At 44.1% G+C, this 125,983-nt stretch overlaps 2 protein-coding genes and 1 pseudogene across 8 annotated transcripts in view; 1 reads left to right on the forward strand and 2 right to left on the reverse strand.

The window, feature by feature from the left end:
• The window catches only part of usp25 (ubiquitin specific peptidase 25), a 31,657-nt gene extending 21,517 nt beyond the window's left edge, over positions 1–10,140 (reverse strand). For 4 of the 5 annotated variants that reach the window (XM_079284174.1, XM_079284177.1, XM_079284176.1 and 1 more), the window contains exons 1-7: positions 9,951–10,140; positions 6,576–6,653; positions 5,920–6,064; positions 5,430–5,553; positions 4,333–4,495; positions 2,965–3,051; positions 793–930 (exon numbers count right to left, since the gene is read on the reverse strand). In XM_079284174.1, the coding sequence (XP_079140300.1) occupies positions 793–930; positions 2,965–3,051; positions 4,333–4,495; positions 5,430–5,553; positions 5,920–6,064; positions 6,576–6,653; positions 9,951–9,992 (777 nt within the window). In that variant the 5' untranslated portion in view covers positions 9,993–10,140. The remainder of the gene's footprint in view (positions 1–792; positions 931–2,964; positions 3,052–4,332; positions 4,496–5,429; positions 5,554–5,919; positions 6,065–6,575; positions 6,654–9,950) is intronic. The other variant, XM_079284175.1, reaches the window with a different exon arrangement.
• Positions 10,141–11,369: 1,229 nt separating this feature from the next.
• Positions 11,370–15,426, forward strand: LOC306788399 (tripartite motif-containing protein 16-like; annotated as a pseudogene). Its single transcript has 4 exons — positions 11,370–12,009; positions 13,549–13,711; positions 13,865–13,958; positions 14,520–15,426. The product of its transcript is annotated as a tripartite motif-containing protein 16-like (transcript).
• A 24,786-nt stretch (positions 15,427–40,212) lies between these two features.
• nrip1b (nuclear receptor interacting protein 1b) lies at positions 40,213–80,958 on the reverse strand. 2 transcript variants are annotated; one of them, XM_079283494.1, is made up of 2 exons: positions 80,862–80,958; positions 40,213–46,465 (listed from the first exon to the last, which is right to left on the reverse strand). In XM_079283494.1, exon 2 carries the CDS (start codon positions 46,024–46,026, stop codon positions 42,373–42,375), a length of 3,654 nt encoding a protein of 1,217 aa, XP_079139620.1. In that variant the 5' UTR covers positions 46,027–46,465; positions 80,862–80,958; the 3' UTR covers positions 40,213–42,372. The 2 variants fall into 2 exon arrangements, with proteins under 2 accessions (XP_079139620.1, XP_079139621.1); XM_079283495.1 differs by lacking the exon at positions 80,862–80,958 and adding an exon at positions 75,502–75,555.
• Between the last annotated feature and the right edge of the window lie 45,025 nt (positions 80,959–125,983).

The following is a 125,983-nucleotide window of genomic DNA, read 5'->3' on the forward strand; positions in this document are numbered from 1 at the left end:
ACATAGCTGGTTAGTGAGAACCAGTGCTTCTCAGATGACCAAACTAGAATTACTAAACGGATGTATGCATCATTGGACATTTGTGCAACATTGTCATAGTAGCATATGGATTCTTGGGTTTGGGCCAAATCCATGTTTTGTGAGGTCACAGTGACCTTTGACCACAGAACTCTGATCAGTTCATCCTTCAGTGCAGGTGGACATTTGTGCCAAATCTGGAGAAACTCCCTCCAGGCGTCCCTGAGATATTATGTCCAAGAGAATGAAAAGGACAGTAGGGCTGCCACTAACAACTCGTTTTATATCAATCTATCTGTTGATTATTTTATCGACTAGTCTATTGATCTGAACCATTCAGTTTCCACCAAAAACTTAATTGACCAAACAACCCAAAAAACATAATGGATACCAATGAGAATGATTAATTGAAGTAGCCAATGCGTTTCAGTCCATTTAAAACAACTTGGTGATCAACTGTATCAACAGCAGCAATGAGGTCCACGTTCAGCATCAGACTAAAACATGTCGAATCATCGTTTGACTTCAGGAGCTATCCTGTTGCAGTTCAAAGAAGAAGATTAGAGATTGGTGTGTAATTACTCTGCGCTAATAGTCTTAAATGTCAGCTGCAGATAGTGATTACCAACTGTTCAGACCTCTGTGGGATATATTATGTAGGAACGAGAAGATAACCTCCAACCTGCTTGCTGTAATGGCGTCCTCTTCAATAAACACTGCCTGTGCTGGGTGAGTTCTATCGTGTGGAGCAGGTTTTGGCAGAAAGAAGCTTACCTGCTGCGACTCGCTGGACTTGAAGGCGTCTTTGAGGATTTCTACAGCTTGTGACGGATCCACATATTTCCTCTTGGACCCCACCATGAGCGAGAAGAGGTTCCTCAGCTCCTGCATGAAGGGCAGGTTCCTGTGTTCCTGGTCAAAGTGAAAACAATCAGCGATTTAGTGAATCAAATAGTCAAGTCAGCGTTCTTCATATCAGAGTGAAGCTGAAAATATCCCCCTGCAAAGGAATATCACCAGCCTTATTATATAGAGGTGTTAATGTGCTTTTACTTTAATTAAACATTTTACCTGACTTACCAAATAGTTCGTAGTGTTTTCAGTGATCCTTTATGGATAAAATATACAGCAATTTTATTTTCAACATTTTAAAAATGTATTTTCATCATGTACACATAACTGAGGGGTGAGCTTCTATAGCAGCAACAGTGCCGGATATCACTGAGAAACCTGCTAACGTTACCGACACTGGTCTTTGCTTTGACAAAAGGTTGGATAAGTGATTTGGGTCAGAGCTTCATGGATACGACCGATCAGAACCAAACCCAACACTACATGAGCATAATACAAATCTCATTCACATGATGATGTGTACACCATTGGCTGCTGTATTAACTGTAAGCCATTGTTTTGTTTCTTCATATATTCGGTTTGAAAATGTGTCGCTTTTAACAACAAACGTTGTTTTAAATAAAAGTTTCTCTGTAGCAATGTCACCATAGTGGCATCATGATCATGAGATACGGAGGAAACGTGACTTGGTGCATTACAACATTACTTATTTTTCCGCGCTAGTGAGTCAGGGATGCTGATGTGAAGATGAGATTGGAAGCACTAGCAGTGTCACACTGCTGAAGTGAAAGGTCAGTGGTTAGGACCAAAGGGACTATGGTATATGAAGAGAGGACTGCCACAAACACTTCCACAGCAGAGGCTTAGACCAGATTAGCAACAGCCTATGCTGAGCGCTCAGCATCTTTTTGGTTTATCCATATTCTCCCTACTGAGAACTAGTCGGACTGTGGCTGGACACATTTGAGCATCTCTGATTTGCACAACTTCAGGTCACACTCACTCTGCATGCTCATTTCTGTTCTGGAGGAGGAACATGGAGGTTTCATCAAACATTTCTCAAAGGGAGGGAATTCTTGAAGCTCGCTAGCAGTGAGTTACGTGAACTATCGAGGGTGAAGCTGCAGTGACCTTGGGGCATGATCCCACAGCTGCTGAATGTTGGCTCACAGCTCCAAGAGGGTCAAGCCCCCAGAGCTGAAGCCCTGGTAGCTGTGAGAGACTAGAAAGGATAGAAACAGAAGCGATGTGGCACACACTGGTGATTGAACCAAAAAGCTTTCAAACGCATCACCCTCTCACTTTGTAATTGCTGGTAGAACGGTAGCGGTCTGGATCCATCGCTCTCCATCGATTCAATGATCAACGATTCTATACCGTTGATGCAAAGTGAAATCATCACCTTTAAGATCAGCGTTTATTTGGAAATACCCATGGGACGTCGGTTTCATCATTCCCGTCAAAGCACACTTCCTTTCTAAACATTCAAACAGTGTTAGCAGTGTTAGCTAGTGGAGTTAGCGAGCGGTGCCCACAGTGCAACGATTGCGAGTGTGCGCTGGCTGGTTTAGAGAAAGAGTGCGTGTCAACGTAGCATGTACAGTTTATTTGTCAGGGAATGAATGCTACAACTCCTCAAGAACCAAGTTCTTGCGTCTCGCTTGCCAGCTGCTGATTAAAGTGAATCGGGTTTAACCCTGAAGTTCAGCTCAGGCTCACTTATGGTGGACTGACCTTTAAGGTGGACCAGCTATTCTCCTTTTAGTGACAAGCCGCTCATTGACCAGCAACTGCACCGAGTGCTATTTTTATTCAAAAGCATTGATTGTTTTTCATTCAAATGTCTGGATGAGCCCAGTAATAAAATTGTCGAATCACATTTGAGTTGCTTTTTACGAGTTGATAAAAATGTAACGGATTGTGTTAAATGGGCATGTGAATCGTCTCATGTCAATCTCATGCCCCTGAATTGAATAAAATTAAAATCGTACTGCGCCAGACTTTGTGATATGAGCAAACAGTCTTGTCGTTGTCCAAAGAATGTATTTAATGTCGTATTGTGATCTAACTTTTGGTTTCTGCCCCTGGTCTTACCTTTAGGTTGCGAGGCAGGTCGTGCACTCGGGCTGGCGGTGAGTAGTTTAGCACAAGTCTCTGGAACTCCAGCAGGTTGAACAGAGACTTTAAGGTTGACGAGGAATAGAGACATGTTAATAACATCCAATAATAAAGACAGCCTTGGCCCACACACAGTGCTTCATGTCAGAGAGAAACCGTGATTAACTGTGGTGGAAGCTCCAGCGGTGTCTTAATATAGAGAGGCCTCGCTCACCAACAGGCAGATAATAACTGAAGACCTTTTACACAGTGTGGTATTCCACTCTGTAAAGCCGAGAAGCTGCAATAACTGCCATAAGGTTTCAACTTTGTATAATCATTCACACTACTTGGTACACGTTGCATGCATGCTATATGTGCAAGATGCTGTTTCTCAATCACTTTGTGTCTATCCTCTACATTTCCCTAATGAAAACAGTTCTTAATGAAAAGCTTACGCTCTCTTCAATTACATCAAGACTTCCCATCCAGCAATTCAAACCCATGAAAGTCAATTTGTCTCATGCTTCTGCCAGCTGTGGTTCATAAAACAGAAATTAAAGTTGGACCATACACAAATATGACATCAACCTGTAACCTTTCTGTATTACTTGGAATGCTATGCACACAGTGCTTGTTGCAGCAAGTACTGAAAAACAGCCGAAGGTGATGAAGGAAAGTAAGGAATGGCAGTATTGAAAGTTCTACATCATCAAACTCAGCGTAAAAAGCCAGAATATTAAAACTCAGTTTGGTGTGATTTTGTTTCATGTAACAAACGACACACACTGGGGCAGCGGTATAACAAGAGCCACTTACTCCCCCTGCTTTAAACTAGAGTCATGATGGTTTAGTTTGTTCTTTGGTACATGAAAGTAGACACAAACGTCTTCAAGATTTGGATATCTTATTTGAAAAAGAAAAAGTTGTTTACTTCTGTTCTGGCATCAAGTGCAGTAGGATCAGGTTCAAGGCCAAGGTGGGGTTTACATTACACCATGTGATGGTGTATCCAGTGTTCATCGAGCATATTTCAGCTCAGGTCACATTCTACCACTGACTCTAGCAGCAAACAAGACACTGAGTCTTTGTGACAGCTGGGCTAAAACTGTCCCAGCATATAGACATTCAGAACACAGTCTTATCCAGATTACAGCGTTGATCATTACGTTTACATGCCACCGCACTGAATGTGTGGAGAGTTGTGGAGCTGAATCTCAATCTGCATGTGTGCAAATGTGTTCAGAATGCATTTATATGTAACCAGATGTGTGTGTGTGTGTGTGTGTGTGTGTGTGTGTGTGTGCGCGTGCATGTGTGTGTGCGCGTGCATGTGTGTGTACGCGTGCATGTGTGTGTACGCACCTGTATGACAGCACTGAACCAGCAGGTATTGCCAACATTTTTCAGCCCCACGGGGCAGGTGTCTATCCTCTTCCTGTCATGCGGGTTGGGTGAGTCGCTCCACACTTCCGTGTGGGTCCGCTTCAGACTTGCCTTGTTCTCTGCTATGCTGGCCTCCAAAACTCTAAAAAAAAAATAATTAAATAAAAGTCAGAACATAAACAAATTCAGTCCAAGGCCATGGACCATATGTTTCTACCACATGATGTCAGCATTGCCAGATCTTTCTACCACTACCTGTAATAGGCCCAGCTGAACTCAGCGGTTGCAGTTTATCCTGCACTGCATCTCCAAAAACCTGCCATTTTCATCTTTAAATAGAAAATACACCAACCACTCATGCTGCAGTTTACATCCATGTCTGTCCAAAATGTAATTCCTGTATCATTTTATCCGATGAAACATTTGTGTGAAATCGCCATAATTAGCATATGAATTCTTGAGTTATGGCCAAAAACATGTTTATAAGGTCACAGTGACCTTTGACCTCCATATTGCAATCAGTTCATCCTTGAGTCCAGGTGGACGTCGATTTCAAATTAGAAACAAATTCCCTCCAGGTGTTCCTCTGAGGTCACTCTGTGACCTCTGACCTCCACCACGGCTGTTCACAATGCTCCCTCCTGATTGCGTCCTTCTATTTTCTCCAAAACGACAGTTAGACACAACGGGGTTTAATTACACTGCCAGTGTGGCTCCTTGGCATTGTGCTTCGGTCGGGTCACATTGTACTTTTACACTAAGGGTTGCGATGTAAAATGTTATATTCAGGAGGCTTTTATGCTTCTGTCATTTTCACTCGAATGTGGAGTGCGGCTGCCATTAACATTGGCAGGCTGAGGTGGACAAAACACAGAACAGTACAGAAAAAAAGGATCGGATCTTGATCAGCTTTATCTTACCCGGAACGATCCATTAAAACATGCTTGGATGCTCCTCACATCCCTGATTACTGTAGGGGTCCTGTGTTACTCATTTTCATTTAAGGATTGGTAAAACTGTTTTGAAACAGTTTGGTCAGATGTTTTGTCATTAGTCAGTCATGCTGCTGAGCCCACCTGCTGATGGCCTGCTCCTCCTCAGTGATGCCCGTCTCCCTGAACGCCCGGTTGGACTCCTCCAGGCTGAGGGCAATGGCCCTCTGCAGGTCATCTTTATCATCCCCAGTCAGGTCAATCACATCTGCATGAAATAAAACACACAAAGCTGGAATGTGTTTGCATGAACAGGATTTTACATAGTTTCTGGAAGTGTTCAAACCTTGTTGTTCGGAAAGGTTTTTTCACATTTTCTTTAAAAGGGATACTCATTTTCAGCCAGCTTTGTCATCGCAGTGTTGGCTTCCCTCCATGTTGCCAGCACCCTATCTGCCAGCAAAAGTCTGCCGGCAAACGAGCCGGGGGCTCTGGGCGGTGGTGGCAAGGGGGAGGCCGAGGCACCGTTCGTTTCCACACACGCCGATGACACAGAGCTAGTTGAAAATGACACGTTTCTGTCTTCTTTTAATCATCCAACTTCCGGGCCTTAAAGCTTAGGTAAGCCGCTCACTTGTGTCTGCCTGGCTGCCGACGCTGATGTATCTGTCGCTGGCCACCTGGGACGTCTGGTAGTAGGTCGTTTCATCTTGCTCAGGAACCTTGGCGTTCTTCTCCGTCAGAAACGCAACAGCCTCGGCCAGGTCTCCATTGCTCACCTGCAGTAACAATGTGTTTGATGAGGCTCATGTCAGCTGGGAATAAACACAGGACAAGAAATAGCAGGAACACTCCACTTGAACTTGAACCTGACTTCAGCTGCTGTTTACGACAGCTTACGCTTCCAAGAGTTGAGGAAGCTCATCGAAAAAGAAGGCAGTAAGATCGACAAAGTGTGTTTATCTAATGTAAAACTGGGTAATTGTGGATTAGTAGCAATGTGTGTGGAACAACTTGAAAGCTCTCGGTGTCGACCAGAGATTAACATGAACGGGTTAAATGTGTGTTTGAGGTAGAAAAGCTTCCCACATGTCTCTTACATGAAAAGGCCCTACAAGGAACATGTGATGATGCTTCTGTGAGAGCGGAGCGTCTGTTTCTGCTGTGTGTGTGTGTTTGGATGAGTTATGTTGAAAACAGCTTGCAAACAGAGAAACTGTCTCTGCATAGAGATGGACAAACAGCAAGACAGTGTGTATATGTATACACGTGTAATGCTTCATGGTGTACCTGCAGCGCCTGCTGAAGCAGCTGAACGTCTGTGGTGCCCGTGACCTCCCTCAACTGGTTAAGTAGAGTCTGCTGGTGCTATTGAAGGGAGAAGAAGAGAGGAAGATACGAGGCAGTTGAGAGCAGAGCATGATGGGAGAGGGCATCAGTATCTACAAATCACAGAATAATCCTAATGTCAAATCACAATGTTATAAATTCAAATTTAACGTGACTTATATGAACTTGAAGCACAGATAAATGATCTAATCTGAGCCTCTAATCAGACCTGTCGATTCTCATCCCTATTAATGAGTCCACTGAAGTCTGATGACCTACTGATGTCAAACCCAGCTGGACCGCATGGCCTCACCACACACACACTTAACCTGCAATGTGAGGCCTGAATGAATGCACTATAAATAATGCGGGAGAGCACTTAGTGTCTGTGTTCAAGGAACAAGTCTGAGGCTCAGTCTTGAGTGAGAGGAGCACTGACTGAAGCTCTCACAGGTGCAGCAAGCAGCAGATAAGAGTGTCACTTTAAAGGAGTCTTCTTTGGTTTGGGACCTGATACTGGAGGTGGTTTTCACACTGCACGACACACACCCATGGCAACGCCGCACACTGTCTACGTCAGACGTTTTTACACACTTTTTATGGAGTTGCTACTACACAAAAGGCAACGGAACCCATTCCCACATGGGAAAATTACGTGTTGTAAAGCAACATAAAACAAGCTTTCATCCAACATGTGTTTTGTGCTGTGCTCTTGCATGTGAAATGATAAAGGTGAACAAATCTGGACAGCTCCTTAATTAAACATCAGATATCACAATTCACCAACACTACTGGATATTCAAAGCAATAGGCCTCGGATCTGAGAGAAGGCATGGATGTAGAAAGAGAACTGGATACAGCGTCGTAGGAAAGTTGCTCAGTGGCGCAGGAAGCAAGAAAAGTTTGATTTCCGAGTAAAAAATTACTCAGATCTTTCCATCGATCTTCTGCATTATGGGGCCCATAGAGCCAGCTCACGAGTTTTTACTTTAACCCCGCCTCCTAGGCCTCGGTCCAGCCTCTTTCTCGGGCTCATTCAGCTACTGGTGCATTCTTCAACCTTTAGGACCTAATGATTTAAATAAATAATGATATAATAATAATAATGACACATTAAATGCCAGCTGGTGCAGGCAAGTTATATCGTTCATATCACTTTTTTTAATTTTTGTTTCCAACACAAGTCAACAACCCCTGTGCATAATTACATCATACGAGAGCGTAAACTGAATTACAGGTTAGGTAGACAAAAATTTAATTTGGGAGGACAATTTGTCTGTAACCATGCTCATGGCATATTAGACAAGTACCGTACCCAACTTAGCTTAAATACTCATGTATCAGGTTAGGTCAAAGTCATTGATTGGTACATGACACTATGACAGTGTTCTCTAGCAACCTCATCGAGCAAGCGCGACTCTGACTTATCTGACATGTCACAGTAGACAATAACAAGTATCCTGGAGACAATGCCTGACAATCAGCACTATTTATTAGGAGATACACTGTCTAAAATAAAATGAAGAGAGAAACTATCAAAAAAACTGAAGACAACACAGCTTTTAACAAAGGCTCCAATCACAGCAGGTCAGTGTAACTATGATGGCTGTCTGTGTTTACAGTGTCTGAGATCCTAAAGAGATTCCTTACAAAACATTCACATCATTGTAACTGGTGTGCTTATGAAATCTCTGAGCATGGTTCAACCACTGGAGACAAGTAAACATGAAGATGACCATGTGATTTGGTCACTGTCAGAGACTAGAAGGATGGCAGGGTCAGTGAAGTGTGAGGGGAAGTTGAATAACATAATTCTCTGCATACCCTGGTACAGGGAACAACTTGTGGGGCTTTACAGCAGGTTACTATCGGGTTCTCACGGCCGATTTGCATGTGCAGGAGTTGCAAACAAAAAAAAGTTGCAGACAGAAACAGAAGAGGTCTTTAAACATTTCACTATCTACAGGCCACCACATAACCTGCACCACACCCTGCTGTCATGAAGCAATCTAATAATAGAGCACAACTGCAAAACACTTGCATGTGCACGAGCATTGTCAAAACAAATCATAAAAGCTAAAGTTATGGCATTATATTCATACTTCATGTTCTAAAATTACTCAAAACTGTATAAATCCTGTCATGTCATTGTTGTTACCCATGGATTAATTTCAGCCCCAAAAGGTCAGACTGCATGATGGGGTTTGTGTAACACTTTAAATCATCAACAGATGCTTCAGTGTTTATTTTTGCCCATGCTCCAGACTTCTGACTGTCATCAACTCATAAACATTCAAGTGTTTTTGTTTTTTTAACATAAGTGAGCTATGTCAGATTTGGTTTTACACACTTAAACACTGTTAGTGAACAGATGTACTTAATTGCATACGGTGTGGTAAAACATCACTGTGATTACATAGCCTTACTCTTATGCAAAAGTATTATTTCTTCACATGTGGACTAGCAGAGGAAACATCTAAATTAATTTACATTTAAACTAAATCAGTCATGGTATGGTGTGAATTCTAGAAGCCTAAGCAAAGGAATCGACCCCAAATGGACTTTCGTAAACTAAGACCATGATCACATGTAACCTAAAATCTGCCTCCTCGGTTGTGAACCATCACACACTTGGCTTGCTATCTGGCTAACGTTACTCAATCAGCATCGAGGCTGTGTCACTACCTCCGCCGCTGGCCATGCTTTGTAAACAAAGATATCAGTTATGGAATGAGTAACCTCGGAAACATTTGCAGACACAAACACGGCGTATCCACTTCTCCAAAACTCAACGTCAACGTTGTTCTCAGCAAAGTGCCACGTAACGTTACTCTAGCGTTAATTACTACTAAGTTGACGACACTGACACTAACGTTACGTTAAATATGTCACTGACACTTGGCCTTGTGTATTTATACAGACGACACAGTTAGCCCATGATGCTAACGTTACAACGGGAAGCATTTTTCCGCATTAATACGTATGAACTGCTGCCAATCGTCAACGTTACCCAACGTACAGAAACAAGGCTATGGTTTAACTTTACTTTCACACTAGCTAGCGTTACGTAGTGCCGTTAGCTAGCAACATAATATTGGATAACGCTTTACGCTAGGCTAACGTCAGGCCTAGTTCAAATAGATTTACTTAAGATTTAGAAACAGCTCCTCGGCAACAGCCCGTAACCAAAAAATCAAAACAATACAATGTATACCTAACGTTAACTAACTAAGAAGCAGACTAGCCGACTCTACGGGTACTTTAAGCCCTATAACTATGCGACTATGCAATTAGGCTAACGTTAGCTAGCCACCAAGTTAGCTTCAGTAAGCTTACCTTCTGAGAATGCTGCTGGAGGACATTCTGCTCCACGGTCATGGCGGGTTCAGAGATAAATTCAATTCAATTCAAACTTGGAGTAGCAAAACGCACAGAATACCTCTCACTAAAGCGAATTAAAACACGATGCTAGGATGTCCCCTCCTTCATCAGCGACATCACGGGCGCCATGGCAGAGTGACTAGCGCAGGTCGTCAACATTGCTCTGCTTTGCCCGAGTTCTGGGATCGACTACTCACGTCTGCCTGAACTGCAGTTACGTCACAGATACGTTTTTTTGGAAATCGTGGAGAAAAAATAAGACTAAATAAAAGTGTGCCTCTTATTTGTGATTTTATTACTGACCACATCCTTCCTTGGTTTGCATTATGTTGTGAACAAATGGGAGTCAAACATATGCAATTAATTGTATGTCTCAGTCCCAAAGACAACAGCTCATGTCGATACAATCCTAATATTCAGTGAGGACACTGAACTTGCTATATGAATTCTACAGAAAAGAAAGCTGTGTTGCTCAACATTTACCTTACCAGGTAGCATGTGCTTAGTTGTGTAGGCACTGCAGGTCGTATCGTTTGTTCTTCTTATCCACCAAATCCTTGAGGAGTTTTTGATATTTTGTTTGTTATTCCTGTTCATCATTTCTCATTCTGAGGAAAAGGTTTTTCTGCAACAGCTTCTTTAATATGGGTTGCTGTAGCCTTACCAATGGATTCAATGCAGGAGAAGCAAAGTAATTGTAAAACAAGTCTATCTGCAATGTGAATGACCCATCCAATAAGATTATGAAGATATCTGTTGTACAAAGAATGAAAACAAACTCAGATCACCGGCTTTGTGAGATGTAGATGAACTCATTAACTCAACATCATGATATGAATACCAAAGTTCAAGGAGATCTGACTCAGTGAATATACATCACTAATCAGGAGTAATATTGGGAATTAACTGCAACTGATTCATGCTTCTGTGTTTATTCACAATTGTTATTATTTAATGGTTTAATTACCCATACGACATGTCAGTCACTGTCAGGCAGTGGTGAGCCGTCAGGGCCTGCAAGGCCTTCTCTGCTGGCCTAAACAGAATCACAAAGTTATAGCTATTTAATCATTTAATATTTTTTCTTAAATACACTACATGTATTATAATTTATGAAAAATATTTTTCCCATTATCTTATTTTGTCATTGCACAGCTACTGTCTCCCTCAGTTGCTCTGCTTCCAGTGCAGCTTGTTTTAAGTAGAGCTTTTATCCAATCAGATCTCACCTCTGTGTCTCTCGGTGAGAAGAAAGGCCCGAGGCCTGCAGACTCACAAATGAATCCCTTTGCAGTTTAAGTGAATGGGGACGAACACTTGGGGAGCTGTATTTTGTTGTCGTTTTATGTTCCGGTTCAGAGGTTGAGAGGTGAAATGGCACAGAAAGGAGTTCAGCTGGATCGGGAAACCTTCTCTTGTTCCATCTGTCTGGATCTACTGAAGGATCCGGTGACTACTCCCTTCTGGGATGAAGAGGATGTGAAGAAACTCCAAAGCTGCCCTCAGTGTAGGCAGACCTTCACACCGAGGCCTGTCCTGCTGAAAAACACCATGTTAGCAGTGTTAGTGGAGGAGCTTAAGAAGACTGGACTCCAAGCTGCTCCTGCTGATCACTGCTATGCTGGACCTGAAGATGTGTCCTGTGATGTCTGCACTGGGAGGAAACTGAAAGCCTTCAAGTCCTGTCTGCAATGTGTGATCTCTTATTGTGAGAAACACCTCCAGCCTCATTATGAATCATCTGCCTATGAGAAACACAAGCTGGTGGACCCCTCCAAGAAGCTCCAGGAGAACATCTGCTCTCGTCACGATGAGGTGATGAAGATGTTCTGCCGTACTGATGAGCAGTGTATCTGTTACCTCTGCTTTGTGGATGAACACAAAGGCCACGACACAGTCTCAGCTGCAGCAGAAATCACTGAGAGGCAGAGAGAGCTGGAGGTGAGTCGACTAAACATCCAGCAGAGAATCCAGGACAGAGAGAAAGACGTGAAGATCTTCACCGAGCTGATCCGTCTAATAGTCCTGCGGCATAGCAGACCAATTGTTCAAATTGTTCTAAAAGCACCAAAATTGGCACACATGTAGATTAATATATTCTAAACATTTTTGGATATGGAGGCATTCAAGATTAGCCATGTGGAAGATATGGCGCCATTGTTCAAAATGGCCGCCATTTACCTTTTTTTTTTTACATAATTCCTTTTTTTACATCAGAATTAACATCAATAAGTGTTTAACAGATATTTAGATGAATCTTCTCAAAAATGGCTCCCAAACTTGCCGCCATTTTGTGGAAAAAGTAGACATTTGATGAAGATTTCAATACTTTATTTCAAAATTCAATTTTGTTTTCAAATTGCTGGCAAAATTGCAATGGAATGGTAGTCAAAATAATACACAGAGTACGGGGAGTTTACAGTATGGTCAAATTGTAGTTATATAGTCTACCAGAAGCCGTCTCTAGGCACAGTACTTACAGTTATACATTTATGGATAGATCTAATATAAATGAACAAATCTAAGTGGACACAATAAACAGTTGCCAATACAATAACTTTCAGTATTGTGTAATCCTGCAGTACATACATGTAATACAATAACGTAGATTTTGCCACACTATGATTCTGAACTTTTCAAATCTGGTCACCAGGATTATGAATGTCTACAGATCATAATGTTGGCTAACAAGTTTTCTGTCCTAATCTACTGGCATTCGCCTTCACAGAAACACAGACCAGTGCATTGCAGTGAAGCGTTCTTGCACTTGCAGCGTTTTCTGCAGCCTTTCTTGCATCCGCAAGACACCAGCTCATAGCAGGTCTTGGATGCCTCAGGGAGTGTGGTCCAGAGTGGTGTGTAGGGCCCATCATCACTCCGATGCCAGCCCCAGTCTGTTGGTGGAGGGAGCACGGGCTCTGGTACCAATGCCTGGCCCCAGACATGACCACCCTGAAGGGCAGATCTCTTCACATGCTGCTCCAGAGCAGCGTAGGTTGGCGGGATGTTCTGAACAGAGCTCTTCTTTGCAAAGAGCTTCTTTCTCGCCTTGTTGACGTCCTTGCATTTGCTTGTGCGGTCATACAGGAGTATTACAAACCTCTCGATGAAATGCATTGTATCCTCTTGGATGCTTGTGGGTGCATTTGCCAGACTCAGCAGGGCATCAGTGAGTTCTGGCAGCGTGTTCCATGTTGCCCAGGCAGATTTCTTCCCATGTCCGACGAAGGCTGACACAGTATCACACCCTGTGATGGCATGAAACATTGGAAGAGCACATGTCTTCTCTGGACCAAGGGAGGAAGCTATTTCATGGGCTGCAATGTAGCGGTAGTTCTTGCCTGTCCCAAAGGCTACCCAGAGTTCGTCTCCAGCTGGTAGTTTCTGGACTACCATCACTGCTAGGACCACGACGTCAGTGTCTACTGTTCGAACCTGTATCTGGTGGTGACCATGTTGTGCAGCATGTGCTACATGTAGCATCATGCGAGTGTCTGCCTCTTCTTGGTTGCATGGTGCGAGTGAGTTGACGTCCTCTTGGTGTGGAACACAGATCACCTGCTCCCCATCAGTGACCACCAGTTCCTTGCCTTCTTCTTGAAAGGACTCTGCAAGCATGGTGGAGAGGTAGCTGAAGAGCTCCACTTTGTTGCCATCAACTCGCAGGAAACTTTGCCAATTTCCTGGTATAACTGCCGAGTCGACAACACGCCGACGTACTCCCTTTCCACGGTGTTCTCTGGTTGATGCCTTCAGGGAATCTGCTCTGTAGCTGTCCCACACAAGGTCAAGACGTGATACATGTTGGAGCTGTTGTACAACGTATGGGATGAACACTTGCTGTGCATATTCCTCGAACGTGTTGGCAGTACCCGGCTTCAACATCTGTACGATTACTGCTCCATCGAGGACAACAGCAGTGACAGTAGGCGCTTCAGACTGAGGCTCAGCATGGCCTTCAAGGCACACCAGCAAGTCACTCTTGCTCCCTAGGTACAGTCTCCCTCCGTCAGATAAAGCTGGAGGGCATTGCTGGTTTTCATGCCTGAAGAACTCTTCTAGATTCCCTTTACGGGTCTGGCAGCTGATATATAATCGTGCGAAGAGCGCAACATCATTCTTCAGAAATCAACACTCAACACTATACTATTACTGCAGCCGCCGTCACTGCCACCACCGCTGCCGCTGCAAAGTAAAACTCATTTTTCTTGTAAAATGGTAGCCATTCTATTTGGTAAGCACACAAGTATGTGTAATTGTACAATACTTTTCACCTCTAGCACACTTATCACCTCTAGCATCCACAAAAAGACAAATTATGGTACATATTCAATGACGCTAATGTTAAATAGCGGCCATTTTGAAAAATGGCCGCCAAATGTGCTACGGGGAGAATCTTGAATGCCTCCATATCCAAAATTGTTCAGAATGTATTAATCTACATGTGTGCCAATTTTGGTGCTTTTAGAACATTTTGAACAATTGGTTTCGTATTTTTTACTATGCCGCTGGACTATAATGGAGAAAAGAAGCTCCGATGTGAAGCAGCAGGTCAGATCCCAGCAGAAAAGTGAAGTGAGTCAAGTCAAAGAGCTTCAGGAGAAGCTGGAGCAGGAGATCTCTGAGCTGAAAAGGAGAGACGCTGAGCTGAAGCTGCTCTCACACACAGAGGATCACAACCAGTTTCTACACAACTACCCCTCACTGTCTACAGACTCGTCGGCATCCATATCCGTCCTCTGAGCTACTTTGAGGACGTGACGGCGGCTGTGTCAGAAGTCAGAGATAAACTACAGGACGCTCTGAGAGAGAAGAGGACAAACGTCTCACTGGCAGTGACTGAAGTGGACATTTTACTGTCTCCTTCACAAGCAGAGCCCAAGACCAGAGCTGAGTTCTTAAGATATTCAAGTGAAATCACACTGGATCCAAACACAGCACACACACGGCTGTTATTATCTGAGGGGAAGAGAAAAGCAACATTTATGAGTGAACAACAGTCTTATTCTAGTCACCCAGACAGATTCACTACATGTCATCAGGTCCTGAGTAGAGAGAGTCTGACTGGACGTTGTTACTGGGAGGTGGAGTGGAGAGGACGAGTTGATGTAGCAGTCGCATACAAGAATATCAGCAGAACAGGGTACTCCAATGAATGTGTGTTTGGATACAATGACAAATCTTGGGCGTTAGATTGTGACAAAAAAGTTTTACATTTTGGTACAACAAGATCCAAACTCCCGTCTCTGGTCCTCAGTCCTCCAGAGTAGGAGTGTACCTGGATCACAGAGCAGGTGTTCTGTCTTTCTACAGCGTCTCTGAAACCATGACTCTCCTCCACAGAGTCCAGACCACATTCACTCAGCCTCTCTATGCTGGACTTTGGTGTTGTTCTTCTGGAGACACTGCTGAGTTCTGTAAACTAAAATAGACAGAAGTGGTTTAAGGAACAGCAAACTCATTTTTGTGTTTTAATCCTGAAACTCATTTTGTCTCCATCATTGTCGCTTAATTGCTGATTTCTCTTCACCTGTCAATCAAACATTGTGGGCGGTACTTTGACATCTTCTCATTATTGTTCTGTAAATGTTTGAGTTTCTTCAGGTGGAGCTCCTTTCTGTGTCTGTTTAGCGATGGAGGCTATCACTGCTCATGATGATCTTTGTTGACCTGAACTGATATTTCTCTTCATGAAAATGTAAACTGCTCTGAGGTTTAAATGTTTGATAAATATTAGGGGTGGGGGAAAAAATCGATACAGCATAGTACCACGATGTTTTGCATGGCGACATTGTATCGATACACGGATGCCAAGTATCGATCTTTTATGACATAAACTATTTAACAAAAAAAAAGAAAATCTAGAAAAATCAAATCAATTGCTTTTTCAGTCCACTACATCAGGGGTCTTCAACGTTTTTCAGGCCAAGGACCCCCAAACTGATAGAGAGATGGAGCAGGGACCCCCGACTATATATATTGTATAACATTGTGTTTTATATTAAATGGGCCTAGTGCCATGTGTAAACATACCTCTTTATTGTGCATTCAATACTAAGCGATTCAAATAATACAGATTCATATATTCATGTTTTCATTTTAAACAGGTACAGTGAGTAGGGTGGCCGTACCACTGCCATCTATAAACATACCTTGTCAGCTGATACCAATGCCAATATCAACATTGTCTGTCAATTGCATGATAGTCATGCACACAAGCTATTCAAACTGATGTTTTCATTTTAAACGTGGAAACGAAAAATGACTGATGGCCTATTAGTGCCACTGCCATGCATAAAGATACCTGTTATCTTTCATACATTACTGAAATATTAAAATAATGTTCAGATTCATGTTTAGAGAATTTTTTATTTTTTTCAACCAAAAATTTCGCGGACCCCCTGTTGAAGATCTCTGCACTAGATGGTGCTGAGTTGTTTTCTGGTGAGGTCAGCAAAGGTCCCGGGTCAGCGTGATTGGTAGGAAGTTGGTCAAAACAAAGAGAGACATCTGGCCTCACAACGGGGTTAAATCTGCCAACAGTAGCCGGCTCATGGGGAGAGTGCAGCGCATAACTGTCTCTCTGCCCTCGACGTCCACGCATCGCAAGTTATACTGAGTTATATAACTCTAATATCCTACTTATACAAGTTATAGTTCATACACTGAGTCCACACGTTTGCATTTAGTTCAGTTGGACTATGTAGTAATACAAACAGTTCAGTTTGTCAGGTTCATGCAACATTTATGACTTTGTTGGTCAGTCTGTCTGCTTGACAATCATATTTGCTGCAATAAAAATGATTGAAGTGAGATGAACAGACTGAAAACTTTATCTTATCAGATAAAACATGTTGACACAGTTTTCCTTTGGGGACATCATTTGAAGTTGAAAAAAGTAATAAATCGCAATACTCAGACTATCGCAGTATCGTGATAATATCGCAGTATCGTGACCTAAGTATCATCATAATATCGTATCGCGGGATCTCTGGTGATTCCCACCCCTAATAAATATATGTATTGATGTTTTTGTTAATTGTTGTTTCTCTTCCACTGCATGGCTCTTAAAACCTCTTAAGCTCTAGCCCTATTTGTAGGCCTCTGCTCGAAAATCGCATACCATACTAAAGTGACCACAGTTCTGTAACTACAAGGTCTATTTAAATAATGTTTGAGGCTATAATCAGATCACAACACTTGTGAGGTTGTTCAGTGGGTAATATTGTGTATATGTTGCTGGTTAATATAGTAAATGAAGACATTACACAGCTCAAATTGAAAATATTCAGGTTCGCCTGAAGAAAAAGCACTTTCATTGATGTTGTGTTTTTGAAATAATGCAGCTGGCTGCCTAAAACTCTTCCAAAATCATAGCACAACCTATGTATGTATGATCAGTAGTCGTAGAATAACGTTTGGCTGGGATAAAGTGAAGAATAAGAGGCTTTCGTACATTTTAGTGTCATTTCTGAACCAGCTGTTGCAGCTCTTACATTGTACTTTTATATACTATATAACAATATAATTCACTTATTTTATCACTCATATTATTCAATACATTCAAATACAGCTGTTTATAATAATTTTGGGAGCAAGGCTCCTGTCAAAGCATGTTTCTGGCTGTCATCTATAGGATTTTCTCAGTTCCTTTGTGTGTATGTGGCTACAACTCAGTCTATCATCGGTCGATTTCAGTCAATGAGCCCGCATTCGACGCGTCAGCGTCTCAGGAAGGTGTGTGTCGAATTTGGTGTTGATTGACAGAAGTTTCAGCCAGTAAAGTTGCAAGAAGTGCCGCGTCTCCCCGAGCGTAAATTTCCGCTCGCTGGAAGTCTGACCGCTCACCCAAGCTGGATTGACCGCTCTTATACTGGAAACAGCTCGGCAGTAAACCGGATGCAGTTGGCAACAATGATGGTAGCTTTGAACCGGATAATCTGCGACATTATTGTACTAATCTTTTATAAAACGTGACCAAAAACCCACGATTCACAGTATAAGTGTATTTAAACCATATATTTAGTCATATTTACCTGTGCCTCTCGGTTATTGATACAGATGTATTTAATGCTGATTATTTTATCTGATATTTGATGTTTATGGTTCATTTGCATTCGTTGTATACATCATATTATATTTGTGTAATTTAAGAACTCAACATACAAGGAAGAGCGAGCATGTGTTCATGATCATGAGGCAATAAATATTGACAATTGAAAAAATAAAGATATTTGTTTTATTGTCATTGAACATTAAGCCTAATTTACCTACCTCATTGATTTAATTGTCACACTTAAATCCTGATTTGAATGGTTCAACAGAAGAGATCAAAGGGCCGAGATGAGACGATATAGATAGATAGATATGTACTTTATTCATCCCCAGGGGGGAATTTGTATGTTACAGCAGCAAGACACACCAAGAAGCAAAGTAACAGAGTAACCAAAATATTAAGTCTTAAAAAATGCTCAATATATACAATAGAATAACAGAGTATGACAAATTAAATATCACAATATAGAATATATAAGATAAAACAACAAAAATGCACAGTATATACAATGAAATAGAGTAGTGTTAAATGAACTAGCTAGGTGAATAACAGTAGTGCAAAAGTCAACCCCAGCAAACAACAGTGTAGCAGTGTGTGGTTATGTGGAGGATGATCTGGCCAGAGGTGATTCATTATAAAGTCTAATGACAGAGGACAGGAATGTTCTCCTGTATCGGTCCTTGTGACAGTGGAGCTGCATCAGTCTGTTGGAGAAAGTGCTCCACTGTCCCTGCAGGAGGTGATGGAGAGGGTGGTCCGGGTTATCCAATATGGATAATAGTTTCTTCAGTGTCCTCCTCTCCACCACCTCTTCCAGATTGTCTTGTTTGCAGCCAATGATGGAGGCGGCCTTCTTAACTAGTTTGTTAAGTCTGTTGGTGTCTCCGGCTCCAATGCTGCTCCCCCAGCAGACTACGGAGAAGTACAGTGCACTGACCACAACAGACTGGTAGAACATCTCCAAAATCTTGCTGCACACGTTGAAGTTTCCTCAAGAACAAGAGTCGACTCATCCCCTTCTTGTACACAGCGTTGATGTTGGTCTGCTAGTTCAGTCTGCTGTCGATGGAGACACCAGGTACTTGTAATCCTCCACCATGTCCACGTCCTCTCCCTGAACTCTGAGCGGTTGTGGAGCCGTCGTCTTCCTCCTGAAGTCGACCACCATCTCTCTGGTCTTGGCCACGTTTAGACGCAGGTGATTTCTACCGGCCCACTCCACAAAGTCATCCACTACTGACCTGTACTCCTCCTCCCGTCCGTCCCTTATACACCCGACCACTGCAGAGTCATCAGAGAACGTCTGCAGATTGCATGACGCTGAGTTGTACTGGAAGTCAGTGGTGTACAAGGTGAACAGGAAGGGAGACAGAGCAGTTCCCTGTGGGGCTCCAATATCACTGACCACGTATCAGACAAACTGTGGTCTGCCCGTGAGGTAGTCAGTGATCCAGGAGACGGTGGACGCGTTCACCCCCACCACCCGCATCTTCTCACTCAGCAGCACCGGTTGGATGGTGTTAAATGCACTGGAGAAATCAAAGAAAGTGATTCTCACAGAGCCACCGGTTCATCCAGGTGCGACTGAGCTCGTTGCAGCAGGTAGATGATGGCGTCGTCCACCCCCACATGAGGCTGGTATGCAAATTGCAGAGGGTCCAGTGAGGAATTCACCTGCGGCCGGAGGTGGGCCAAGACCAGCCTCTCCAGCACCTTCATCACATGAGATGTGAGGGCAACTGGTCGGTCGTCATTGAGGCCAGATGGTGTCGTCTTCTTCGGTACAGGAACCAGGCACGACGTCTTCCACAGCACCGGGACTTCCTCCTGCTGGCGCAGGTCTTCAGGACCCTGGGGCTGATGCCATCAGGTCCCGCAGCCTTGCCGTGGTGGAGGCTCTCCAGCTGTCTCCTAACCTGGCCAGTCGTCACAGAGAGGGGGGGAGGGGGGTCATTATGTCCGTGGTGGCAGAGCCCTTTGAAATGGTGGGCTCTGAGTCCATGCAGCTCACCAGGGGGGACAGAGGGGGAGGTGGTGGAGTTTGGGAGGTGTGGTGTGTGGAGGAGACAGATGAGGGCTCTGAACTAAACCTATTGTAGAAAGAGTTTAGCTCGTTGGCCTCTCCAGGGAGCCCCCTGGTTGTCTGCCTCCAACCTTGAAGCCAGTAATCTGCTTCATCCCCATCCACACCTCCTTCACGTTGTTCTGCTGGAGTTTGGCCTCCAGCTTCCTCCTGTAGGTGTCCTGGCACTCTCTGATCATCAACTTCAGGTCTCGCTGGACTCTCCTGAGCTCGTCCCAGTCGCCAGACCTGCAAGCTGCCAGGTTGGACCCATATCTGGGTTAAATGCTGGAGTCCGAATAAAATTACTTCAGTTTTAATGCCATTGAGTTACAGAAAGTTTGACTCGAGAATGTTTTCATTTGTTTTCCCTAATCTCAAAAGACAAGAGCAAAAACCAGATGAATTGGTTCTCTTTTCTTCTTTGCTGCCATGTTACCGGTCTCGTGACCCCTCAGATTGATCTCTGGAGCTGTAGGCGGATGCAGACCGTCAGGATGAATTGAGTTGGGAACCAATGCAACAGGACTACCAGCTATTTAGCATGTTGGACACACCAGCATGACACTGTCGTAAAATTAAGTTCCTATCCAATAACACTGGTCTGCAGAAGACTGCTGTGGGAGGAGGGCTGTTGAAAACTGCAACCGTGATATGAGAGAAAAAACATGTCCCTCGAAATGTAATTGAAATTGCAGTTTAATGATATTGGAATGTAATTTTGTAGGAAAAAGCAATGTTTCTAGTGAGATACAATATTAGTTTCCTCTTTCGTTGTAAATTGGATTAATTTGCTCGATCATCACAAAGGTCAAAGGTCACATTTTGCCTGAGTACACTGTGTTGGCCTTTATAGTGGTTTAAATGATCAGATCCCCTTCCAGGTAGCAGGTGTTTGTGATTCTATACAGGCACTATGACGCGGTTAAATAAAAAGTTTGGAATTTGATGTGGCAGAATCGATTCTGCCCCAAGCTGAATCTATTTGAGGATGCTGATTGGCTAAATTGTATGTCACTTATTTATATCTTTAAAGCATCATTGGCTGAACTGCTTCATAGACCCGCCTCTTTGGGGCAGATTGCATGCTGGGTGTGTGATTGTGTGTGTGTGTGTAGGGGTGCTGCCGGCTCGCAGATGGAAACTGTAAATAAAATATACATTGATTCAATGTTAAACACAGCTTATACGCGGATATATGAGTTCTAGTGCACGAAGGTCAAATACTCCAGGCGGGGTACTCTAGCGCTTGCCTGAACAAAGTGGAAAGTACTAGAACTCTGAAGGATAGCCTTTGCCCCAGTTAACAGTCAAATAGTCTTACAGAGAACCAGATTCAACTGCCGGCTCCGTCTTAGAGATAAAGAGGCGCCCCGCTTATCAAGTCGGCCGGACATAACAAAATCCAGTTGCATCAACATACACACACACTGATGATGCAGAGAAGGCGGTCCCGGACGTGAGCCAGTGTGGGCGGAAAATGCCCAGCGCTCCTACCAGGCCGCTGACAGCTAAACACAGCTCCGCCTGCAACTTTGCTTGAACCAATAGGCTTCCATAAGGAAGAACCTATACCCCCGCATGCGCACTCTGTCTAAGCGCTTCTAGCTTTCATCTGCTCCTAAAGAGTAGACATGCTTTAGGTCCGTGCACGTTTAACTGCTGGACATAATAATTCTGTTACAAATAAACCTTATTGCTTGAATTGAGCGAAACGCCTCGACCTGAGTCAGTTCACCTGAGTTTCCTCCTCAACAAAACCATGAGTGTGAATACAGATCGCGAGGAGTAGTATAAATCAGGGCTTCTTAACTTTTCAAGTACAGAGTGTCCCGGGGCTCATTCAAGTATTAACACTATTAGTTTAACGAATTGATCTCACTCTTGGTTTGATTTGTATTCAACAACTATATTGTTACTTGTTCAACTCCACCCCTATTTTGGAGCAAAACCACCTAAAATGACATACCCAAATTAAAATGGCTGTAGCTTCTGAACCACTCTGACTATATGCACCAAAAGTGTCAGAAAACCTGTAGGTCATACAGAAACAGAGCAGTGGGCCTTTGCGGCCCAATCACATGTGAAACACTTCACTGAAGTCATTGACCTTCGAAATGCTTCATCTTCCCTGGAATCTTTTATTTTGTGTTGTTTGTTCCATATATTTAGTTTGAACCAGATAAAGACCTGGACAAACCCTCGTGCCCTTCAGTATACATCCAATGAAATGTTGCTCACCTGCTACATCCTGCTCTTCATCTTTACCTCCTTCAAGTCAAGAAGTAGCATTTAGCCTGCAGGAGGTGCTATAACTACAGCACAAACTTGTGAAACCTCAGTTTGACATATGGTTTAATATGGAAATGTAATATGGAGTAATATGCAGATTCAGATGCAGATCACCACAGAATCCACAACACCCCAGCTGATCATTTTGGCTGCAATGCTGAATGAGTACTCAAGTACAATATCAAGTTGTACACTTGTACATTACTTTCCGTTTCAGACACAAATATTGTACTTCTTTCCCCTCTACACATCACCCGAGTTTCTTTGTAGATTAACATTTTGCATCGTGCAAACACTGTAAAACACAAACCAAGTAATGTGTGTTTATTAGTGAGTCCTGGAAGTCTTAATTATTACTTATTTTCTCAAAACAAGTGTGAATGCAGAAGTGAGCTGGTTTTATGAATTACCTAGAGGTGACATTTTCTTGAGTCTAAAGCAGCAAGTCCCTTATTCTCTCAAGATTCTCATCCTCATTTCTAAAAGTTTCTTGAAACAAGTTGTCGAAAACAGGTTGAAATAATCAGACTAGACAGGCAGATTTAAAAAAGCAAAAAAATCGACTTGTTTTAAGAAACAAACACAACATGGCCATCATATAAAATAGTTAAAATCAGCACCACCTTGGCGAGCTAACCCAAAAACGCTGATTACATTTTCCTAGGTGATAAAAATGAATTAATAAGGATATGTTAATACAGCCTGAAAGTAGATGTTCGGCATAATGTATTTGTACTTTTAATACTTTATTTACACTTTGTATATACTTTAAATGCAGCACTTTTGAAATGGAGTATTTTCACACTTCTTTCTATGATGCCAAAATATTACCCATATATAATGCAATACAAACATACCCATACTCATTTATAATATGTTTATTGCACTGTATAATGACAGGTAAACTCATAAATAGGGGTGCTGAGTCAAATTGCTGGATATCGGTGACAATGGGGCAGATCTATTTCACCTTTCCGCGATCCTCTCCCCTTCCGTTCATACGGCTTGCTTCTGCAAAATACATCACAAAACATGGCCGTGTTTGATATCCCATGTTGGGAACATAGAGGAGCGTGTTTGGGTTATCAGCATCTAAGAAACTGAATTCTTGACATCAATAGAATTATTAATGTAAGTAACAATTATTAATGATTATTAATAACAACGGGACACCACCCTGCGAACAGGGACCAATAACCAAACGATAAAACTAAGTCTCATAATTAGTAGTCACTAATAATGTCAATAGTCTGAGTATGACTATACATTCAGTGACAGTGAAGGTTTAAGTTCGAGCACAGAACTACTACATCCAGTTTTATTACACACATATGCACAAGTAATCACAGACGACTGCTACTTAAAGTATAACAGAGTTTATTAAATCAAAATAATAAATGATCAAATCAAGTAAGATTGCAACCAACAAACACCATCATACAATTTTATGTGTCTAATACCTAAAGTCAAATGAATAAAATGGGGTAAGGATCATGTATATAGGTGTGGATGTATGTATGTGTGTGTGTGTGTGTGTGTGTGTGTGTGTGTGAGAGAATCTATGTGGGTGAAACGAGGGGGTGTAACCTATTCCATCAGTGATGAAAAGAGGAGGGGACAATCTAGAACTACACCCTGGAACTACAAACCAAGATGGCGGACAAAACCTCAATATAACGCGACAGTGACTTAACACAACAAGATACGGGAATAACAACACATCAATGAATAACCTAGATTAAACTAAGGCTAAATTAAGCTAAACTATGCCCAGACACCGTGAACTCTTACTTTGAGAAGCTTCGTGAAAAGGGGTCAGTCTCCGTGGAGGAATCGTTTGTTCCTCGAGGGGTGGGGGCTGCTTGTCGGCGCGGACTGGGTGGATAATTCGGTGCTCAGGAGTCGATTCTCCCGGTGGCGTGGCTCTCTCTGGAGCAGACGCAGACTCGATCTGTCCTCGCTGCAGAGAGGACGATTTAACGTCGGTTCGTCGCTCCCGGTAATCATCGGTTGAGGAAAGAGGGTTAGTCTTTCTGCCGGCTGTGTGCACAAAAAGGGTGGGGATACGGGATAGAAGCTATCCGTTCTCGCACTCGGATCCAGAACTCAAAATAAAACACAGTCTGTTTTCGACCAGCGAATGTAACATGTGACCTGACAGGATTTGATGAGGCCGCGCTCCTCGTGGCCTTCTGTTGCCAGCGTGATGCTGGAGGAAGAGGCTGATGGATCTTCTTGTAGCCAGGACGAATCCGGAGCGAAGAGGAAGAGGAAACTCCACCCAAGTGTTAGCACTTATAAACCAGGTCTCATAAACAGCGGGGGCACTTTCTTGGCCAATGAAGGGTCAGCATCAGGTTTTGGCCGGAGCTGGGGGTGTGGTCATCTTGGGTGGAGTTTCGCTCTGATCCCAGGTCAGGCGTTTGTTGGGCGGAAGGAAAACATGGCTGCTCCTGTGTGAGGCACATGTGAGGGACTCAGCCAGCCAGGAGGTGGCGCCAGACCCTAACACCCAGCATGCCCCAAATCCTCATCTTTGCAACGAAAACATCTATTATCTTTAATTTCTTATGGATCTTGTCACAAACGGAGCCCAAACACACACTGTCACGGCCCGGCTCAGGCACCGCGACAATAAGCGAGGGGGACGCAGGTTCCAAACAAACAGGTTTATTCATGAAACAAGGCCACACAAAAGTTCAAAGTTTGCTTTATTGTCAATTCCACAATGTACTGAACATACAGGGGAGTTGAAAAGACGTTTCTCTCTGGTCCAACATATAAACATATAAAGTGAATACAGTGCAATAGATTAAAAAACATTTAGACAATATATATATAATAAACAAAAAAGCTATCAATCTGTATTTAGCAGCAGTTGAACGTGGGGATTTAGCAGCAGTTGGACATGGGAAGTCTTAAAAGATCATCTGCCTGCATGAGCCTGGACCCTGCTCCTACATAGCTGGCATTCACAAACAGCCTGAACGGCGTCAAAACGCTGGGCAGCCAGAACTGGAGACGAGCAGAGGAGTGTTTTCACCTGTTCGAACGTTCTCTGACAGCCCGGTGCCCACGCAAACCTCGCCCTACCCTTAAGCAAATCGGTGAGCGGCGCCACAACCGTTGAAAAGTCTTTACAGAAGCTCCTGTAATAGCCAACCAAGCCAAGAAACCGCATTAGCTCTTTCTTGGTTTCTGGAGCTGGGTACCGCTCTACCGCCTGAACCTTAGCACTCACCGGCCGCACATGACCCTGGCCGACCACACGGCCAAGGTAGGTCACGGTAGCCCTCGCAAACTCACACCTTGCAAGGTTTATCGTGAGCCCTGCCGCCGCCAAACGAGCAAACAGCTCCCGGATACGAGCCAAATGGGCCAGGTGTCCGAATAAACCACCACGTCATCCAAGTAAACTGCACAGCCCTGCAAGCCACCGATAACGCGGCTCATAAGGCACTGGAAAGTAGCCGGCGCCTTTCGAAGTCCAAACGGCATGACAGTGTACGAGTAGAGCCCCGCCGGGGTGATAAACGCGGCTATCTCACGGGCTCGCTTGGACAAGGGAACCTGCCAATACCCTTTCAGAAGGTCAAACTTGCTGACGAACTTCGCAGAGCCCACCTGTTCTATGCAATCCTCCATCCTGGGCAGTGGGAAGGAGTCCGGCTTGGTCACATTATTCACCTTACGAAAGTCAGAGCAGAAGCGTGGCGTATTATCAGCCTTTGGAACCAACAAGCATGGCGCACACTGTCTAAAGTCACCATAACCGCTGCAAGTCGGATCTTGCAGCATTTCAACGGAAAAAGACACATTACAGACCCGACAATGTGCTAGCGGATGTTACCATGGAACTAGTGCCTTCAGAAAACACTAGTACTTATAGTGCAAACCTTGACTGTTCTTACGTAAGCCGTAAACCAACGTATAACCTTTGCGTAAATTAGCTACCGGCATACTCGATCGTGTGCTCTGTCGCAGCCATTACACACAGCAAGTCTGCTACTCACACACCACGTCTTCGACCATATATACATCATTTTTGCATCATTGTTTGGTCATACTTTGTCCAATCTTCTTCAAATTTGAGGCAGTTGTTCACTGATAGTGTAGTTACAGCCCTATACTGTCCTTTACCTGTACAGATACAGCCACAGGCAGTTATTTTACTGACTTCAAAGGCCTACAAAGGCCTGATCTGTATGACCTACAGGTCTCAGACACTTCCACACGGAACCTTAGGGGGTTTTCTTTCTAGAAAGACCTCATTGATGCATATCGTCAGAGTGGTTCAGAAGCTACAGCCATTTTAATTTGGGGATGTCATTTTAGGCGGTTTTATTCCAAAATAGGGGGGCAGTGGAGGAGGCTCAATTCTATGTTTATATTCATAAACATAGAATTGAATCATAATTCAAGTTCATTTTGGCCGATACCCAAAGCCCACGTATTTGTATCGGGACTTAAAAAGTCAGATCGTGCATCCCTATTCATAAATATTCATCATGCTTTCTAACAATAATCACATAAAGCATTTAATGACTCATAAGGTCAAGTATCATAATACTTTGATGGTCACTTACTAAGATTTTCTTGGTAAAGATCATAGTATATTGTGATTCTCATCATTCTAATTGTGAGGATTTGTGTCGATCTCTGCTGTGTTTCCCTCAGTAGTGTCCTCCTACGAGTCCCGCCCACTGCCGCGCCTCTCTCCGTAGGCACAGCTGTGCCTCATCTCCTGTGATCGCCTCCAGCTGACATAAATACTCCTGTCACTCTCAACCTAGTTGTCAGTCCGTCCGTTTACCTACCTGGTATTCCGACCCGTGAGTCGTCCATTTGTTACTCTCTGAAGATCTGAACCTAACGTTGCCTCTCGCTTTTTCGACCTGCCTGCCGTACAGTGTCGAGCCTCGGGTTTTCACCTGTACGAGGAAGCCTTCCAGTTCGTTCCTCGGAGATCAACTGTGTAGTCTTGGCGTTCCTGTGTCGAGCCTCGGGTGTCACACAGACGATCCAGCCTGCCTGCCAGCCGCGGACGCGGACCGGCCACTTCCCGGCTAAGATCCGAGCGGAGCGCGAGGACGCGCCTCCGTACTGACGTTTGACAGTTTTCCTGTCTGCTTCGTCTGCCGCTCCGCAGGATTAGCCACTTTCCGGCTTGGAACCGTGCGGAGGCGTGAAGACTCCTCCTATTGACTTTGTCCATTTCCTGTTTTTTCCCTTGACTGAGAGAAATAAACGAACCTTGGTTTTGAAATAGAACTTTGCTGTCTGAGTCTGCATTTGGGTCCGTGAAACACCCCACATCATAACAGGAATACATTGTAATCTTTTTATAATTACTATTATGATTTATTATAATGTGAACAGTGGCGGCTGGTCAATAGAGGGCCATGGGGCATGGCCCCACCATGAGCCACACAAAAAAAAGAAAAAAATTACAATAATCATAAATTACACAAATTGTCAATATTTGTGTTTTTGAACTGTGGAATGTACCCAGTAATGTGTATAAAATATGATATCTGCGCAAAATATATGCTTTTCCTGCTCGTCCTCTCCGCCTGTGTGCTTGTCTCCTCATGCTCTCCGCCTGTGTGCACGACACGTCTCAGAACGCACATCTAGGGGGGCAAAATCGTTTTTGCCCAAAAGAGACGGGGCTATGAAGCAGTTTAGCCAATTGCTGATTCAAGATATAAATGAGTGACATACAATTTAGCCAATCAGCACCCTCAAATAGATTCAGCGTGGGGCCAGAACGATCAGGCCCCCCTCGCTGCGCGTTCTCGTCAGGAGAAGTCTCTACAGGCGCCTGCGCCAGCGCGAGCACTCCTCCTCCAAGACCCGTTTGAGAGGAGAACTTTGAGGAGATTCTGCAGCCAAAGAGCTGATATCAGATCAGCCTGACCTCACAATCAGACAGCAGACTCGCGGGAAAGGGAAGCAGTACATGCGAAGCTTCTGTACTAGCTGTACACCAGACAGGTTTGGCTAGCTGGATGACGTCATGCTAATAATTTATTTAGCTTTTTAAAACAACGGGGACGGATCCAGCACGGACAGTTAGGGAGTGAGGGATGAGGAGGTAAGGAAACATGAGAACACCAGGGTAGGGAGTGAGGGATGAGGAGGTAAGGAAACATGAGAACACCAGGGTAGGGAGTGAGGGATGAGGAGGTAAGGAAACATGAGAACACCAGGGTAGGGAGTGAGGGATGAGGTGGTAAGGAAACATGAGAACACCAGGGTAGGGAGTGAGGGATGAGGTGGTAAGGAAACATGAGAACACCAGGGTAGGGAGTGAGGGATGAGGAGGTAAGGAAACATGAGAACACCAGGGTAGGGAGTGAGGGATGAGGAGGTAAGGAAACATGAGAACACCAGGACACACATGAGAACTCTGTCAAGCTACATATTATGCAAAGTGAACATCTTTTCTTCTACATATTGTCCTCAGTCTCATCTGCTTAACTTGGTCATGGAGGCATCAACATGTAATAGAGATGTTAAATGAACAGTGAAAACTCATCATAGCTTAATTTAACATCAGTATTCATAATTACACTTCATGTTTACTTCTCCTGATCTTTACCTCCTCTAACAAGGTCCATAGGGGCATCTCAATAAATGAACATGTTATATTATATTCTATAAGTGTTATTTACTGATTGTTTTCGTGTTGGAATAAATGCCAAGTAATAATGAGTGTTTGATACTTACATTTTGTTTTGCATTAAATCATACTGGGATGTTTGCTGAAATTGATAGGACGGCCCGACCTAGAACATTTTCCACCAGCCGCCACTGAATGTGAATATTGGGAGCTTTGGGTGAAGTAATGTGGTATAGGCAGATATAATACATTACTGATACAATACAATATAGTTTTACTTAAAGGCCCAGTATAGCATTAAGAGGGATCTATTAGCAGAAATGGAATATAATATTCAACTATGTTTTAATTCGTGACGAATCAGCTGAATCATGTTTTCGTGAGATGGATACGTAGAGGGAGCGGGTCCGCTTAATGTTGCACCGCCATGTTTTTACAGTAGCCCAGAACGGACAAACAGAAAAACATTGGCTCTAGACTGAGAAAGTAGTGTTATTATGGTAAAGATAGTGGGCGGATGCAATTTGCAACGTCACCACTAGATGCCACCAAATCCGCCACACTGTCCGTTTAAGTAAAGGGTCTGAATACTTCTTCCACCATACAAATACATAAGCAAGGAGGTGGAAATGATCATAGTAAATCCAATGTAAATTTAATCCTCAAGTTGATGTCTTCAAACTGTGTTTGAGTATCAAAACTGAATATAATGGATAAAGGGACTAAATTCAGTTCAACTATTCAGACGGATAGAATAACACATATACGTTCAAACACGGAGCTTTTAAATGTGTCAGCTGTGATTAATTCAGAGCGAGATGGAAGAAAACAGAACTGGGTCATCCTTTAGATGTTCAGGAATAGCATTGTTTGTAATTGTCATAACTGAGGCACTCAGCATGCTTTGTTAACATGAACTGTGTCATCTAACTAGTACATATAAATATGAATGGGAATAGTCTGAACTGTGTGGTGTCATTGGGGGAAGGATTTAGCAGCACAAACACATTGTGCAGGAAGATTTCATAAAGATAGATTTTTTAGCAATTTCATCACAGGAAGAATGGTCATCAAAATCATGCCATTTGACTGTATATGCACAATCATAATAGATATCACTGTGTAACCAGAATAATAATTTAATCTGGATCTTAATTATTATGTTTTGGAACTATGTTACTGTTCCCTTAAGTGAGGTCGACAGGTTGTCACATTTTCCTCTGTACACAGAAAAGTGCTAGGAGAGTCAATCTTATCCTTAATTTACGATCTTTGTGACTCCATGCACAGAGATCGATAGCAGTGATAATCCGTCTCTTAGAGCAGGGGTTCTTAACCTTTTTGACCTCGGGGCCCAACTTTTCAAGTACAAAGTGTCCCGGGGCCCACTCTGACAATATGCATCAAAAGTGTCAGACAACCTGTAGGTCATACAGAAACAGAGCAGTGGGCCTTTGGAGTCAGTAAAAATTTAAGATTTTTGTCCGCATAAAATAAAAAAGTATCTTTCAGTATAAATAACTGCCGGTGGCTGTATCTGTACAGGTAAAGGACAGTATAGGGCTGTAACTACACTATCAGTGAACAACTGCCTCAAATTTGAAGAAGATTGGACAAAGTATGACCATTCTACAGAGTTTCTTCCATGAAGAGATCCAGGCGGAGCTCTAGAAGGACATTTGGAGACCCAAATGGACACATGGTAACCACATGATATTCTGACACACTAAAGGTGTTTCTCCCTTTATATTGTGATATTATATTATTTTCCTTTTATTTTTAGCCTTTGCAAATTGCAAAATCGATGTATATATGGTCGAAGACATGGTGTGTGAGTAGCGGACTTGCTGTGCGTAATGGCTGCGACCGAGCGCAAGAACGAGAATGAGAATAGCTCAGTTAAGCAAACGTTGGTTGACGGCTTATGGAAGAGGAGGATAAGGTTTGTACTATAAGTACTAGCGTTTTCTGACGGCAGTAGCTCCATGGTAACATCCGCTAGCACGTTGTCGGGTCTGTAATGTGTCTTTTTCCGTCGAAATGCTGCAAGATACGACTTGCAGCGGTTATGGCGACTTTGGACAGTGTGTGTGTGGGCTCCTTTTGTGGAGAAACCATAAGAAATGAAAGAAAATCGATGATTTCTTTGCAAAGATGAGGATTTTGGGCATGCTGGGATACCAAACACGGACATGTTTTGTGACGTATTTGCGCAAACAAGCCGTAGGAACGGAAGGGGAGGGGATCGAGGATGCCGGTGTTGAACAGGCAAAACCCTTGTTAAATAAATGAGATGATACAATGTGATGATCACAAAGACATTTATTATCATGTGTATGTAAACCTGCATACACAACAAGAAGCCCAACATACTTTCCCACGAGCGTTGGATGTTTCGTCGCTTGGTGTCTCTTTAGTTTCGAAGGCTCCAGAGCTTCGTTTGATAGCATTAGCTCACATTCCACACACTGAGCACTCGGCTCTGCCTCGTTGCCTCCGTTCACAAAGCCGTACTTAAGAAAGTCAGGGTTGTACTTGCACACACATTTAGACTTTTGGGGGGTATGGCACCACTGTCGTCTTCATTTTGTCTTTTTAATAACTTATCCATAACTTTCGCTACAGGCTAGCGGCTAGCTGAGTGTCTTCTTCTGCTTATTGCAGCTTGTTAATAAACAACTGACTGACGCATTACCGCCACCAGGTGGTGGGAAGCTATATTGTAACTGAGCGTCTCATGGATAACAGTAATATCTCTGGTGTCTTCAATTGATAACCTATGCGGTCCCGCGGCCATCGCGGCCCACAGGTGCAAAACTGAAAGTTTTTCGCGGCCCTCTAGGTGGCGGCCCTATGGTTAAGAATCACTGTCTTAGAGCAGGGGTCCCCAACCTTTTTTGCGTCACGGACCGGTTTCATGTTATAAAATATTTCCACGGACCGGTGTTACGTCCCTACTGGTTTCTGGACCTACTGGTTTTCCTTCTGTGCGTGTGTTGTGTTCGCTTAACAGCTGCAGCGGTTTTCTGCCTCTGTCGCCTGATTCGTCACACTTTCACAAACATATTGCTGGAGATCTAAAAGACACATCTCATATCAATTGCAGGGATTATGATTGTATAAGTGAGCACTGCATCACAGCCACGTATGAAGAAATACATGGAAGAAAATACATTTATGGAAAGATCGCAACAACCTGGATTCGAACTCTGTCCAGCAAAACTCCCACTTGTACTTGGTAATTTAACATTTAACACCGGCAGCAGAGTTGTTGTCCCAAACATACTTTTAAGGCCGCTGTCCTTTTCAAGCTCCAGCAGCTGATCTCCCTCTGGCACGGATAAGCTCGATTCACCTGGTTTGTTCACAAATGGGTCGCGGATCCATTCCTTCGCAGTTCGTGGGTCTTTTGTGGTTGGGAAGTAACGCTCGTGACAAGCGTGTTGACATGTGTCAAGAGAGACAGGCGCATGTAATTGGGAGAGAATCCGGTCATTTTTCAAAATAAAATATCTTTCCGACTCTGATAATCAATGAAATGAAAAAAAGTTATTTATTCTTTCTGTGCGGCCCGGTACCAAATGACCCGCGACCCGGTACCGGTCCGCGGCCCGGGGGTTGGGGACCACTGTCTTAGAGGATCTTTGTTTTTTTCCGTCGCTTGAGTATGGTAGGAGTTGTGAGGAGGAAGAAGATTAACGTTAGTTAGATTCCGATAGAATAAAGTTAACAACTTTAAATTGAATGTGGAACGACGAGTCATTGAAGAGCTGCAGTTTCGCCGAAAGATTCTTAAAACTTTGAACATTTGATGTCCTGGTGAGTTGATTGAAGTTCAATGCTTTTACCGTTGCATGCTAGCTTTGTTAGCATGAATGCTCGACGATATTTAGGAGTAAATTGTGTATTTTACAAAAAAAACAAGTCAGGATGAATCTGAAGGGGATACAAAAAACATTCATGAGATGTAATGATTGTAATTGAATGCCTTGAGTTATGTATGTTCGCTAATTCGTTGTTATATTGTGTGTGATGTTTACAGCCATGCGGGTTGCAGGCCCAGTTGAGTAAATTTAGGAATGAACTATTGTCCTGCACATGTGCATAGGCTGGTTTTTTGTCTAGCTTCTTTGTTGGAACCAGAGGTGTCGTCCATCCACCGTCCTGCCTGCCACCACTCCCCCATCTCCATTCAGCTTACCGTCTACCTTCACCTGAATCTTCATCTCAATCGGACATCACAGTTCACCTGGAGTCCATTTCGCTGGACATTGTTTGTGCACAGGGGGGCGGTAGGACATTTGAGAACTCAACTTTTTCTTTTATAATTTTTTTAATTTTATTTATTCCTGAGATCTCAGAGGTTTTTGATTTTCATATTACATGCTTGGACACTTTTTGATGTTTGGAAATGTGAAATTGTTGTAGAATGGATCAATGGATTATATTGTGTTCTAATTACACCTGTTGTTTGTGTAATTCGGGGTGGATATTTCTTGTCTGTGCAGCAGTCAGACGAGTGACCTATTAACCAATCTCCTCATCGACCCTAGATTAGATTTGATAATTCCTCTATTTTCTGTTTATTCTTCACTGTCTCTAAAGCGACAGCTGCAGGGGGGTTACAACTACATTCTTTTTATGTTTTTATTCAGTACAAACAGAAGCTGTTCAACGCTGCACTGTAGTTCAGTCTTCCTCCAGCAGAGGGCAACAGCCTCCTTTGGAGCTCCAGACTCCCACAACAGCAGCAGGAATGTGCAGAACATAATCAATGTTGAAAGTGATTCCACTTGGTAAATCAAGGAGCAATATATATCACAAAGTCTGCTTCCAATTTTTTTGAGCTTCTTCCAGCGCTGCACCTTAATCGATATTTCATACCATCCACGTTGCAGCGCGCTGAAATATTGACTGAGCAGCAGAGTGTGTGTGTGAGGGTTAACTAAGCTCAGAGAACACATCCTATAAAAACAGCCTCACAGTTTGACCTCAAGGCAGGAAGTAGAGCTATCAGTCAGAGGAATCTGGGAAGCTGTCAGGAAACCAATCAGAAATAAGTTGATGAATCAATTGGCAAAGTCAAGCGGTAGCAGTCTGAGTAGATCCTCGCTGACAAGAGCTCAGACTTGTTTGTTGAAGATCAAAACGGATCCTGAAAGTGAGCCCGGGGGCTGAATGATAATGGCCTGACTCGACCATGACCCCCCCCCCCTCTCTCTCATTCAGCAATCCAACACAAATAAAATGGAAAGCTCAACTTGATAACCAAAATAGATACAGACAGATGTTGTATACAAACTGTACACAGCTGATAGATTTTTAAAGTCTCATTTGTCAACATACAGCTCCCACATGTTTCTTAAACCCATTTTGGAAACATGTTGTATGTTGTGATTAGAATTGATTGTTACATTTTAAATGTATCTGCAGCGGGAGTGGAGGCCTCTGGGTAAGCCTACCTCGTCTCTAGCCTGCATGAAAACAGAAATATTACTTTACTTCATGTATCATGGAAGCAGAATCATTTCAATGAGGATTCAATGGACATTAATGTGGTTATAGCTTTTAGTTGCTGTTTGACTTTTACTTTATTTCACTCTTTGAATGCTTCAGTTGGTTTGCTGGGATCCTGGATAGAATAAACAGGTGTAGAAAAAGAATGGATGACAATGTGTTGAGCAAATGTCACCGACACTCTAATAAGACCCATTCCGAATAGACTCTCTGTATACACATTATATTGCAACAATGTTTTGGAAATAAAATCTTGAAATGCATCCGTGATCGTCTCCTCTGCGCTGTCCTCTTGAGTCCGTTTGTGAACTCGCCGGGTTTTATTCTTCATCCATGTTTTCCTCCGGGGGTTTTTAGAGACGGGCCAGGCTTCAGGGCTTCAGGGCTTCAGGGCTGCGGATGGATACCGTACAGTTATTGTGACTGAAGAGATTTATTCTTTTTTATCAACTAAGGGCTTGCTGCAATTACATGTCTCTGAATGTGGCTGACAAAGCATCATCCATTATCATCCAGCTCCAGAGCGGACCATTGTGCTGGTCACTATAACAAATTGAGTCGTGATAATTCTTACGGGTGTAGTCTGTCACGTAATGCAGTAATGGCTTTACGTTCAAATGAGTTGGCACAGTCGCTATGAAATTTGACATATTTGTTCGGATCTCTTCTTGACACGGGGTTTAAACGCAGACAGCAGGGCCACGCGGGGATCCATTGAGCATGTGGGCCTGTAGAGAGGGTGCCCACTAATAAACCTTGAGGCGGATCAAAATGCCACTTCAGAAATATAGTTCTGTGGTCAAAAGTGACCTCTTGGTAAACATAAGTAGTGCCATTCACTATCTCTTCCTTTATTAAAAAGTCAAACCCTTCTCGGCTTAGTTTAGTCTGCATTTTTGAAACTACAATCAAACTATTTCCATCTAAATAGTTATTTTTCTTCTGTGTTTCTGCCGTACAGATATGCAATAAGGATTGCTGGCTGACTTGTTGACGTCGTCCAATGTGAAGTCTCGAAGTATTCGATCAAATTCAGCCGCTTTCCTGCAGCAAACCCCAGAGGTTTGGTTCAATGCCGCTAATATTTATGTCATAAAGCATGAAACCATAAAAACTGATATGTCATCTGAAAAGCACTTATTTTCTTCAGACTAAAGCGTGGGACCATATATGAGGTCTTGGTCTTTTTACACAAGCAAGATAAGCCTCGGTGTGTTTCGCGGTCAGGGGAAATTACAGCGCCACAACGAGATCTTAGTCGCTGATCCTCATATTTAATATCAAATGCAGACGTGGACGTCGGTCATATAGATGTTAATATGTGATACAGAAAATGTGAACACGGCGTACCTGAGAGGCATCGCAGCACGCCACAGGTTTCAGTCGGGGAACACATGTCAATGTACTTTGTTGGAATAATACATAGTTCATTTAACTATGAACAACACTGATTGGGTCCTTTCCCCTCGTTCTCCGGTGCAATATGAGCATTGATTTTATGACACAGTAAAGAATGAAGTCGTTAAACCCGGCCGTGGCAGGATGTAGGGCGTCCTGACAAGAGCGTTAAGACGATTTCAGCCATTTTCCAGGTTTCTAATTCTCATTATAGCAGACATTCCCCACTTCCACCAGTCCCCTTTAATAGACAACATTTCATATCTTTTTCGATTGTTTTAAAGGTTAAGGACTCAAATCAGAATCTGTCCATATGAACTTAGGTAAATTCCCAAAGTGTTGCAGAGGAAAGGGAGAAGACGCGTCTTTGATCCTGACCTTATCTCTTTTCTATCATGTTTTTATGATCTCACCTGTGCTGAGTGCAAATGAGGTTGAAAGCAGTGTCAAATGTAGACTGCACCCTTGGAAAAAGAAATCAGGTGTAAAATAATTGAAAGAACAAAGTACCTATATATATATTATATATAATATTCTTTTGAAATTACATGTGCTATTTTGAGTGCATAAGCGTGTTCACACTGACCACATGGCAAAATACAACATATTATGAGTACCAGGATGCTGTACTGAAAACGTCAAAGAGTTAATCGGGAATGCTGGACACTTCTCATCCTCAATGGTCGCTATTTTGGCTGATGCTCCGTCCTGGCTGCATCTGCCATTAAGAAGAAGAAAGAGGAGGAGAAGAAGCTGTCAAATACAGCCATGCTATTGGCTCTGTAGGGGTGGAGCTTTTAGCTCAATGCTAACAAAAAACATGGCAACATGCTCACTTTATGACAAAGCTAGCACGCTGATATTTATCAGGTGTAATGATTAGCATGTTAGTTTAGCGTGCTAGCATGCTACCGATTGCTAATTAGCACTTAACATAAAGTATAGCTGAGGCCGATGGGAGTGTTGTGAGTTTTGCAGGTATTTGGTCATAAACCAAGGGAAGGTCAGTGACCACCAAAGGTAATATATTTCATCCTGAGGGGAAATATGAACGTTTTTACCAAAAATTCATGGCAATCCATGTAGTTGTTGAGATATATCAGTCTGGACTCCATAGAGCAAGCTGCTAGCATGGCTAAGAACACAGTCAATGAATCGAACAGGAGCAATACCAACAGTCAGATGACAAAGACTGCTCATTAGAGCTCTCATGCTGCTCTTTTAGCATCACAACATAATTCTGTCCCCTCCTCATATCTTACAATTTGATTGCTCAAATGTGTTAAGTGCTCTTCACATGCTTTTTGAGTCTGAATGCCAGATGCAGCATTATTATTTACTTCTCTGCATAACTTCACGCTGAGTGGAACATCAGAGCACAAATTCAAACGAGTTCAATTTGGCATGGTATGTCCTAAATGGGCCTAAGCCCCCGCAGCACAAAGTTCACATCCCGAGCTGGTCTCAGCCAGACCGGTTGACACTGAACTGACACTCATTCTACTGGGAGGGGGGGGGGGGATTTTGAGAAATGTTTACTTGGAAAGTTCATGACCCTTCAGATCAACCGCTGTCATGTCATGTGATAAAACATACAGGAAACTGGTGGTGAATACATTTCCTGAAGATTTTTTTAAAGTTCAATCATCGACATTGCCGCTTTCTCTCGGCCTAAATAAACAGGTCGATATCAGAGTGAAAGCATGGAATCAAAACCTTCAGAGCTTCTGTGAGAAGACTTACCCAAGAGAGAGATCCACCTCCGAGGAGCAGAAGACATTGGCAGGCCGGAGACTCGACATCGTTACTTCTCCCTAAGCCACTTTGTAAAACATTTACCCTCGTGCTCATCTGACACGGCAAGCATCACCCGTGTTCTTCCACGCAGTGTCAGCCAGGGATCCCTCAAGCTGACACTGATCTGAGCAACTGAAAAAACCTGTAAATTCTTGCACTTCACGTCAATGGGCTGTTTGGTCAAGTAAGAAGTCTTTTGAGTGTGTGACCTGTGGTCTCCACCCTTTCTGCACATCAAGCTCATTAGTCGTGTATGACTAATGACCGCTTCATGTATGAGGTCATGGGAAGTAGCAGGTCAAGAGGCTATCAGGTATTCAGCAAAAGAAAGGACTTAAGCCATGCTGCCACTTGTTATTGACACAAAATGTCAGAAGAATGGTCTGAGTGTAATGCGGGGGGGGGGGGGGGGGGGGGCTGCTGGTGTGTTGCGTGGTTGGTTTGTATGTGTGTACGTGTGTGTGGAGGGAGGAGGGAGGGAGGGAGGAGGGTGAGTGCCACAGCTGCAGGCCAACAGTTGATTCTGTCCCGGGAAACAGGATCAGCCAGGTCAGGGCGAGGAGGGGGGGGGGGGGCAAAAGGTCGTGACCCCGTAGGGGGGGGGGGAGTTAAGGAACAGACTTCACAAAGAGGTACATCTTCAAAAGCACAAGCCCCACTGGGGGAAACCAGTACAAGGTTGGAAAAAGAAAGCAGTTTGACCTCCTTTCTGGGAGCAGGAGCTTCCCCCAGGTGTTTGCTTTAACTTCTTCATTGTTTGTCTGACTGAGGCGCTCGAGGCTCTCATGCACGTTGCCACTGCAGCGGCTTTACTTCTCGTCACAGTACGGAGGGATTCTTCTCATTTTTTCCTGGTATCTTTTTGGAATAAAGTATTTTAGCACTTTATTAAACCATTCGGCCCTTGTGACACTCCAAATGGGGTCACGCCACCCATAAAATGCTAATTACATTGTGTGTGTGTGTGTTTACATAACATGTGAGGTCAGACCATGTGCTCAAAGTTCAAACACCGGCATGAGGAGACGGTGATTGAACATCTGTGAGCATATTTATCCCACCAATCACCATGACAACCAGTGTCAGTTAGCTCTGTATGGCCTCCATGTGAATAAACAAAGCACCTCAACAAGAGGGTCTCTCATAAACACTCAGGTCTAAGCACAGTGGTTATCAACAGTCCACGTGTTCCCGTGCATGAGCCTCTGCTCCAGTGCGTTAAGTGCGGCCATTAGGGTTGTTTGTGTGAAGAAGGAGCATCTGTAACGGTGGGAAAGGCCTCGTGACTATGAAATGCCTGTTGTGGGACTTGCGAGTCCTTGGCCTCTAGTTGAGTCATCGGTGGCCCGGTGTGCGGCGCTCACATTCTTTTGGCTTCATGCTGAGGTCAGGAAATCAAAGAGAGAAGCCACAGACAAACTGCCGATTGTCAAGTTTCACACCTTGAACTCGGTTTAAACTTGCGACCCCCTCCCTCATGTTTGCCGCCTGCTTCAGCATTCAGAGGAAATCAAGGGGTTACTGGCGGTTCAGCCTCGATAAGAATCTTTGAAATGAGAGAAGTTCACGGAGGGGAAAGGTTAGCAGGAGTTTAAAGAGAGTGCAGCCAGTCATGTATTAAATAAAAAGGGAAGTCAGGGCTGATGAACTGCGCTGCGATTTTAAAAGTGCAGCTCAGACAAAAAGCCGTCTGTTCACTCGCCTGGACTTCATATTCAAAACCCAGTGCGAGGGGAAGTGCTAGCGTGAACTCATCTTCACCTTTAGGGAGTCTCACGGTAAGGGCTTTTTTTCTTTAGTCTAGAAAAATGATCACAAAACGGGCAACACAAGAATTAAGGTTCTGAAGTGACGGTGCAACGACGTCGATTTGTGGTTCTGAATAAAAGAGCTTTTGGTCGTGTGAGGCACGTCCTCGAGCACCCAGTGTACATCTGGTGACCTCGTGTCCTCCCTCCTTTCACCGTCTTTCCTGCCTTTGTTAAGACTCAGCACTGTAAGACAACAGCAGCCAACTCAGAAGCAGACGTTTCAGGGCAAATACAGGACATCCTCTCACTCCACTCCAACTGTGTCTTTGATTCCACAGAGTGCCGTTTGGCTTTGATGTCCCTTTTAAACAACATTATTCTTTCTTGTGAGGAAAGTCAGATAGTATGCTGCCTATGTTTTACTTTATCACCAAAGACTTGTCACATTTCTAAACTCATATCATGCACCACGTCAATAAATGTGTTTAATCATTGAACTGTTAAAGTGACCTCTCACATGAACTAGGAGTAGGCTGCACATGACCATTGGACAGGAGAATATAGTGAAACACGTATCATTTCAAATAATGTCGAGGAATATAAATGTGTTTTAGCTTAACATCTTATAATCGAATATACACAGCCCCAAAACACAACACACTTCTGAATCGCACACTAGAAAAAGAGGAACACATTCATACTAGGTCATGCATTTCAGAACTTTATTTTTGAGATATCAGTGCAAATGAACACCAAAAAAATGAAAACATAAACAAAAAAAAGAAATTATGTTTCAGGTCTTCACATGAAAAAATGAAACATCTTTTTTTTAATATATATATATATATATTTGCTGCTACAAATGTATTTCTCAGATGCACATTGCAGATCTATGATTGTACGTAAATCCCCCACTATAGCCCCGAGCTCTCTCACAGAGCTCTCGTTAACCAGTAACAGAAAAGGAAAATCACAAAAATATTCAATGCACGTTTATTTTTCACACATTTCAGAATCAACTTGCTCGACAGTCTGCGGTTATTTAGGGACTGTTGGTATTCTAAACGGACCTCTCTCTGTGATAAAAAAGACCTATTTTTAAGACTTGACATTTTGCCCCATCACCAGTAGGGATACACAGGTAGTTCCCATGCGTCTGCATGCAACAGGCAGCAGTGAGGAGAGTCAGACATTATTACACAACACAGCGCAGGATAGATTATCAGTTACCACATAGAGACACATGCAAAGAACAAACCAACCAAAAAAAGATGGGCATAGCATCCTCTGCCTTTGTATGTACACACGCATATAATTCATATTTACATATCAGGGCATTAAAAACTAGGGTAATATCTTTTCTTAAACATTACAAAATAGTCATCTTTCATACTGAAAGTACTATTTACACAAATATATTTAACCATTGTGAAAATGTATTAATAATCGAAGAGACGTACTTCATAGGTATATGTATTAAAAAGATCACAAGACTAGATGGATAAAGCAGTGTGTGACATTAACCCAAAAGAATACAGTACAATCAAAATAAGGAGCTGGATAAGACACCACATGTCCTGGTGGTTATTGGGGGGCAGGTACACATATCCAGCTGCTTGGAAAACAAAGATGTACCCGTGGTCTTCTCTTAATTACCATGCAATTCTTTTGACATTTTATGAGTTAAGAGGCTGCCACAAAAAGAAAAGAAAGATGTCCATAAACCACAACAGTTGAAGAAAGATGAAGAAAAGAATCACAAACTGTCAAATTCTCAACGGATAACAACATTGACTTTTCTTTTTTTATTACATGCCATTAAATGATTCTGGAAAAGGACGCAGAGGACTCGACTTTCGATAGTGCAAACTCTAGGTGGTCCTTCACGTGAAAGCAAAAGCAAAAAAGCAATGTGCTTCACACTTGGAGAGAGAAGTGGTGGTGAGACACGTTTCTCAGCCTTTTAGCTGTTGCTCCAGAAACCTGTTTACATACAGTTGCTCAACGGTGAGCACCACACGTGCCCTGTTAACCCATCTGCCCAAAACTGCACAATCTGCAAACACAACGCCCTGAATTTGCACTGTTGAATATTAAAACGTTCAATTCAAATGAAAGCGTAACTCAATGAATTATGACTATTCTCTGGTAGTTGTACCACAGTGTGAAGCATTCATCATGGAACTATCCTCACTGCAGCTACTGCAGTGAGGATAGTTCTCAAGGTCCTCCTTTGAATGAATTCATCATGTGCATTGTGGTAATAGACCGCCGTGTCTGCACTAGAATGCTTTATTTGGAATCTTATCTAACATTGATGGGTCTCTGTCTTATCTGAAAATGTTCTGATGGAGAAAATAAATAAATGTCCACTGAACTGAGCGCTAACATTTTTCGAGTCATCAATAATAAATGTTGCCTGAAATGGTCTTCCTAAATGTTTTATGGCCGGCAACAAAGGGGACATGGAATAGTGATATGTGTAGAATTCAGATACAAATAAAAAGTGCAAAACAAGACCAAATTTTAAAGGACGACTTCATAATTGACCAAATGAAATATGCAGTGAATGGTAATCACTGATGAGAAAGGTTCAACTTGTGACTGTTGTGTAGTTTTGCTTGAATCAATTCGACATTTCGCTATGCTAGACCTGTTCTGTACCACTCCATGACATCGCTATGTAAAATTGAGGAACCAATGCAAGTATGCATTTGAATTGAAACTTGCTCTATTCCACAAAAAAAACAAAAAAGATCATGTTTGCAGTCTTTGTTATTTGTCCCATCAAACCAATTTGGCAAGTCATTAAAAAAAAGGAGAAAAAAAAGTCAATGAATTCAATTTCGCTTTGTATTTTTCTGTAGTTGATACAACTTCTACTCGTATGAGTGGCTCAGCCCCTGGCTCTCGTGGCTGTGCTTGTCATTGTGGTTCGGTGATCGCGGGATGGAGCTCAGACTGTGTTCATAAGCATGCATGTCACTGACTGGCTCTTCTTTAACTCTGACCATAGAGTGGGTTCCCTCTGCCTGATCCCGCACCTCCTTCCTCAGCTGAATGCTGCCCTTCTGCAGCATGTAATACAGGATGGGGTTGGAACGCGAGAGCCGTGGAGAGTCCGGGTTTGAGTCACAACCCTCCTCCTCCTCCTCCTCCTCAATCTCCTGACTACTCCATCTCACAGGGCTCTCGGGCTCCTGTTTGACTAGAGTAGGCGGGTCCCATTTTTGAGCCACTGGCCATGGAGCTGGCTGGCGGCTCCAGGGGGTGCGGATAGGGCTGTCACCTGCAGGGGGGGTGGGCAGTGGTCTGAGATTACTCGGAAGCCCTGAGTTAAGGGAACCATGGGGGTGCCAGCTCGGCAGGTGGAGGAAGCTGTGATTATGGGCGGCCTGACTGAGAATGCTGCCATTGGCCTTCCCATTGGCCTGCAGGACGGAGGGACTGGGTGTCCCCCGGGGCTGCTGGGACAGCTCCTTCAGGCAGTTGTCAGAGAGCAGCAGCTGTTTGAGTACATTGAAGCCCCGACTCTCTCTGGTGAGGGTTTCACTTGGTGGACTCCTCGGTGGAGCCTCCTCTTCCTTCACGTTCCTCTGATGGTCACGCTCTTCCTGAACAGCAGAAGATGCAAAAATGTTTATGTCGCCACTGTCCACTGCTCTTGGACAGCTGGTATGATTCAAACTATCAGTCCGGCCAGAACAGAGGCGTCTCTTCTTAGGACTGGGGCTTGGATACTCCCTCTGTTCCTCTTTAACCGGCCTGGGCTGTGACTCAGCCTGCATAGCAGAACTGGTATAGTAGGTAGCAGTCTGTTGTTTAAGTAGCTGGCTGAGGAGGCCATATTTTGCTATGACCTCTGCAGGCCGTGGTTCTGTTTTTAAGTCTGGCTGACAATCTGAGAGGGGGCTATTCTTCTCGTAGCCACTAGGTCTCTTTCTGCCACCAGAGTCCTCAGACATGGCCAAGGACGGTCCCACCTCCCCAGCAAACTCAGTTTTGACCTTTACGTTCAAAGGGGACCCATTGGAGCTGTTACAGATGAGGGCGGCACCAGGGCTCTTCTCATAGCAGCCCCCTGCCACCTCCACACTCCTCCTGCCACTGCCACTGGGCCTATCTTTGCGGCCGACTGGAGCAGTAGCCGAGCCCGTTCCTAGAAGGAGCTGCAGCACAGTGCGCCTCTCTAGAAGGTTCTCGATCTGCGTTGAAGGAGGAGAAGCTTCCTTCTGACTGAAAGGTCTGCCACTGCCGGAGGGTCCGTCTGAGAGTGGAGTGGTGGTGGTCCTGTGGATTGGAGCATTGAGCCTTTCCAATAGGGCAAGGGGCCTGCTGGCATCTAGCTCCTGACCAAGCCCTTTGCTGGAGGGGATGGGTGGGGAGGAAGAGGCGGTGCCACACTGAGCCAGATTTTGTAACAGTTTACTGGCACTGAAGGCAGGCTCTGAAGCCTTCTCAGCAGGGAAGGCTTTAGATTTACACAAATCCAATGGGCTGGACTGGACATGGGGGGAGGGGTAGGAGTACGGGGACAGTGCAGCACTAGTGTCCCGGCTGAGTGGTGAGTAGAGGGGCTGGGCTGGGGCTACAGGTCTATCTATGGGACTTTTTGTCCTGGTGTCCTCCCAGGGCTCGAGTCCCTTTGGTTGGTCTCGAGCCATGGTGGCCATAGTTATATCAACAGGGAAATCGGGGTTACCTACGCCTTTATTAACCATCTCATTGTTTCTGCGCTCAAGAAGAAGCTGCATAAGTGTGACTTTAGAGTGGCATTTTAGGTCCTGGCTCATTTCAGGCTCCTTGTTTTTGCACAGCTTTGATCCGGGTGGCTCTGGCTTCCACTTGTTTATTAAAGATTCTGTTAGTTTGTCCAGAGAGGAGGTAGACATAGAGGAGGAGGAAGATGAGGAAATAGCAGTGGAAATAGAGGGGACAACAGTAGAGGATGGAGAAAAGGTTGCGGTGGAGGTTTGAGCAGAAGCTCGGGGAGAGAATGCGACTGGGGTGGAGGAAAACACAGTGGTGGAAGAAGAGAAGTTAGAGGTGGAAGAGGAGTAGGAGAAGGAGGAAGAGGGGGCGGTAGTTTTGGGCCCTGTGTCTCGTGTACTGACCCGGCTTCTTATGGAGAGGTCAATGGGAGAGCAACTCGAGTAGGAACTCTCTGCATCACTGCTGTCCTTGGTCAGGCTCCTCTCCTGGATCGAGCACTCGCTGTCCGATGTGACTGAAGATGAGCCGCTTAGCGGAAGAATGCCACAGCTATCCTCCAGGTGCCCATTCTTGGTCAGCTGCTTCTGGTTGTTGTGGTTGTTGAGAAGCAGCAGCAGCAAGCTGCTGCATGTCTGCGGGGGACGGGTTGGACGTGAGTCAAAGCCTCGCTTCTCCCTTGGTGGTTGGCTCAGAGTGGCGTTTGGAGCATGTGGGGGAGTGGGTGGGGATCTTTGACTGTTGCCATGCAGCAAAGAGGGGCTCTGTGGACTGGACAGTGCCGTTCGAGGGAGTGCTGTTGTTATTGTGGCTGTTGTTGTCATTCCATTTTGGGTTGTTAAGGAGCTTAGTGTGTCTGAGGCTCCAGGCAGAGTCCCTCCCACACTAGGTGGCCTGCTGTCCTGGCCATACTGCTGGTTTGCCATAGCAGCTAGTCTCTCGCTGGCAGATCTTCCTGAGAGCTGGGCTTTGAGTGCATGCTCTCTGGAGTACTGCTGGAGATGGGCTTCGCTGGACAGCAGCAGGGCCAGTTGACTGCAGGCCACACTGGGCTTGGGTGAAGGTGCAGGACTAGAACGGATTTTCACCATGTTGGCCACCGCCTTCAGACGATCAGCACAGGACACGGATTCAGCAGTAGTGGGGGCAGAGGGAGGCGTGGCACTGTGTGCTGACCGAGGTGATTCTGGGGGCCTGTCCTGACTGTGTCCCCTGCGACTGTAAGGTGTGTTGCTGTGATTTTGAAGTTTGCTCTTCCTCATCAGGCCCTTCAAGCGGCTAGAGGCTGTCCCATACACAGGAAGTGGCTCTTTATCCGCAGGTGGTGCCTTGGATGGAGAGGAACACTCACTGGGGGGTTTATTAGAGTGCTGAGACATTGCCACACTCTGAAGCCGTGAACTGAATGACTGAAGCAGGGACGCCAACAGGGTGCTTTCCCCGGCATGAGGAGATCCCTCTAGTGTTCCATTTTGCAGGCCTCCCACTTGGCCATTCAGCTCCATTGGGGGTGAAGTCATCCTCTGGGTCCCTGGATCATTCCAGACTCCAGAGCGTAGTAGGCGTGCCTTCTTCAGGTGCTGTGAAGAACCCAGTGTGGGCCCATTAGTTCCAGCTTTGGGAGCTGTGGGGCCATGATTGGGCAGTTGGAAAGGCCCGCCCACCTTGTCACCCTGCTCCTGGTTGCTGTGGGCAGCCTCAGACCTCCCGCTCACCGTGGCCCCAGGCCCGGCTACCACTGGATGCATCAGTAAACCTTCCAGATAAGTTAGAACAGCTGAATCCTTGTGTGTCTCAGGGCCAGGCTCCTCCCCATGAGTCATGTTCAATACTAGGATCCCCTCGTATGGTTGAGCACTGCTACTAGGAAACAAATGTCCACTAGCTCATCTGGTTGACAGTGGCATGTACTTCCTAAATACCAAAAAGAAGAGAGTCTGCAGTGGGCCGGAGGATGCGCTGACCAGATGCGATCCCTTTCGGTAGTGGGCACAGTCAGCACTGTGATGACACAGCAACCATGATTGGAGGCAATCTGGGGCAGGTGGGCCTCCCAGGCATTGTTGTATGCCTTTAAACACTGTGGGAGCCCAGAAGGTCCAGCTCCACGCTTATGCGAGTAGCAAGCGAGAAGTCAGCGGGAATTCGCCACAAAGATGTTGACACATTCCGTGGCTTTGGATGTTTGGGATGTCTGTCGTAAGACCTGGCTGTGGTCCCGTCAGTGGCGCCTTTCAGCTTTGCAGATCTCACATGGGGGACCTATAGGAGTGAGTGAGAGAGAAAAGAGAGAGGGGGGGTGGAGAGAAAGAGGAGAAAAAGGAGAAACTGTGTGAGAAGCAGGGATTTACACAGCACTATATGACATTCATTTCACCACCTTGTCTGCCATCCCTGTTACTTAGCAACATTTCAGATTGACTGCACACGGCTCCCTCTCCTCTCTGCACTCTCCCCTCACAGCCACCGAGCAGACGACGAATGTAGATCAGGCCTGATTGGATCCAAATTGAAAATGCAAGCCCACTACCTTGAAAACATTCAGGTCTTGAGCTATAAGCCCCTCACAGCGATGTCTTTCAAAAGTGAAGGGCCTTGTGAGAGCTGTGAATAATTTCTTATGCAGCTTGTCATTTCAGTGGATTACCCCCCCCCCACCTCCTGCTCCTTATGCACTTGAGCAGCATCTCAAACGATGCAAAGCATCCACACAAAGCAGGAGTCACCCACCCACTCACATGCACACAAGTAAGCATTAAGCACGCATGCCTAGACACAAGCATGAAGACATACATGTGCATGCATACTACTCGCACAGATGAAGTGACAAGCAGCTCAGTCTCAGGTGTTTATTAACACCAGGCCAGCTGTGAATGCTCAAAAAGCTTAGTTCCTTTGAGCCTGAATTGTTTTCAAATCAGAGACAAAAGCAAAACATGAGCGGACTTGACTTGATTTGACTCGTGTTTAAGGGTACAGTACAAAGGCAGCGGACAATTACAGCAAAGATATGGCTGACAGACAAGCTGTACTTGACTGTCAAGTGTGTGTGTGTATCGAGGGGTGGGCTGGCTTAAGGATCAGGTGCACCTGTCACACCACACCACTGTCAGGAGGGCAGAGTCGGTGACACTGCGGTGAGCATTGTGCCAGTTGCCATGACAGTGTCAGCGGCGCTGCCCTGGGAGACCTCTGCTCTGAACCCTGTCAGCGTGGTTTCCGTGGATACAGGACACCTCCGACAGTCCTGGCCGCGTCCCATAAAGGTTAATTAATACAGAGCTTCCCCCTTCGCCTCAGATGCTGTCTGTGTCCTTTCCCGATGCTGCCCTCACCTTTGGTGTCCGCTGAGTGGACCGACATAGCAGGTCACACAACAGGACAGCAGCCCTTGATTATGACGAAAGGCCATGGCAACCCACATGGCCAGCGGCCTAAATACTTCACAGAGAGCAGTAGCTAGGGCCAAAAACAACAAAGCAACACGCTTCTAATCAGGAGGAAATACATCCCGGTGGCCAAGGTCCACAGGTTGTCATGACAGTAAGGGCGACTAGGTAGCACTTGGACATGAGCTGGGATTAGGAGCTGGATGCACAATTAAGTGGCAGCAGAAAAAGAGGTTGGTGGTTTTAAGAGGGCAATGTATAGAATAGAATCATTTAACCAAGATTGGCCCATCAGCGTCAATTACAGTTCAAGGCCATTTTGAAGCGGCTGACCTAAATCTGACAACAAAAGACAACCCTGTCATACTGGGCCATCTGACGTCTGCTGTCATGCTAATCTTAGATGCTCAGGATTAGGGCTATTTTCCCGCCAGTGAGCTTAGTGTAATTATAATAGAATGCCCTGTTACACCACGTTTGATCAGCACAGTAAACACGTACACATGTTTATCTTCAACACAGCGTGGCTACATCACTAACATGCGTTGATATCCAGTTAGTGAGAGAACAAATGTAAAAAAGGACAAGAAACACTGACATAGTTTCCAACATGGGAATTCTGTTAATCTCTCTGCTGCTGGCAGTAAACCTTTGGAATTACAGTTGACCTTGTCAATGCTTTTGCTCAAAGAAATTTCAATACAGAGCAGACAAGGCAGCACAGGGAGACTATGACACTGCACCATACTAGTTAATATACAACACAGCTACTGCGTTCACTATCTCACATAAAGCACAAATAACTCTTTAAACTAAGTGGGGACCTTCAGGCTCTTGAGAGACACGGAATGACGGAGCCGGTGTTAGAAAGCCCTGCAATAGCAAGGGCAAGAAAAAATATGTTCCCCTCAGTGACAGAGCTCGGTGAACAAATAAATGACCTTAATATAGGGAAAGCTGTCCTCTGTGCCAAGCCCCCAAAGCATACGGCCCTCCTCCTCTCTCCCGATGTGTGATGTGTGCATTACTATTACATTATCTCCCCGGTGTATACATTGGAAATGACCGTACACATCTGTTAACATGTCATCTCAGTGGTGGTGGCACCCAAAAAGCCTGACCTCCACCCCTCCCCCACCGTGAGACACCACAGCACCGGTGAGGTGCTCCACGGTTTCTGTGGTGATTATCCATTATCCTTGACAATGTCAGCCAATGACAAAGCAGGCGCCATTCTAAAGTGATTTTTACCCCGACAGTCGGCCACGTACGTGGGAGGGCACAATGATGGGGGGTGACAGAGCCATCATCCCCTGGCTGCTCGGGCACTCCGTGTGTTTCGCTCCTCTTGTGCTTGCCAGACACCGGGAACAGGAAAGGTCACTGCACTCTCAGCCGCCGCCGGAGTTCCATAGAACCAGCAGGAGGCGTAAAGACGTGCCGATGCAGATGTCAGGGATGAGATCTGAATGTGAGCCCTTCAGACTGACACACAGGCAGGGACACACTTGCTGTTTAATACAGCTTCTGTTTTCATCTTCAAAAAAGGGACTTCCTGAATGACCTTCATTGTCTGGAATGGTAATCCATTTAAAATGTATGAGACCAAACAAAATAATTAAAAAGGGGAGGGGCCAAAAGGAGTGGCAGTTAAAGTCAAGGTCATTCACTCCGCCAAGGCTTTTCCACTTGACGCAACAGCTGGTGTCCATGCAAAGCTCTGGGCGTTAATAAAAAGTGACAATGCTGCCCAAGCGGTGTGTGTCACTAATGTCTGACACCAGCCTGGCAGATGTGTTCTCCCTGCATTTAAGGGGAGTCAAGGTTAAAGGAATCTAAGAAGGAGGCGATGCCTAAACACTATTATATCATGTCATCTGCAGCCCAGCTCTGCTGCACACACTCAACGGGGTAGCTCACTTACACATGCGGCGTGACCGCTATTTGTAAATCCAATATGGCCTGACATGATTAAATAAGACAAAACATAAGCTACCTGACCAAACGCCGTTGCTCCGGGCCTTCCACAACGAGTCAATGAGTGCGCCGGAGGAAAGTTGAATTAAAAGCTCTTTGTTCACCTTGAGAGAGACGTAAACAAGAGGACCAACATGTTCCGAACAGCGGGAGAGCCAGAGCAAGAAAATGTTGCTGCAGATAAGTCAATCAGGACAAAATAACAATGCAACGCAATACGCACACACATGCACGCCCACACAATGAGAACTAGGGCACTCTGACCCACTTCTAAGGATGCATTGACCAAACAAGTCATGCATAGCACACATGCCTCCATGTGCACACACACACACACACACACACACACACACACACACACACACACACACACACACACACACACACACACACACACACACACACACACACACACACACACACACACACACACACACAGAGAGAGAGAGAGAAAAGCCTTTGGATGTACACCACATACAGGAAATGTGATACACGGAGAAGTCAGAACTCTCGTGTTAAGTACCACAGGCGAACCATTGGAGGAAAAATCCTCCCAATCAGAGCACTTGCGTGTGAGGAACAGTGTGTGATGACTGAGTGCTGAGATTTCAGACTTGGACAAAATGGGACCAGAGTGCGAGGGTTCTCGGCCTGCAGCTGGCCTTGGATGAGGAGCGCGGGGGCGGATTTTGACTTCATCTGTGCTCATCTGTACAAAGAGTTATTGGGGTCGAGAGAGAATTCGTGCATGCTGATGAGTCATCTAAGCAGTTCAGAGCCCAGCGGACTGGCAGAGGACCCGGCCAAAGTAGCCAGAGCAACGATGACATCATTGCACTTTATCGTAGACCCGGATATCCTGTCCCCCTTTTTACCTTACATGCAGAGGCTTTGCACGGAGGTGCTTCTGAAAAATGTTTGCGTCCACAGTAAATATTTGTGTGCCATTTGGAAGACCCACCCAAGGGCCATTTCCTGAGTGGCTGAGAATTAGTGCATCAATTAAACACACACACTCACATTCCTTCTTAATGAGCCGTGGCCACCATCAATCTATACCTCATTCATTTCTATTGGGCTCCGAGGTAATCTCCTGCTTCCATCGGCTGTCCAAAATGGTGCTCATTTCCCTCCCAAAACAACACACATTTTCCATTTGTAAACACGGGTGCTGGAAACAGGAGCAGATGATCGCCCCGTGGCCGGCATCGCTGAAAGGCCGAGCCTGGCTCTGGTAGCAGACTGCAGCGGTGATGTCTGAGGGAAATGAGCCACTTTGCAATTGAGATCAAATGTCCCACTGTCAGGCGGCCCTGAAATCTGGATCAAACTAGCTAAAACACCATGGTCTATAATGAGTCATTTCCATAATATCCCTGGCATCAGCCCTAACAGGGCTATTGCCGTGAGTCAGCAAGAGGTCTGCCTTTATTGGGTTAAAAGAGTACCGCTTCTCTTCTTAACGAGTCATTTGAGATGGCTTGGAGTAATGCGGTGAGTGGCAGAGGTCTAAGTGACAGAAAAAGAAGAGGACATGTCTCCGTTATCATTTTGCCTTTTCACAATGCTCCCATTGACCTACTTTCTATTGTTTAAATCACACTAATGCTTGCTCTGAGTGAGGTTGGAGAAGGATAATACATGGTACGTGGGCTGTGAAGGGACATTCCAGTACAATGATCAAACACACTATTTGTATTTTATTTAAGTAACAATTCAGTCCTATTCAAAGTCACACGATTAATGGAATCCTTTAAATCAATTGGATACATTTAACCCAATAACGTATAAAACAATTATGTGTAACCTTTTCAGGGGAAATCTCTCAAGCAGCACCAATCCAGCTGGCAGGGCCGAGCAGAGTACATGCCAACGAACAGGAGACTTCAATAAGATTAGTCCTACACCTGGCCCAGTGCTCACAGAGCAACGGCTGCTGGTCCATGACCACACCCACCTCTAGATACAAGTAACGTGGCACAAACATGGAGGCAGAATTCAAATGTACCTTATTATCCACTGCACCTAAATACATAAGAGACATGTTGCAGTAACACAGAGTACTCTGACAAACAATACATAACAACGGTATACAATTCACTAGCTTAGGGCCCCACCTCGGCGATTTCGCCGGCTGGAGAGTTTTAGGGATGGTTGGTGGAGGGTAGCCTGAGCGAAGCGGTTTGGGGAAAGGCTAGTTTTAGGGTCCACTGCGGCTCCCGGGCCTTGCAGACCCCCCCCGGTCCATGTGGGACAGTAGTGGCTGTGGAGGCAGGTGGCCTTCCGGGAGTGGTTTAAAGAGAGTGGTTTTTTTTTATACATAACAGAAAGCTTTGAAGCATAAAATAAAGGACTTCATTTTAACATAATTTAACTGAATTGTCCTGCAGCTTTAAATTCAGTTCACTCAAAAAAGCCGCGATATTATATTCTTATATTCTTTGTGTGCAAGACTTTATCTGTGGTTATTAAACCACTTGTGTCAGCTCTTTTCCTCTCTGTTAAAATCATTGTTGGACAGTAGATTCACACATTAGGATTCAGATCATATTGGTCTCTTAAATTGTTTATTATCTGGGCCTTCATTTCAGAAGTTGTTCTTTGTCTCGTATTGTCTTCACATTACAGCTTTAATAATCTCCACGGTCTATGAACATGTGAGACAAACTGGTTTTAATCTGCTCGTATGAAGAATTAACATTCAAGAGTCTGTCCATTCTTGGTTAAAGACTCTGGTTTCTCAGGTCTCTCAGGTCTCTCTGGTCTCTCTGACCACTTTTCTCTTTTTGGAGAACGTCATGTGAAATAACTTCTCTGACTCGCGTATTATTCTTCAACTACTCTGTTTCTCTCCCCCCCTGTCTCCCCCATTTGTGTAAATCTCACTAGAGTGGGGAGGTTTATCAGAATACACACATTTGATTGGCTGAGCAGCATCACGTGATGTGATTTACAACGCATGTAATTGGTCGGTGTGTTTCCTGGACCGCTGAACGAGCCGTAAAGGCTGGAAAGGCTGCGCCGGCTAAAATAGAAGCGCTCCGTGAAAATGTAATAATTCTAAATGATCTAGCAGTTTTGGATCCAGGGTCCAGATACAGCGGCGTATGGGTCCGGACCCGTACCGCGGTCCGCCTATTAGTGACCCCTCATATATAACGTTAATCTCTGGGAGGATTAAGTAAATATGCCATTAAGAGCAACAGGAAAAGAGGAAGTGCTGCTCACCATACTTTCCCGTAATGCAAGGCTTTTAGATAACATTGATAAAACAAGCAACAATCTGCTTGCCCTCCTGCCACCCCGAAGGACCTTGAACCACCCTGTTACGCAACCTGGAGAAGACCCAAGTGTCAGCTACAGGCAGGCCACCTCAGCTATTCCAGTTCAGATTGCATGCCTCATTTGATTTCCTCTCAAGCTAAACACTGGACAAAAGTCATGAGAACTCGTTATTGAGCTCAGATAACCAGCACGTTATAAGGGAATACCTGCCACCACTGCTCGCTTCGCTGCTGCAGACTCAAGTGTAAGTGCATTTATGTCAACAGAGCCCGAGAGTCCATTTGTATTATTGATTTAGAAACTTTCAATATCTTTTTCACAATCCATTGCAAATGTCTGAATATTCTTAAGAATTCGAAGTTCACTGCTATTTGAAAGAGGGTACACGCTTTATTTTGCTATTATATCATCATATCCGCAGCATAAAATGGTCTGAAAATGACAACAATTATGTTCATTGAAATTATTTCTGGGACAAACAAAAGTAGTTATTGTGACAGGCCTAGTTGTGACACTACTTTGGATTAAAATCAAGTTTTAACCACTTGACTAAAGATGAGTAAACTCAACCAAACATTAGACAGAGTCCCTTTGTTACATTACTGCAAACAAAGTTTTACACTTTCACCATAAGCCATTGTAAGCCACAACACATTTCACTGCTTATCGATAGCAGTCACCTACTGCAGACTACTACTACTAAAAGTAACTGTAAATCCCCAAACACTAATATTAGAGAGCTGAAAAGCTTCATTTAATGTCCACGTCACAATGTAACGTGACATAAGAAGGTCCTCAGCGATTATTACCATGAATAACTGGCACCACAATCCCTGTTGTAGTTCTGAAGATGTTTTAAAAAATAATGCCAATATGACAAACTGGTCTGTCTCTGTATCATCACTTTTAGGCTTATGAGTTAGATATGAAACGAGAAAAAGCATTTCCTGCTGAAAATGCGTTGGAATGCTGAAAGCTGAAATTAATTGTGAAAAAATTGCTGAAAATTAAGAAATGACTATCTGTCTGAAAAATGTTGAAGCCCGAAAGCATTTAAACTGCACTGCTGAAAAACCTTCTAGTTGAAATGTCTAACTATGGTGTCTGTAGCTGAAAGTATGAGGAAGAAGAAGGCTTTGAAAGTTGAAGAAGTATAACAGGATTTGAAGATTTTCTCCATAGAGATCCCATTCAAAAGAAAATTGCAAAAAGCTTAATTCAAAAAGTTTAAAGATTACAAATATGAAGTCAAAGCACCCCTCTCCTGAAAGCGCTGAACATTTTGATATTTGAACAATTTCTGTAGCTTAAACTAATTTCAGAAGTAGTGATATTTGTAGTAATAGCAGTAGAAGTTGTAGTTGAAGTAGAAGTATTATTAGCAGTAGAAGTATTAGTAGCATTAGAATAAGTAGTAGTAGTAGAAGTAGTGATATTTGTAATAGTAGTAGTAGAAGTCGTAGTTGTAGTAGAAGTATCATTAGTAGTAGAAGTATTAGTATTTAGAAGAAGTATTAGTATTTAGAAGAAGTAGTAGCCGCATATCAGTAGTAGTAGTAATAGCTGTAGTAGTGGTCGTGGTATTTAATATAACAGTAGTAGTAGTAGTAGTAGTAGTAAAAGTAATGGCAGTATTTGAAGTTGCAGTAGTAGTAGTACTAGTAGCAGTCGTACCAATAGCTGTAGTAGTATTAGTACTGGTAGTAGCATGAATAGCAGTAGTAGCAGTTGTAGTATAAGTAATAGTAGTAGTGGTAGCAATAGTAGTAGTGGTAGTAATAATATTGATGGTAGCAGTAATAGCACTAGTAATAGTAGCAACAGCAAAAGTTGTAGTAGAAGTAGTAGCAGCAGTAGTAGTAGTAATACTAGAAATATTAGCAGCAGTAGTAGTTGTTGCAGTATTAGTAAGAACATTCATTCTTTCAACAAAAAAGCCAAATTTTGAGCTTAATGTTTACATACAGTTAATCCATGGGGCTTTTATTTTGAAAGGGTGGGGCTGGGTGGGGGAGGGAGGGAGAGAGGAGACATAATCATCATGTTTGACACATAAACAGAGGTTATTAAATGACAGGCTTCATCACAAGCAGTTCAGTTAGAATTCACTCTCTGGGGCTTTTATTTTGAAATGGGGTGTGGGGGAGAAGGGGAGAGGAGACCGTATCATAATGTTAGATAAACACAAACCGGTTATTAAATGACAGGCTCATCACAAGCATTTCAGTTAGGATTCATTCTGTGGGGCTTTTATTTTAAAATGGCATGTGTGTGTGTGGGGGGGGGGGGTGGAGGAGGGGGGAAAGACCTCTAAAGATCCCTAAGACCTGAATGACTGTATGAGAGAGAGACACAGAGAGAGAGAGAGGGAGGAGTGTATGTGCGCGTGTGTCTGTGAGTCTGTGTGTTTATCAACATCACTAATTGGCTCAATCGCGAACACCTGTGTGCCTGAAGCCATTTGAAAATATTCTCCATAGAGATCCCATTGAAAATAAAAAGCTTAATAATTCAAAAAGTTTAAAGGTTAGAAATATGAAAAGTCATAGCACCCCTCTGGTGAAAGAGCTGAACATTTTAATAGTTGAACGGTTTCTGTAGCTTAAAAAATGGAGGAGAAGAGGTGGGACAGAAGAAAAATTAAGGAGAAGAGGTGGGACGGAAGAAATTGTTGGAATGCTTGACAGCATTCCAACAATAATGTAAAACAAAACAAAAGTGTAAGAATGCAAATACACACAATGAGGTACAACACAGTTTTCTACGAGCATCAAATACAGCTGCAAGTGAAGGTGTTACATTTCCAACAAACTCTCTCTTTGTGTGCTTAAAGTCTTTTTCTCTTGAAGTGCGCCAAGATCCCTGTGATCTCCACTTGAACCGGAGACAAATCCATTTTCTTCTACATATTAGGGCAGAGCCCACTTTATTCAGCCTGACCTCACACACACAGTGGTCTGCACTACTTACTGAATACAGCATGGTTCCTGTAATATAAAGTCTGAGCTGCTCTTCCTCTCGTCCAGTCTTTGTGGTAGAGCAGTCCTGGTCAGGAACTCATTATTACTAAATATGACCTCAGACATATGCCTTTACTGCCTCTCTAGATAGTCTACACCAGCCATGTTTAATTGGGCGGAGAAAAATGATTAGTTGAATAAACCACTTGGATGGATTTTGGCAGAGCAATGGTTTGGTTCAGAGGGACTATTTATCTCTGTGCATCGCAGTAGGTTTCCACCGTCCTATTCATACATGCTGTATATAGTTCACTGGTGATAATAACCATGCTGAAATAATAAACCTGCTTCTGCATTTCAACTGTAACAGCTGGACTGGAAACGACTGCTATGAATCAACTTTCAATGGTCAGGTTCCGTCAGTGATTTGGGCCGAGCAGAGAACATAGAGACCATAGAGAACATAGAGACCATAGAGACCATAGAGAACATAGAGAACATAGAGACCATAGTGACCCCTGGGGGTGCGCGAGCTGCCTCTAGGGGGTGCGCGAGAGGAAAAATGTAATGGCGGTGCAGTCCTGTCTCCTAAAAATTACGTTCCCCCAAAACTAAAATGCATTCTCAATTACGTTTTACCACGAACGTATTTTCTCCCTGATTACGTTTGTGTTTGACGTACAAATACGTTTCTCATCAACATATCTTTGCCATACTCTAGTCTTTATTATTTTTCTGTGATCTGCCTCGCCTCTACCCCGCCACCCACAAGTTATTGACCCGCGGCCTGTTCCGAGGGCTGACAGACCTGACGATCGGGTGCCTCGCGGCGGGGACGGCTGGAGACCTCGCGTCCCGGCGCCAACGGGTGAGCGGGTGATGTGTGTGTGCGTGAACCCGGTCGGGGTGTAGAAGGGGGTGCGTGGCCTAAAAAGTTTGGGAACCGCTGATATAGACCATAGAGGACAATGGAGACCATATAGACCATAGAGAACATGGAGACCATATAGAACATGGAGACCATAGAGGCCATCGAGAACATAGTGACCATAGAGAACATAGTGACCACAGAGAACATAGAGAACATGGAGACCATAGAGAACATAGCGACCATAGAGAACATAGGGAACATAGATAACATAGAGAAGATAGAGAACATAGGGAACATAGAGAACATAGAGACCATGGAGAACACCAACAACATGGAGAACACAGACAACATGGAGAACATAGAGAAGATAGAGAACATAGAGAACATAGCTAACATAGGGAACATAGAGAACATAGGGAACATAGAGAACATGGAGAATATAGAGACCATATAGACCATGGAAACCATAGGGAACATGGAGAACATAGAGAACATAGGGAACATAGAGAAGATAGAGAACATAGGGAACATAGAGACCATAGAGACCATAGAGAACATAGAGAAGATAGAGACCATGGAGAACATAGAGAACATAGAGAACATAGATAACATAGAGAAGATAGAGAACATAGAGACCATAGCATAGAGAACATAGAGGCCATTGAGAACATAGGGACCATGGGGAACATGGAGAACATAGAGAACATAGAGACCATAGATAACATGGAGAACATGGAGAACATAGAGAACATAGAGACCATAGGGAACATAGAGAACATATCGAACATAGGGAACATAGAGACCATAGGGAACATGGAGACCATAGGGAACATAGGGAACATAGAGAACATGGAGAACATAGAGAACATAGAGACCGGTGCAGTGGCCACTGACTACTGACAACACAGTGCACTTACTAACAAGCTGAACTGATTAACGAGCTGAACTGATCACTGTATGGCTCACAGTGAAAGACATGTTGGGGCTGAGAGGTATGTGAAGATGGAGCCGTCTTTCTTTACTATTAGGTTCAGCCGCCTATGCAACAAGTAGAGCAGCGATTGTCAACAGTAGTTTCAACTGCTGCTGGTTTTCTATCTAAGTAGAGGTTAACCCTCTGAACCCAAGCAGTTTTGGGACGTTTTTGCTCCTGTCACATTTTACTCTCTGTTGCTTTGATTTTACTGCAATACATAAGTTATGCACCTCTATGGAATCAGCACAACCACTGCTATAAGTAGAGAGGACTACAAATTTATTTTGTGCAGTATAACACATTGCCATAAATCATAACAAATCATAAAAAATGAATAAATACAAGTTGAACTTCTGTGTACCAATGTAAGGGGGAAATGGAGGCTCTACTGCTATATACATCGAACTATTTACATTTGTACAACCTCTACTTCCAGCCTCTACTCTCCTGACCTCTCCTCAATGCTGTGTAAACAGTCTGCAGGTCAGTCCAAGTCTCAGTCGAGTCATTCGGGGTTTCTTAGTTGTGCTATGGAGCTCAGAATTGAATGTTTTTGACAGGATCTTGTCATTTAAAACGGCTTATATTAGATTATAAATGAGGCATGTAGAATACAATGTTTTTGATGAGCTATTATTATTTTAGGCTTTGTTTTGGTTGCTTTTTCTGACGGAAGAGTCACACGTGATGTGTTCAAAGACCGTCGGAAAGATATAACTCTGACAATAATTATGGTTGCTTTTTTCCACAACTTGTGGCTGTGAAAACGGTGTAGTTTCGACGATGTTTTTAAAGAAAACTTGCTTTTCAATCCAGCCGGCGGGTTTTTGGGCTTCAGAGGGTTAACTGCAATAAACTGCCTCCACCTGGCAGCCCAGGTGGGCCCTGATTGAGCAGCTAGAATGAAAACCAGCAGGAGCTCTGGACTGAGCAGTTGGAAAATAACAAAAAATCAATTGAATGCCTTAGCTGCCTTGAAAATGACCAGGTTGCCTTTCACTATAACCAAGAGAAACACACCGAACTGTCAGCGTTGACGTCGCCTTCCCTCAGTCGGCCGTTGACTCTTATATGAGACAGGGAGAGATGGGTAAGGCCTATTACGTCTCTGTAATGAAGGCGACGGAGAGGACGGAGGCAACTATCTCGTGACAAATGTAGTAAAAAGTTCCCAACAGAGTAAAGAAAGCCACACTAAGCCGACTGCTAACACACCTATTGCGCAGACACACACCGTGCTCCGTACCTTGTCATCCTTAGCTGTGCAGGCCGATACAGGTAAAGTGCACTAATCAATTTGCTCTACTGGCAGCAGTGCTCCTTTAGAATACTAATCAGGCTCCCGCCCTCCCCTCTTCCTCCCTCATCCCCTCATCCCCTCCGCCTTTCTCCTTCCTCGTTCACCTTTCTCATGACTTGACACCCCCCCCCCCCCCCACCCACCCCCCAGCCCACCTCTCCAGTGCCCCAGACCTGACCAAATGCTAAAGGAGGGCGGGCTGTCTTCTGCACAGATAACTGCTGCCACTAATCAAGCCTACGTGCACCGGGGCGTGGGATTAAAAGAGCTTGCACAGCTTGACTCAGGCACTGAAAAGTGTTAGCGCGCACGCTAACACACACGCACACGCGCGCGAGGTCAAAATAAAAAGCTATAGGGAAGCCAGCAGCGTCTTGTCCTAGAAACACACACAAACACACGAGCCTCAGACGAGCAAACAACACAACAAGGTCAAGTTAAAGGCTGATGTTCGGTGAACATTCTACGCTGCTATAAAAGAACACACACACAAGATTAGATCTAAATTTACTCCGCCAGTCAGAGCGGGACTCGGTGGTGAGCCACCCGTCTCTATCTCTCTCGGAACACATGTCACGCAAGGAGCTGCAGTGTTGTGCAGTGTCTAAAGCGGGGGGGGGGGGGGGGGTGTAAGAGGAACAAACTCGACTGTGAATTGACAGGGCCCTAATTTCCGTTCGTTTTTCATTTGGAAGGACGGCTTACGGGGGGGGGGGGGGGGGGGGCACACACCATATCAAACACATACCGGAGTTGCCTGGAGGCTGAAACAAAGCGCCCTCGATGTAACACAGCACACACGCATATATATATATACAGGCGATAGGAGTGTGTGACAGAGGGAGAGAGAGAGAGAGAGACAACGCCAGACAACGCCACCCTATGCATCAGCAGGGATATTTCATTATGTACATAACGAGTGCCATTAATCGCTCTTAACAAGAGGACACAACCTCACCTTGGCAGTCTCTCTCACACACACACACACACACACACACACACACACACACACACACACACACACAGCGGGGAAGGTGGGGGGGGCATGGAAATATCTACAGTGCGCGCAGAAATTAAAATTCACCACACTGTAAGGATCCGCCGCCTACTTTTGACCGAGCGCATCGCCGTCCCCCCGGGGTGGGTGTGGGGGGTGGAGGCAAGCCAGCGCTCACATAGAAGCCGCTCTTCTGATGGAGGCGTAAGAACAAGTAAAAAAAAAGGGGGAAATAAATATATCAATACGAGTGGGTGTGGGGGGGATGCCGCAGTGGCGGTTGCTGGCGGGGGCTTGTGCCCTTGACATACTGACACTGGCAGAAAGGGGGGGGGGGGGGGGGTGGTAGCCGTCATGTGACACTCTTGTCACTCGCCTCATCACCCGCCCGTCCGCCCTGCCACCTGGCAGCCCCCCCCCCCAACATATCGCCCACCTTCGCATGACCTCATCCTCCACTGACCTGACGCTGCTTTGCCCCCCCACAACCCTCCTCCTCCACCTATGCCCACCGTCACCCCCACCCATCCTGCCCCTCTGCAGTCCCACCACCCTGTCCGCCCCACCCCTAGCGCTCTGTCTCGCGCTCTGTCTCCCCTCTCCCTTCTCCCTCCCCCCGCGGCTGTGCAGCAAGGTCAGGCGGGTCACCGTGTCCTCATCTGTAATCCGCTGCCATTCGTCAGCAGCCCCGGCCGGGACAGGAGGAGAGGGAGAGAGAGGAGAGGAGAGGGAGGAGAGGCAGGCGCTCCGACGAGGGGAGAATGCCCAATTAGGCAGCTGTCACACACACCCACACACACACACACACACCCACACACACACACACACACACACACACACACACACACGCACACACACACACACACACACACACACACACACACACACACACACACACACACACACACACACACACACACAGGCTCAGCAGAGCAGGGAGATAGAAAGAGAGGAGGGAGGGAGGGAGGGAGGGAGGAAGGCTGCAGAATCAGCCTACTGTCCACAGACAGAGGGGGGGTCAGCGGGTGTACATGAATTCTTTCAGCTGTGAGTGTCTGTGTATTGTTATGCTGTGTGTGTGTGGGGGGGGGGGGGGGGGAGTAGTTGGCGGGTCAACTACAGTTTAGACATATATGACTATCTGAAGTATGTCAACAGGAGGGGCTGAGTTTTGAGGATACAAGTCAAATTTGATGAAAGGGCAACTACTCGAAATGAGACCAGAGTGTTCAGCTGGGTACCTCTCCCGTCTGTAACCACAGAATGAATGAGATGACCAGGGAGGAGTGTCTGGGTGCTACTGGGGACAGAAGAAAACACACCTAATTGCCAGTTAAACTAACCCAAAGGCCGAGTCACCGATACCCAGCCAGAGTAGACTGTGGATGTTCTTTACAGTACCAGACGAGCGAGCACATCTCAAACGAGTGACAAATATCCCATAATTGGATCGTTCATCACCGGCAAACACATCTGTTTTTGATTAATGGGGAAACTAATCAGCGGAAATGACACAGAGGCGACTCCACGCCGGGGAACCGGGGGAGAAGATTTACGCCAGAGCGATTCAGGAGTGGAGCCCGTACCTATTGATTGTTTGGTTTAAACGCTTCCTCGTCCAATCAAAAGAAACAGTCAAAATGGTGCCATGCCAGCGGGGGTGACTAACAGGTGCGATCGAAACACGAGGAAACTCCACTTTAAATGTCAAAGTTCATAAGGGTTCAGTGGAGCTTCAAATCCAGCTTTGAGTGGTTGGTGTTCTAAAGCATTGCATCACAAGTGTGAGGGACACTTATCCCGTAAATCCTCTGAGTAGAAAGTACAGTTCATGGAGTCTAAGAGGCTGGAGGCATATTTTGCTCCACCCTCGAGCCACAGGTGTGTGGGGACGGGCGTCCTCCCTGCTCCACACACAGAAGGGAGGGGAGGACAGTACAGGCCAGTAATAATATAGTTAGAGCATGCAAAGGGGATAAACACTGAAATCCCCCGAGCAACGCTCCACAGACGGGACTCTCCCTGCTGCAATTTGAATGTCAATTTATTATTCATCACTAGAAGTGACCTGTTCCAAGGTACCAACACTCTGTCTCATTATATTTCTGTATTCTGTGGCAAAATATAAACCTCTTCACCGTTTATGAGCAGAGTTGTGCAGCCAAGCACGCAACACGTTCCAGTGATGTAACATTTGATGTTAGTGTCATTGATGACAGTTTGAAAGTCAGCGGTTACATCACGGCTACTTCTCCCAGTGACGCACCGTTTGGTCTCTCTCAAAACATTTTTTCTTAAAAAAGACAAAGAAATTGCCACAATTACACCATTTATCGTAGCCGAAGCTGCAGAAATGACATTATTGTCAGATTTCCGACAGTCCTTGAACACATCTTGTGTGACAACGGCCTCCTGCAGGAGAAGTAACCCAGCTGGTGCTTAAAATGGTGTTTTCTTATCAGAGTCACTATATCGTGATGTCGTGATCATCTGGGTTTATGTAGAGTTGGATGTGTGAAGCTAAGCTAACTGATGACGGTCAGTAAATCCCTCCAAACTGAAGCTACCTGCTCGTTAAAGCACAAGGCCTTGTTTTCTATTTCTACACCTGTTAACAGCTGAGGATGTTATTTTAAAGGCACTGCACAGAGCTGGGCGTGGTAACAGAAGCAAAGCAATGTAATGAGTAATTAGTGAAGTAATGTATTACTCTTGCTGCTGAGTAGCATGTAATCAACAACTGATTACAGTCTTCATTGTGAACAAATAGTGCTGATACTACTAGTTTGATTGTATAGGGAAACAAAGTTTATTTATGAATTAATAAGACAAACAGTTTTCATTTTCTATTAAACACCATATATTTTAGTACAAAATCAAAATATATGATATAACATATTGAATATACATATAAAAACCCCTCCTATACTTCGTAACAATGTAATAAAACAAGCCGTGAGACTAGAGGTACTATGATGTTTATTAAGGTCACTGTAAAATCCCGATCAGGTCCCGCAGACACAGCACAAGGCCTTATGGGAACACTTGAGTCATTTCTGCCGGGCTGTATCACTGTGTGGCTCCACCCACCTCTCTGATTGTTATTATAATGACTCAGTGTTTTGTCGGCCAGTTCCTGCTCCGTTCCTGCAGCACTGAAAGTACCTAAAGTGCTCCCAAAGTCTAAAGATTGTAATCTGCGATGTCATATTGATGCATGGCCCGAAGCGGCTCCATTAGCGGCCGGGGAGACTGACTTTGTGGACTCGTACGATGTCTGCCTGTACTTTTTACATCTACAAGGGAATTTAGATGATAGTCGGGGCTATTAGTTCTGTTCCTGAAACCATAGCCTTATCTTCGTGCAAAAGAACCAGCCCCATTACTTTCCCCTTGTACTTCTTTTCCAATCCATTGTGTGTTGGTGTGAAATCATAGGTGAGGAGGTGTTTCTCATCTCTGGCTATGGATGATAACAACGGTATTAGTCTAGAGGTAATAACACACTCTCAAGGCCAACTTTTGGGCTGTACAAAATAATAAGTGGATTCTATTAATAATGTGATACTTCACTGAGGGAGATCCTGCTGGTGATGCAGTGCTCCTCTTCAGGCCAGACACACTGTTCTTGAGAGATGTCTTCATTCAGACTAGTGCAAAGAAAACACCCAAAATACACATTCAGGTGTTTCTTTTACTAGAAACTAGTTTAATTCATGGTGAAATCTACTAGTTACATTGTTGACCCTGTTCACCTGTCATGTCTTCTCTTGATCATTACTCAGTACAGCATCCTGCTAAAAGCAGGGACTGGATCTCAGGTCCTGGGCTGAAGGCCCGTCTGTCCCCACACCCCTCTGTAGCCCTGATATGTGTGCTGTGGTAGGACGAGACACCGTTCTCCCCGTGCAGTCGCCGTGTAATGGGCACTGCAAGTCGATACCCGATTGACCGACGGACACATGACTACAATGTAAACAAAAAGTGGACGAGCAAGTTTACACGGCGTTCTCTATTCTCTCAGCGCAACTGCACGACATTCAGTGAAGAGACGGTGCTGTCGCTCTCACAGCATGGCCGCTTGATTGAAACGTGTATAAATATAGCTATTTATTAACGAGTTGACTTTGTAATATCTGTGGAGGGACTACAACTCGCTAACTGGCAGTAATAGCAATGATTAAATATGTGCATTTATCCCTGACAAATAAACAAGTAAATAAAACATGATGAGGGTTGTCACCTGTCAGAATATAAGTAAGAAATCCTAACGCTTAGCAAAAATTCTCTTTTAGCTTTAGACCACATACATACAACAGATACGCTGTTTCAGTGTTTCCAACACATACGCAAAATCTTAACAGCAAAAGCACATTTAATGTATGATTTATTTCATCATAATCTATCAGGTTACTAGAATGACCACCTTGCGGTCGTATTCTCCCGTCAACCAGTCATGTTGCAGGTTACATCTGTGTCATTACTTCATCCTTTATCTTACTAGACACTTGTGTGTTACAATTAGCATATTCTTATTATTCATATTCTTGACTTTTTTGTGTATTGTGACGTAACAGTGACCTTTGACCACCGAAATCGAATCAATTCATCCTCGAGTCCAAGTGGATGTTTGTGCCAAATCTGAAGAAATTCCCCTCCAGACGATCCTGAAATATCACCAGAATGGGACAAACGGACATCCAGCTAAAAAAAAGACACATTACAGTGTAATAAAGGCTCTATTACACAAATCTCCACAGAGATTTTGACTTGTCAGAGCAGGAAAAGCACAGGTGTTACCGATAACATTACCACGGGCTCTGTTCTCAAGTGTCCCGGTGAGCCGTGACAGTGAGCCATCACGCACAACACCAGGACCTGAGACAGAATCAGCGAAATGGAATTCAGCCCTGATTCATTTTGTTATTCACGCCGGTGCTTTCCCTGCTGAAACCCGTCACAATACCCCGTTTAAAAAATATTCCTGAGTCGTTCAAATGAACACTTCAGGAACTGACTGGGCGTGCAGGAAAACATATTTTGCAATTACTCATCAATTATTACATTACATCAAAACGATGAGCCAATCCAAGCTAATCAGTGCTCGCACGCTATAGTTGACCTGCTAAACAGCACAGTGTGTGCTCTTTGGAGTGACAGCTGATTGGTCCAAAAAGTTAAGATTCACTTCAGCTAACATCACACTTTATAGTCTCAACCCTCAGCTGAAGAGCTTTTGGAAGCGTCCGCCATTGGTTGTCTGTCCCTTTAAATAACTTTTCCTCTCTCTTCTCTACCTCCCCAGCTTGAGTTTATCACTGTGACTCTTCTCTCTTCCATCTTTCCCCCTCTCTCTCTCTCTCCCTCTTACACTCACACACACACACACACACACGCACACACACACACACACACACACACACACACACACACAATTCTGGTTGTGTGCGTGCATGTCTGTGGTTGATGGTTTCTGCCCCCCCCCCCCCCCTCGGTTCCCCTTTCCTGTTCCTCTTTAATGTCACAGGGCTGGCTCATATGACCTTGAGCAGCAGCGTTGGCGAGCGCTGCCTCGCCTGCGGGCGCCCTTGAACTGGATCTGCGAGACGAAAAAAAAAAAAGAAAGCCTTCACGCGGCCTGATAGACATCTCAGCCCTCCTACACCCCCCCCCCCTTTCTCCACAGCTCTTTTATTCAATCTACGCCACTCTTTATCTGTTCCCCCTGGTGGGAAAAAATGTATCAGAATGCTGTATCTTTAACCTCGCTGTCGGACTGAGATAGAAACAGTATTTCAAAATGTCTGACTGGCCTGCACAGATTCATTTTTTAAACCTCCTCCTTAATGCACAAGCCCCGTGCCGTTTCAGGGAAAGGGGATTGGTGGGGGGGCTCTATGGAATACACCTGCGTGATGAGATTGTTTGTCCCTCCCCGCTCCGCTCAGAGCCGTTGGCACACTCCGACATGGAGCTTCAAAACAAACAACCCCAACCCCTCTGTTCCAAGGATGAGCGCCAATCAAGATTTTCCAACCACGAGAGGGGGGGGGGGGGGCGCCCCGGAGCCCGTGTTTTGACAGGTTGACGATGACCCGCCAGGTCCCCGAATGAAGACCTCTGATTTTCCAAAGTAAACACCGTGGTGCATAGTCCAAAGTCTGGCTTCGCTCTTGCATGAGAGCCGAGTCTACTGTAAAACCACAAAGAAGGCTTTTTTTTAATCAGCGTGCAAACATTGCGGCACCCTCCTTGCGATGGCGACTCTGAGCCACCAGGGTTCAAGTGATACAGTAAATATTTGCTTTTCCCTGTTCGAGGCAATGTGTTCAATACTGGGTGTTTGAAAATTCACCAAAAAGGCCTTTTCTTTAGAACAGAACGCGCACACACCACACAACAGCATGTGTTTGTGTGTGTGGACTGTACTGGAGGTCTGGGCACTCTGAGACTGGCCCAGCCCTCCTGCTGGTTCTCTTCATGCCTGACCTTTTCAAAACTGTAATGTTATCACATGTCACACGCAGGCCTGCTGGAAACCATCTGCTAAAGGCACTGTGGTGGCTCCCAATCACCCAAAAAAGCTCAGCGTGTCTCACCTTCACACACAGAAAGACAGACGGCGCACTCCCCCTCAGAGGCTGTCGTCGAGCGACGTGAGCCATGAGCAGTCTCCTCAATTAGCAATAAGGGGCTTTTGCACAGAGACATGCAGTTGTGGGGCTAAGAATAACACGAGACAGGTCTGCTGTCCCGGCAGGGCTCGGGAGCTGTGGCCCCGAGAGCTAACCGGAGTCTCGCTGCTAATCCGATCCCCCCTGCCATGTTTAGCCCCACCTCGGGATATTATGTTATGTTTGCTAGTGCGACACCTTGGCTAATAGGGCTGGGTTTGGTTTTTTTGCACAGAGCAAAACCAATACGATTAACATTCGTTTGCACTGATCCAGTGATACAAACTCTAATGAACCGTGCGTTTATTTGCTGTGGAATCCCTCCCATCAAAAACTAAAATCTAGTTTTCATATCAGGGAGATGGGTGAGTTGAGATACTGAAAAGGCCCACTATAACCCCCCCCCCCCCCCCCCCCGCACACACGCGCACACACACACACACACACACACACACACACACACACACACACACACACACACACACAGAAGAGCCAAAAAGTGGAGGCACCACAGCGTCCTGGGAGATTCATTACAGGCAGATTTGTTCCACATAGTGAAATATGAGTGAGCTCTACTGCCTGAAAATTGCATTGCTCCATAAGCAGACCCTGATGCAGGAATAAGCCACGATTCTATTTTTTCTACATGAGCTCAAAACAACAGCCACAGCAATTACTTGTGAGGAAGAGATCAAACCCAGTGTTTATCCCGCTTTGTCTGTCAGAGACGCAGTAAGAAGACACAGAGGATGTGAAAGCACAGACCCATTTCAAATCAATATCATAAATACATGGTGGCTATGGATAAGGCCTTCCCCCGCAGCTTGAGGGCAATTTGCCAAAACATCAACACGAGCAAACTTCCCCCTCCACAGTGGATGAACCGATTCGAGGTACCACGTCGATGCCAGAATTCTGCAAACCTGACGGTACACATCTTTACACCGTAGGTACTGGGCCAGGTTGCGTTAAAGTGGAAAGGACGCAGTAAAAACGTATTGTTTTCCCCGAAAATGCTTCAACAAATCCGTGTTTCTCATCGACAGGAGACCTAGTTCACGTTAGTCGCTAACAGCCGGTCCTGCTCTGCTAAATAACGGAGCTAACACAGCGTTCAAGAATAGATTTCAAGCTTCTTCTCATTACTTACAGGGCACTAAGTGGTCCTGCTCCTCAATACATCTCAGATCTTTTATCTTTTATCCCCGTGTGACCCTGCTCATACTTTGAGATCCTCGGGACCGGGAACTTCGGTCTATTCCAGTCTCTCGGCTGAAGACGAAGGGGGACGGCCCCAAGGCCCGAGGAAATGAGGCCGGCTGAGTCAGGGGCTTCTTTTAAATCTGAGCTCAAAGGGTTTATCTGCCTAGCCTGAGTTCACCTGATAATAGTTTACATTTGTATTAAAAGAAATATATATATATATTCCATAAAAATGATTTAAAATGTTTGCTATTTTAATTACTATGTTAGTACTTTTATTTTGTTGTTGCTGGTTTTTGTATTTTCTTTGCTATATAAACAGAGATTTCATTAGTACAGCTAACATTTACAAAGGTTGCATTGAGTTTCAAGCTCTTTTCAGGAAAGTATTCGCTTATTAGGTCATCATGATGTGTTCAAATGTCATCTCATTAAATGTAGTTTTTAGTGAGAAACTTATAATCCAGTTGTTGGAGATGTGTTCACAGCAATATAAAATAAATATTAGAGAGGTAATTATGACCTGTTTGACTTCCTAACACTATCCTAGCATCCCTACTCACGACTCAGACTTGTTCTCAAATTAAAGATCAATAATGGGTCCGGTTCAGCCAGCACTGCAGCAATACTGGAGTTCCTTTGAAAAGTTCAGCAGAAGGCAGCTGTTGTTGTTTTATGGTCAGAAAACATGAATACCTCATGAGGGCTCATGTAGGCAAATGATCTCTTCACATGTCTGGCATCGGCACAGATGATCTGCACTGCAGCCGTATCGCCCGTCTCTAAACCACAGTTGAACTCGGTACAGTAAATAACCTGACCTGAATTAAAGTCGAGCGGATCTGGGAGGGAGCGGCCTTCATTTAGAAAACAGCAGCCCGCGCGTCAGGGGAAGGGAAATGTGGATAGATCGGTTCTCCGAGCTTGTCATGTCTGACTGCGGTAATCAAACGGTATTACTGGAGCCTGAGAGGGGGAGAGGGGGACGTATAGGAGGTGGCAGCGCTTCAGAGGCTCCTGCACTACTGTAAGGGTTACATGTGCGTGTGCGTGTGTGTGTGTGTGTCTGTTCTTTCTTTTTGAAGTGTGAGGCTGGGGAGCGAGGAGAGACCTCGGCGCTCAGCTTGGGGCGTATAATCTATGGTTCATTTGCAGCTTTTCTCCCCAGTATGACAAGCCGTTTACAAGACATAGCCTCTGCTGCTGACCCAGTTCTGAGAGGCTGCGTCCTCGCGACAGGGCCCTGCCTCCCCATCAGGCCCTGCTCCTCGTCTAACTGACGATAACACCGCCACCCTCTGCCTCCGTGAACTGTGGGAAAAAAAAAATAGGTCGCCCTGACCCACTTTTCTTCTTCTTTCTTTTTTTTTTCTCTCTCTCTCTCTCTCCTCCCTAACATTGTGCAAGGAGTGCTGCAGATCATGATCGAGTGAGACAGTACAAGGGAGAGGGAGACAAAGGACGAAAATAAGTGAAAAAAAGAGAGAGACTTCTCTGTGACGAGTCCCTGCACTTTGGCGATGCCTTCCTGTGGCCTCTGGAACAGGAGGGGCGACTCTTATCAGTGGGCCAGCTGTGAGTTTGGCAAAAACACCCATTGAAAAAAAGCACCCATTGATGCAACAACTGCCCCCGAGGGTTGAGCGCCATCTACATGCCCTCATCGGCACGCCTTCTGATTTCTACATCTCCTCTTCTAGGTGGCCATTATCTCACATCTTTCTCAGAATGCTAAATGGGCTCCTCCGCCGTATTTAAAACACGCTTTTCTGCAGTCATCCAACACCGCGTGAAGGTATGGCATGTCGCCAAAGCCAGAAAGAAATGATGAGCCTCTCTCTATGGGAGATGTTACGGGGGCCAGCTGTCCTAATGCCCGGTAGCATGACACTGCCCCCCCCCCCTCTCGAATGCCTCTGCTCTAGTTAGGACAGCTCATGATGTGTCTAGGATCATGCACGGCGCTCTCATGCACACCCTCCCCTCGTTAAGCCTTGCTCGCTCACGCGCTGCTTCGGTAATCCCGGCGTCCGTGAAGCGCTGCTCGGCCGCGTTCCTCTGACGATGGCTGAGGGTTTCACTCATTTGTAACACAGATTCCGCAACGCCCCTCGCATCGGCGTTTGAAGCCATTGTGAGGAACCTCATCGACGCTGCACCTTTGGCTGCTGATTTAAATATTAATGCGCCGGAAATCATCACTCACTCTGGTGCCTTGGCATCGCGTAGCAACCATTGTTTAGCTCTGTTCCAGCTATATTTGTCGGAGTGACATTTAATCATCACCTTTAACCTTTAACTGAACTGGATCAATCTATGCAACCACAGCACGACTTGTATTATTTTGTACTGCCAACCTCTTACAAATGGACTCTTTGAGCATTAGCGGGCCTCATGTTAGCGCCCTGGTGTCACACAGTTTGCCCCGCACCACAACATTAGTCCCACCAGATGCTAGCCGCTACATGTGTTCTCGTGTGGGCTCATTTGCATCAGCCACGGTTTGACACTCCACTCTAAAAAACCAGAGGAGGGTTGACCCGCCGCTAAACTCTCACCAGCCCGGTGCTAAGCCCCTGCGTGCTAATGGTGACCCGTGCACACAGACATGTTGGTGCCTCAGAGACGAGTCATGGAGCCCGCTGCTCCACTTTCCTCTGGTGCCAGAACGCGCTGCAAAAGCGGCGGGGCTGTGCTGGGTCTTACTTTTTTACCATCAAACATACGAACCACAGAGAGCAAAATGGCCGATGGAGAAAGCGGAGTAGGGGTGTAAGGTCTCTTTATTCGACAGGGGGGGCTGGCGGAGGTTCTAGTTCCAGTTTAGGGGGGTGGATGTGGGTCAAGCCCTGCCTCCTCATAAGCACCAAGGTCAACGCTGAATGGAAGGGAAGGTGGCTTAGAGAGAGAGAGGCCCTGGATAAACCACATTCGTCTGGCTCTTGTGCCAGCACCAGCCCCAAAGGTGTAAACACAGTTACACAAACACATAGCGTCTCCGTGCTAACCCAAAGTGTGTGTGTGTGCAAAAATAAAAGATTATACAAGCCTAAAGGCCGAAGGCTTTTTTCATGAGATCAATTCACACTGTCAAGATATTTTCTTCAAATGTTTTTGTCACGAGTACTTTCACACAGAAAGTGAATGTTACGAGGCTAAATACGAAGGCAGCGCAGAACAGATCCACTTCTTCTGTTCTCACCTTTCAAAATAAAAGCCCTGGACGTATACTCTGCATAACTGTTTACCAGAGGGAACAGAAATTCACTTCAATAGAATAGTTCAGCCCAGACAGACGGGTCAACAGGATCCTGTAGTTGATCCTCAGCCTGCGCAATTCTTTTGAAATCTTGTATTAATAAAAAGGCTGCAACTGTTGCAAAGTCACATCCCTGCCGGTATGGAAAATATTGATGCCTAATTCCTATTCTTATTTTTGTGTTTCCATAATCTTTTAAAACCCAAACGAGGCTCAACTTAAAGCGACAGTACACAGTTGTACAAGAGGACCTCTGACTGTCTGACAATCAAACTTCCAAAGCTTAAATTTCCTCTGGGCTGCTTTGTGTTTGTGTGTGTGTGAAGTAAAGGTGTATTCAGGTGGGCAGCACATGTCTCTCTGATTTGAAATGTCAAGTCCTAGCAGGCGATCACCTTTATTTTAGTGCGTCAAACAAGACAACTGTCTGAACATAATCAAGGCAGCTCATGAAGTGTTGGAGAGCACAGGGGAGGGCACTGCGCTGATGATTTGGAGTTTGGTTCACGCTGGGGCCATCATGACATAAAGAAAAAGTCTAACAAGCACTGAAGGAAAATGTCAACATTTGTGAAAGAAGATAGAATGGACCAGAATGCTCAGGCAAAAAGATGCCAAGATAATATAAAAAGAATCTTCAAATATCACAAAAAGGTTTTTAGGCTTGGCTGAGATGAGGTTCCTCTCCACTGAGGAGGCTAAAAACAGAGGAAGAATAAAACAGTGTCCTCATCCCTCCACCCGGATCTGCTATTGGATAATGGTTCTCCAACTGAAGAATTTGCACCACCTACTGCTTATCTCTGACAACTAACTCCTTATAAGCGCGGTAGTGGACGGAAACAAGCATTCATTCACATTTTCTTTTTCGCAGACTTTCTCGAAATTCGGTTAAAATGTGCGATTCGTTTGAATGGGAACTTAGCTAATGACCCAAAACACAGAGACAGCACGGGAGTGTCTGAAGGACAACTTTTGAGAATGTCCCAGAGCAGCCAAGCCAGAGAGAGAGAGACCTGAAAATGTCCGTCCATCGACGGTCTCCACTCAAACTCGAGAGAGCTGGAGAGGATTTGCAGAGAGGAATGGCAGAAAATCCCCCAAATCCAGGTGTGCACAGCTTGTCGCGTGAAGCTGGAAATGCTGCCAAAGGTGCTTCAAATAAGTACTGCGTTAAGGGTCTAAATAATAATATTTGCATCGTCATTATGTGACATTTTGTGGAAAAATACATCAAGAAGGGGTCTATTGTATCACTTATCTCCCCGACCGCCTGTGTTCATCCTGACAAACTGATGGCAGCAGTCTTGCATCATGCCTCACTCCTCTTATTAAAGATGAAGACGATGGTAAGTCTCGGCCTGTTTTCTAATAACAATCCCTGACATTTGGCTCCACAGAGTAAAGAAAGAGGACATTTCTGTGAAAACAAGACTGGAAATGAGTCTTTGCCTCCTCTTATAGTTGCCTAGAGACCTCTCCTGTCAGACACTGTATTATATTCATATCAGGGCGTGGCTTAACAAATCCTCAGATGAACTTATTATTATCTCAAGCTTACAATTTACAGTAGTTGCACTGATGGCGCTGTGAGTCGTTTTTTCATCGCTTGACAAAATCTATTATATTTAATTAAATTAGATATTTAACGGTACGTTACATTGTGTCATTCTGATGTTACATTTCAGTTGTTTATTAAAATGTGAAGAATCACAACGTTGTAAAGTTGTGACCCTGTTTTTTGTTGTCAAATGACAAAGACTTGAACTGTACTGATGGGTGAGTTTGAGTTGTAACATGCCACAAGAAACCCAAATAAGTTCACTGACAACATTTCAAAAGATACATATCCCACTCTGGGATTCAAGGACTAGAGGACATTTTTGTGTCACAACACACGCCAAATGGAGACAGGACATGAAAATGGGCTGCGAACTAGCCCAAAGGGAAACAGTGCCTCCCTCTGATTGTCCAATTCTACAACTACAGTGTAAAGACGCAGCAGTGTACAATATTCAGAGTCGGATGTAGAAAGACTAGGATCCGTTACGGCCTGTTTTTAACCAAGTGGGCTATCCCAATCTACCCAGCCATATGGTCAACATATCCAGGGGGCAGAAACGTTACCGTAGCCGCACATGAAAATACTCTGAAGCAGAAGCAGTAGCGCGCTCTAAGGCGAGACACAGAGAGCCAGCGCGGTTCAAACAGCGGGGCAGCTGTAGGGAGGGAGCGAGGCAACGGCAACAACACAAACCCTCCAGCTCAGCCGGGACATGAATCACTCTGGACATGAGGCCACCTTTCCCTGACACATGCTGGTATCAGTGAGTGAGAAGTGAGAGGATGACTCAACCCGCCCGGTTCGTCACCGCCGCGGTCAAAGAGGGGGCTCTTCTGTGACGCAACCTTGACCCCATTTGACCTTGGGGGAAGGGGGGGCGACCACCCCGAATGAAGGGCAAACCAGCTGCATGCCTCGTCCTCGTAGACAGGCAAGGTCAGGAGAGAGGATCGGGGGTGAGGCGTGTCACATGATTGGAGAGTTGCTTAAAAAGCCTCCTCAGCAATCAGGTCACGGTCACGCTCTCCTAATGCCACAGGACAAGAAGAGGAGTGAGTGTGTGTGTGTGGGGAGGAGTGCACAAAGGGAGACGGGGGGCACGTACTCCTCTACATGTTCAGCAGTCCTTGCTAACTTGAAAACACAAGCTATGATTCTATTAGCCGTATTAATCTTCCTGCTTAGTGGGCACTTTTATTCAAAGTCACTTACACGATTATCACTCTTGCACATCTCCCTCCGTTGCTGCCGCTGGATATTTGCTGGAGGAATCCAGGTTAATTGCCTTTGCTCAAAGGCAGAAGGGTGAGCAGGAGTATGAGCCAGCAATCTTCTGGTCACCAGTCCATTTTCCCAAAGTAATAGGTCATACGGCTGCCCGGAGTCATCCGCTCCGGTGCTCTCCATCTCCTCTCAAATGGCCTCTCTGCCGCTGGCCGCCTTCTAACACGGTTATGAGGAAGCTGCACTCCCGAGCCGTGGTCTTTTCGGTCTGTTTACCCAGCCCAGTGAGGACGCCACCTCGCAAATGGATTCACAAGCGGGGTGGCGGTTCACAAAAGGACAGTGTGTTTCGGGAAATTCCAGAAGCCACTTCCAGGGAAAGATGGGTACCGAGTTGTGCCGAGTGTCCTCGGCCCACACTTTGTGGTGTGGGAGTGCATTTATTTTTATTTATTCAGACATTATTTAACTATGAAGACTTTTGTTGCTGAATTTTACTATGTTGTTAAAATATTTTTTTGAAAGTGCAATGAGTCTTTTATGGTCTCCATGCACCTTAGGAGACTCTTTGGGCCAATAACCAACCGCTTTGCTTGGAGTAACACAAAATGAGGTATTTCAAGAGAGATTCAGTGATTGGAAACTAATGTGCTGCAGATCTATCTGAACTCGCAATGCTCCGACTCTCCACGGCCACCCGCACAGGTCCCTTGTTGCCCAGCAACCACTCAGCTCATCACCAGAAGCCAAAAAGTTACACAATTGCAGTTCTAAGCCAAAAGGATTTGGGGGGGGGGGGTATCATCGTTCGTCACCTTATATCCAGCTTCTATCTGATGTGGGTGTGAATGACTGAGGAAGAGGAGGAACCCTAGCTCCTGTGTTCTCCTCCCATCTTGCAGAGCCAAGCAATGTGACAGAGTGAAAAGCAGCCAAATATTGACAGTAGAATGCTGTACCATGAACATGAATTGCTGGCAGCGTAAGAGCAGCTCTCAGGTACAAAGTTTAACGATCAATTCCCCTGAACTTCACCTGTTTTGCAACGGAAATAAATCCACCACCTCGCGGCATGTACCGCATATACTGCTCCCCCCCCCCCTCCCCCCTGTCATCCTGTGCAATATATCCATCATTCATTCATAAATTCTGAAAACTCCTCTTTAGTTAATTGCATGGAAAAATTTAATTTCAAACGAAAGCTTTTAAAAGAGAAAGATATAATTAAGTTGCAGGGATCTCTCTGGCCCCTCCTTGCCCAGGAGGGCCCGGGTGGGGTGGGGGCGCTGCGATCCGAGCGGCGCTGCACCGCACTGCTCCGTGTCAGGGAAGTCATACACCCATGTTTAAAGCAGAGCGTTACGTAAAGCCTCCCCCTCTGCACAGGCTTACTGCACCAGACGCTGTGTCCTTGCCTGGGCTGCTCAAGGTTCCCAAAAGGACAGGCTGCTAAGAAGTTGGGAAGGACGGGGCCCTGTGATAGCCTGCAAAGAGGGAGGGAGGGAGGGAGGGAGGGAGGGGAGGCAGGGATCTGCTGCCTGTGACAGCTTTGGACTTTGAATTCAGCGCCAGACAGGCTCATGCATCAATCCCTCAACTTACAAAGACAAGCCACTAACCTTGACGAGGCCAGGGACTCTTCAGGAATGAGTGGCATTTTCACTTAGCCCCTGCTTCTCCCCAGCACTCCCGCCACATAACCTGGTTAAAATAAGACACAGTTGAGTAACAGCCGGCCTCACTCTCTGGACTTTGTGACCCGGTGTTCTAGCCCTCAAACCCTTAGGCCTCTTAGGGCATGTCAGGGACATATGCATTAATACACAAATAGCGCGGGGAGCATCGGCCTTGTCCAATGCCTGTTAGGAGCAGCTTGGTTTGAGCGAGGCATGACGCAAGACCCTCCAGATCAACAACTGTTTTATCAGAGACTTAGTTACCAACATGCTCCGACAGTTGCAGATGAAAATCTACGAGCACGCGGACAAGTATCTGCAGTCTTTCTCCACTGTGAGGAAACAGGGCAGACGCCCTCCATCGCATGTTCACACAGGCTGGGTATTCCTCTTATCTGCCCCCCACCCCCTCTGTCACGCCTGCGACATTGGTCTGCTCGTGGCAAAAGCAGACTCCGTCTGACTGCAGCATCCTGGCAAGCACACTCACCACAATGGTAGAGAATACCTTGCTGCTGCACCTCTACAGCCCCGGGGCAGCAGCGCTGCTACAGGAGCAAGGAAGGCAGGGAGGGAGTGAGCGCCACATCAGCCCAGCAAAAAGAGTTAGCTCCTCTCACGTCACCCAGGAGGCCTGCTCCTACATGCTACATCTCCTCAGTCTTTACTGAACGTATCAGGAGGGGAGGGACAGCGGAAAGTCGCCGTTAGCTCCGTAGCCACCACGACAAGGTAGCTTGATGCCGTTTGTCTCTCTGCTCCGCCTCATTGATCGGCACACTTAGGCTTCCACAGCTGTTGTTTACCAAACGGGCCGATACTTCATGTGTGGGTAAATTCATTTGACCCACTCGCTCTCTCTCTCTTCCGTTCTCCCTCCCCTTTCGGTGAGCAATTTCTGCAAAGTCTAAATAATTCACGGCAATTGCAATCAGCAGCGATCAATCGGCGGGGATAATTGAGGGGCCCTGTCATTGCGCCAAGGCCAAGCGTGAAGGCAGAGGGCCGGAGAGTTGGAGTTGAGGGTGAAGTGGGATGAGGGGGGATGTCATTCAACAGATGAGCTCTGGCTAGTGTAGCTCTCGGGCGTTGCAGCGGAGGCGGCCATCTTTCTTCCCCTCTAGCATTTTGTCATTCCAGCGTCCAGGAGCGATGGCAGTGAAGACGCATTTAGCGGTTCCTGCCTCGTCATCAAAGTGAGGCCCATTGACTTTGGCTGCCTTCCATTGGTGACAGAAGTACAAACAGGAGCCCGGAGTAATCGTCTCCGAATGAGATAGTGCTGCTATAACTGAGAGCTACTAAAACAGAACTATCTTCTGAGGCTCTCGGATTTCAGAAAGCAGAAATGACTTCAGTCAGTTTATGCCTTGCTTTCTGATACCGCGGTCTCTTTCTTTGGATATTCTAGTGGCAGAATATTCAGAGAAAGAAAATACATCATCAGTAAACAGCAAGTCTCCACGTGTCTCTTAATACATCTGCCTTACTTATTTAACACCAGGATAGTGCACTGTCCACTGCCACTTGTAACTTAGTATATTCATTAGGGCTGCACAAGTAATCAAATGTTAATAACCATTTTAGCTTCCCACAATTAAATGAACGTCATCTACGACAATGACGTTAAGAAAGCTCCACTCGTAGAAAGCTCTGCTGTGTGTCAAATCAAGCGCTTCCTTAACTAGCAGCCATCCAGATGTTTTCGCTCCACTTTTGAGGAGCCGTCATGCCGCTGCACACGCACTCTACGGCAGCAGCCTGTGAGAACTTTACTGAATAACTATTCTACTCTGCAGTCCAGAGAAGAGGAACAATGTACTGAATATTACTCGGCGGAAAATACACAGAATTCAGGATTTAATGCGAAGATGTATTCATTAGCAGGAACGTAGCACAGCGTGAAAGTGAAAGCACTGTTCTGTTGGTTCAAATGTGAAAGTGCCATACAAATATGTTTTCCCTAAAACCAATGGATAATCGTGATAAATAAATCGTGATCTCAATATTGATCAAAAATAATCATGATTATCACTTTGGCCATAATCGTGCAGCCCTAATATTCATTTTTTATTCAGTTGTTACATCAATCTGTTTTCACTTTCCAGCTCTTCGTCATATCCATTCCAAAACATGTTCCATTCAAACTGTATGCAGCCTGGCCCTGTGGTGTGTACGATGCTGTAGTCTGTAATAACCTGGTGTGAGATAAGCAGCGAGGAGGAGCTGCAGGCACAGAGAAGAGTCAATACTGAAAACCGATCATTTCAAACACCCTGATCAGGCGTCACTCACTAATCTCATGTTGGCTCTTTCTCTCATCAATTTAAGATAAATGCTTTCGTCCAAGTTTGAAATTCACAACATAACTGCTGCGGCATAAATATCCCAATATCAGCAGCAGCACTGAGATCTGTTATTAGTTGAGTGTCGACTGAATAAACAAACAATAAAGACGAACAATAATTTGGCTTAATGGATGCTCCACACTAACATTATAGAGCCCGAAACAATTAGAGAAATGAGCTTGTGGCCAAAGGGGGGGTCTCCGGCTTGAATCCTCCGTGGGCTGACAAAGTGCGGGCCGTGAGTAAGTAGATGAGAAATGCTTCTCCTCCTCAACATCTACTGTCAAAGTGCCCTTGAACAATGTTCGGTGGCCAACAACACAAGTGCTGGGCAGCTCACAGGTCTATCATAAATCAAAAAGCCTGCAGTAAATGCATGACACTTGTTCTGGTAGATTGCACATTAGGTTTTTTTCGGTTTGCAGACTGTATCTCAGCAATCAAAAGCGAGATGCCACCCAGAGTTTTGTCAGCCATGTGCATGTCTCATGCTATTGTGTGACTGACAGATTTACAGACAGCGGGTTTGGAGCTGGCACAGTGGTGGTGGTTAGAGAGGCTGTTAGTGGAGATAAGTGGCCGGGCAGGTACTCCTCCTGTATCTGTGGCATCATCCTGTATAAAAAATACATTACATCAAATGACTGAAACAAGGGGAGAGGAAAGTCACCAAGTGACAACAAGCACTGTGATTTTTTTACGCTGTACTGACACATATTATCGATAAAACACAAAAGATGTGCAGAATACAACTGCATAACACAATTACACACGCACGCCTAAACACGCCACTCTTCTGCAGCAGCAGCCGCGCTTTGATGGCAGATAAGATTTGCTGTCACGAAAGGCAGCGGATGAGAGAGTGGAGCAGCAGAGTCCGGTCTTGTGACTGCTCAGCAGCTTCCACATTATTTGCATTCGGCCATTTGAATGTCCTCTGGTTCTGTTGCAGGCTACTGCACATCACTCAACAGCAGCTCCCTGGACAATAGCAGATGGCCCAGTCAAATCGAGCTGCATCCAACACAGAGGCTCCTTTTGAGTTACTGGTCAGACACACACACACACACACACACACACATACTGGTTCTTCTTAGAGTGCTACTTAAAACAGTCGGGCTATAAATGTGCAGGTTTGAGTTATCTCTGGCAAAAGAGGACACGCTGAACTACCTTGAACATCTTGTGTAAGTTCAGGTCAAATAATTAAGCAGCTTAAATGCTCAACAAAAGGAGGGCTAAAAGGCAGACCTCCAGACACAGACAGCATTTAGGAGGCTTTACAAATAGTTTGACTTCTCTCCACCTTACTTTTAGATTGTCGGGTCTGAAGTTACAGCGGCTCTGTGAAAGTGTAGCACAGAACAGAGAGCTTTTTGTTTTTCCTCATCCAAGCAGGTCTGCCGCTTGAAGCTCAGTGAATTGCCCTTTTGCAACGTGAACTGAAGTTCTCTGCCCTCTTTCCTGTAACTCGCGGCAAACTTCAGCCCTTGACCTTTCGCCTCCTCGCCGATCCAAAGTCCAATGAAGCAACAGGACATTTAAGGGGAAATGAACACCTACGCAAAACGCCGTTCAAAAAAAAAGAAAAACTCTCACTGGTAGTTGCTGAAAAAAAACATCCAAGTCTTTTGAACTCTATCAAAACATATCTGACATGATGGCGCAGCGATGTTGACAGGCTGCAACAGACCGACTGCATTTTGGCCTCATATCCTTCCAAACATCAGAAGGGACCTTACAGGCCATTTCTCTTTTTGAAGGATGTGGAAGCAATGCACAACAAAATGAGCATCTTAATAAGCCAAGATCATGGCTGTTTATGATGCATTCAAAAAGGAAAATGTTGTAGCAACAGACATTGCTTTGTTACATTTGAACTACCTTGGCCTACACTGTATTTACTGTACGTGCTCGGGGAGGTTAGGGCCATTGTCACCGACTTCCCACCTGAGTGGCACTGCAAAGTCTAAAACAGAAAATGACACTGCAGGGGCATATACATATACTCAAGGTACATTTAAGACTCTTTCAGACATTAATACAATTTATACCCTCCCCAAAAAAGAAGAGTAAAAAGCTCCAAGTGAGCTATGAGTCTGGGCACGGGGAGATGTTTCATTAGGCAGCCTAATATATCCAAGACATAGCTATCATTTAGCCCCACGAACCACATTCACGACTCCAGCCCAACACAGAACTACACGCAAGGCCTTGACGTTCATTCAAAACCCTTTGATAATTGTATTTATTTATTTATTTTATTAAAGGAGCAGGACCTGCCAATGGTCGTTTACAGAGCAGTGCAGCTGTGAAGTGTTTCCCATTGGTGGTGCTAAAACTACTCCACGCATAGACGTTTTGACCCAGTGTGACATAAGCGGTACTAACGTTACATTACTGCTACATTACTGTTACATTGTGACATTATACGGCCTTATGGTGTGTTGTTCACCACAAATTAGCTCGTGTGGCATTTTAATTCATTCGGCGATCAGCGTGACAGTAGCGTCACAGAAGCCTATAAATACACTTTCATTAGATTCCGCTACGGTCGGTCCGTATACGGTACATGAACTACAATTGACATTCATTTCCTCGGCTGTATTCTCACAGATAAATCCTCTAATGTAGGCCTAATTTACTGGTCAGATGGCGGCCAGGAAACACGGACAGTGGCTGTTCTGACTAAGCGACTCCGTGGGCTAAAACCCGCACACAGCCTGGTCCATTTTCCGCGTCTTTATGCAGCGGTTTTTTTCAGCGCGACATCCATATGCGGCTCTGTGCCGCCGTACGACACGCAAACAGCCCGCTCCTAGCCTCGAAAAAATACGCTACTGTCTCGTACAATCCTCGACATCGCGTCCCGTGTATTATTTCACCCTCCCGGTGCTAATAGTAATTCTCCAGATATGACAGTGGTTTATATGTTAGCACGTAAAGAGCCCATACCTGCGCTGTCCACCCCGCAGTCAGCCGGAGAGGCGCATCGTTGTTGTTCGACAGGAGGAGGCAAATCCAATGAAAAACGGTCGCGTCCGTCTTGACACTTCAGGCGGGGGAACAAAGATGGCGAGGCAGGCTTTTAAAAAACAAAATTGTTAGTCCAAAAAGATGCCTCGGTGTTTGTGTGTGTATGTGTGTGTGCGTGTGTGTGTGTGCTGCGACTGCGAGCCTAGGCGTGTAGCGTGTAGTCTGTGGGAATTGTTTATTCTCGGAGTCCCTAGCTGTGGACAAGTGAGCGGAGACAGACACACTCCTCCTCCTCTGCTGCCGCTGACACCACCCTTAAAGGAACAAGCCTACACCCACTCACTGCCACCGCACACAGTCATGATGATATCTATAGTCTAATGGTAATAACAATATCACGATAACAACAGTCTAATAATGGTAATAACAACATCACAATAACAATAGTCTAATAATGGTAATAACAATATCACGATAACAACAGTCTAATAATGGTAATAACAACATCACAATAACAATAGTCTAATAATGGTAATAACAATATCACGAAAACAACAGTCTAATAATGGTAATAACAACATCACAATAACAATAGTCTAATAATGGTAATAACAATATCACGATAACAACAGTCTAATAATGGTAATAACAATATCACAATAATGCTAATCACAACAATGGTCTAATAATGGTAATAACAATATCACAATAATGCTAATCACAACAATGGTCTAATAATGGTAATAACAATATCACAATACCACTAATGACAACAATAGTCTAATAATGGTAATAACAATATCAAGATAACAACAGTCTAATAATGGTAATAACAACATCACAATAACAATAGTCTAATAATGGTAATAACAATATCACGATAACAACAGTCTAATAATGGTAATAACAATATCACAATAATGCTAATCACAACAATGGTCTAATAATGGTAATAACAATATCACAATAATGCTAATCACAACAATGGTCTAATAATGGTAATAACAATATCACAATACCACTAATGACAACAATAGTCTAATAATGGTAATAACAATATCAAGATAACAACAGTCTAATAATGGTAATAACAACATCACAATAACAATAGTCCAATAATGGTAATATCAATATCACAATAATACTAATCACAACAATAGACTAATAATGGTAATACTATTACAATAACATTAATAATAGCAGTAATACTAATAATAACAATATCACAATAACACTAATCACAACAATAGTCTAATAATGGTAATAATATTACAATAACACTAATGATACTAATACTAATAACAACTGTAATAATAATATCACAATAACACAAATAATAATAATAACAATAATATAATAATAATATCACAATAACACTAATAACAACAAAAGTCGAATAATGGTAACACTAATATCACAATAACACAAATAATAATAATGCAGATAATAATCTGAATTAAAGGGCAGATTATGCTTATTTATTATGTTAATTTAGTTGTTATTACCAGAACTATTTTTGTACTTTTTTAAATTTTTTTAAATTTTTAATTTTTTTATGCATTTTTTATTGAAAGACACGAGACAATATTAAGACAATACATAGACATAACAATAAGAGGATGACAAGAACAGTGGGATAAAAGCCAGCAAATATCATACAGTCAGTGTGTGTGTGTGTGAGAATGTCCTTGAGCCTTTTGAGAAGGAGGGAAAAAAATATAAAAATAATAATAATAATTTAAAAAAACAACAAACCAAAAAAATTGAAAAATTAAAAACAGGTATATGTGTGCATATGGATGTTCATGTATGCATGTACGTGGGTTTCAATTGGTTGTCCGGCAAGAAAAACAAAAGAACAATAGTAAAAAAATACACAAAAAAAAAATATATATATATATACACCGGTATATATACTATACATATTTCAATATTAATAGAATGCATGGTGTCACGTTTGCAGAAACATAGTGAGGGATGACCAGGTGGAATGGTGTTCTGTTGTATTGTATATGATGGATGAGGTTAGATTTTCCATTGAAATATACTCTATCATTAAGTTTCTCCAGTGTGTGTATTATTCCTTGATTTCCAGTTCATGAGGATGGTTTTCTTGGCGATAGTTCGGGCCACAAGGAGTAATTTGCGGTTTGTTTTACTCAGATGTATTGTTGAGATGTCTCCTAGTAAGCACAGTGAAGGGGATAAAGGGACGAGGCAGCCCAGGAAGACAGACAGTGACTCACTTATTTCTTCCCAAAAGTCATTAACTGGTGTGCAGTGCCAGGTGGCGTGAACAAAGCTATCCGGGCTGTTTTGAGTGCAATGTGGACAGATATCTGACGGGAATCCCATTTGAAACATGTTTTGCCCGGTGTAATAAATTCTGTGAAGTATTTTATACTGTATTAGTTGTAAATTGGCATTTTTAGTCATGAAGTAGATGTTATTGCAGATTTGGTTCCAGAAATCAGCATCAGGAGTGATGGACAGGTCTGATTCCCATTTTCTTGATGGTATGGATGATGTTTTGTCAGACTGTGATATTACTCTACATATTTTTGAGATTAACTTTTTTGAAGAGGGGATATTAATTAATTCGGAGGTTGAGGGGGGTAATTCTAGGTTAGTGGCCTTAATGTTAAGTTTGGATTGAACGGATGATTTGAGTTGCAGATATTCCAAAAAGTGATTGCTCCTGATGCCGTACTTCTGAACCAAGTGAGGGAATGAAACCATGGTGTTATTATTGAAGATGTGTTTCAGATGAGTGATGCATTTAGCGGACCATGTGTGGAGATTAAGAGGTGTCTTGTGACTTAGAAAAGATATTATCTTATTTTTGTACTTTTTAATTGCGACTGAATTGTTTTATATTGTTAATGGGACTTGTTCCACTTGTAGCAGAAACTATCAGCAGGGACAGTACTGTTAGTATTCGTGAAGAGTACCAGTCACATTAGCAGCAGCAGTAACAGTGGCAGTAGTGGCTGTAACAGCAGCAGCAGTATTCTGTATCTTAGCACTTTTTTGTGAAATACAACAATCTCCAAAAAGTGCTTCACAGTAAATATCAGCAGGACACAGAGTCAAGGCAATTTTAAAAGTTCAGGGGTTTCGAGAATAACTTAAAGGGGCACTCCACCAATTCCACACATAGTTCAATATACCTGTCAGGGGGAGTACATACCCCCCTGCCTGTGAAAACAGTTGTATAATGTCTTCTGTGGCTCTGGAGGAACTTTCTTTTTATTTGTTGCAGATTGCAACCAACTGAATACCCCTCCACTCACTCATTCCATGACTGTGTTAACGTGAGCCGCTGAATGCAAAATCGTGGTAACGTCGCTCTCCTCGCTCAGAGGCCATCCATACCATAATAAAACTTCTTCAGAAGCAACGGAAGTCAGATGCTAGCTAGCAGCACCACGGTTTTGCACTCTGGCTCATGTTATCACAGTTTCCTAAGCATGTAGGAGAACTACAGTGGCCTTTAGGTAACGTAACAACACAAAGGCTCTCTCTGTAACCAGTGTTTGGTTTGTCCGTTCTGGGCTACTGTAGAAACATGGCGGTGCAACATGGTGGACTCCGGGAAGAGGCCCTGCTCCCTATACACTGTAGATATGAAGGGATCATTCTGAGCTCACAAAAAACACAACGATTCTCAGTGTCAGGTGATCATACACTAATGAAGACATAGATATTAACATTATATTCCATTTCTGCTAATAGATCCCTCTAAATGCTACATACCGGCCCTTTAAATCTGAAAAAAATAAAATAAATGTGATGACATCATCAGGCGCAGGACAGGTCTGTTCTGGGAGAATATCTTTTCAAACAGAACGCCTGGGTTACACAGCGGCGTGGAGTTCAAAACACTGTGAGCATTTTGGCAGGGGAAGTTTGAAAGAAAGATGCTATTAAGTTGCATTATGGGAAATGTAGGATGTTTTTGTAGCTTGACCCATAGTACAGACTAAAGATGGAAATATCTCGGCCTCTGCATCTGTTTTGACCAGTTGATTTATTAATGTGACTCTCATAACTGTCCGCACTTCGTGGCGGTGTAATACTGAATCACTAACTAGGCTCAAATGTAACATTTTAACATTTAATGTCACATGTTTTAATGGAGGGTCATCTCAAACACACTTTATATATATTTATTTATGTTGTTGGAATTTACATAATTTATTATACCACAGTTAGAACCTTTGCACACAGTCCCAACATGTTTTTATTTTATAATGAAGAAATACCAATTAATAGGCAGCCTGAAGTCAAAAACCTTAATGGAGACCACACAGGAATTTATAACTTGGATAGGTTATGAATTAGAACAGCAGATTATTAAAATGTCTTTTCTGTTAAATGAAGAATTAAGTAAGAAGCGGCCCCAACCAACCTTTTAGCCAGCATCTCCTGAGCAACTCATCGGGCCTCTCCCTGGATGACGTCCAGAATATGAGAGTTAAAAGAGTTTATCTGCCACAGCACTGGAGATTTACAACCTTCCCCGAGCACACAGTGACCAAAGCGGAGAAAGTGAAAACAGCGTCACCGCCATCGAGGTGCCCTTGAACGAGGCACAGAGGCAGCCCCCATGTGTGAACGTGTGTCACTAAAGTGTGAAGCAGGGTGTCACTCGTGCAACAGCAGATGTGCCTGTGAAAGCTTGAACGTACGATTGTGTGCCAAATGCTTCGAAGTAACTTTCTTTCTGTCCGTCTTCTCTGTTAATCTGTGCTATCAGGTCCACTGGCCTGCAGTCGGTCTTCTCAACATGGCCTTGAACAAAATGTCTCTAAGGACCAGGGGAACATCAGTGTTCTCATGAATAAGAACACAACAACATAACCTACTTCTACCCATCCCTGTCTCTGCTTCCCTTTTCCAAGGGGAGGGGGGGGGTGGTCCTCCTCTTCCCCCTCCCACTGCTCTGCTATCACATCACGCTGTGTTATTGGCCGCTTCCACTCAGCCAGTTGGATACTGTGCCTCCTAACCTGCTGCAACCCCATCGCAGTGTTTAAACAGTAATTCAGTCATTGCCAGTAGTATAAACAGAGGCGGCACTTAACATGTCAGTCAGGTAAATTGGATAGTTTTCTTTTACAAGGCTGTTGTTCACAGTAGGTGTTACCTGCGATTTGCATTTTGAGTGCGACAGCAGTTAAAAATCCGATCAAAGTCCTCGCCAAAGTGCCGTTCATAAAAAGTTGATGTTTGCTGCTGTTTATCGCCGGCGTCCGATTGCACCACGAGTGCTCAGCAATTTGGATGGCATCTCGCCTCGTAACCTCTTGAACTGGAGCGACCTTTCATCTTTGAACTCTGACCCCGAATGCCACATAAATGGAGATACAATATCCTCCCTTTCATTCCTTCCCCCAACCAGAACACGCTCAACTTTGCCCCCGGGAGCTTTTCACAGAAATGTGGTTCAGGAAACTTTGTCCTTTGACCTCAAGTATACGGACAGATTGTGGCTGACAAAAAAACGTCTGAGGCCGTGTTTCAAAACATTGTGTCATGATTTGTATTTATGTATGCGGATTTTAACACACTCTGTGAGGAGCTGCAGAGGAGAAGGCTGGTTACGGATGTTAACCGGCTGGTTGCAGTGTGTGGCTGCTGACATAAGGAGTGGAGGAAATGGAGAAAATAAGCATGTCGCGTTATTAAAAGAGAAGGTTAACAAGCATTGAAATGTCATCAGGAAAACAGACTTTGTCGTTTTAAACGATTCTCTTTTTACAATCTTGTTAACACAGTCGAAGTAACAGTGCTTGTGTGGGATTTGAGCAAAATAACCAACAGCTGTAGAGTACAGTGAACATTAGCACTTCAAATTTGAGGTGTTTTATTTGGACAACTCACAAAGAGGGACTTATTCTCATGTAGAATATTGTTCCTCCAATTAAACGACTTCACACTTAATTACCCAATGAACTAAAACAGAAGTATTTTCTGAAACAACATAGAAAAACTAAAAGCAGAGACTTCAGTTGACAAATATTTTAAAACTATGCATCAGATGTGATATGTAGGTGTCTAATAGGCTGCTGTGATAGAGCCAGCTCATCTGCGACTCACCTCTCATGTCAGCAGTAGTTCACTGAGCGGCTACTGGGGCAGATTATTATTCAAGTCTTTGGACAGGTTATGAAGATTTGATTTGCTCCCTCCATTCACAAACAGAGGGATCTGACACCAGCCCTTTCTCAAATTGCTTCTCTAGACACCTATACTGTACTGCGCTGAATGTGTTCAAAGAAAACACTTGAATGCGTGGGCAAAGGTCGGCTCTGCAGCCGCGTACTCTTGGTCCAGTAGACGGAGGAGAGTTTAGAATCAGACGCCTGATTGTCTCAGAGGGAGGGAGCCCGAGTGTCAGCAGACATTAACCCTCCAGACCTTTGACCTCTCCTCCCCAATTTCAGCCGCGGTGACTCCCGAGGTGTTTAGAGAGAAGGAAGGCCCTCTTGGGGAGGAGGCAGGTGCGAGCTGCAGTGGGAGGGCCCGCTGGAAGTCTCACCACACCGTAACCTTTGAACTGGAATGAGTATGGGATGGCTGTGACATTCCCCACGTATACAGCTGTGGGGAGGGTTCGACTGAAAGCATGTGACGCGGCAAAACACCTATTTGGATCCTTCGACTGATTTCGCTTGAATGACACCCTGCCGAGGACACATCTTTAATTCAACAAAGTAAACAAAAGGAACAAGGATGACAATCCACATTCACTTTTTCAACCAGATTTGACAAGGTCAAACTTTCGACCTTTGCCACGGAAGTGACATCTCTCACCACAGACTCGTCGCCGGCCCTTGTGATGAGCGGGTTACTCATTAACGAGTGAAACTGTCTTTATTGGCGCAACAAACTGTGTACGGAGACAGAAAATGCGTGACCTCTGTTCAAAATAAACAGACGGGTGTGATTATGACTAGATTACAGCAGACATGCTAAACAGCCATCTCTGTAAATATTCCACTTTTGTCCTTGAAGTGTGTCGGGGAGATGAAACTATGTCTGATAATCAAAATACATAACTCCTGCGCTAAGAGAGGAGATACACGAAAAGTCACAGTTGCCAGAGTCAGAAAAAGGTGTGCCAAACTACTGATTCAGTCTGATGACCCCGTCTCACATTATCCTCTCATCAGACTCACAATCAGTACGTCCCGTGAGGTATTTAACTTTGCCCCATCGGGAAAAGTGCTCCAGAAAGAGCCACATTTTATTTGACAGGTCATCATGGGACGCCGAGTGACACTCAGACAGTTGCTGTTCCGCTCACAGTCCACGTATGTCAGTGTTATTTGGCGCAGCCTGCTCCGAGTTCAGTTTCACTGGAGAGCCAGTGATCTGAGTGGAAAGGATCCCTGCCGGCCCTCTGGAGGGATATCATGATGGTAGGCCTCACAATAGGGAGGGTGTCTGCTTTCCCATTCAGCAGCTTCTTTGGTCTGCTATGGAGAAGAATACACGTATGGCTTCAAAAAAGAAAAAAAAAATCTCGAATGCCATCCTGCCTGGAGCTGTTTTGTTCAGGTGTGACCGTCATTCAACATTCTACGTGACCTCGACGCACATTGCATGTAAAAGTTGAGAGGTGAAGCTACTAGCTCGCTCCAAAAAACCCGTAATCCTCACGTATTAAAACTTCATTTCATCATTTATTTTTGCCCGGCAAAGCAAATGTTCTGCCAGGGAATCAATGGCAAGGCTGCTGACAGCAGTGGGAATGTTTACATCTCCCTACGCCTGTCCTCATATCTGATGCTTAACCCATACCCGATTGCTCTGAAACAGAAAAATCAAGAGGAATTTTGGAGTTGTTTTTGGATAGCTGTCAAAGTATGGGGGGAAAAAACAGGTCACTGCATAAAGCGTGTGAGAGCGCAGTGTTCGTGTGTGTGTTAGAGAGAGAGAGAGAGAGACAGTTCACTCGTGTGAACGGGAACGCAAGACTAGGTCGACTCCTGTGTGGGTGAGTTGCCTCGCGTCCCCCCCGAACACGCGCCGGCCCTGCAGCTTGTTGACCTAGATGGTGCTCTTTGACTAATCCCTGACGATTCTGCGGGTGGTCCGGGAGGAGCTCTCCTCCAGTTTCCTTTTCACATTTGAATATCAGATGGCGAGGGCGGGGCATCGCGGGGAGAGAGGAAAGAAAAAAAAATCTCTGAACCGCCAAGGGATTTGACTGGAGCTCCTGCCAACACAACATGCAATGTTTTTTTAGTGCTCCCTGCTACTCCTCTCTCTCTCTATCCCTCCCTCCCCCGCATGCTATCGTGGGTCTTCTTCTTTCTCCCACTTGTCAGACACAAAAGGCACCCGTTTATTGAGATTGATTTGCTCACATTGACCTACTGGTACTTTAATCATGTTTGTGTGTCCAAGAGTGTGTGTGAGCGATTAGAGGCCGAGCTGTCCCCATCACGTAGCCGTCTGCAACCGTTGGGCCATCAGGCCTGGTCTCTTACACATATCACAGTTTCCCCGCAGACACAGCTGACACGGTGTCTTCTCGTGTGAGGTTTTGTTACTAATGTTTGGGGGGGGGGGGGGGGGGGGGGGACGATTACTCTTTCACCTTGTGGTGTAGGGCTCTTCATCCGCTCAGTACGGGCCATTTGCTAGCATAATGAGTTTCCTGTGAAACACCTTCGGAAACCTTTAAAAACAAGCCTCCCGTTCAAAGCTGCCGTTGAGTTTCTGATATTGGTTTGTGATGCGACGGTGGACGTGTGATGTAAGTATTTGTCAAACATGTGTGTGTTTGACAATAGTAGCAGTGGAGCAACGCCTAATCTGTAGTCAAACCTGCTGTGTTGGTTTTACACTGGGCGAGCTGCTTTGTTTGACTGGGGCTTTACTGGGAGGACACAGCGGGGGCTGAGCTAAAGAGTCAAATATCAGGAACAGAGGCACCTTACTGTCCCTGCTGCACTGTCTATCTCACTCTCTCTCACACACACACAGATGGTAGTGAAAACACAGCTCCGTGTCCCTGGGCCCTCGTCCTTCCTCCACCCATCCACTACGGGCCGTTCCCACGGGGCCGTTAGCATCCTATTGACCCTGCTCACTCATTATCAGATCAGCATGGAACACACTGGGGCACTTTAACCCTCTCTGTACACACACACACACACACACACACACATCCTGACACTCCACACGCACACCGGGTGCAGATCACTCTGCTCTCAGCAGTATTTTTGGACCTCGTCGCCAGCAACCCTTCAAAAACCACAGTGGGGCACTAATCCAGCGATTACTCGTCGATGTCATTGCGTTACGACGGAGCGCTTCGCCAGGAGCTCAATGCCCACCGGTACGTCTCCACCGCAGATGCCAGTGGATCCCGCGGGACTGCCACTTCTCCCCAGCATCCCCCCTGCTGATTGTCAGCGAACGTGTTGACATAAATGTAGTGTGGCTACTAATGAGCTGCCAACCGACGACCACTAGGAGCTGTCAATATGAGATGGAGGCCGACTTTAGCTCATCCAAGATGTCTAACAATAGATTAAAGCATAACGATCACAGTGTTTTATTCATTCGAAGGCCGAATCATCAGCGGGGGGAAAACGTCTCGCAGACATTGGAATGGAGCGTGGACATGTACGGTCTGTGAAGGCCCCCCCCTTCTGGCAATTGAAATTCACGACAGGTCCGAGGTAGTGAGATACTCATGTAGGCACAAAGCCTGCACGTCTAATGTTTATTGATAGCAAAGCCTACATAGGCTGTCATTATTTCAAGGCAGTATTGGAAGGCTTAGCCTCAGCGTTTGCATGTGCGTGCCGTGCCGTGTGTCCGTGCGTGTGTTTGTTTGTGTCACACAAAAAGCAGATTAGTGAAAACACTGAGGTAAAATAAGCAGCCTGACCTTGCTCTGAAACTGAAAGGCAATCCTCTGAATGATCCGCGGGTCAGTAGCTTTGTCCTTCAGACAGTTAAAGTCTATCCTTCTCATCCACCGCCCCGCTCCCCCACCCCCGCCTGTCTCACTGTTTCCTCCTCCCATCATCTCTCTCTCTCTCTCTCTCTCTCTCTCTCGCTCTCTCTCTCTCTTTGCCTTTCTTCTACAGTAGCTGCATTCACATGAAATGCAGCTACTGCCCCTTATGAAAAACGTATGCTCCTCTATTCTCCATCTGTGCAAAAACTATCTGTCTCAATCTGGCACATACACACACACACACACACAAAAACTGCATTCAGAGCTCTTGACGCGCGTGTCATCTTTTCATGTCTGTTCTTTGAACGCGGCTGTTTGTGTTATTGTTCCTGTGACAAGCCGTGATGGCGCTGATGCGTCTGATCTGCCGCCGCGCCTCAAAGGCAGACGAGCAAGACGCGGGAAAGGCAGATACTACCAGCCGTATTAAAGACTTCCCCCACAAACTCTTTGAGCTGTGAAATGTTTGACGCTTCTAAACCCCCCCCCCCCCCCTGCCCCCCACCAAAGTCAGCTCATTATGTTTGAGACGGACAGGCTTGTGTTCGTGTTATATATGAGGGCCCATTACTTGAATGCTCAACTGAATTTTGAGTTTGCTGCCAAATGTCTGCAAACATGATGTTTGAGTAAGTTTGAATCAATCACTCAAGCAATGAACCAATCAAGCAATGAAGCTATTTTATTTGTCACATGTGATCATGTATTGTAAAATTCCAGTGAAACGTAATCACGGCAGTTGTGCATTAAAAAGAGTTGAAATAGAGTAGTATGAAGACATGTGTATTAATGGGGGGGGCAGTGGCGTGGCCTGAGGGTACAGTCGAAGTTCTTCCTGAGTGCTGGTCCGGGGTATCCGGTACCTTCTTCCCGGACCTCAATAGGGACTAAAGATTCTCCTGGCCTTAAACTTGCAGCATGTGACCCGGATGAGCTGATCATTGAGAGGTGAATCTCCAGACAATCTCCCTTTCTTTTTGATAAAACCTGCTGGAGATGGACAGATAGGTGGATGTCACTGCCCCCCAGCATCACGCACTCTTCTCCTTATCTACAGATGATCTGTAGATATGCTGTTTATTTTCTGTGGTATGCTTCTTTTATTTATTTTTTTTATTTTTATTGAAAGACACGAGACAATGTGAAGACAATACATAGACATAACAAGAGGATGACAAGAACAGTGGGATAAAAGCCAGCAAATATCATATAGTCAGTGTGTGTGTGTATGTGTGCGTGTGTGTGTGTGAGAATGTCCTTGAGCCTTTCGAGATGGAGGAAAAAAATATATATATATATATATATATATATATATATATATATATATATATATATAATAATAATAATTTAAAAAACCAAACCAAAAAAAGAAAATGAAAAAAAGAAAAACAGGTAAGTATGTGTGCATATGGATGTTCATGTATGCATGTACGTGGGTTTCAATTGGTTGTCCGGCAAGAAAAACAAAACAGAAAACAACAGTAAAAAAAATACACAAAAAAATATAGATATACACCGGTATATATACTATACATATTTCAATATTAATAGAATGGGTGGTGTCACGTTTGCAGAAACATAGTGAGGGATGACCAGGTGGAATGGTGTTCTGTTGTATTGTATATGATGGATGAGGTTAGATTTTCCATTGAAATATACTCTATCATTAAGTTTCTCCAGTGTGTGTATTATTCCTTGATTTCCAGTTCATGAGGATAGTTTTCTTGGCGATAGTTCGGGCCACAAGGAGTAATTTGCGGTTTATTTTACTCAGATGTATTGTTGAGATGTCTCCTAGTAAGCACAGTGAAGGGGACAAAGGGACGAGGCAGCCCAGCTGTGTGGTATGCTGATGACACAAAGGTACATGAACCCATTGCACTCTGCATCCTTGTTGTCTATGTATATTAAACACTTTTAATGTATATATCTGCACATGGTAGTTGAATGTTTATATTTGACCTAGTCTTGTTTCGTTAACAGCCGTGACAGCGAGGACATTGACAGGTATTTTTTTTCTGCCCTTGGACAGTCACCAAACCGCCACGAAACTTTAGGTGTGTAGTTGTGATCGAAATGAAGGCTACGTTTTAAGATAGGTGTGGTCGGAGCAAGGGCAACGGAAGTAGGGGGGACGGAAGTAGCTAAGCTTCGCCTTGATATCCACTGCTACACCGTAACCTCAGACATATTGTCTGTTGCCCCCAGAAGCAAAAATGATGAAGTGATGACATTTTGTAACTTGACTGGTGGGCGGAGGCGTACAACCATGAGCGCGGTAATTCTTGTTCCTGCTTGATTTCAGTTGACAGTTAGTCCCCCCCCCCCCCTCTCCTTACTCTGTCCCAGCCTGGCAACCTTCTTTTTCTAACCATGACCTTTAGCTGTGTTGGGCAGGCCTGCCTCCTGCCCACAAGAACAGCCCTGGGTGGACTATCACAAACAGAAGGCATCCATCACTCTGAAATGCATAGAAACATAAACTGAAACTACTGCGAGAGGCATTTGCTGAGCAGGAAATCATATTCAACAGAGAAACAAAGCCCTCCTCACTGTAGGTTCAAAGTGATGGGTTGAGGTCATAAATACAGCTGCGTGTGCTGTTGTGTCAAAAAGGGCTACTGTGTTATGAGAGCACACTGACCCCCCCCCCCCCCCCCCCCACCACCACTACCTCTACCACTGCCACAGGATGACGTATCGATCGAAGAGTGACAGCGGCGGTGAGAGATTCAGGATTTACATCGTCCTTTGACACACTCATATAACCCCCCCCCCCCCCCATGATAAAGAGACTACACTCTGACAAGGACACCAGTCCTCGTTCAGCTGCTCACATTCGCTCTCTTCCTCTCTGCCTCGCTCACTTTTAGCAGATTTCAGCGTAAAGCATGTAACCTTTGTGAATTATTTAGTTTATTGACCTCTGCGGGGATGTAATATGAAGGTCGTTTCCTGCTGGCAGAGTGAGCGCCGGCGGGGTCCTCAGGTGACACGGCCAAGGTCGCCCGTCTCCCTCCAGTTAATAATATATTTGTCACACGCAGTGTGTTAGCCCCCGACACAGCGCTGCTGCCTTCCACTTGATTAGTGCAACCAATAAGGACTGCCAAAGATAATAAAGTAGACATTGGCTTAAGGAGATGTGTCAAATGTCCACAGCATCTCTCTCTATCTCCCCCCACACAGATACTCAGAGCACCAACACACATACACACTCACACCCTCTCCTTCCCTCCTCCTCCTCTCTGTTCTCTTTTTATTGTTTCCTAGATGAAGGTTAAAGGGAGATGCTGAACAGACAGAACAGCCCGAGGGCCGAGGAGGACCCGGCTGTGGCAGGCGGTGCTGTGGGTACTAGCAGCCAGCCAACCTCTCCACCCTGTCTGTCCCTGTGTGTCAGAGGGGCAAGAGGGTGAGTCGCACAGGTGCCACGGGATCAAGTGGGTTACAGCATCTGATGTACACGGGGGGCAGTCGAGAGCCGGCGGTCCCTGACCGTGCCTGTCACTGATAATAATCACAGAGAGCTATGGAGCCTGATTAGCACTGCCGTTTGGCTGAGACAAAATGGCGCCCCATAGGTGAAACCCAGGTGAATTATGGCAGAAGGAAGGAAAGCGTTTACTGCAGGGGTGGCAAATGCGTTTTGGCACGTTGCTGTAATGAAGTTGGTGGAGGCTGTGAAGATATAGAGCATGGGCTTTAAATCTTTAAGGGGCGGAGAAGCCTTAAGTGCAACATTATTGATCTGATTGTATGAGTGCAGGTGATAATGGAGAACACAGGAGGCCCGGCAATGATGGGCTGATGGTGGTGGTGGGAAAAAGGTGACGCAGTCAAGGTTGAGCTGCAGTCTGTCCCCTGTTTTCTCTTTTCCTGGAAGAGTTTATATCTAGAGGTTACCAGAAGGTGAGTCTGACAGCCGTATAGGGCAGACAGACACCTACAGATAACAGCTAACAATGTTATCAGTCAGGTATTACAGACATTGCATTTACGGTATACATATCAGTGGCGGCTGGTGGACAATTTTCGAGGTAGGGCCATCCTATCAATTTTAGCAAACATCCCAGTATGAAGTATCAAACACGCATTATTACTTGGCAGTTAAATATTTAACATTTATTCCAACACGAAAAAAAGCAGTAAATAACACTTATATAATATAACATGTTTATTTATTGAGATGCCCCTATGGACCTTGTTATAGGAGGTAAAGATCAGGAGAAGTAAACATGAAGTGTAATTATGAATACTGATGTTAAATTAAGCTATGATGAGTTTTCACTGTTAATTTAACATCTCTATTACATGTTGATGCCTCCATGACCAAGTTAAGCAGATGAGACTGAGGACAACTATGTCGAAGAAAAGATGTTCACTTTGTCTAACATGTAGCTTGACAGAGTTCTCACGTGTGTCCTGGTGTTCTCATGTTTCCTTACCTCCTCATCCCGCACTCCCGTAACTGTCCGTGCTGGATCCGTCCCCGTTGTTTTAAAAAGCTAAATAAATTATTAGCATGACGTCATCCAGCTAGCCAAACCTGTCTGGTGTACAGCTAGTAGTGAAGCTTCACATGTACTGCTTCCCTTTCCCGCGAGTCTGCTGTCTGATTGTGAGGTCAGGCTGATCTGATATCAGCTCTTTGGCTGCAGAATCTCCTCAAAGTTCTCCTCTCAAACGGGTCTTGGAGGAGGAGTGCTCGCGCTGGCGCTCGCCTGTAGAGACTTCTCCTGACGAGAACGCGCAGCGAGGGGGGCCTGATCGTTCTGGCCCCAAGCTGAATCTATTTGAGGGCGCTGATTGACTAAATTGTATGTCACTCATTTATATCTTGAATCAGCAATTGGCTAAACTGCTTCATAGACCCGCCTCTTTTGGGCAAAAACGATTTTGCCCCCCTAGATGTGCGTTCTGAGACGTGTCGTGCACACAGGCGGAGAGCACGAGGAGACAAGCACACAGGCGGAGAGGACGAGCAGGAAAAGCATATATTTTGCGCAGATATAACATTTTACTGAGTACATTCCACAGTTCAAAAACACAAATATTGACAATGTGTATAATTTATTATTATTATAATCTTTTTTTTTTTTGTGTGGCTCAAGGTGGGGCCATGCCCCATGGCCCTCTATTGACCAGCCGCCACTGCATACAGACACAGTCTGTCCTTTTAAAACCTTTTGGAAGAGCCATTGATCAATTTGTATTTCTTTCAGAAAGTGGAGGCTAGCACACAGCCTAACTCAGAAAGTGGAAGCTAGCACGCAGAGCTTACTCAGAAAGTGGGAGCTAGCATGCAATCGTAACTCTGAAAGTGGAAACCAGCACGAAAGGTTAACTCTGAAAATGGAAGCTAGCATGCAAGGCTAACTCCGAAAGTGGAAGCTAGCACTCAAGGCGAACTCAGAAAGTGGGAGCTAGCACGCAAGGCTCACTCAGAAAGTGGAGGCTAGCACGCATGGCAAACTCTGAAAGTGGAAGCTAGCACGTAAGGCTAACTCAGAAAGTGGGAGCTAGCACGCATGGCTAACTCTTAAAGAGGAAGCTAGCACACAAGGCTAACTTAGAAATAGGAGGCTAGTCAGCTTAGCTTGCTAATGGTATTATAGGTATCTATGTAACAGAGTTAAAAATGTACTTTATTATTCTGTTGAGTATGTGTGAATTCTATCTTTATGAGCTATTTTTATGTCGCGTTTTATTTTGTTAATGCTTCCTGCGGAAGCGGCGTCTCGCCTCTTTTGTACCTCCGAAGCCCCCGTAGTCCCGACTTTCCCTCACAGTGGTGTTTCGTACTGATGAGGGTAAGTTGTGTGGAATAATATCGTTGCACTGTTTTGTTGTTTTCTTCGGGAATGTAACTGTTTACGTTACGTACTTTAGTAACTGCTAAGGCGACGACCTTATGAAGCTGTTACGTGCCGTTTTGACTGTGGGAAATATAAGTTTACTGGCTGTTTCAGTTCGCCTATTTGCCGCCATTTACTTTTACGTCAGGCTGCCCTGTCATAACGTAACGACGCAGATACTTTGGCATTCCTTTGTGTGAATTCTGTTGTCTTGCATGTTTAGGAGCGGATGTATACAGAGAGAGTGAGACCAGGAAGAAACTAATGTGGTTTATGTTGTCTTCTGCAGCGAATAAATGCTGGAAAACTACCCTCTGAGTCGTCTCCTTCAATGCCATTCAATAATGAATTCAAAAGTAGGATATTGCGCACTTTTATTTAGTAGGCTACTGCTATATGAAGACAAGTGCAATAACATTTAGTTTGCAAACACTTCAAACAAATAAGGTGCTTTTTAACAGCAGTATTCCCTTTACACAGTAGCAGTTAAAATATTTCTTGTAAATCTCAACTTGAACATTAATGTAATCAAATCAAATATGTAACCAAAGCTATTTGCCACTGCCAGGGCATTAACGATTTATCTAGTTTATCGAAAAACAAGTGACCCTCAGAGTCCAGAGCCACGATCACAACAGGTACCTTCCGAGCAACAGCAAGTTAACATTTATAAATCAGTTTTCTTTTATTTCTGAACAGGTACCAGCAGAAACATTTTTCTTTTATCAGGGAGCAGCCCTATGTTCAGTCTATGTTCAGTAGCAAGTGTCCCTGTTAAAGTGAGGTGGAGTGGTCGAGCAGGGGACTTTTTAGTCTGTGAAGTCCATGTTTGAACTGGATTTCTTTTGGAGAATCTCAGTCCAAAAAAAAACACTTTCAGTGATGCAGGTTGAGTAGTTACTGTTACTGTTAATGAACTGCATTTATCCATTCCTTCCAGCCCAAATGCTCTCATTCGTTGAGACGCGTGATGACGCCCATCCCAAGCCAATACTGATCAACATCCCATCCCTCCTGTGACCCATGGTTTGGCTGTGTCTGTATTCAGAGCCAGTGAGCAACGGACTTTCAAAATAATAATAATAATCAAAAAAACCTGCGTTAATGCGCGATAAAATAATTGTCTGCGTTAATTAATAAATGTGTTAACGCGATAATAATGTGTTAACTTGCCCAGCCCTAATACATATTTAAATAGACATAGATCTATATCTACATAAATCTACATACATATATATATATGTGTATGTTTATTTATATATAAATATTAGAGTTACCTTTAGTCCATATTATTTCAATACCACAGACTGAAAACTCACATTAGTGGGCCGTCCTGTAACTTCAGTGGAGTCCAGGTGGAGCCCCGGAGTAACATATGGAGCGCTGAAATCCCAGATGGGGCTAACATCAAATAGCAGTGGTGCACAACGTCGAGCCCCCTAGCAACTGTCCGTGTCTGCTGGAAATGTAGTGATATTATGAACTCTTTTTAGTGCCATCCCACACAGATATTTGACCAACCAAATTACTGCTCCAACATCGTCAGCAGGAACCACAATTTCACGTCCATTGAAAGTCGGAGGTGCAGCCATGGCATGTCAATTTATACAAATTCAATTTATTCTTTTTGGCAATGACAAATAAAAAATAAAATAAAAAACTAAAACAAAGAAAATGCATTTATTTCTTTTCTTCTTTTTTTGCCTCCACACCGGCAACAGTTGTGGCCAGAGGCATTATGTTTACAGGTTGACCGTTCCTCCGTCTCATTTATGTAAACGTGATATATCAGGGAATTTCATTACATCTGGCACAAATGTCTACTTGGACTCAAGGATGAACCAAATTATATTTTGGTGGTCAAAGGTCAAAGATCAAGGTCACTGTGACCTCACGCCCATACCATTCTCGTGAACGCAATAGCTCAGGAACACCTTGAGGCAATTTCTTCAAACTTGGCACAAACGTCCAAGGATGACCTGATTAGAATTTGGTGATTAAAGGTCAAAGGTCACTGTCACCTCACGTCTGTCCCATTCTCGTGAGCGCGATATCTCAAGAACGCCTGGAGGGAATTTCTTTACATCTGGCACAAACACGAATGAAACATTTTAGTGATGTTCCTCAGCCACCTGATTTTGTGCTTCATTGGAGTTTCCTGAAAATCTATAGCTAAAAACAAAGCCCCTTTGAAATCATCACATGTAAGAGTGTGTCAGTGGGAGCTCACGGAGCTGATATCATCCCAAATTAAACAGCGGAGAGCAAGTCAAGATGAGAGGTGAACTCTGCCAGAGCATGAGCATGATCTATGATTCGACTGGTGGATAGACAGTACATTTTCACAGAATGAATAGATTTGTTGAGACTATTAATGATCTTCTATTCTAGACCTTTTTCTCCATTATCTGAACTGCGCGGCGCCATCCATAATTTGGATTCCTATCTTATAAATCATTGTTCCTATCCCCGTCATTGCCCTATCATGACAATTAGGCTCAATGCTTGGATTCGTGTTTGCTAAATCCAGATTAACTCATCCCACCTCTGTATCTATAGAACATATGAGGAGGATTAATGGATACAATGCGCTCCATTATATTTGAGACTGTCTTGTGTCGGAAGGAATTAACATTAGAGAGACCTTAATCGCCGCAGTTAGTCCTAATGCTCGAAGGTGACACTTTTTCCAACCTTGACATTATAAGGAATTAACTTTCCTTTTGCAAGTACTCCAACTATGCCATACAATCGCTAAACACTAAAAGGCCGATATGCTGGGTGAAATAGCCAGTGAGCATGTTGCTTGCAGATTTGACTCTGATTGTAAAGATAATGACTCTCTCCTTTGGGGATCTCTCCTGGAGCTCCCCCTGAGGCATCCGCCTGGAGAGGTCACCGGTGCAGACACTTATTGGCCTATTCATTAAGGCGGACCGGGGCAGAAGTCTAGGGTAAGGTCTCCACTTCCAAAGTAACTCTGTGGCTCAGACCTCATTTGCAACCAGACAAGCCTATTGTAACAGCAAATAAAACAATATTGATTTTGCAAGTGGCAACGGGGCTGTGCATCTTATTGATCAGGATCAAGCACTTATCACTCTCCAGACCCAGAGTGTGCCAGTGTTAAGCGCAGGTCCCGGGTCTTAATTACGATGGTGGCCTTTACATGGTTCCTTGCCTAATGATGCCCCAATAACACCGGTGAGTTTGACCTTTGCCGTCAGGCAGGCAGAGGTTCTGTTCCTCCGACACAGGATAAAATTGAACTGTTCAATAATTGTATAGACAGAACTGACCTGTGTTTGACCTATGTGTGGCATACTGCTGTTATTTAATCTTGAATGTCCCTCCTTGGTGTCGTATCTACTTAGAGTGTTTATCTCAATCACTCCGTCAGTAGAGATCCAGAGTTAGCAGGATGACCTCGTGCAGAAAGTGACTCCCATGTCAGAGGAAGGTTACAGTTCTTACATCACATGTTTGACCCCTGCTGAAGCTGCATATTCTGCTGAAGTGCTGCTGGGCAAGACACTTAACTCCTGTTGTGGAAAGGAGCAAAGTGCATTTACTCAAGTACTGTACATCCCAAAATATGCTGTTTATACTTGTATCCACTGCATTTCAGAGACAAACAATATTGTACTTTGTAAAACTCAGTGGCGGGCAGTGTGTTTTATACTACTACTACTAATACTACAGGTGAGCCACCTCCTAATAACCTCATTATGACACCACAGCTACGGGTTATTAGGGGTGTAACAATACACATATTCATATTGAACCGTTTGGTACGAGGCTCACGGTTCGGTACGCATTACCAATCAAATGATACGTTTGAATAATACGAGTGCATTTGGAAAATGCATAAGCTTAAATTGTGGGAAGTATAATGTTCTCTCGGTGGAGCCACTGCGCTCAACTAGGCAACCCACCCAACGTAACAGACAACATGCTGTCTGACACGCCCACCACGGAAGAACAACATTGTACTCTGGTGAGTCTCGTGTGTTCTGGGAGGCGCACTAGGCTAAACTAGCTTAGCAGGAAAACCAACAGCAGCACACACGCTACAAACTCTCCCCGCAGCGTTTAGGCAACTGTTCCCTTCTGATTCAAACAGAGCTAAAGCAATCGCCACACAATCCCCATTTCTGCAGACCATAATTCTTGCTTTGTAAAAGAAAACAAAAGCCCAAACAGAGAATCAAATGTCCGACCCTAACCCCTACAGGTTATTATTTGTTTCGTGTAAAAATAAGCTCAACACCTACAAATACAAAAACTGCACGCATGACAGGATGTTTCGTCATTAACGGACAATGCATATAGTCAAAATCAATGTAATTAACACAATGACAAGAACAACCTCACAAGAACCACTCACATATATTTATATGACAACAAAGCATGACACATCAGTCCAGCAACACTGCTGCGCTAAAACACATATTCAGCCGCACACTGAAGAGCACGAGCCATTCAAATATTATTCACATCAGAGGGAACAATATTTCCACATATTAAAAACGACACCACAGACAAATTAACACAGTAGTAACGCTGCTGCAGATATAAAACAAAAGCACTTCACTTACCAAAGCTGCTGTTCACTATTTAAAGACAACGTATATTCTCCTTTCTTTGTTAACAAAGAGTTTAATACGGCGGTTGTGCAGAACATCGGTGCGGTTCAGTTCCAGCCAGAGGTCGTCCTGCGAACTTGTTCGTTGAGTTGTAGATCCACTCGGGTTGAAAAAGTGTCCTGTGCTATGGTGTCTTGTTGCTACCTTGGTTAGGCAGCTCAGGTTAACAAATCCAGCGTAGCTCCAAACACCAAGACGCTCAGTCGCTAATAAAACGCATTCTTAGCCATACAATGTGCAACACTTCTCCGACGCTGTCAACCAGGAATTCCGTTCGTACAAATCCTTTTCCTGGCTGGGTCAGCGCTGCTAGCTGTGGGGTTGGCCGACCCTTTCTTACGATGGAAATGTCTTTGAGAAATCCGTGAATCCTCCTTCAGCCATAGTGTTAAAAAAACAAAGCTTCACCAAGCAAAACGCTAAAAATGTCACGTCAATGTCATAACTTCTTACATATCTTTCAACTTGAACTCTTACTACTAGGTTACTAAGTTCTGTTAGCTAGCTTCAGTTTCACAACAGTGACACTAGCCCACTGACCAATCACGCCTCACGTTAATGCTGAGCTGCACGTTAATGCTGACGTACTTGTAGACTACCTAGGTAGCTCTGGCACAGTGTTGCCAACTCCTCAGTAAGGAAAGTGGCTGTCCTAAATGTCGCTAGAAGTCGCTAAATGACATCATCGCCTAATTTGCATAATTGTAATGAGCGCTGTAGGAGAGAGGCGGGAACAGCGGCAGCTTTGCGCACGCGCGATCAATTTACAGTCTGGACACGGAGAGTGTGGGTCTCCTCTTTCTGCAGCTGGGACTGCTGCACGAGGGGCTACTGTGAGACTAATCACCTGTGAGTGCTTTGAGGCGGCTTGATAAGACCATGAAAGAAACAAACATACTGTGCGTGCACAGCCAACCATGATGAGCAGTGAGTAGAATATATTCCCAACAAGTCAATGTATTACACATGGTTAAGATGTTCCTAACGGCGTATTCAATGTGACAGTGATGGGCTCTCACAAGTACAGCTCCATCTTTTTTTTTCTGAATGTCTCAACATGTTTGGATAGGAAAAGATTTGGCCTCTATCTGTAAGGATTTATAAAACAGTGCTCCCTGAATGTACCGGGGATCTCAGTCATAGATTAGGGGGCTAAGAGGGAGCATTGCCACTCAAGGTTCTGCTGTCAATCGTTGAATCTTGGCACTAGGTCAATCAATGGTTCCTCCGCTCTCTCTCCCTCTCTCTTTTCCCTCCCTCATCCTCTCTTCTCTCTATTTCCAGTGATCTTCTCAGATCAGTGGAGGAGGGAGAAAAATCAATGGAGTAAAGTAATCACTTGGCGGAAGATACAGCGAAGGCCCGAGGCCCGCCCAGCTACCTGAGTTCCATTTCACGCATCAGCAGCTGCAACACAAACACACAGCGCCGGCCTGTGCTGCCATCTTAAACAACACGAGCAGCCTGACGCTCCGCACCCTTCTTGACCTATTCCTCCCCAGAGGAAACTCCCAGATTGCACTGCAGCACGCTGCCACTGTCTACCCAATTGCTGGCTATTGATCCGCAGTCCCACATGCTTAGGCTCTGACAGCCCTGGCCATACCACATTTCCAAAATGCCAAAGTGGCAAAAATATGCCTCCCTGCCTCTGACATCACCGGCCAGCGTGTGCGGAGACAGTGTGGGACATGTAGAGAGCGACACGGCCCCCGTTCCATAATGCAATCGTTTTTTCAGCTCCGCGTCTACAAAATGGTGCAGTGAGCCATTTAATAAATTAAACAAAACCATTTGAATGAAGTGATTCACCATCAAGGAGAGGAGCGTTTTGCATGTTGATGATGCTGCAAAGTAGTTCAACTTTTATCCCTTTTGTTTGAGTATTTCTTCCACTCACTTACACAAATTATTCAACATCTGACCCTGCTCGCTCTGGCCAACATTTGGCGCAGCCTTCACCGTATGCCTGCTATTACCTTTGGCTGGCTTGAGAGGAGAGTGGGTGGAGGGTCACAGTGGGTGGCTGAAAGAAGGAGCCATGGGTGGGTATTTGTTTAACAATTCTAAAATGCAAATGGCTGTATACACTGAAGAGCCTCTGTACTAACAAAGGACCTAAGGGAGAGGTCAGCAGTGTTTCTGAAGGGTCAGGCAAAGGAGGGATGGCCTCCGCATTAAATCCTAACCAGACAGATTTCAGCATGTCCCCAGGTCTCAGCACCCATGTTCTTTATGTATGGGGTCAATACGGGCCAGTCATTTCTGGTGGGGTCATCCATTTTAAGCTGCCCTGGCTTCAGCTTTAGTAGCTTTATTAGTTTGCATAGGAGCAGAGAAGAGGGAGCTGTGAACTGTGAAGTGTACGAGGTTATGTTTTGGTTCGAGAGTCACCTTTTAATATACTTATCAGACATGGTAAAATATCGCTTTCAGCAAGAGAATAAATATGCAATAGCTGGAATAAGAAGTGGGATGAAAAGGGCATTCAAGACAATCAAATGCAAATTCAAATGTTGAATTTCAATGTACAAAAAACAATCAGTTCTAAAGTTGATCATTCCGAGTCTGAGAATACGAATGTCTTGACCAAATTTTATGGCAATCTGAATCATGGATCACCAAAGTTAGCAGGCTTCATCCTCTGCCAAAGGTCAATTTCAAATTGAATTTTTTCAACAGTCGTTGAGATATTTCCGTCCGGACATCCGTGGAGCCTAGTGATGAGTCTTAAAAAGGAGGATGGGAGCCAGAGCCTTCAGTTATCAAGCTCCTCTTCTGTGGAACCAGCTTCCTGTTTCAGTCCGGGGGTCAGACACACTCACCACATTTAAGAGTAGGCTTAAGACTTTCCTTTTTGATAACGCTTATAGTTAGGGCTGACTCAGGTTTATCGTTAGGGCTGACTCAGGTTTATAGTTAGGGCTGACTCAGGTTCATAGTGAGGGCTGACTCAGGTTCATAGTTAGGGCTGACTCAGGTTTATAGTTAGGGCTGACTCAGGTTTATCGTTAGGGCTGACTCAGGTTTATAGTTAGGGCTGACTCAGGTTTATAGTTAGGGCTGGCTCAGGTTCATAGTTAGGGCTGGCTCAGGTTTATAGTTAGGGCTGGCTCAGGTTTATAGTTAGGGCTGGCTCAGGTTTATAGTTAGGGCTGGCTCAGGTTTATAGTTAGGGCTGGCTCAGGTTTATAGTTAGGGCTGACTCAGGTTTATCGTTAGGGCTGACTCAGGTTTATAGTTAGGGCTGACTCAGGTTCATAGTGAGGGCTGACTCAGGTTCATAGTTAGGGCTGACTCAGGTTTATAGTTAGGGCTGACTCAGGTTTATCGTTAGGGCTGACTCAGGTTTATAGTTAGGGCTGACTCAGGTTTATAGTTAGGGCTGGCTCAGGTTCATAGTTAGGGCTGGCTCAGGTTTATAGTTAGGGCTGGCTCAGGTTTATAGTTAGGGCTGGCTCAGGTTTATAGTTAGGGCTGGCTCAGGTTTATAGTTAGGGCTGGCTCAGGTTTATAGTTAGGGCTGACTCAGGTTTATAGTCAGGGCTGACTCAGGTTTATAGTTAGGGCTGACTCAGGTTTATAGTTAGGGCTGACTCAGGTTCATAGTTAGGGCTGGCTCAGGTTTATAGTTAGGGCTGACTCAGGTTCATAGTTAGGGCTGACTCATGTTTATAGTTAGGGCTGACTCAGGTTTATAGTTAGGGCTGACTCAGGTTTATAGTTAGGGCTGACTCAGGTTCATAGTGAGGGCTGGCTCAGGTTTATAGTCAGGGCTGACTCAGGTTTATAGTTAGGGCTGGCTCAGGTTTATAGTTAGGGCTGACTCAGGTTCATAGTTAGGGCTGACTCATGTTTATAGTCAGGGCTGACTCAGGTTTATAGTTAGGGCTGACTCAGGTTTATAGTTAGGGCTGGCTCAGGTTCATAGTTAGGGCTGACTCAGGTTTCTAGTTTGGGCTGACTCAGGTTTATAGTCAGGGCTGACTCAGGTTTATAGTTAGGGCTGACTCAGGTTTCTAGTTTGGGCTGACTCAGGTTTATAGTTAGGGCTGACTCAGGTTTCTAGTTAGGGCTGACTCAGGTTTATAGTTAGGGCTGGCTCAGGTTTATAGTTAGGGCTGACTCGGGTTTCTAGTTTGGGCTGACTCAGGTTTATAGTCAGGGCTGACTCAGGTTTATAGTCAGGGCTGGCTCAGGTTTATAGTGCGGGCTGACTCAGGTTTCTAGTTTGGGCTGACTCAGGTTTATAGTCAGGGCTGACTCAGGTTTATAGTTAGGGCTGACTCAGGTTTATAGTGCGGGCTGGCTCAGGTTTATAGTCAGGGCTGACTCAGGTTTATAGTTAGGGCTGACTCAGGTTTATAGTTAGGGCTGACTCAGGTTTATAGTTAGGGCTGACTCAGGTTTATAGTTAGGGCTGACTCAGGTTTATAGTTAGGGCTGGCTCAGGTTTATAGTCAGGGCTGACTCAGGTTTATAGTTAGGGCTGACTCAGGTTTCTAGTTTGGCCTGACTCAGGTTTATAGTCAGGGCTGACTCAGGTTTATAGTTAGGGCTGACTCAGGTTTATAGTTAGGGCTGACTCAGGTTTCTAGTTAGGGCTGACTCAGGTTTATAGTCAGGGCTGACTCAGGTTTATAGTTAGGGCTGGCTCAGGTTCATAGTTAGGGCTGACTCAGGTTTCTAGTTTGGGCTGACTCAGGTTTATAGTCAGGGCTGACTCAGGTTTATAGTTAGGGCTGACTCAGGTTTATAGTTTGGGCTGACTCAGGTTTATAGTTAGGGCTGACTCAGGTTTCTAGTTAGGGCTGACTCAGGTTTATAGTTAGGGCTGGCTCAGGTTTATAGTTAGGGCTGACTCGGGTTTCTAGTTTGGGCTGACTCAGGTTTATAGTCAGGGCTGACTCAGGTTTATAGTCAGGGCTGGCTCAGGTTTATAGTGCGGGCTGACTCAGGTTTCTAGTTTGGGCTGACTCAGGTTTATAGTCAGGGCTGACTCAGGTTTATAGTTAGGGCTGACTCAGGTTTATAGTGCGGGCTGGCTCAGGTTTATAGTGCGGGCTGACTCAGGTTTATAGTTAGGGCTGACTCAGGTTTATAGTTAGGGCTGACTCAGGTTTATAGTTAGGGCTGACTCAGGTTTATAGTTAGGGCTGGCTCAGGTTTATAGTCAGGGCTGACTCAGGTTTATAGTTAGGGCTGACTCAGGTTTATAGTTAGGGCTGACTCAGGTTTCTAGTTTGGGCTGACTCAGGTTTATAGTCAGGGCTGACTCAGGTTTATAGTTAGGGCTGACTCAGGTTTATAGTTAGGGCTGACTCAGGTTTCTAGTTAGGGCTGACTCAGGTTTATAGTCAGGGCTGACTCAGGTTGGCTGGGTTAGGGTTAGGGTTACTTTTTGCTGGGCTTTCTTAAATGTTGCACTCTTCCTTCTGTCGATGTTGCTGCAGTGTCTCAGCGTTTATTGTTTTTTGTTGGACATACGGTCATTTTTTGGGGACAAGCTGAACATCTGCCTAATTGTTACCTTTTTGGAAGTCCCTGTGACCACATCTCCGTTATGCCACAGACTAATGCACATCTTGATCAGGCTCACTCACTTTAAGTCAGGAGTTCATGTAGCCTCCATTAAACCTGACATATATCAAAGCAAGACACCATCTGCTGTGATGTTTTTGCTAGTGTGCTTCCTCCCCCCTCCCTTCGGCACCGACATGGAAAACATATCCACTCTAAGTTTGGAGAATTCTTCAGCCTGTGGTGTCTCTAACAACCTCTGGCTGTACGAAGGCTTAGAGCAGGTGTATAATTATTCTCTGCTGTCCGCTCACAGAGACTCGGCTAAACATTTCGCCAAAACATGCTGCAACCGTGTCAGGCAGCTTTGAGAGCGGCGCGGCCCCGTTCTGCAGCAACATGGTCACCGTCAAGGCCAGGATGTTGACAGCGGAGAGATTACTCAGTGGCAGACTTTAGGCTTCTCCTTTAGCTTATAGGCAGAACATGTTCCTGAGTGGCGCAGGGTCACCCTGATCTCCCCCTCTCTCTCCCTCTCCTTGTCTGTGTTTTTTTTGGTGATCTTATCTTTTCACTCTCCTCCCACTCGCTGCTGTTCCCTGAAGCTGTCTCAGGGATGAACGCCTCATTGTTTTTTTGCCCTTGTACCGCTTTCCAAAAAGTGCCTTTCTGGATGTGGAAGTCGAGCAGCTTCACACTCCGTTTGACCTTTTTCTTTTTTTAAAGGAGGAGAGTTCATGTGTAGGTAAATTACACGTTATGCAATTACACACCACACTTTGAATATGTCCAAAATCTGTGACCCGTATACTTCCTTTATTTCGTTGTCAAATGAAGACACCTTCATGTTTCAAACAGCTGAACTTGTTGCTCTGAACTCTTTGGCAGGGAGAAGTTCATCTATTCAGTTCTATCCTTTGCTTCTATTTTAACACACTCAATCTGGCACTGTACAACATTATATTATGGAAATGCATGTTTTGTGTGACTTACAGAGCACCATATTGTTTTCGACAACTGCCAAGTTGCTAATCAGCTGACTTCCAGTTGTTACGCGTTCTCCCGAAGCTGTCTGCTGCCACATGTCGAGGTGCTATCCATCTGTTTACCCAGGTTGCGTCTGTTTATTTTTCTTTATTCCGATCATGCGCGGCACCGGGGCTTCACACAAATCAAATGCACCTTCAGATGTCGTTTCTCCACGGGGGGCTGAGTGATCGAGGAGCAGACGCGGCGCCTCCTCATGAGGGCTCGAAAATTGATGTGCCCTTTTGGCTCTAGTGAGGGTGACCTTAAAAAAAACTGAAACACTCAGCGAGCGGCACAGCCACTGTCTCACCGCTGATCAATCTCAATCCTCTACTCAGCTCTCTCCTCCGCGTAATTCAGACTCTGGAGCGGTTCAAATACCAAGTGCTCGCGTGTTTAAATCCCCGTTATGTGCGGGCAGGCTGAGGGAACGCCGCACAGCCGTGCAGCCAGGTAGTGTGCGCTTTGTTGAATGTTGAGTGAATGTGCATGACTACATTATGTCAGATAGTGAGACAGCCCTGATGGAAAAAGAAAGCTATTAGACGGGATATATGAAGTAGCAGATGGGTCAAGAATTCAAACATGGCAGGCCCTGACTACGACTGACAAGCCACCAGTTTTGTTGAGTATCGTCCCAGAGTAAGAATTCTGGGAAAAGGATGCAATCAGATATTCCGTCAACGGTGGGCTTGGGAACAAACATCCCACGTTGGCTGGCTTTGGATTTGGTCATTTGTTAATCACTGTTGTCCCTGGAGAGTTCTCATTAGCGCGTTGACCTTGGGGAGGTGCACGCACCATTGACATCTTAACTATAGGCCGGAGCATGCTTGCATAATGCACATGCAAGGACACTCTGATCGCATTGTCCGCTGAGGGCCAACTGGAGCGGAAAAGGCAGTGGAAGTTCAGGAAGCGTGGATAAAAATCTGAATGTGATGAAGTGCTGCAAGGGCAAGACGTCTTCAACGACCCCCCCCCCCCCCCCAACCAGAGCGCTCGCACACACACCGAGATTTAAAAAAACCAGAGGACACACATACGTGCTCCCCATAGCCCATTACCTCAACCTGCCTCTCCACCTCCCCCTGACCCTGTCATCCCATCTTTCCCCCCTTTCCACTCATTACTCCCTCACCACCTATATGCCACCGCTCTCCAGCCCTCCACCTGTTCTCTCTCCTCCCCTCTTTTTCTCACTCGCTCCCTGCAGGTCGGCTCTCTGTTGATGTCAAGGCGGGCGGCGCGGTGAGTAATTCTCTGAGTGATACCGGTCTCCTGACCTTTCATTGCACCTTAAGGAGAGAGGGATTTCTCTCCCTCCTCGCCCGGCGTCACTCCTCATCGGCCGTGAAGGCCCTTCTGGGGAGGTTGGGGGGCGGGGGGGGGGGGCTGCTTGTGCTGTCAGGACACAGAGTGTCAGACCTGACCCCCCAAGGTGGCCTACAGGCTGACAGCAGACAGACCTGCTATTTGTTGCCTGAAACACCTCTGAGGAAGATGTCAGGCGCAGGCGGCATCACGGCAGCACATCACCTGCCCCTGAGGCATCTCTGTGTACTCCGCCTTCACTGTTAACAACCTCCATCCAAACGCTGTATGAGTGACATACATCGCGTCTACTGTGGTCATACAGTCAGGGCCGTAGGGCAGTGTGGTTACACTGGGGCGTTGGAAAGGGGGGGGGGGGCTTGGAGAGAATGGGCAATTGACCCTTTGCAAAGTCCCGCCCTCTGCTGCTACTCTGTCACACTGTCAGAGCTACCATGTAGCCTGCACTGTCACTACCTGCACTCCATGAAGAAATATGATCACATTTTTGGAAAAAATGATTTCAGAGAGAAGCAGACAGAAGGGTCTATGGAAATATCCAGGATGTCAAACTGATTCAGCAGTAAAAACAGGTCAAATAGATAAAGATAGAAGTTAAAGCGACAGATCACAATTCAAAGCCGCTGTAAAGCAGATTGGTCTTTATTCACTGTTATAATCATAAAAAAGACCAAGCAGTATGTGTTTACAGTCAGTATATCTTTAGTAGCTCAGCATAGAAGTGCTAACATACTAATGCTAATGTTAGCCAATATCCACAGGTTTTTTTACTAAGAAACTTAACCTTTTAGAAACGTATATCCATATACTATGGACTTGAATATTGTCCGATGTCAAGTATCAGTTTGATAATCTAACCAGAAATACAATGGTGTGTGTGTGTGTGTGTGCTTCGCTAACGTGCACTGGGGCCCGTCTTCACGACCTTACACCACTGCATACAGTTGCCATCAGCAATGCCCCCATATGTGTGTGTGATTGAAAACCTCTTCCTTTCTTAACTGCAGCATCGTCGCCCTGAAGATGAAGTCTCCTTAAAACTCCTCCCCGAATGGTGAAACAATGGTCCACACCTCTTGACTGGAGTCATAATCCTGTGTTTCGTCTGAGCTCTCCTGACGGGGTGGGGGGGGGGGGGGGGATCCTGTGTTCTGTGGTTTGCCTTGAGAGAAAGGTGTTTGATTTCCTCGCTGCCAGCAGCATAACCGCTGTAGAAAACACAAAGCCAGCAGACACATTTGATAACACGACATCACATGGGAGGAGGAGATGAGATGAGAGAACTTGAGGTGAAACAAGGAGGCTGTGTGGGGAGCATCCACTGCAGCACAGTTCAGACGGGGGTTAGTTAGTGGAACTGGCAGAGCTGAAGTGTAAGTCACAGGAACACAAAAAAAAGAACTTGGACTTCATTTGAGATCCCGGCCTTGAAAGCCTCTTTTCTGCAGCTTCTCTAATTCACACCGAGCAAGAAGAATGGGTAATTGCTGACCAGAAAACTGGTTTATTTTGCTATCCTATTAAAAAACACACATGGTGACGATGTCCTTCCTGTGCCGCCGTGCGATCAGAGAGGCAGCACCAATGCTATCGGCTTCACACACTTGAATGCACACGTAGGGGTGGGAATCTCAAAATTAGAAGTAGGATCACACCGGTGGTATAACAAGCGTCAGCTCCTCTCTTTTCTTTTCTTTTTTTAAGGAGGGTGGTTGTTGTACAAGCCTCTTGTTCAGGAGTCCTAATTTCCTCATGGTGCCTCAGTGACAAACCCTTTGTCAGAGACTGGGGCTTTGTAGATATTTAGGTGCCTGGGGAGAGCATTTTTTTACATCATTATTATTATTCCAAACAAGGAAGCTCACAGGGACAGAAATGGGTCACAAATGGATTATCTATTTTGTGTTTGTTTGTTTTTTGACACCGCTTTCATTGCGTTCTATATTTAGACGTTGTGAGGAAGCGATTCATTATTGTGCCTTTGATAAAGTGATGGCTGACAGGTGCCGCTGCACAGCACAGGACCGCTTTAAGACAGAAACTCTTCTGATTTGAGTTTTGCAGTGAAACACGCCTGCTTAGGGAAAGATATTGACTGAGGTAAAGAGAACTATGTATATCTGACCGTGTCTGTGCTGATAATTCAGAAAACATTTCATATTTACTACCATTCTGTCATTAAGAGCACTGTTATAAAAAGAGATCATCTGCTCCTGTGACTGCTTTTAGGTAAAAGATGCATTTCTTTTATAGTGCTGATGGAAATTGTGACCACATATCATGATGCTCTGTTCTGACAGTGGGAAGTGGAGCATGCATGGGCCGCACGTACACACTCACACAGGAGGCGAAGCAATACTTTCACTTTAACAGAGTATCTTGCACTTTTAGTTTTTAGTTATTAAAATGTCACATTTCAATTTACATCACATATATAATACAGATCATCACTGAGCACCACATCAGAAACTGGCCATCTGTGGATATATTCATCATATATATCTGAAATAAAGTGCAGATCTTCCTCTGTTTGGTTGCCAATGAAAGGATTCAGCGAGTGTCACACTGAAAACGATGTCATGACAGTTAATCGGGGGAGAATCCCGCCCACACTGAGGGGGCACTATCTGCAGTTGGAAAGGAAATAAAAGGAAAGGATTGGTGCCAAACGTGAGTCGAGTCGAGCCGAGCCATGCAGTGGAAATGAGACCTGCAATAACCGTCTTCTTAATTTGGCCACTTGGGGGCAGCAGTAACAAGCTGAGGACACGTTGACATATTATCACCTTTTAAGTTGATATGGCAAACCTGTTAGCAAGCAGTTTACTTTTTCACATCCAACAGATGCGGAGCAAAATTAAATAAATTTAGAAAACGCTATAGAGCAAGCCGATGAAGCTGTTTTTATGAATGTATTGATTGTCGATTCGGCTAAAAGCTTTTTGTCCTGCTACACTGTCACATTTTCACTCCGTGTTAGCTTGGCTGTCAAAGGGTTAAAAATACTTTAATTAATCAACTTTAGTTAACCTAAACTTAGCTTGCGTCATTTTGATTGTATCACTGTTAACTGTAGATTCTTTCTGTTCTGACATGTTGGAACACTCCCACTGCTGCCCACGCCTTATTCATCAGCACGAGTGCACCACATGAGCACCAGCATTATAGTGTTTGGTCACCCGACCGCCATAACTCCTTTTACGACTCTCACAGACAACACGGTGTGTGTAATTAGCTTGGCTGTCACCACACCAGTGGGAATGAAAGGGCACCTCGTGACCTCTAGGCCATGCCAGATCAAAGGTCACCTAAGGGCCAACGGTGTGACCGGCGAGCAAACAGCATCTGTTTGTGGTGGGCCGTCAGGGCCAGCAAGGCCTTCTCTGCTGGCCGAGACATAATCACAAATTATAGCTATTTTAAAATGTAACAATTTTTCATAAATACACTACAAGTATAAGAATTAGTTTTCCAATTAGTTTATTTTCTCATTGCACAGCTACTGTCTTCCTCAGTTGCTCTGCTTCCAGTGCAGCTTGTTTTAAGTAGAGCTTTTATCCAATCACATCTCACCTCTGTGTCTCTAGGTCAGAAGAGAGGCCCGGGCCTGCTAGGTAGACTTTACAGATTAAAGTATATGGGGACGATATTGTTGATTGTCAAGGCCACGCTACATTAACAAAGAAAGGAGGATGGACTTTGTGTTGATGTGAACAGCAGCTTTGGTAAGTGAACTGCTTTTGTGTTGATACATCTGCAGTAGCGTTACTACTGTGTTCATTTGTCTATGTTGTCGTTTTTATGATAGTGTCCCTCTGATATGATAGGGAACAGCTAAATGCTGTGAGGATTGTGAGTTTTCAGCGTGTGTGCTGCTGTTGTTTTCCTGCTCAGCTAGTTTAGCGCGCCTCCCAGAACAGACGCGCCTCACCAGGGTACAATGTTTTGTTTCCGGGGTCAGAGTGTCTCGTCCGTGGTGGGTTGCCTGTTTGAGCGAAGTCCACCGAAAACATTATATTTCCAACTATTTAAGCTTCTGAATTTTCCAAATGCACTAGTATTATTGTAACGTATTGTTCGTAAGCCTCGTACCGAACGGTTTAATATGAATATGTGTATTGTTACACCCCTAGAAACAAGTAATAATCGTAGCTGTGGCGTCATAATGAGGTTATTAGGAGGTGGTTCGACTGCAGTAGGACAGCACTGAAGGCCCAGGTATAAAATACACGGCCCGCCACTGCGAAGCCCACACAGGTCCGCTGAGCCTCATTATACTTTCCAGTGCATCTTTGAGTTTAACGACCTACAGTGACACAGTGGATTATGTAAAAGAGGGGTAAACAGCAGCCTTTAAGGGCCGGGGACGAGGTCCTCTTTGCTACATTACTGTAAGGTTGAAGGGTGAATGTGGCCCCGGGGACACGAACCAGTAGATGGTGATGGGCTTTACTGAGACTGACATTTGAGATAGGAACGACAACAAGTGTGGCCCCGCTGTGCCCTGTGGCAAGCCACCACATGGAGACAATGTCAGCATGATCTGACTTTAGCCCCCTGCCCCACACACACACACACACACACTCACACAAACAGACATATCTCTTACGCATGTCAACTGCATCTCATGTCAAGTGACGGTAAACAAGATCTGCCACCTTCCAGATGTGGATGTACTGTTTTTGCCTTGGGGCCGGATTTAGCTGCATCAGATTTGTATGAAATACACTAAGTCTTCTATTTTTTTTGGGGGGGGTATTCTATTATGTTTCTTTTGCATTGAGATCATCAAAGCGAAATCCCTTCGCTCCATTTAAAAACATCCGTCTGAAGTGATTCAGCCATAGCTAAGCTAAATGTGCTCAGGATGAGCAGAGGTGCACCAGCAGTGTCCAACAAAATAGGTTTGGTATCTTATGGGAGCAAAACAGGGAAGACGTGAATTACAGCTGTTGGGGCGAGGAGCTGCATGACCCATAAGCACTCGGCGCGTCGGCAAGCTTCAAAATCCAATTATGGTATTCAGACATGGCACAGTGACCTTTAACTCTCAACATTCAAATCGTCAATTTCAGTAGAACTCACAGACCCACAGGAGGCGTGAGAAATTGTTTTTTTCCCCTCTCGCTGAGAACTTACCTGGAACCGTGCTATTATTTTTATAAGAGATCTGTTTTGTGCCCTACGTAAGTCATCAGAACTACAACTCCCAAGGAGAATGGAGATCAGATAGGGAGGTACGGGCAACAAGGACGGGGAAGCCATTTAAGGTGACATTTCAGTCAACGCAGCAGATGCTGCCAATCTATCTTCCCTCGGCTCTATCTCCTGCCCTCGTTTCACATCTCTCTCTCTCTCTGTCTCTCTCTCGCTCTCTCTCTCTGCCTCTCCAGCTCTCTTTTTCAGCTTTGTCTTGCTTCCCTCTCTACCCCTCCCCCCCCTCGCCTCCACCAATCCCCCGCCCCGTGGCGTGCTGACTAGGCAGCAGGGGAGGAAGCGGTGTAATAAAAGGAAGAGCTAATGAAAGGTCAAACGGGGTCAACGCGCTCGCATACCTTTGCTGGACAAGAGAGAGGAGAGAGGTCATTTATTCCAAGGGGACGAACTGTTTCACTTTTTGACTGGGGGGGGTCAAGAGTTCAAAAGGTCGCAATAAAGGACGCCGGGGTCGTAGCCTCTGGGCTGAGATTCTGCACGTCCTGGGGTCAGAGGTCAGTGCAGGAATGCTGGGTAAACGGGAGGTTGGGAAGAGGGTCAAAGGTGTGGTCTCCATCCCCGTGTGGACGGACATCTCGAAGACTCGAGGTCAGACTTTACCTGCAGCAGCAGCAGTAGGTATATAGGCTGAAGGTGTAACTGTGATTTAATATCTTAATTACACGCAGTGGAAGGCATATAACGGGAGATGATGAATCATATTATATTCAGACTGTCAAAAGAAGAATTATGGCGTTTAATTAAACCTTTCAAGAAGGACTGGTGCTGCATTGTATCAAATTGATGCAACTAATATAAGATCCCATGACACTCACTTCTCCAAGACTCAAAATGTAGAGGCTTGCATTCTGTAACTCATTACAAGACTGAGGCGTATTCAATAATTTAAATATTATGGAAGATAAAGCAAAGAAAATACCCTTACACTTCTCATTGACATTACTGTAAGAACAGTAGTAGAGCTCAGCTCCAATGACAGATGGATGAGCTCAGAGCCACTTTGAAACCAGTAGGTGTGGCACTGCCATCTACAGGAACAATGTGGAACAGGCAGCATTGCTGTAGGAGTTAAAGGGAATGACACAATCAATGACAGGAGGTAATGCAGGGGCCGTTCTTAAATGGGCTTGTTGTTCAGTTTGCCGTATCAACATTAAGGTTAACATAATTTGGACACCACATAAAAAGGTAAACCTTCAACAGATCTGTAATTTTAGTAATATATAATATGCCATAACAAGGACATTGTAATTATATGCCTACGGTTACCAACCCCTGTTTAATGCATCACTATGGTTGGAACATTCAAGGATTAAAGTGAGGCCTGCTGAGTCTGTGAAATGTCTTTCAGTCCCAGTACAGACCAGTACAGACCAGTACAGACCAGTACAGAGGCAGACTGTTCAAACTGTAAACTGTATTTATCTTCCACTGAGCACAGAGTGAATCATGACGCAAGCAAATTAAAAGTATTTACTTTCGGACAACGATAGAAATAAAAAAATATCGAATTCATAAGATGTTTGGATTCATGAATAAATTTCACTCAATCTAGAGTCCAGAAACATGCATTCTCTCTTGTGTCCACCAGGGGGCGACTCCTCTGGTTGTACAGAAGTCTATGAGAAAATTACTCTACTTCTCTCTTGAGTTAAATGATGGTCCATTTAGAGTCAAACAGACCATAAAGCAGAGGATGCTTTAATGTTACCCTTTCACAGAGTGTTTTCAGTTCATGAAAGTTAATTGTAACATTTTTGTCTAAAATGTCATCTTCAGTGTTCGGTTGTATTTAGCTCCACCCTCTCGTGTCACATCTGGTTGCAAAGAAACAAGATGGCGACGGCCAAAATGCCAACCTCGAGGCTTCAAAACTGCAGTCCACAAACTAAGAGGTGACATCACCGTGAATACGTCCACTTCTTATAAACAGTCGATGGGTTAAAACAAACTATTTTGGGTAGAAGTCCACTAGCATTAGTCTACTTCACTAAGATATCCCGACTCAAAATGTGCCACAGCAGACATCAGCTCTGTTGTCATACAGAAGCTGACCTCTGACTGGGACAGATGTGACAGCAGCAGCAGCCATAACATAAGCGTTTCAATACGCTGCAGCACTAATGGCTACTTAGAGGATTGTGAGTGAAGCCATATGATCGACAGTGTATGTATGGTGGGATTCAGTGAAAAGTAACCCAGAGGTTGCAGCCAGGCTACTGCTGAGGTGCCCTTAAGCAAGGCACTTAATCCCTGACTGCTCAGTGACCAGCAGATCAGACTGTGGTTGTACTGGGCAGCTTCCAGGCGTAGCTGAGTGAGTGTGATGCACGTAATGCGTTCCTGAAAAGTCTTTCCTTCTCAGTGAACTGACCATTGACCAAAAAACAACCAATTGGTGTCCACCAAGAGTTTGGATTCATGCATTTATATGAAAAAATCACATCAAAATTCATTATTTGCTTCATTATTATCAATACTCATTTTTTATCTATCTATATCAGCATATTAAAATAATTATTAAAAAACTATAACATGTAATGCACAATGAATCTGTCGTCATCATCCTCATCATCAGCACACACACACACACACACACACACATATAAAAGTGCAATGCAGTATAACTGGAGTAGCCCTTTAATCTCATAAATATAAATGTGAGATTAGATTGGCATCGCTATGTCGATTATATTGATTCCTTGCTGCAGTAACTAAACACATGCAAATGTAAGTTGCTCTGATATAGTAATAGCCTCTGTGTTTCTTATTAGAGAAATATTGCGCTCATTCTCTGACCCAATTCTGTAGCCGAGCTCCGATGACAACAACATGAAAGGTCGTCTTTATCTCTGGATGAGAGACAAAAAGACGAGGTGGAGACGACCGGACCGGGGAAAGACCAGGGGGGCTGTCGAGAAGAGACGAACATTGAGCCTGACATCAACAATGATTGTGATAATGTTTTCTGACGCCTGTTCACTGACTGGAGAGGGTTACGAACTGAGAAGAAACGATTCGAGATGTTTGCCTTTAGAGATTTGTGGGATTTGCAGAGTGAGTCTGTGGGACAGACCGGTGATGTTGTTGTTGATAAGGCTCTGGAATGGTCTCCCTGGGCAACGGGACAAAACTGCAAATAACTTTCCCTCTTTGTAAGATGCATCATGTTCCTTAGATGTAATCTTGCATACAACTGTAAATATAATGTCTGTTATTTGTTTCTTTATTATATCATGGTAATCCTGTCAACGTGACACATTTTCCAGCAATGTAACAACTTTCCAACTCTGCCTCATCGCGCATAAGTACTAATCCTTGACTTTATTATGGGTTAATATGTTTAAAAAGAGAATGAAAATGTATCTGCTTGAACAAAACTCCCTCATAATGTGATAATTATTATTGTTGGGAACTAAAGGAGCGTGTTTGGGTTATCAGCATTTAAGAAACTGAATTATATAGAATTATTGATGTATGTAACAATTATTAATGATTATTAATAACAACGGGGCACCACCCTGCGAACAGGGACCAATAACCAAACGATAAAACTAAGTCTCATAATTAGTAGTCACTCATAATGTCAATAGTCTGCGTATGACTACACATTCAGTGACAGTGAAGGTTTTTAAGTTCGAGCACAGGCTACTACATACAGTCTTATCAAATACATATGCACAAGTAATCACAGACGACTGCTCCATAAAGTACAACAGAGTTTATTAAATCAAAATAATAAATGATCAAATCAATTAATATTGCAACCAACAAACGTTATCATACAATTTTATATGCCTAAACTAAAGAATGAATAAAATGGATGAGGGTGTATGTCTGTGTGTGTGTGTGTGTGTATGTGTGTGTGTGGGTCTGTGGGTGAAAAGGAAGGAGAGTCTTACAGCTACCGCTAAAGACTACAAAGATGGCGGCGTCGAGTGACGCGGGCCAAAAGGGGAGGGGCCTTAAGATACTACAGCTAAACTACCACCAGATGGCAGAGTCGAGTGACTCGGGCAAAATGGCGGTGAGACTGCTATAGTAATCACGTGTGCCGATGCACACATGTGTTGTGAGGCGATCGTTTGAACGGGGTTTCCCCAGGGGCAGAGACAAGAAAGAGAGCAAAGGTGGGGGTCATGAATCAAGCTTCTGCGTGCGGTCCGCGTTGTAGTGATAATGGGGATCGCTGGCCGTATCGTACACAACGTGCCGTTGTCGGTAGAACTGCCAGCAGTTATGTACGATAGCCGAGATTCCCCACTTCACTCACAGAGCTGATTTAATGAGGAGAGAATACCACACGAAGTGTAATAAAACAAATGAAAATAAAACAAATAAATCCCAAGCAAACAGTCATAGTTAATACACCAATACAGCGGAGCTTCTCTGCTCCGTAATGATTGCGCAATATCTCAATATCACGCGACAGTAACTTAAACACACAAAAACACGGGAATATCAACATATAAATGAATGACCTGAATTAAATTTACGTTAATTTAAGCTAAGCTATACCCAGATGCCAAGAATCTTACTTGTCGATGTGTCATTGCAACGTTGAAGTGTGTTCGTGGCAAAGTGGTCCGTTTCCTCGTCAGGAAGGGGGAGCAGGGGGAGCTTGCTTGCAACGCGGCTTTGCCGGCGCTGTGTTGTCGTGGCGTGAGCTCGCTCTGGAGCGAAACGCAGACGTGATCTATCCTCGCTGCAGGGAGGGTGATCTAACTTCGGCTGACGGCGTGGTCCGTGCGTCTTACCGGGAATCGTCGGTGAAGGAGGGAGGCTTGGTCGTCTTTCCTTTGCCGGAATGTGTGCACAAAAAGAAAAAGAAGCAAAAAGCGGAGAACGGATCGCGGATGCGGATTCGTCAGGCCTGATTCTCTTTGTCCACAGCACATGTTGAAGCCATATGGTCAGACCCCAACATTATAATAAGAAGATAAATACACTACACTACACACATACACTACATACAATCTTACCACAATACACTAGATAGAATATACTACATACAATACACTACATACAATCTTACCACAATACACTACATACAATCTTACCACAATACACTACATACAATACACTACATACAATCTTACCACAATACACTACATACAATCTTACCATAATACACTACATACAATCTTACCACAATACACTACATAGAATACACTACATAGAATGCACCACATACAATCTTACCACAATACACTACATACAATACACTACATACAATACACTACATACAATCTTACCACAATACACTACATACAATCTTACCACAATACACTACATACAATCTTACCACAATACACTACATACAATACACTACATACAATACACTACATACAATCTTACCACAATACACTAGATAGAATATACTACATACAATCTTACCACAATACACTACATACAATCTTACCACAATACACTACATAGAATACACTACATACAATACACTACATACAATCTTACCACAATACACTACATAGAATACACTACATACAATACACTACATACAATCTTACCACAATACACTACATACAATACACTACATACAATACACTACATACAATCTTACCACAATACACTACATACAATACACTACATACAATACACTATATACAATCTTACCACAATACACTACATACAATACACTACATACAATCTTACCACAATACACTACATACAATACATTACATACAATATACTACATACAATCTTACCACAATACACTACATACAATACACTACATACAATATACTACATACAATCTTACCACAATACACTACATACAATACACTACATACAATATACTACATACAATCTTACCACAATACACTACATACAATACACTACATACAATATACTACATACAATCTTACCACAATACACTACATACAATACACTACATACAATATACTACATACAATCTTACCACAATACACTACATACAATACACTACATACAATACACTACATACAATCTTACCACAATACACTACATACAATACACTACATACAATATACTACATACAATCTTACCACAATACACTACATACAATACACTACATACAATATACTACATACAATCTTACCACAATACACTACATACAATACACTACATACAATCTTACCACAATACACTACATACAATACACTACATACAATCTTACCACAATACACTACATACAATCTTACCACAATACACTACATACAATCTTACCACAATACACTACATACAATACACTACATATTTGATCATTTACTATTTTGATTTAATAAACTCTGTTATACTTTAAGGAGCAGTCGTCTGTGATTACTTGTGCATATGTGTGTAATAAAATTGTATGTAGTAGCCTGTGCTCGAATTTAACCCTTCACTGTCACTCCGAATGTGTAGTCGCACCCGACGATTGACATTACGAGTGACCTCAGTTTTATCGTTTGGTTATTGGTCCCTGTTCGCAGGGTGGTGCCCCGTTGTTATTAATAATCATTAATAATTGTTACATACATTAATAATTCTATTGATGTCAAGAATTCAGTTTCTAAAATGCTGATAACCCAAACACGCTCCTTTAGATCCCAACACCGCCCTGCAATAAAGCAACAACATGAGCATTCAATGCAGTGTACACATATTCAGCATTAACTGCATGTAATGTAGTAGAAACTCCACCTCAATGGTAAAATGTTGCTTAGCTTGCACATTGATGCATCAGTATTAAAGGAGACACATCATACACATTTTCAGGTTTCTACTAAAACATATTTACATGCTTTAATTTTAATAAAACATTATTTTTCTCATCCTGTCTGTCTGAATATACCTGTGTTCACCTGTGGCGCCTCTACCAGTGACTGTATGTTTGTGACATTACAACCTTAAGGAAGTCCTGACGGCTGCTTTAAAGGTGCAGGGTGTTAGATTATGTGGCATCTAGTGAGGTTGCAACCAACTGAAACTTCTCCCATGTGCCAAGCGTGTTGTAGGAGAACTACGGCCCTATCAAGCCAGTGTTTGGTTTGTCTGTTCAGGGCTTATATATACATATTTATATGTTAGTGCTGGGCAAGTTACCGCGTTAATTTCGCGTTAACGCATTCATGAATGAACGCCGACAATTATTTTATCGAGCGTTAACACAATTTTGTTTTTAATTGTTGTAATTTTATTTTATTTTTTTTATTTTTTTAAATTGAAAGACAGGAGACAACACATAGACATAACAACAAGAAGATGACAAGAACAGTGGGATAAAAGCCAGCAAACATCCTATAGTCAACAAAAAAACACAAAAAAACAGGTAAGTATTTTTAATTCATTATTATTGTAACAGACTGTCTCATGTTTATCGTTTTGTATTGGAGATATGATGTCCCGACTTCCGCTTCTGGTCGAGGGGGGGCAGAAATAAAGAGAGAAGCTGCACCAGCTGTTGCTCTCCCTGGAGACGACTGGACATCGCTGTGGTAAAGTCAGCAGACACTTACATGTTAGTGCACCTATATGCTGACATTCACGGTAAACGCATTTAAACGGGACAGATCGGGAGCCAGCGAAGGACTTTGAAAGTTAGCGGAAACATTAACGTATTGAACTTTGCCATAACAATGCGATACATGTATATGTATGTATGTATGTATATATGTATGTATGTATGTATGTATGTATATATATGTATGTATGTGTATATATATACATATATGTATGTATGTATGTATACATACATACATACATACATACATACACACATATATATACATATATATATATATACGTATATATATATATGTATATATATATACATATATATATATACATACACACACACACACACATATATAAACAGCTCATCTAAGGTAAAGAAAACACAATTCTTATTTTCAGGTGAATATGGTGACATACTGATCCTTTTAAAGGCACTGTTTCTGAATACAGACTGTGTGCATTGCTCTGTGGATTGAGTGTTTGGATTCTTACGCAGAATCTAAATTGCACCTAGACAGGCTTTATAATTAAGACATGCAAATCTCTACAATATGGGACCTTCAACAATCTAATATATATCATAACATGTCCGTTTTTCAAGTTTGTTTGACTGATAACAACTCTTTTCTTTTACCTCAGTAAGATTTTGAGTGCAGTACTTGTGATGGAGTATTTTCTATTTCCAGCACCAAGATGTTGCATGCCTTAAGATTGAAGTCAATGCATGTAACAAGTAAGCTGATGGCAGAACTGAACCTTCAGAAACACGTGTTCCCTCTCAGTCGATGCTGGCACAAAGAGTCACCTTATCAGACTGGCACCACCCAATCATTTTGTTCTCTGTTGTGTGGAAGAGATTGCTGTCCTGTCCCCCTCTCAACTATCAGTCATTGGCATGAAAAGCACCAAACGGTACAAAATCCAGAAGAACACAGGGCAGATATTAAAGGGCCTTATACAAGCAGATTCAAGATTACAAAGTAGATCACAGTGAATGGAGGATCTGATTTGGCTGGCATACAAATGACCTCCCTATTATACTCACTTTTCACCCTGTGTAACTTCTGTCCGTACCACACAAACATTGGAAGCAAGTTAACTTTGAAACATCGGCCAGATTAAAGTGATCTTCTGTCAAATGGCCTAACAGTCTTTTTATTCATTGTACAGATGCTGTACTGTAATATAATCTATAACATAAACCGTGCATGGAGGATGAGCATCGATAAACAACCACAGACTTGTTGTGCATTGACATGTGCACAAACATCCAGGTATGTCAGGTATCTCACATGTGGATGTGGTATTACAAAAGACAAGACAGCTTTGCAAATAATTATTATTTAAGTTATTGTGTCTACGTGTGAATGAAGTGTGAAAGATGTAAATTGTATGCAATATAGAGTTTAAGGCCACATTTAACCTGGACACTGTGCTATCGTCATCATAATATGGCTCTACTGGAGGGCTAAACCTGCTGTAAGGTGACAGTAATGTGGTTTTACCTGAGCTGGTAGATCTGTCGGTGTCCTGTCAGAGTTCAGCTCCTTCACTCTGTCGTCTCGTGTCAACATGCTGCTCTGACATGGAGCTGTACACACCTCTGTAGGATCAATCCACAGTCAGAGAATGCTTTATTTCATCTTTATTATCTCCGCCAGGAGGATCATCCAATCAGTCAGCTGTTTGCTTGTGTTCTTCCGTGAGTGCACCTCTATGTCTGTCTTGCATTTTGCTGCAAAGAACTGATTGAGCTATGGCTGCATGCTCAAAGACCTCTTGAGACGCAAAACACCCTTTACTGCCTGTTTTATACGACCATTGATTGTCTGCTGACTCCTCCGCTGCTCTGCGTGTATTCTATGTAGTGTATTGTGGTAAGATTGTATGTAGTGTATTGTATGTAGTGTATTGTATGTAGTGTATTGTGGTAAGATTGTATGTAGTGCATTGTGGTAAGATTGTATGTAGTGTATTCTATGTAGTGTATTGTGGTAAGATTGTATGTAGTGTATTGTATGTAGTGTATTCTATGTAGTGTATTGTGGTAAGATTGTATGTAGTGTATTGTATGTAGTGTATTCTATGTAGTGTATTGTGGTAAGATTGTATGTAGTGTATTGTGGTAAGATTGTATGTAGTATATTCTATGTAGTGTATTGTGGTAAGATTGTATGTAGTGTATTGTATGTAGTGTATTCTATGTAGTGTATTGTGGTAAGATTGTATGTAGTGTATTGTGGTAAGATTGTATGTAGTGTATTCTATGTAGTGTATTGTGGTAAGATTGTATGTAGTGTATTGTATGTAATGTATTCTATGTAGTGTATTGTGGTAAGATTGTATGTAGTGTATTGTGGTAAGATTGTATGTAGTGTATTGTATGTAGTGTATTGTATGTAGTGTATTGTGGTAAGATTGTATGTAGTGTATTGTGGTAAGCTTGTATGTAGTGTATTGTGGTAAGATTGTATGTAGTGTATTGTATGTAGTGTATTGTATGTAGTGTATTGTGGTAAGATTGTATGTCGTGTATTGTAGTAAGATTGTATGTAGTGTATTGTATGTAGTGTATTGTATGTAGTGTATTCTATGTAGTGTATTGTGGTAAGCTTGTATGTAGTGTATTGTGGTAAGATTGTATGTAGTGTATTGTATGTAGTGTATTGTATGTAGTGTATTGTATGTAGTGTATTGTATGTAGTGTATTGTGGTAAGATTGTATGTAATGTATTGTATGTAGTGTATTGTATGTAGTGTATTGTGGTAAGATTGTATGTAGTGTATTGTATGTAGTGTATTGTATGTAGTGTATTGTGGTAAGATTGTATGTAGTGTATTCTATGTAGTGTATTGTGGTAAGATTGTATGTAGTGTATTGTGGTAAGATTGTATGTAGTGTATTGTATGTAGTGTATTGTATGTAGTGTATTGTGGTAAGATTGTATATAGTGTATTGTGGTAAGATTGTATGTAGTGTATTGTGGTAAGATTGTATGTAGTGTATTGTATGTAGTGTATTGTGGTAAGATTGTATGTAGTGTATTGTGGTAAGATTGTATGTAGTGTATTGTATGTAGTGTATTGTGGTAAGATTGTATGTAGTGTATTGTATGTAGTGTATTGTGGTAAGATTGTATGTAGTATATTATATGTAGTGTATTCTATGTAGTGTATTGTGGTAAGATTGTATGTAGTGTATTCTATGTAGTGTATTGTGGTAAGATTGTATGTAGTGTATTCTATGTAGTGTATTCTATGTAGTGTATTGTGGTAAGATTGTATGTAGTGTATTGTGGTAAGATTGTATGTAGTGTATTGTGGTAAGATTGTATGTAGTATATTGTATGTAGTGTATTGTGGTAAGATTGTATGTAGTGTATTGTATGTAGTGTATTGTATGTAGTGTATTGTGGTAAGATTGTATGTAGTGTATTGTATGTAGTGTATTCTATGTAGTGTATTGTGGTAAGATTGTATGTAGTATATTGTATGTAGTGTATTGTGGTAAGATTGTATGTAGTGTATTGTATGTAGTGTATTGTATGTAGTGTATTGTATGTAGTGTATTGTATGTAGTGTATTGTGGTAACATTGTATGTAGTGTATTGTATGTAGTGTATTGTATGTAGTGTATTGTGGTAAGATTGTATGTAGTGTATTGTATGTAGTGTATTCTATGTAGTGTATTGTGGTAAGATTGTATGTGGTGTATTCTATGTAGTGTATTCTATGTAGTGTATTGTGGTAAGATTGTATGTAGTGTATTCTATGTAGTGTATCGTGGTAAGATTGTATGTAGTGTATTGTATGTAGTGTATTGTGGTAAGATTGTATGTAGTATATTGTATGTAGTGTATTGTATGTAGTGTATTGTGGTAAGATTGTATGTAGTGTATTCTATGTAGTGTATTGTCGTAAGATTGTATGTAGTGTATTGTGGTAAGATTGTATGTAGTGTATTGTATGTAGTGTATTGTGGTAAGATTGTATGTAGTGTATTGTATGTAGTGTATT

Source organism: Melanostigma gelatinosum, assembly GCF_949748355.1.
Source record: "Melanostigma gelatinosum genome assembly, chromosome: 14".
Classification (NCBI taxonomy): domain Eukaryota; kingdom Metazoa; phylum Chordata; class Actinopteri; order Perciformes; family Zoarcidae; genus Melanostigma; species Melanostigma gelatinosum.

What these genes read in the sequence shown, in the direction of transcription:
- nrip1b (XM_079283494.1), bottom strand. Translation starts at nt 46,026, where the DNA reads ATGACTCATGGGGAGGAGCCTGGCCCTGAGACACACAAGGATTCAGCT.